The sequence below is a fragment of the Dipteris shenzhenensis genome, chromosome 5 (genome assembly GCF_047967505.1).
Source record: "Dipteris shenzhenensis isolate YYH24624 ecotype China chromosome 5, Dip_SZ_1.0, whole genome shotgun sequence".
NCBI classification, from domain to species: domain Eukaryota; kingdom Viridiplantae; phylum Streptophyta; class Polypodiopsida; order Gleicheniales; family Dipteridaceae; genus Dipteris; species Dipteris shenzhenensis.
The window spans coordinates 46,679,724-46,823,902 of NC_141600.1; the positions used below are offsets into that span (position 1 = coordinate 46,679,724).

The window sequence follows — 144,179 nt, forward strand, 5'->3', positions numbered from 1 at the left end:
TATGTATATATGTATGTATATACATACATATATATCTATATGTGTATGTGTGTGTGTGTGTGTGTGTGTGTGTGTGTGTGTGTGTGTGTGTGTGTGTGTGTTTGTGTGTATATACACACACATGTATGTATGTATGTATGAATGTATGTATGTATATATATATATATATATATATATATATATATACATACATACATATGTATATATTGATGCATATATTGATGCATATCTTGATGTATACATTTATGCATATAGTTTTGATTGATGGAGAAAATAGGCATGAAAACCATCTAAATTGGCTCTTGCCATTCGATTTGATATAGGACATGATCCCATTGGGATTTGTAAGTCCAAAGATACGGGGTCCTACTTTTAGGGCCTGAATTCCTAAAATAGGTAGCTTGTCAATGTGCTACCTATTTCATGCATTTAGGCCTCAAAAGTAGGACCTCATTTCATCCTACATGGGGTCCTACTTTTGAGGCCTAAATGTATGAAATAGGCAGCACATTGACGCGCTGCCTATTTCAGGCATTCAAGCCCTAAAAGTAAGACCCCGTATCTTTGGAATTACAAATCCAAATGGGATCATGTCATACATCAAATCAAATGGCAAGAGCCAATTTAGATGTTTTCATGCCTATTTTATCGATTTAATAAAGGTATATGCATCAAATAATGTTGTTTATCAATTTATACACCCCCAAAATCAAGACCCCCATTGGAAAGAAAGGTAAGGAACACAAGTGCTTGTTCTTATGTTCAGGAGACATTAAAAAAGAGGCCTGGTAGCCCAAAAATGGCAGCGCATCAATGCGCTATCATTTTTGGGTTGCCAGGTCTCTTTTTGTTGTCTCACGAGCATACATATGGAGGTTATTATACAATAGAACAAAGAAGTAGTATTGAAGTAGTTCTACAATTTGGATGCATTAAGAGCATTCATATAGCAAGGAAGAATATTATAATTGAATACATTTTTTTTTCAATACATATTGCTAGTGAGAATACCAAAAAGAGGCTCTACCCCTCATGATGTCTCTGGATACAGAATATGAGATTGCTTGATGCTTGGATTACAGCTGGAAACGTTGCGTGGGCAAAGCCACTATATGCCTCAAGTGTTGGAAATTGATGTATGGCTCAAGTGCTAGAATGTGCAAATCATGGCCAAAATCAAGACCCCTTAGAGATTCCATGAGGGCTATCCTTTTACTACTACACACATCACCTTTAGTCGAGGGCAGAACCATTCGTCATCATAGGTAGCAAGTTCATGGGACCCCATCCCATGATCCAAGGCATTATTCAAAGGCAAAGTATTTTTGACCATTCCCAAATTGAGTTTGCCAATTCCTAATCTGATTGATTTCATTTACTGGACTTGCAATGCTTGCAATGCCCTTGCTTAAGCTTGAATGAGCCTCTTGATTTTGGGGGTATGATGGTCAAAGATGGCTTAACACGCCCAAAATCAAGAGGCTCATTCAAGCTTAAGCAAGGGATTTGCAGGTCTTGTTTTTGGGTGGCAAAAGCACGAAAAATGACAGCGCATTAAGGTGTTGCCATTCTTATGCTTCCCCCCTCCAAAAACAAGACCCCCAAGCTATTCATTGGAGACACCAAAATGAGGAGAAGGATGACGTGAGGAGTAGAGGAGCTGGCGAATGAGGGGAGGGACAGCCTTGGAATTGCCAGCAACAAGCATGATGCAAGGAGGTGAGAAGGCAAAGAAGCAAGGAGGTGAGGAGGTGAGGAAGCAAGGAGGCGAGGAGGCAAGAGGCAGTCTTGAAGGGCAACAAGAGGGTGGAGGTGGCCAAAAGAGTAAGCAAGAAAGGGAGGGATGGAGATTGCTTGTAGGAAATGCTTGGATTAATGCTACAAATGCCTTTTTTTTTTGTGTGTTTTGCAGCATGAAATTTTTATGGCATTTTTCTTTTAAAAAATACAACATTGTTGTGATTAATTGCACTACAAACAACTCAAGTGGTAAAGCACCATGGATTAGTACAACAATATACATCACAAATGGATGCATACACTCATATACATCACTGATGGATGCATACACTTATACTCACATCAATTTCCAATATTGTATTAGATGGACCCTTAGCATATATGTGTGCATAGAAGACCATTTCCTACATTGATCCCTGATTTCATAGTTAAATTATTCCCTTTCTCACATTTTTGAGATTTAATGTACATGCATTATGGGCACATTATATTGCAGTTTATGACTAACTTTTTTTATGAATGCATGATACTTGTATATGGTCAAGGAAGGTATATTATCATTTTTGAATGACAAGATTACTCTATCCTCCATTTTATCCTATATTAGAAACTATGATCACTAGATATTACATAAATGTATTGCTCCATTATATCCTATACTAAAAACTATTTTGACCCAAATACATAATGCCAATTGAGGTTAGTACTCATGACAAGTGATGAAAACAATCTAATGGTATGAATGAGATCTTATAAATTTTGGATATATAATATGGGTACTATGTTGATTGAGCTATTTTTCTAAGGGAATATATTCAACTTAATTACTAAATACATACTTACAATGGTGACCTGATTCCCATCTATATGTATAATCAAGTTTTACTTTGTGTTTAAAAAAAAGCTTTTGCATAGGTTAAAATTCGAATAGTATTTATATTTGTTTAAGACTACCCATTGAGTTGGCTCCTATCCTTATATTGAACATGATAATGTTCATAAAGATTTTATGAATACAAATAGATAGCATTGGCTCTCTTTTTAGTGGTTGGGAATGAACCCTAAAAGTACCCTAAAATGACTATGTATTCCCTTATTTGTAGCATGGAAGTGATCATGGTAGAGTGGCATAATCCCTATTTTGCTTTTTTCATAGGTTTTTTTGCTACTCATGGTTGGCAGATACACCACGGCATAGATCCAAATAGATATTTGGTTTTTTGCTTCAACTTGCTTGACTAGACTTTCCTTGATGATTGTTCGATTGTGCATCATGAGTAGTCACTGGCTTAATTGATGCATTAAGTGCAATGTTTTCCTTAAAGTTTTTCATACTATATGATACGAGTTTGTTTATAGGGGTGGAAATAGAAGCTTGTTAATGCCTGGTGCATATTTTTCGTTAGATGCAGCAGGATACTAGTTACAGAGTGTCGGCCAATTATTTCACTTGAATCATGCTCCTCTTATGCTTGAGTTTATGGTCACATATTGAGTTTAACATAATAGTCTACAGAACATAGTGGTTAGATGCATTCATTTCTAGTTTCGATAGAACTATCATTCAGACATTGGTCATAATAGAAGTATGGAGGGCTAAAATCCTTTTTTGGCTCCCTAAGTTTTTTAAAGCATGGTATTGTCCAGATTACATAGGTATTTTCACTAAGCAAAATTAATCCTTATGATGAAAATGTGTTTTTTTTCTTTTGACATAGTTAGTTCTGTTTCCATGTTTTTGGATCAAATGTATGGATGATCTTTTGCAAGCATAAAAGACATGATATGTATATGTAGCACATGATCATGTTTACATATTTTCAGTCATATATTCTACCTTGTGATCTATCATGGATGTTCAATCTGAGTAGTGTTTGCTTTTTTTATCGCAAATTTTATGTATTTTTATGTCTCTACCTCTCCACAATGACTCAAATTGATAGTATGGGGATGAAAGACAAGTTAATTGTGAGTTTCAGGCATGCGTTCATTGTTGGAATATGTTTAATTTGCTTATGATCACATCAATTGTTCCAATGATATTGAGGGGAATAAGATGCTGGATGAGGTTCTCGCTCGCTTAAAACCTATTTAATCTTGCTCGCTTATTTGGGGCTGCTCGCTTTTCTCCGCTCACTTTTTGGTAATCCTCTATTGTCGAGACCAGTATACGTTAGAAATGCAAGGAAAGAAACAAATTCTGCTGTTCAAGATTTGTTGGGTGGATTTATACACCTCAGAAAGCATGTCGTTGGAAGGCACACACATGACAAATGTCCAACATAGCAAAAAGAAAGGAGGACCAACTACCAAAGGGGCAAAGCAAGGACCAAGAACCTTTGAGTACACAGAGCATAATAATGTTTTTTTGGATGTACGTAGGGTCCAAGCTACAATGGTGGAGTTTTACAACATGAAAGCATGGGGTATGTTAAAATTATATTGTTTAGAGAGCTTGAAATTTCATTGAAATCTTTTCTAATCATGTAAATCTTTTAATCTTTCAGATTGTGAAGGAAAGTTAGTATTCGTTATCAAATTGGATGAGTGTGAGGTTGTAAAAGGCCACAAGTTAGAGAGGTTTAGTATTACTTTGATGAATAAATCCCTCGGACATGCCAAAGATTAGGAAATTAGGGAAGATTTTAGTGTGCAATCGGAAAAGCACATTTGGTGGCTTGCCACGTTTGAACTTCCTAAAGAGACACACTCATTCTTGAAATGGGTATTTGATAGATCTCCAATTCCAAGTGTCATAGATGCACAAACGAAAGGAGATTTGCTTCAAGTTAAAGGGTTAGGATCATTTAAAGTTGAATGGCACATGGCAAGAGATCTTAAGACATTGAAGTGTATGTTTGGAACGGAATTGAGTGCAAATGCGACATATCCGTGTCTTTATTGTATGCACTCACACCAAACTCGAAGCAGTAACATAGGAATACATAGAGGGAAAGAGCAAGTAAAAAGAGGAAAAGACTTTGGGAATGCTAAAGATGTAATGAATGACATCACAGATGATGAGGCTAACAAACGGATGTATTGGAGCAATGGAGTAATGAGCTGCAATTAGGATGCTACACCCAACAGAGATCAAAGCGATAAAAATTGGGATCCAATTTTAAACATTCCATTACAAAGAGTGCATTTCTGTGTGTTACATGCGGAGATGCGACTCATTGATAAATTGCTTTACTTGCACATTGTATATGCATGGAACATGAAACCGGAGGAGAGAGTAGCATCATGTATAGCAAGGGTCAAAGTTTTACTCTTGAGCATGGGTCTACGTGGGGGGAATGTAAAGCTAACCAAAGATGCACAATTGTCAAGAAAATCAGGAAATCTTCCAAATAAAGTGTCCATGGGAGGCTCTAAGGCACGAAGGTTTTTGTCCAATCATGGAAAACATCGATTAAATATGCATTGGAATTATCAGAAAAAGTTATGTGATTGCACGACTAATTTGGAAGCCGATCCTCATGTCTGAACCTTGAGAATACGTGTTTGGAAAGAATTGGATACTCTGGTAAAGATCTTGAGGAAGCCTTCCATAGACGATGATGAGGTGCAACTATATAAAGTCATCATGAAAGAGTTCATTGAAGCCATGGTAGATGGATGGGGTGAATCACACATTACTCACTACATGGTGTGTTTGGTCTTTGCTATTTTTAATTGCAATCAATTTATTCTTGTTTACCTCGTGTTTTTTCTATGTATGCAGCACATTCTTTATGCTCATGGTCCATGGTTTCTTTGCCAATATGGTTCCTTGAATGCTTGGAGTGCCCAAGGGATGGAAAAGTCTCATTATAGAGCTCGAGGTGCTTATTTCAAGAGTATGCGACATGGAGGGGGGATTAATGGAAGTAATGCTCTTTATGAGATGTTCGAGTGGTTCTATCATGGTATAGTCGAGTCCTCCTATACAAGGAATAAAGCTTTGCAAACGGAGTTAGCCCAAGCAGTTCGTCGAACTCAAACAAGTAAAAGAAGGCATTCATGGATATCTTCGCAAGCTTCCCAAACACATAGAAGTTGGATAGCAACCAAAAGTTGTGTTGGAAAGCGTTGGATCGATAAACCAAATGTACTTTGATGTTAATTAAAATTGCACTTCAATATTTCTTGTGCACATTTGATTAATTGGCTCTTTTTTTTCAAAACAAGTGTTAAATTTTGTACTTGTGGACCCAACAAGGGCGGGCGATGAGAGAAGGTTGGGGGAGTGACCTCACGGGAGTTCAAGGGGAATTTCAAAAACCCCTTAAATATGTTTTTTTCCCCAAAACAAACACACCTCCTCTTTGCGTAATTTTTTCCTAAAGTTGAATGAAAAAACACAATGTTTTAATGAGCTAAGTAATTTTTTTGATAAATATCACTTCTTTACAATGCACATGGTACACTAAAATTTTGTGAGGTTAACCCCCGAGGGGGTGATGACAAATAGGGGGGGGGGAGGAGGGGTTGAGGAGGGGTAAAGGGGAAAGAGGGGGGGGGGGGACTAACTAATAATGATGCACAAAATAAATATACCCCTATATATATGCAAATACCTTCATTTTCTCAGTACCCCTAGTACTCTCTCATACTAGTACATTCCTTCCTACCATCACATTTTCCATAGCCCCACCATCACCGACATGGCAAGAACAAAGCAAACTAGAAGACCGGTTGATTCTTGAACAAAGCTCCCAATCCCTCCTGATGTATACAATGCAATGATCAAAGAGAGAAGAAAGAGGAGGCAGGAGGAGGAGGAGAGGATAGAGACCAGTGAGCAAACAGATGACGATGAAGAAGATCACGGGGAGCAATCCAATCTTCAGAGTCACAGCCCGAGGCACCTCAAGAGCACCTCAAGAGCCAGAAAGTAGACCAGAAGAACATGAGCACAAAAGACGTAGATTGGAAGAATGGGCCAGAGGACAAGAAGATGCTAGGCAAATGCAAATTCAATTAGCTCAACAACAAAGGGCACAAATGGAGAGCCAACAACGATGACCCACATGGCACAATACTACTTAGGACTTTCCACATTCTAGACAGGGTGGAAAATCTTTGCCAAAATTGCATCACACAACAAAAGGAAAAGACAAAGCTCGCAGTAGGCAAGGTGGAGGTGGAGTCCCTAGAAGACACCGCAGAAAGCCTGGAAGGAAGGCGCTTCAAGATATAAGAAAGTATCAAAGTAGCGTGAACCTTCTAATCCCAAGAGCTCCGTTCGCTCGATTGGTGAAAGAGATTATGCAGTCCTACAAGGACGACTATTGTATTCAATTAATCGCATTGGCTGCCATACAAGAAGCAATAGAAGTGGTGATCGTAACTCTTCTTGAGGACACAAACTTGTGTGCAATCCATGCCAAGAGGGTTACGATCATGACAAAAGACATGCAGCTGGCAAGGCAGATCAGAGAAGACCCACAACTTAGGCCATAGATCAAATGTTTTGTTGTATTCACTATGGACACAAATTTTGGTTGTCAAAAGCAATTTTGTGCAAAGATGGTTGTCAATATTTTTTGTGATAGAATCCTTTGGAAACTATTTTTCTTGTAGATTTTCAACTTTGAGCTTTCATTTTCAAGTGGAATCTTGTAGTGTATTATTTACTTCCATATCTGATGTATGTACATAATGTAATTGATTGTTGATGGCAAATAATCTTGGTAGAATGTAATTAGTCACGAGTATGTAATTAGTCAATAATCATGGTAGAATGTGATTAGACACTAGTATGTGATGGGGGATGCATCCCCCCAAAAAACAAAAACAAAAAAAAGCCCCCAAGGGTGTGATGGGTGTATTTGTTTCTTGTGTGTGTGATGGGTGTGTGTGTAAATGATGGGGGATGCATCCGCAAATTAAAAAAAACAAAACAAAGCCCTTGAGAGGCCCTGGTGCACATAGGCATGACTTTGGGCCAGACGAAGACCCTGTCTAGCCCAAAGTCACGCTTGTGCGCACCAAGGCCTCTTGGGGGCTTTTTTTTGTTTTTTTTTTTGTGTATTTCTTGGTATAGGCACTTTTTTTTTTGTTTTGTTTAATGTATTTCTTGTGTGTGTGATGGGTGTGTGTGTAAGTGATGGGGGATGCATCCCCCAATTTTAAAAAAACAAAAAAGAAGCCCCTGAGAGGCTTAGGTGCATGCAGGTGTGACTTTGGGCCAGACGGGATCCCCATCTGGCCCAAAGTTGCGCTACGTGCACCTGGGCCTCTTAGGGGCTTTTTTTTGTTTTTTTTTTTGGTATTTCTTGATATAGGCACTTTTTTTTTTTTAATGTATTTCTTGTTTGTGTGATGGGTGTGTGTGTAAGTGATGGGGGATGCATCCCCCAATAATAAAAAAACAAAAAATAGCCCCTGAGAGGCCCAGGTGCATGCAGGTGCGACTTTGGGCCAAACAGGGTCCAAAGTTGCGCCTGCGTGCACCTGGGCCTCTCAAGGGCTATTTTTTGTTTTTTTAAATGTATTTCTTGTGTGTGTGATGGGTGTGTGTGTAAGTGATGGGGGATGCATCCCTCAATTTAAAAAAGAAACAAAAAATAGCCCCTGAGAGGCCTAGGTGCGCGTAGGCATAACTTTGGGCCATACGAGGTCCCCGTCTAGCCCAAAGTCGCACCTACACGCACCTGGGCCTCTCAAAGGCTATTTTTTGTTTTTTTAATATTGGGGGATGCATCCCCCATCACTTACACACACACCCATCACACACATAAGAAATACATATAAAAAAACAAAAAAAAAGTGCCTATACCAAGGCTCTTCTAAATGGGAAATGGTATAAGATTACCTCCATTTGGTGATGAACTCGTTTGGATTGCCACTACTACTACATTTTATTGTTCAATCTTGAGAAGTGGGCCCCACACCTAGAAAGGTAGGGGCCCACTCCCTTATTTTCTCACGTTTGCGGACTCGGGTTAGGGTGGGTACACACACACCTATTCCCTTGTCAGATTCTCTCACGATGTTGCTATGGAAATGATTGTCTAAGATACCTCTTTCTCCTACTCCGTCATCATTAACCTTGGCTTTGTCTTCTTAAGTACAATAACATGCCTCTCCATAAGGTTGACTCTAAAGGTTGGTAATATTTCTATTTCCCCCATCCCCTTTGGCACCTCACGACTAATGTGATCTAGCTAGATAAGGCCATAAAATGCCCTTAAGATTGGATATCTCCTAACCTTGGATTTCCAGTTATCATTTGGCAAGCCTTGTCCTTTGGCACCAATTTACCATATGTCCTTATGTTATATTTCCCTTACACTATAGGGGGAATTCTCCATCCACTGTTAGCTACATCTAATAATAGATGTTAGCACCCTCCCCTAGGTGTTGACTTCATTTGTCAAGATGGTATTTAAGACGTCATTTTCATCGTTGGGGTCATTTTATCACTAGGTCCACTAAAGGGACTATGGTAAGATAATTGTTACTTCAAAATTAATACATTTCATGCTTACAAGGACCCTATGTTGAACAAAGGACCTCACATTTCTTTTGGACCACTCACTTAATTATACCCTTAAGAGTACATATCCTAGTTGTGGCACTCATGAGGATATCGGATGTAATAGCAAAGCCTGGATTCCATTACCTGTCGCACAAGGACACTGGCCTCCTTACATCTCTCACAAGCATGCAATGCCTATACCTCCTTGTCATGTGAGATTAGATCTTTGGGGCTTCTCTCTATCTTCTCCTCCCCCACATTTTTCCACTTTCCTCCACCTAGATCCTGTATTCTTACCTTTCCTCTCCCCATTTTCCTCTTGAGTCTCCACTATTGAGCTCGACCCTGTAAGCATTCTTGGGTTCCTCTCGTCTCATGCCTTAACTAAGGCTATGCTACCATCCACTCTTCTTCTCACAACCAGTAGTGATGCTTCCATCTGACGCTAACCTAGCTTGCATTAGCATTCACGCGGCTCATATGGTATCCTTTTCCTTCTCAAACAATTGGGCGGTGCCACTCATCAGGTTAAATCTTATGGCTTGCAAAATCCTTCCATTGCTTTGTGCCATCGATGGTCCTAACATGTGAAAAAAAAAAAAAAAGTGCCTATGTCATGGCCACCTTCCAATCAAAGATGCAAAATTTTTGCCCAAATCAATTTGCTTCTTCATGCTTGAAATGTGTCCCAATTTATAAACCCATATCTTGATCATTAGCATTCAAATTTGGGACCCACTTTGAATAATGGTTTCATATGTCATGTTATTCACATCATTTTAATCCATTGTTGCTCATAGCTATCAGTGCATTTGTCAACCTTACCATTTTGTATCAAACTTCATTGCAGTCATCAACAATGCCTTCAAAATATCAAGGCACGCTTCTAAAGCGATTTTGGCCATTCCTAGCATACTTTACAACATTTTACACCATAAGGACCTACATCTTCAATTGTGTGTAGCACCCCTTAGCCACAATTTCCATAAAAGTCAAAACCCAATCTCCTATGCTAGGATTGAGTCAGTTATATGCTTGTTCTCTATCCAAATTTGATAATACACAAACACCAAAGCATAAGTGGCAATAAAAATAACCAATAATCATCAAGCTCCAATATGTCCCATGACATGTAATCTGTCCACTGATATATGTAATCTGTCCAAGGGATATGGATGGATAGATTGGTAAGAGAGAGAGAGAAGAGGGGATTGGAGATATGGATACGTAGATCGAAGGGATGGATGAGATAGAGAAGGGGTTATGGGTGGATAGATGGATATGAGGATGTATGATAGATGGTATGGGAAAGGGGATATGCATAGATAAATATGGATGGATGGGATACCATTGAGGATTAGAGAGATGAAGAGGGGACATGGAATATAGGATAGGGTACAATATGGAAGAGATGAAAAGGGAATAGAGGACATGGATGGATAGATGGGAGAATGAATGGATAGAACATGGGATTGTAGAGGTGGATGGATAGATGGTATGGATGTATGTATGGATGGGATAGGGAAGGCAACATGGATAGATATGGGGATGCATGGATGGATGGGATCGGGAAGGGTTTAGGGTTGGGGATATGAGCTAGGATAGGGGATTGGAGAGATGAAGAGGGGATAGGTGATATGGATGGATGGATTAGAAGAAAGGATTAGAAATATGGATGAATAGATGGGATGGCAATTAGAGAGTTAAAGTGAAGGGCTAGTGTTTGTGGGGGGGTTTGTGTAGCCATTGAAAGTGCAACTAGATCAGAAGAGGCCATCATCAGAATATCAAGCTTATTCTCTAGTTCTAATCCAGGGTTATTTCTAATATAGGAACTTGGCAACTTTGCTCCACTTCTTTGCTTACCTAGCTACCTTCCCTTTGTGGTGGGTCTAGACATTATCTATCTTGGTACGTCTATCAAAAATCAACCTTAAAGGCTTCTATCACTCTATTCAAGGTCTCTTTCTAGTCTTTTGTAATTTTCTGATAGGTGTTGCTCCACTCACTTGTTTATTTCTTCCTCAAAGTCTTTCTTTTTTCTTTGACTTTTAAGTCTTTGGTCTCTAGTTGCATCTTTGCTTGTCCTCTGCTTTTTTAAGTTATTCCTTGTATTGCCTAGATCATTGTGCCTCTATTGTGCTTCCTATTGGGATACCTCTAATTATCATTCTAACCTTGGCTTTAGGATCTTTATTTTCTTACCTAACTTTGCCTACATGAGGCAACCAAATTCTTTCTTGAAGTGCTTTGCACGCCATGGTTTGCCCGAGCAGCATCCCTTAGGGCACGCCAAACATACATGTTTAGGGTTTAGTGCAATCAAATGGAGCCTACAATTATTGAGAACCTCTCAAAGCTCACCAATATGGTTTGATGCTTGTGTTACCAATGCTGAATCATCCATAATACCTTTAGATATTTTGGCAATAGGCTCCCAAAGGAGTCATTCCCGGGTCATTCCCAGAGCATTCCTAATCCCAAACATCATGACATGGCTAGCCAAAACTCCAAATATTGGCATTACTCTTGCCTTGAATATTTTGTTTACGAGCCACAATAATATGGTTTTAAAGAGCGAAATAGTCCATAAACTACATAGCCTTTAGTTGTGAGAAAGCTCAAATAATGCACTTTTAAGTGAGCACATGCTTGCATAATCTAGATGTTGGAATTTTTTCGACTCAAACTGGTTTTTGGATATCAATTGAACTACAAGAAGGGATGAAACTCCTTTCCTTAATGTAGGCCAAGGCCAATCAAGAATCATTGAGATCCATAATCACACATTGCCTAGCCTCGACACACTTCAACGTCAAGCAAATTGAATGAGTCAAGTCAAGTCATAAATAAAAAGAGATTCCTATTGACTATATCAACATTTATTGGCTTAACACACATAATATGTCTTCCAAACCAATGAATGAACCTTGCATGTTAGCATGAATCTTTCTTTCCTATGTCGCTTGTGTAATTGACACAGCCATATTCGAAGAATGAAAATAATAGAAAACATCTAAACACACAAGTTTATTTCACATTAATCAATCACACAAAGACACAAAAACCAAAAATGCTAAAATATTTAATAATTTGACAAGTCATTTGAAAAGTTCCATTCATATTCTTCAATAATATAGATATTTTTGTCACTGTGTACAAAGAGGAGGACAAGAGAATGTCTAGTCTCTCTCTTGTTTTGCTTCCTCCCCAACCCAGCTATAGACATGAGTGCCTCTGTGAAATAATTCACATACATTCACATATATATTTTTTATGTTTGATCCTACTTATAATCTATGTGCTCACTCTCACGCAGGCAGATTTTCCCCTATCACCACACTTGGTGACATTTTAAGTACATTGTCTGATATCCCATTCTCATGGAAATAGAGCCAAAAATAAATAACACATTTATATTTCACAAGAATATTTATATTTTTAGTTGTTTGATAATGGAAATAGGCCCAAAATAAATAAAACGTTTACACTTCAAAAGAATATATTGACATAAAGTCAATTTGAGCTCACTTGAGCAATTGCTTCAATGACGCTATTAGTTATACAGGAATTTTGGTAATTTTGCCACAACCAAGGAGATTACTTTTCGCTCTAAATGTACTCCAAGTATAGGGCCTTTTGGGAGGGATGGGTTATCATTAAAAAATCATAAAGGTTAATATAGCTCAAATTCCATCTCTCGCCCAATTGTTGAGAAGGTTGAGAAATTTGAGTGGAGTGAATTACAAGACAAAGCTTTCAAGGATTTGAAATTGATGCTAGAAAAGGCACTGCTTGCATCCTACCCAACTATGAAAAGGAGTCCTTTGTATTCTTGGAGTAGGAGCATAGACAATTGCTTGTTGCCAGGCCCAATGTTTAGATTCAAAGATGTATCACCCCATATGGTTCCACAATCGAAAGCTAATCCATGTCGAGGGAATATATTTTCAAGCATAGTGTTTATGCTTATCGATAAAATATGCAACTCAAAAATATAGGCACTATATTATAAAATCAAGAGTAATTTTCTTTGTTGAGTGGAGGCACATAGATTGATGATGAATAAGTTGTAGCCTTTCGGACCATTGATGAAGTGGATCATTGTCTTCAATCATGAATTAAGGACCAAGCCACCCCAGTTGTAGTCAGTACTTGATTGTTGGGTCACAAATCCACCCTTGGATGATTTTGAGGATCATGGCAGGTTCCTTGGTGGAGGAGGTCATAGTAGGTGAATAAAAGGCGAGTATCATGCAATGGAGGTGTTGGCATGAATTGTAGCATGCATGGACCAAATAGATCTTGAAAGGGCATTGACACAAATTATGATGTGTGGTATAGAAGATGGATTTTTGTGATGAGGCTCTAGGTCTGACACTCACTCACATGGGTTTTCAAAAACTTGGCAGATCAATTGGAGCTTTTGTGGTCAAAAGTAAAGGAGAACAGTACTGGGATGACAATGCTTGAGAGGACAAAACTAAAGCTGCATCAAGGTCCATGAAATCTTTGAAGACTTCATATCTCAAGGCACTATACTCAGAGTGCACAAGGGGATAATCCATATGAGGTCTCCTACAAATACTAGAAAAGGAACTCTCTCCTCATCTATTTAACCAAACAATCATACTAATGGAAATCTAGGAACACAAGAAGTTGAATGCTTTGAAACACTCTATCTTGAGCTAGGAATCTTAAATCAACATTCCTTTAATTAAAATACTATAACTCACTCTCTAGACTACAAGATGAGCACAAGAATTGCTAAAAAGGATGCAAGCATAAGAAACCATGGGAATTGATACCCTATTGAGGAAGTAGGGGAGAGAGGAGAGCACACGATATGTAGCTATACTCAAACTGGGCATGGGGATAATCCACATGAGGTCTCTAGAAAAATAACTCTCTCCTTATTTGCTCAACCAAACTATCATACTACTGGAAATATATGAACACAAGAAGCTAAATGCTTTGAAATATGATATCTTGAGCTAGGAAGCCTAGATTGAGATGCCATAAAAAGCAAAAAGTATAGCTCTCTACCTAGACTACAAGATGAGCATGAGAACTACAACAAACTACTACTACTACTACAAAGGATGCAAGGTACAAGAAAGCATGGGGCTACTATGCCATGTTTTGGAAGTAGGGGAGAGAGGAGTGCACATGATATGCACACTAAGTCTATTATGAACATGATGAAGGATCTATCTTAGGTTTTGGATTAGGAATTATCCCCATGCCATTATAGTCCTCTCGAGAATATGCAACTTAAATTATTGTTAACTGGCCTGTGGGACTTCTAGGAGTTACACAAAGCAATCATTCTAGATTCCTACCTATTACCCTTATCAATGAAATTTTTTGATTAGATGTCTGATAAAGAACTGTACAACTTATGGAGTATTTTTCCAAAAATAATCAAATTGTGATAGCCCATAAGATAAGTTGAACAATAATTCATATCAATGTTTGTAGTCTTTGGGAGTCATGTCATGACACTCGGTTGCAAAATGCCTTGGGCACGTATTTGTGCTTCATGAATGTCTCCTTGATAAATATACTCTCCGAAGACATCTTTGTTGACGACTTAATCCTAGGCACAGGGTCACTGCATGGCCATATCTTCCCACACAAAGATGCTACACACAAGGTCTCCGCTAATTGCATAGAGCGCTCCATAGCTCTAAATCCAAACACGTGCATCTTTGGAACATGAGAGTAAAGAAACTAGAATGTTTAAGGACTAAGAGTCCATCACAACAAAAAATGTTAGCAGTTAAGGACTGAGTGTCCATCCTAGTGGCTTAGTAGACTTATGTATTACACCAGTTATAGACTGAGTGTCTCCACATCTACGTTGGTGTCTTAGCCAATTTAAAATCTTTAATGAGAGTCTTTCCTTCACAATAACTTCCCACTACCATTTTTTTAAATCTTTTCATACTTTTTGAAGTTTGTTAGCCTTCATCTTGAGCTTTTGAGGGATAAATCTTCTATACTTCACACCTTAGTTCCTTTCAAGCTTTGGTTTCGTGAAGGATTGCCATTGCATCCTCTCATGTCTTGAATGTGAGGATGGCATGACTTTGTGGTGTGCATTGGAATGCTTCAACTATTGTAGTATCCCCCAAGTGAGAAATGGGCATGGTGTTTGCTATATTATCAAGGCATTGCTCAAGGCTAATGCTCCATCAAACCCCCAATCTGTATATTAAGTGCAAGTTTCTCCCTAGCTTTCTCCTCCTTAAATGCTAAAACCACATGTTCATTGAAATTGATTTGACATCATGCAAAATCAAATTATCAAGCTTGAAACTAACATGCAAGGGGGCAGGGGCGGGGGGGGGGGGGGAGGGGGGGCAAGGGGCACTCACACACTAGTTTACAGCTTCTTGAATGTGTTTTTGTCTAGATTGCTTCAATAGTTGGGTCTCCAATGTGGCCCATCCATCTACATTTTTATCTCGGGGTGCTCCTGTTGGAGGTTCTTGACTTGTTCTTGTAGACTTGAATGCTTGCCTTGTTAGGGATATGGCAAAAGAGGCCTCTAAAGAAGAGGTTGCTATATATTTTCGATGAAGACAAAGTGTTTGTTTCATTGGGTTGCACTTATGGAAAACAAAATTTTGTTGGGTTCCGTCAAGGGAACACAAAATTCTGTTGCTTGGGTTTTTTACTTTGCAATGCAAAGACTTGTGTATGCTAGAACACGTCCGAAAGGGCGGCTGTTTGGAGCGACAAATGGCTGTTTTTGGAGTATCTGTGAATGGAGCTGGGCCACATCTCATTGGAGCAATCGTTGGCGCCAAGTTGAGAAATGGTGGCCAAAACAAAGCTAGGGTGGCGACTGTTTGGAGAACTTTAAATAGAGCAAGATCAAAGAATGAGCAACGAATGTGTTGTGCATTCAAATTGGCAGCTAGGGTTTAGAGACTAGCTACTCCATTTATTTGACATATCTCTTACATTTTAGTTTACAACAATTGCTGGCATTTGAGCTTGAGTTCCTTGGTAAGTAATATAAAACTACTGCTATTTACAAGGGAGATTAGCTCTTTATGGACCCATTGTAATGATTTATCCTTCTCTTTTGTTTCCCTTTTCTTGTCACAGTATACCATTTATGTTAAATTCGACAATTATGCAAAAGAATACTATTATCATTTTTTTCCCATTTTAGCACAGGTCAAACTCTCCTCAACAGTTGGGTATGCATTACTAGTTTGTTGAGCCACGCTTGCACCCCAATTTCAAGCCTGTAGCCCCAATTAAAGAGTATTACTTACAATACCTGGCCTGCAATACTCTCTTGTCGATGCCTCAAAAATGCTATGATTACCTTGTAGGGTTTCGTAGAAGGGAGGAGAGAGGTTTCATTCGTGGGAGGGCAAGATTTACAAAAAGAGAGAAAGGAGAAAAGGTGGTAGAAACACTAGAAGAGGAATGACCACAAGTTGCAACACTACACATGACACACTTGTTCAAGAGAAATGTCATAGGCTCGGAACTTAGGAAATCAAGCTTGACCCACAGTGCATAACAGGGCTGAAAACTCTTCGGAGTCCATACGGTTTGTATAGGAGCTATCCGATATTTGCACATATCTACACTTTCTTTGGCAAAATTCAATTTGGCAGTTGCGCACATCAATGACAAGTTTGTTGCTTGCTTTGTGTGAGCATTCACCGAGCTCCCTGCGCATGCCAGTTGCGCTAGACCAGCTCTATTGGCACGGAGGTATCACAACCCCACGAGTGATTAATGCTGAGCTCCTCCCCTTTGGACTAGCATTTCCAAACTCGAGCCCAATAGTGGAATGCTGTACAGGAAGATGGAGCCTTTATTGCAGAACGTGTTGGTCAACACTCTCTTCGCAAAACTGGATGAGATGGTGCGAGACAGTGGAACATGTGTGTGAGAGAGCATCGAGTCGATGGCCTCCCTAGCAACGTGGGGAAGGCCACTCGGGCCACCAAGGCGTTTGATGGTTGGTGTGGTTGCTTGCGGTGGAAGAAAGGGAGAGGGTCGAAGGGGCTGCCAGGTATTGGCCACGTGGATTTTTGACCAACGGAAGAGAGTTTCTGCAATCGTGTACGTTTGCCATGACGCAATATATTCACACAAAACATCATTGTTATACACCCTCTCCCATTTCATCTTCTCACTTTGCAAATCGCCTTGCCTTAGCTCCACATTCTTCCGATTGCTTGATTTCCGTCCAAAGTCGCTCCTTTCTTTGCGTTCGCCAATTTTCTCCGAAATTGCCATCGACCCATTTCTCGACAGCGCACGGATTTGCTTACAATTGGCCACACACAGAGAAGAGAAGAGAGAGAGAGAGAGAGAGAGAGAGAGAGAGAGAGAGAGAGAGGTTCACCAATTTTCTCCCAAATTGCCATCGACCCATTTCTCGTCAGTGCACGGATTCGCTTTCAATTGGCCACAGAGAGAGACAGAGACAGGGAGAGGTGTTTTATGGTCGAATGCGTCCGCTGTCCTTGCTGAAACGCACGGAGGGGTCATCCAAGATTGCTCTCGGTGCCATGGCAACAGCTAATTCTTCTCCGGATGGCAAGTCCTGGCGGAGTTCCTGGTCGCAAGTCCTGCGATGGATCCCGACATCTAAACAAGCCATCATTGAATCGGAGCGCCGTTTACTCTCTTTGCTGAAGTAAGTTTTCAGTGGATACTGCATTTCTAGTTCCCGGCAAGGTTGCTTTGCACAAGTAATTGATTCCTTCTTGACATTCAGTGGATACTGCATTTCTAGTTCCCGGCAAGGTTGCTTTGCACAAGTAGTTGATTCCTTCTTGACATTCGAAGGTAATCTTTCGTTTTAAACTAAAAGGAGTTTTTTTATATAGATTGACTCGAAACAATTGTGTTTGGGTGCAGGACACCGTACATACAAGAACAAGTTAACATTGGCTCTGGCCCCCCTGGGTCAACTGTAAGATGGTTTAGATCTTCCAGTGCTGAATCCAGATATATAAATACAATTACCTTTGAAAATAATTCGAAAGATGCCCCCACACTTGTTATGGTACATGGTTATGGGGCCTCACAAGGTTTTTTCTTCCGCAACTTTGATGCACTTGCTCGTCATTTCCGAGTGATTGCCATAGATCAACTCGGGTGAGCAAGATTTCATACTCTTGCATTTTAAGAAATAAAGAGAGCATTAGGAAAAGGTCGAATTTGTGGTTCGTGGGGAGAGTTTCCAGCGTAATATTGAATTACTTTCACTCGAATTGAATTGCAGATGGGGTGCCTCAAGCCGTCCTGATTTTACCTGCAAGAGTACAGAAGGTAATTTCATTTATTTAAGAAAGTCGTAATTCGGATTGATAGATACCGTTGTTTTCAGACTTCAATAGTGCAGTTGCCAATATGAACGCTGTTTGGTTTCTCCAAACTTAATAGTCCCACATTTAGGTGAGCATGAAACTGCAGTTCATCCCATCCAAACGCATTCAGTGCCCAATGTTTCAGTCCAACGGACTTTCAAAAACCATCGTTGGAAATAGTTGTAGCGGTCCAGTCTTCATTTGAGTCCGATGACAAGCTTATATCTGGGTGGTTGAAGCTGGCTAACGCTCATTGCAGTAGCCTTGATGTAGAGTGAGATTTGAAGACCGTCAATGGACAGTATAGTTTTGGGAATGTCCACAGCACTCTATGTGATTACATATGTCTTCATGAGTGTCATTCACTACAAGAGAAGCAATGATGGAATTTCTAGAAGGGATGTGCTGGAGTGAGCATCATCAACTTTGATATTGCGTGTTATCAGACGTATAAAGTTCATGATGTGAAGTTTATGTTGAAATTGCGGCCTACCAAATACTTTTTCTAATCTGTTTTGCTTAGAACTTTTTAAGGAGAGATCTAATTGAAACTCTTTCGTCTTCATATGCAGTTGCAGCAGGGATGAAATGTGGAGTTTATTTTAATGGATCAATTGGGCTATTTTCTTAGCAAACTTCTACCTTTTTACTAATCAATTTGAGCTTATGCAGCGATTGATCTCTTGTGAGACTTGTCCAATTGTTCTTCATAAACTTAGTCAGGTCCTAGACGATTTATTTGCCCAAGGCATTCCAATCTTTAAAGATTTTATGCACCAAGATCCAGACTCTTTTGGTGGAGGAATTGATCCTTGATAGTTTTGTGAACTTAATTGTACAGCTAGTGGAAGCTATTGTAGTTTCTTGGATCTTAGCATTACACAATCATTAGGTTTAGAAGTTGATATCTACGAAAAATGACCCTAAGTATGCTATGTTGAATATCATATGAACGCCTCACATTGACTCAAAGATCTCTAGGATGGCTAAATATGGAGTGATTACTTCCCAATTCTATAGGTTCTCTCGTCTTTGCACAAGTAAGATCAGTTATCTCTCAATTGTGTAATTTAATCCTATTACTTCTCAGAGAGGTCTATAATACAAGAAAAATAATGAAGTAACTCTACTCTGTCTGTCACTGTAATTGTATCATTGGGATTTCAGCATTGGGTATGTTTAGGATCCTTGAACGTAGAATCAAAATCCAAAGTGGGGAGCTAGCCCATTATCTTTTAGGAGCCAACACTGTGTGACCAGTAACAAATTCCTGGGTGGCATTCTACGAAGGGAACGGAGGTTCTCAATTTGAAAAGTAGATAGCGGGGGTGGGGTTTATCATGGGCTGCAATATGATCAACATGATGATAGCTTCCAAACACCAAAAGCTTAAGTGTGATGGATGTCCTCCGGTCTACCCGATTTATGGAAATCTGTCTCACCAGGTCTAGGATTCGAACACGGTAATTAGTTCTTTCTAAAGTGTGGATTGTACTTCCAACATGAACGCACACACACGCACTTTTGGTGAAATCCATTTGTCACTATATTGACAGAGAACAGCCTCTCTCTCTCTCTCTCTCTCTCTCTCTCTCTCTCTCTCTCTCTCTCTCACACACACACACACACACACACTCACAACACATAGTCTATTAAGTCTATGAAGCTGAAAAAACCAGATACAGTACAAAAACCTGAAGACTTGAGCCACTAAGCAGGCATCCACTCCCCAAAAACCCCCTGCTTACATTAGTTGTAGACTGAGAGTCGTTAGGTTTTGATTTGAACTCCTTGATGAGAGCCTTTCCTTCGTGATAAACAGCCCGCTTAACCTGCTTTCTAGCTGCCTTCACCTGTGTTAATTCAGTGGCCTTTTGCCTATGTTGAGATCTAGTGAGTTCTTCTGCTATCCATACTTTTGTACCTTACAGTCTACTGGATTATCTGAATATTTCCTCTGCTAGTTCTTGTCGCAGTGTGAGTATTGCATGAGTACCATATCTAAATGAACTCTAAGAGAGATAGAGAAAGAAAGAAAGAAAGACATATTAATGTCCCTGAAAGACCTCCTGGGCCTATAGGAAAAATTTGGACCATTTCTCGATTTGTGTGTGCCATCCTTGTGCAGGCGCCATGCTAATCTGTAGACATCAAATTTGTTGTTGTGGTTGTGAAAGAATTTTCATTTTCCCTAATCAGAGCTGCATCAATCTGCCTCTGGTTTATGATACTTATGGTGCAGACATTACTCACATCTGTGTGTGTGTGTGTGTTTGTACTTATTGGTGGGTTTTTACCTCTTGGGGTTTCCCACACAGAAATATAAGATTTCACCAAAAAAAAAGTGAGTGTGTTTGAGATTGCTAGTGTCTGTGATCATGATGTATATTTGTCCTACAGTGAGATTTTCTCTTGATGTATTATAGCTCTCCCTTTCTGGGAAGCTTCTTTGTAATATAATGACTCGAAGATTCCACAAAAAAAAAAAAGTGTGTGTGAGTGTGTGTGTGTGTGTGAGAGAGAGAGAGAGGGAGTGGTCTTTCTGTATTTGGCTATGCAGAAAAGACCTGGCCTGACTGGCATATAGTTTATTAATGACTATGATTTCATTGGATGAAACAGAGACGGAGGCATGGTTTATTGACTCATTTGAAGAGTGGCGAAAGGCTAAAAGACTGGAGAATTTTATCCTTCTGGGTCATTCTTTTGGGGGTTATGTTGCAGCCAAGTATGCTCTAAAGGTGATTTTTAGATTAATCTGTGGGAAGGAAATGTATGTATGCATTGTAAGTGCCTTGGGATGGCTTACTAGTGCAATTTTGTGCTTGACAATGACGGTCATGCATTATGCTAGGTACTGTTCGTCGGTTGGTTTTACTCACTGCATGGGACTACATTCTGTTTTGTTTTCAAACTGACAGTGTCTTTTTTTTTAACAGCACCCAGAACATGTGCAGCAACTGATACTAGTGGGTCCTGCGGGGTTCTCAGTGTCATCTGATGACAGGTCACAGTGGTTAGTCAAATTTCGGTCTACATGGAGAGGAGTTATATTAAATCACATGTGGGAATCAAATTTCACCCCTCAGAAGGTTGTTAGGTATGGCATGCTTCACGTTTAATGTGAATACTTAATTCTAGTAAATGTGAAAGAGCAAGATCCAGCAAACTTTGAATGAGTGAGCTGCAAGAAAATAAGATCTTGCATTGATGACACAATTTCATCAAATAGAGGGTGTACTGATAGGGTCGAAAATTCAAAAGGTGTGTGCAGAAAGAGATGTACCTTGTTGGAATTCTTCCCATTTGAATGAGGAACACTCTCAGGGTAAATCAACCTATCAAAGGAGGGTTATATCACTCGTCACTGGTCTGAAAGTCCCTTCACTAGGGCTCTGTGCGGACCAGCCACTTGTGGGCTTGGCTTCAGAGGGATCTTGCCTCAATGCCTACAAGAAACACTGAGCAATTGCAAGGAGCCAAACCTGCACCTTTATCTGTGATACAATAGTAAATTCTTGGAGACCAGGCTCTCTTGAAAAAAAATTGCTAGGAGACCAGGTCTCACAAAAGCTTTCTTGATGTCACTTATCTGCATTGTTGATAGCTATATTATCTACTTATACCTGGTCCCTTTTACAGCATTCAGACTCTTTCCCATCTACCCTGAACTCTATTTTCTTCATTGCTGACTGAATTCAGGATGTCATTCATTGTTGTTTGCTATTCTTGACTTTCTTTCAGCATTTTTGCCTGTTGATTTTCTTCTTTCTGTAGTAGTGTAGTTGGTTTTCCATGTTTTTTGGTTTGTTAATATATAGATGTTTCTGAAGTCTAAACAAATAAGCTGTGATGATCTCATACTGTACATCTGTGCATCGAGCAAGTGTGCAGTTATTTTTATCATCTTTAGAGCTCCATCTTATGTTATCATTTCCACAGAACTATTGGCCGTTGGGGTCCTGACTTGGTAAGGAGATACACTAGTGCAAGGTTTGGCACCAGCTCTATTGGCAATGTCTTGAGTGACGAGGAATCCCAATTGCTTTCTGGTTAGTATTTTAACCTTCTTAAAATAGGGGCAAATGCACAAGAAAAAAGGCGGATTGTAGCTCGTATTTTTGAATTGATGAAGCCTAGGAAATTGCTGCAGACTATATGTACCATACATTAGCTGCTAAAGCCAGTGGAGAGCTCTGCCTCAAATACATCTTTGCTTTTGGAGCTTTTGCAAGAACCCCACTGTTGACAAGGTCAGGTTCTGTTTGTTTCGTGAGTGTGGATAATGTGGCTTTTATCAATAATTATTATGTTTGTGCACAATTTTCTGGGAAGTAATCTTTCTACGGTGTTTTATGGTCTGCCAGTGCTCCTGACTGGAAGGTGCCGACTTCATTCATCTATGGCACAGAGGATTGGATGGATTACAGAGGTGCTGAGGCGGCTTGTAATAGAACGAATGTCGCAACTGAAATTGTTAGGGTCCCCAAGGTAGGAAACATGATGATGCAGTGGTGGGTTTCTGTGCTTATTGTATCCTTCCTCCTTCCTGTTGTTCTTATATTTGTTGCTTACTGTTTCTACGCATACACAAGCTTGAGTGGAGCTTTGGCTAATTGGGGAGTGTTGTTTGTTTCATACATGCCAGCTATTAATGTTCTTGATGCAGTCCTAGCAATCTAGGACTGAATAGTTTTCTGTCTGTGTTGCTTTGATTTTGATTAATTTGTTTTTACTATTTCAGGCGGGACACTTTGTATTTCTAGACAATGCGAAGGATTTCCATGCTGCTGTCTTGTTCATGTGTAGAAAATTTCTAACCAGTGAATTTGTACAGCAACCTGATGACCTCATTAAGGTTCGTTAGCTGTCTATATGGCATTCATTCTGCATTATGAGGACAAAGTCTTATTTGGCTTTGTTTCATGCCAGCAATTAATGCTGGCAATGTCTAGATCCCAGTTTTTGAAATGCTCTGCTTGCTCCCTCTGGCCAGCATATTCATGGCATCATTCTGATAAGGAGTCATGCTGTTAGAATGCCACTGCATGTTTTATGCCAGGTTGTATAAACTGATCTATGTTTGAGGGGAAGGTTAGACGTAGTTTGTTTGTCTGGTTGAGCTACCATTAGTGAGTTTAACCAAACAATGAAATGCAGAAGATTGGATTCATCTGAAATTCGTAATTTAGTTGATCGCATTATATTATTTGTTCATGAAGTTGTGTATGTTTTCCTCAGACTCCTAAGTAATTCCAGGCTTGGAATGTTGAGATTTCTGTAGTGTTGCCTGAGATATTTTTACTTAATAGGTCAAAAAAGTTGACATGCAAATTTCATTGGCAAATTGGATCAGTTTTCCAACAATATATTGATATGATATAATGGCCACCTAATTGGTTCTTATAAGGTCTAAAGGAGGCTCCCCTAATGTTCGTAATCCTGGTTGTGTTGAAAACCAGAGGGCTGTTTATGCGTGGGTCCTGGATTGCTTTTCTTACTGAGTAGGTGTATAAAACATTTAGAGCTTTATTTAGATTCTGCTCTTCCTGTTTTCTTCTAGCTTGTGTGTTTGACGGAGAATTTTGAACAAGTTGGTGCCTTACAGAAAAATTCTGTGGTTTTGTCACCAAGAGAGCATGGAATCCCTTGTTGTAGCTCAGTCTAATCAAGTATGATGGGCGAGTTTGAGATGTGGATGTGGCTCGTATTGAAGGGTCAAGAAGTACCTTGTTTTGAAGAGGCCTGACTGTGACAAGTGTGCTTGCAATGTAGCCACTCTTTCATTCATCCTTACAGTGACTAATCACATGCTCTAAGTTTAGATGCACCATACTCTAGTGGGTATGTTTGAGCTATCATAAATGGGGGGTCTACGTATTATTGCAAACTCGTGTGATTAGAGAAAGCAGTTACACAAATTTGACCTCATCCCACAATTGCTTATAATAAAGTGCATGTTGCTATAAACATTTTTCTATTGTACTTAAGCAAATTTTATTGGCAAGATCATAACACACACTTAGGCAACGATACTTTGCATTTAGGACTATTTTACAATGCCCTTCATCTGCGGAGTGCCAACAAAATCTTAATACGAAGACCTTTGTAAAAATGGATGCTCAAGTACGTGTGGGTGTTTGGATTTGTATGTGTGAGCGCATATGTTTATACTATGTTCTACACCTACTGTTGAGTGCTGACGATGTCAGTGGGGATGTCATAGTAGCTAGTCCTTGCTTTACATGACGCAGTTTATGGTTTCGACATTATGAGTGCTATCATGAGATTGAGACTGCACACATTGTTTTGTCTTTACAGGATGTGTTTGGGCATGTTCTTGGATTCATTTAGATATATATTTACAATGTAAAAATTACAAGAGTTAGAAGATGCATTTTTAGATTGATATCCCAAGGACTATCGATGAAAGTGCTAGCACAATTGATTAATGCATATGTGGGAGCTTGCCAACATTTATTGCAGAGTGGTGTGTAGTTAATGAGTGACATTTTGCCAAACCCCTAGTATACATCATGTTATATGCATTTGGGGAGTAATCTCAAGTCCTTCCCATAGGCCTGAAGTCTCAAAATTAGTCATATATAAAGGCTTGCTCATCATCCAATATTATGCCACTCCATACATTAATCATGTCGATGAGTCAATGCATAGCCAGCACACAAACTTACAAGCCCAATCTTCAATCACACCTTTTTGGCAAAGCACTATGGTTGGAGCTGGGCAGATGCGTCAATGTTGTCAATTATAAGTTGGCCAACACACAAACTTACAAGCCCAATCTCCAATCACACCTTTTTGGCGAAGCACGATGTAGGAGTTAGGTAGATACATCAATGTTGTCAATTATAAGTTGTTATGTACACTACGTCAATTCCCAACAACTAAAAACAATCCCATGTAGGAATGAAACCTATATTGTAGGTCGTCGTTCAACTATCAACTCGCTAGTGTGTTAAAAAACATAAGCTACATTGTCATCCTATGTGTTTTATAAAAAAAATAGCTTTATGTTATATGTGAAAAAATTGGATTGGATACCGAGCGTACCTCTCTATAATGATCACAGCATGCCCAAGAAAGCATCAACAGCTCTAGTAAAAGGTTTTCAATAGACATAGTCAACACACCAACCACCAACGTTAGCTCCAACCTAGAAATGACACCCATAGTGGTATGTATACCCATGATGAAGTCATATTATTAGGTTACTATTGTATCATAGGTATGAAGATATAGGGATATTCTCAGCATGCAATCATGTATAACTCGACCACATATAAGATGAGTGGCATGATGCAAGAAATTGCATTTTCGAGCAAAGGTATAACATTATACCATCTAGTGGCAACATATAGGTGATACTAGCTTCATGAAACCACGTGTTGCCAACCTTCCATATCCTCTTATAACACCATTTCAAGATGCTATAATTCACACCATTAGTCACCATAGATTGTATGTGTGCATATTGACATTGCCATAGGAGATCAAGCTTTCCATAAAGGTGTGTCTCGGAAAAAATTGTCATACAAAACTAAGATTTTCCAAGGAATGGTTTTTCCCCACTAAAGTATATCGCATGTGTGTAGAGCACGGTATTGTGGCCATGACATGAGGTCTTCTCACAATAGTATTGATAGTCATCCGTCATTGTAGTCTATCAATATTATCCTTGCCGACTAAGAGTGTAAGTTACTATATTCAGGCTCTACAAATGGAAATGAAAATGTATACAAGTTGCCATCTTAGGACTTCATAAACGAAAGTATCTCCATGTACAAGTTGCATACAAACAGGGCCACTATAATGGTGCTTACACAAGGACATTTGTTAAGATATGTTCCAATTTTATTTGTTTTAATGTGGAACATATGTAAACACACGTCATTGTGTAAGTACCATATCAACATCACATCTCAATCACACACACACACACACACTTGTGTGTGTGTGTGCATGCGCGCACGTGTGTGTGTGTGTGGGGGGGGGGGGGGAGGGGCTTGACAATCACAACATACCCATACAAATGTTGGTCCTCAGAGAGACGTGCTATATCTTGGTGAGGCAAGGTTTGTAGCATGGGTAATGTTAGCTACTCATTCCTTGAGGCTACCGATGAGGTTTGAGGAAATTTTGACCATGAGAGGATGGAATAGGGAGAGGCTAAAAGGATTGTAGGGGCTGTTATTGAAGATGAATTGTTGCTTGTTGCTATAGGATGCTTGTACGACCAAGTGATGGCTTCTCCTATCAAGTGCATGGATGCACAAAATTAGATCAAATAGATTAAAATTTGATTTTTGCACAATGGATGATGCATTATTATTGAACAAGGATGCACTTCGCATGTTCTATATTTACATGATGGAAAAAGAGAATTGGTTGAGTCAACACAAGGGTACTAACGGGTTTTTTTCTTGTTATACCTCTTGTAACTAAGTTTCCCTAGGAACAAAGTCTTTGTTTGAGCTAGAACTATACAAGTGAGTTTTTCTAGTTTAGCCTAGAGTAAAACAAGGATCAATGCTTGATTTAGCATCTTAGGCCTTATAGTCTCACTTCTCTTTTGCTTGTTGAGTCTCCCAATCCCATTCTATAACTACATGGTCATGTTCTTCTTGGGCTTCTTTATCTACATGGTTTTGTTCTCTGGCTCCATATTCCCATTCATCGCTAGCTTCTCTATTTTGACACTCTTATGTGGCATGAGCTTCCTAGTCCTATTATAAGACCCTTGTAAGAAGAACCTCCATTTTCTGTGTCTACATATACATCATTGCCTAGACCATGGATAGCAAGCCAACTAGTGTATTAGGTGTGGTCGGGTTAGGTGGCCTATGGTGATCTTTGCTGTTTGGATGTGTGAGGATGTCTTTGCGATCGGGAGGATGGTCCTTTGCATGAGGAGGAAGTGGACCATTGTTATCATCCTCATCAATACACTCCTCCTCTTGGCTTGTTTAATCAGCCTTGGTGAATCCAAACATGTTGAGAGCTTAAAGGAAGTCCTCAATATTTACCCCCATTGGGTATCAAGCCAACTCAATGGTCATCACCATTTGGTTGTCACATCCTTTCACACTTTGGACTCTCTTCAAATGATCGTGAGTTGTCAAACACTTTGGACTCTCTTTAGATAATCATGAGTTGTCAAATCCTTTGACAACTCAGTGGTCATCACTATTTGAGTTGTCAAATCCTTTGTCACAGTTTGGACTCTCTTTAGATATTCATGAGTTTGAGTTGAGGGCATTGCTCTTATTAAGCCATGTGGAAAGTTTTGTGCTATAAATTCACATAGACAGTTGCAATATTTGTTCAAGGTATTGAATCCTATGTCAGCTATGATAGGTGCCCAATTAATGGGTATGGATGATAAGATCTCATCTTCTTCTTCATTGCTATCCTTTGACAAGGAGATGATTTGGGCCTAGGCTATCATAGTGTAGATTGTTAGATGTAGTCTTTGTTTAATTTTAAAAAGTGTTGTGGGATTTCTATCGAAAACTCCCCACACAGGATTGGAAAGTCAAAGAGATTGGATTGTGCTCTAGTCATCTAGTTTACTGTAGTAGAATGTTGTTGAACTATGAGGAACCAAATGTCTCAAAATGCTCTACATGGGAGACTGGGTCTCCTTCTTCTAAGAACTTGGTGATTAACTTGGAGATTATGACGAGTTTACTTTTGGAAGGGTTTTGGTCTCTTTCATAAATATTGGAGGTGTGGCCCCCTTCCTAGTGCTTGCACTAGGATCCTCATTGCCTCATCAATAAGTATTATTTATGGAGCAGGCGAAGCTTGAGGATATGACCCTGCTCTATACATTGGTGGTCTCGATGGAGGATTCCATATATTTGGTGGCTGTACAAATGTAGGATTTGAGGATCCTGACCCACTAGGCATTTGCATTATGACTTGGCATTGGTTGGGCCTAATAGGCTAGCTTGGAGGTCATCTGAGGAATGGCATGCTCACCCTAGGTGTAGGCCTATAAGGGCCAATCGTTGGGTATGGCATGCCTTCCATGTTCTATGACCAAGTAGGAAATGATGGAACTTTGGATGTAGGGGGTCTTGTTTGTGGACCTTCAAGATTACTTCTTTGTCCACTTTGTTCTGGAATTTGAAACTCTTGAGGGAGACTGTGGATAAACTCACCCCTATATGACTGGCTTTCATCAAAGGATGGATATGGTTGTAGCTGTTGCTAGTAATTATGATGGGATTGCTAGTAATTATGATGGGACTTAGTTCCCTAAATGTTGATTCCGACATCGATTGTTGGGCTGACACCTGAGGCTCTATTGGCACTTTATTCTACCTAGCAAATGGGTTTAGCATGAATGTTGGTCCAGTTAGTCCAAGTCTACACATGATGTTGGAAAAAGTTTCCCTTAATCTAGTTGCCATAGAGGGGGTAGGGGATTGGGGATCATTAAAGATGGTGCTTGGAGCCAGTAAGGATCTAACATTGGAGGGTTCTTCCATGTCTTTGTCTAGGATCATGGACTCTTCTAAGCTAGAAAGGTCACCTCAGTGGTTCGTGTAAGGCATAAGAACTAAATTTTGAGTTGTTGACCCTAAGGATGTAGAGCTAAGTGGTATTTGCGGCAATATCCTCAGGCTCAAGGTTATGTCCTAGGACTCTTCTTAATCTCAAGTGCACGTGTTGGCCAATACAGCTAAGGTCCCAATTCTAAGTTGATTCCACTTTGATGCAAGGTCAAGGGGTGAGTTGCTAATGCAACAAGTTGATAAAGCAATGACTTGATAAAGCAGTGACTTAATACCGCGATGACTTGATAATTTGGCAACTTGATAATGTGGCGACTTAAAGCAGTGACTTGATAACGCGGTGACTTGATAATCTAGCGACTTGATAACGCAGCGACTTGATAATGCAACGACTTGATAACACATAGAGTTGTTAACACAACGCGATAGTTAAAGCAGTGAGTCATGTAATGCAAAGGGTCAAATATAGCAACAACTTGGATATAGCAATGACTTGATTAATGCAACGAGCTGGAAGTCGTTGTGTTAGCGCTAACACTGTGAGGTGACTTTTGATATGACAACTATCAGTTCATTTATATAACACATGGCAGGTGGTTGGTGAACTATTAGTGGTAGGTGATATCAAAATTAATGCAGCGGGTCACTGCGTTATTAATGTAGTGACATCGATGCGTTATTACAGTGATGACTTGATGACTTGCTGCGTTAATCTTAATGTAGCGACACTTAGGCATGCAGTTTTGGCGACTAGTTTTGGGGATTTTCATGATTTTTATATTTTTGTTCAAGGGTTTTTTGTATGTGGGGCGTGCTAATCTACCTATTCTACCTACTCAATGCAAAAAACAACAAGACATATCAAATTTTGAGGGACAAATGAGGTGTCTTACAAAAAGTGAGAGTTTTTCCCTTCCGAGCACTTCAAAAATCATTCCTAGTATCATTTCTTAGTGCTTTTGTTAGGATTTGCTATCACACCCTTAACAATCATCTAAACTACCTTTCTACAAACTTTGAACACTAAAAACACCAAAACCACTTCAAAATCACTCCAAATGACTTTTCACACCTATCCTACACATACACCTTCCTATACACCAAAAGCCAATAGCTTTTGCTACAATACTTAAGGTTTGGGCAATGGGTAGATAATGAAGGAAGAAAATGAAATGCAAAAGTGCACCTAGAACTTCCTTATAGCGATGTAAAAAATGTGCTCTGGCAGTGACTCATGTGTCATGGGGATCTTGTAGGAAAACGCCGATGGAGTACTCCAAACTACTCTGGGTTAACAATGCAAAGCAAGCCAATGACTATTGTTGTGCCTAGATCAAAGAGCTTGTAATGCAGACATGCATGGTGTGGGAGTTCAGACGCTGGTAGATGGACCAACAAAGCCATAAAGTGGCATGCACAAGACCAAAGAGCTTGCAGTACAAATATGCATGGTGGAGAGTCAAGGTATTGATTGATCGAGCAGCAAAGCCACAAACTGTCATGCTCAGATGCACGAGTAGACAATCAACCAAATGCAAGATGCAAGGCATGACATAACATGTGGACTACAAAAGAATAGATTGATGTGGACAATAAGCTTGTAGATTGGACTAGCAAGTGTGACAACCTACAGAGAGACGCAGTAGAGTAGAGATTGTTAGACCAATGCGGTAGCTATCCCAAGAATAAAAAGTTAACACAAGCAAGCAATTAACAAAGATTATTTTATTAGTTAACATGGACACTACCAAGAGAACAGACACATATAGCTTAAGGAGGGTTGTTGAAGCATATGGTGTGGCAAGCCTATGTGAGACTCACAGACATAGTCCAAAGGAGATATCCCACATACAAAGTGGGTACTCAAGGACGAAGACATATAATGGCCATTACAAATTTAAGCCATACACATGCTCTGATATGTTGAAGTCATCATTACTATACTCCAAATCAGATTTTGTCTTGGAAACTCCCATCACTTGAATAAAGTAGCAAATATGACTTATGACATTGCAATGCCACACATTGCATTAGGGTTTTGACTCAATAACATGCCACATGCAATGTCACTCATATTTTTGCACAACAATCTAGAGACACACCATGAGACCAAACCATGGAGGATGATAAGGAGAGAGGAGCATACCACACGTTATAAATGTACACTACTTATGAACAAAAGTCGACATTTATATAAAACCCATTGTGTATTAAGGGTTATTCACACCCCTGTGTCCTAGGGAAACTTTTTCCTATTTTTCTCATATTACAAATGCATAGTGAATCTCAACACCATTCCTCAAGGTCAACATCATGATGATCATAAGAGATCTCTATAGAAATCATAGGCAAGTCTCCCCTTGATTGAATTTTATGTGATGAGGATGTCAAGATTTTCCTTTGAATTTAAAACTTGAATGAAAATTGGATGCTGAATCACATTGCATGTTGACATATTCCTACATCAAAAATTGTTTTTCAAAAGCATGGTTGACTTGTAGGTTATGGATGTTAATTACTAACTTGTTTACGACTTTGTTGCATTGAGTTGATTACATATGAGTGTATCACCCAAATAGTAGATGTTGCAATCTAGTGGATAGTCCATAAAAATTGATCTATAAGAAAATATGCTACCAAATTAAATGTTGAACTTTGATGTGTTTTTCATTGCATGGATCTTGTAGTGCGTGCATCTCTTTTTCTTGTGATGTTGTCTTCCTAAACCTTCCTGCATAAAACCTTATGTTTTTCTTTCTATATTGCATACTTCCATATGCCTTCATTAAGATAGAGTGTGTTAGTGTCTTCTAACTTTGTTTGCACACATACACTTGTGTGTTTGCATTTGGCCAAAAAACTCATTGTCTTTGTTGAACATTGATCTTTTGCATGGTTTCTCCATGGAATGTCAATATTTTTATTGAATCATAAGATATCTTTTTGAAAGATTTGATTGATTAGAAAGAATTACCTACTTCTGTATTGCTATTATATATTTTCTATCACATTTGCAAACTATTGAAGGCCTTTTATTTGTTCAAATTTTGTTTCTACATCTTCTTGTGCATATACCTATTGAAGTTGAATAATTTGACATATTGATTATGGAAACTTGTGTGTCTCCAAAACTGTAGCTAAAAGTGTATATTTTGATACCTTATGTCTATTTCTATTGATAGACTTGCTCTTGTGCACTTGTTGCATATTCTTCAAAGAGTTGATTGTCAAATTAAAACAGAAATCTGCCATTTTTGACAAATTCTTTGACTTTATTGGGACACTTCTTTCACCCATATCTATAACATTATGTTGATGTATACATCATTAGTAGATAGTCATCCTATGTATACAATGTCATCTTTAGCAAAGATCTCCTTGTAATCCTCAAGCATAGGAGTTCGGAACATGGGGTTTCCTACCTATCTAGAGATACAACAACTAGCCTTTCATGAGTCTCAATTCAAGCCTCTACTTGCATGGTTGGATTTTTGTATGTATTAGAATTTCAACACAAGGTTTAACAAGCATCCTTTCTGGCTATGGTTGCTCTATGCAAAGATGTAAGAATGCGAGGGGCACTCACATATATCACCTTATACTCTCACAAGTCCTAACAATGGGGAAGAGCATAGACGCGGTTGAAAATAGCTTGGATGCTAGATGTTATGGCAATAAACACAAGGATACTCTGTTATGATTGTTAGATGTTAGAAGTAGGCACACATAGGTAGATGTAAGCTTATTTCATTGAGAACAAAGCCCATGATTGGAGCACTAATAGATTATAAAACTTACACTCTACATGGCCATATAAGCATCATTAGCATGCTCTAGATATGACACAATTGTTCATATAAGAAATGTAATCAATTTGATAGTGTATGATCCAAAATGTAGCACTACAATGTGCTCCTCATCATGCTTCAAATGCCACTCGACATTGCTAGTGAACCTATGATATGGATATGTCATTAGGGCATAAAAGCTCTTTATGTATCATTTAGCAGTGAGAAGGAATGATAGAGTCAAAATTCTCAATCTCAAACCACAAAGTGATACACCACAATCAAAATAGTCACAATATGCATAGTCTATGGCTAGAGTATTAACAATGGTAAGGATCCAACCACAACATGGGACTCAAGTATCTTAGATCTCTGAATATGAGCTATCCATTCGTGTGTTGGCATGCAAAATGTGATGCAATATTTTTTTTAATAAAAATGTACCTTTCATGTTTTTTACAAGGAAAGTGTGTATTTTTTGTGCATGTCCTATATCATGATTACAAATGCATATAAAAACACACACACAATTGTGCTTTATTATTGTGTTGATATTATGCATCTTAATTCTATTTGAAATTTGTTACATGAAGGTTGAGGGCCTAGTCTAGGGAGTGGTGCTTGTTCCTACGCACACACGGTATGGTTCTAAGGAACACCATGACTTAGGAATCTAGTATCTTGGCTCTCTCTAATATGAGCTATGCATTTCCCTAGCAAAATGCACATGAAATCCAAACTATCTTATTGTACTCTCTTTGAGCCTAGATGCTCATGAGAAGCAAATCATCTAATTGTACTAAGTAATTCCACCCTTGGGGTACTTCAATTATTGGACATGGTCTGGCATAATTCTCATAAGAAGCAAATCATCCAATTTTACTCTCTTCATTTATTCTATCCTCAAGAGCACTCCAATTTTTTCACATGGTCTATGATTCCCTTGATAGAACATGCATGAGAACCAAGTTGTCTGGTTGTTCTCTCGTATGTCATTCTAGTATTTTAACATGGTCTACAGTTCTCTTGGCAAAACATACATGAGAATCAAATAGTCTTATCGTACTCTCTTAATCATTCTTGTCTTCAGAGCATCTAGTGTTTTAATATGGATTTGATTGGCTTCCAAACTATAGGGGGCACTGTTAGCATGGTCAACATTACAACTAGCATCAATTTTCGAATCGACCATGGACCCTTGAGCTTATTGCAAGAGATAGTTTTGTAGATCCTAGAGGCATTGGTTGGTCATTGAAATACCTCAAAGGCAAAAGAACAATGAAGCCTTCTAACTCTATATTCTAGTTATTGGTATTTTTTTGTTAGAAAGGTAGAGTTATGAGTAAACGTGAGAATATCTTATGTATAATTCTTTCTCAATAAGGAATATGACTAGGTTCATCTTTTCCCAAGCTAGTCCAAAGTTATACTTCCTCTCCCTTTCTCATATTTTTGCTTCAAACTATATTGTTCTCATGCTTGTTCTCTTGTGTGCTCTAATTCAACCTCACTTGCTATTGCATGTTTCTAGTTTCATATGTTGTGCTTGTGCTTATCTATTGCTTGGAAGTTCTTTTTGGTTGCACTTGTCTCTCAAACTTGCACATTTTCCTACTTGATCTTCCTTGGAAGAGTGTGAGGCATTGATGTCAGGAAGCTATAGTGTGAGGATTAGATGTGAGGAAGCTAGTGAGATTTATTTAGACCTTTAACTTTGTAGAAGATACATATTGGTGGCCATAGTTGTCATGTGGGGGAAAGTTAAGCTCTTGAATGGTTTGTTGAGAAACTGATGAATTTTATCAACCTTTGAGATGTGGGTGTCTTTAAAATTATTTGAGTAGAGTGAGGAATTGAGAACGCTAAGGGTTTGAACTAAGGAAAGAGTGTTAGATATAGAAAGAAAGTGTGTGTAGTGCTTGCTTAAGAGAACTGCACTTGGGAAGTGTCTCTTAAGGATGAGTAGCAAGATGAGTTGGCTAATTGAGTAGTAGTGGTGACATCCCAAGAAAGGGCCAACAGTAGTTTAGTTCAACTCTAATGGAGAGGGCTTCGGCATAGTCTTGTAGAACACCCACAAAGACATAGTTAGTTAGGCCCTAGGCTGGGTTAACACTTAGTGCTCACCTAGGTGTGGAAGTGGTTGCATCATTTTTTATAAGCCCACAAAGCCCTTCTCAAATGCTTGGTTTGATAAACCACCTTTTACCGCATAGGCTAGGTATCCCCATGGGCTCAATGGGGTTGTGGGTGTGGTAGGATTTTGGTCTAACTTTCCTCATGGTTTATGTTGATAGGTAGATTTTGAGTACCCCAATTTTGAACTGCTAGTGATAGGAACTAGGTAGAACTAATAATATTGTATATCTTAGGTCATCTTTTGCATGCTAGGACTAGCTAGTTATTTGCATGAAGATAGGAACTGATTGTTTATTGTGGAGTGGTAGATAGGCTAGTGGAGGCATGGAGAAAAGGCATACAGATAGAAAAAGAAGTGGCACCTCCTAAAAAAAGAAGCAACCACTATTTTTACCATAACTTTTGATCCATGAAATAGATAAAAAATACAGATTATAACAGGCAACCTAATTTGTGTTGAAAGGCTGCTCATATTTTGCAGCTAAGATTGGACCTGTGGGAGAAGAGCTTCTAAACATCAGTTAAGATTGGACATGTGGGAGAAGAGCTTCTAAACATCAGCGTTATCTTCTTGTCAGTCATTATGTATGATTGTCTTTGTGGAAAATCAGCTTGAAGGATTGCCCATATTGTGTTTGTAAATGTTGTGCTCTCAGCATAGTACAAACTAGAGAGAGTGGGATGTTGCAAGTGATTGAGATGACGATGAAAAATAGAGGTTATGAGTTCATTTGTGATGCGCTTATTGTGTTTGTGAGTTGAAGGGTTGATATAGCACTTACCCATAGCTCCTTGGTCTCTCTCATCAATGCTATTGGGATAGCTATTCATTGCTATGATGCTCAATGGATGGTGGCTATGGTAGGTTTGGACTAGGAAGGTTTTTACTCTTGGTCTTTTTGGGGCAGACTACACCTTGTGGGGTCCCCCACAATCATATGAATTTATGGTCTTTTAGTATGGAGTCCTTATAGAGAGAAAGGGATGCCATTAGGACCCTTTTTAACATGGAGTTGAGAGATTGGCACTAACCCTATCAAGGCCCTTGGAGGTGGAAGATGTTGTCATGAAGCACAAAGACGAGTGAAGGATAAATCTAGATGCCACTAAGAATGGTATCAATCCTTCGCTAAGTGATTGCACCTACATTGCCTAAGACTAAGTTGCATTAGGTTGAAATAAGGCAATTACCTCTAAGGTACAACCCTAGTTGCGCCAAGTTTGGAGAAAGTGACCACTTAAAATGCAATATTTTCTTAGTTAAAAAAATCTGAAGCCATGAGGTGGTTCATGGAAATAGTGGATTGCCATCATCTAAGGAGATTGCCATGCCATCTCGCTAGCTCAAAAGACCCTCTTGATCTTACTTTAGTTACCTTGACGAGCCAATTGAGTACATGAGGAGGTCCCGAGGTGCTTAGCAAGTGAGTAGTTGACAAGGTCTAGGGTGAGAGAAGAAGATATCACAGAAGGTATCCCCTGTGATGATGGGCCATTTTAAATGGAAGAATCTAATAACTAGTAAGTTAGGAAGTAGACGCAAAAGTAGGCTCATCTACTCCTATTGATAAGATATTACTCCTAATGTCTATAACTCTTCTCAATGTCAATGAACCTATTGACTCTTATAAGGTATCACTTTTAGAATTTAATATGAAAGACCCATAGTTAAAATCATCCATGTTTAAAGGACACAACTTCTTCCATTTGTAAAGGAAATTACTTATAGTCAAATCATCAATCCATCTTAAAAGATGGTCCAACTAGACTAAAGTGTCGTCAAATTAGTAGAGAAAAGTTCCTTCCAACTGTAAGCAGTTGGTATAAAGGATGCTAAGACTAGTGATAGCGCATCATCAAGATGTATAAGATGCTTCTCGCATTTGCCAGTTGTGCCCCACTAGGAGCTAGTTTGAAGTGGCCCATGATGGTTGCAATGCTATACCCTCTTTTTGCCTAGCTTTGCAGTGCCAGCCCAACATCTTCTTTTAAACACTTGCTAGCATGGCATTGCAACGCCCAAGCATTGTGATTGGCTGTGAGACTTTGATCTCTAACTGATTGGCTAAGGTGGGTTCCACACCCCATTTGAATGCACACAAAGATATTCGAATGGGTTTCACACCCATTCGAATGCCCGCAAAGATATTCAATCGAAAATGCCGTTGGAGTGGTTGAAACTTTCACATGTGGGTGGATGCCGTGTGGAGTTGGGTGGTGTCCGAGTCACGCCCAAGCAAAAATGAAATCTGGGGTGGCCTCATTGTGCCGCCCAAGATAGCGTGTGGAGAAAATCGACCAATCAGCAACACTTGGTGGCAATAGGTGAGATGTCAAGCCAAGCCCACTTGGTTGATGTATGAAGCATCTACCAATAGACCAGCTCACCTTGGTGAAAAAAATGACACTGCGGTGATGATATATTGCAATCTACAACAGACCAACTCTGCTTGGAGAAAAAAATGACGTTGGAGTTATAATACATGCATCTCATCCAACGGGCGACGAACGGACGAACGGAAGGATGCCTTCATCTTTGAAAACATCCCCCTGCCCAGGCATCAAGAGTGGGGGGGGGGAGTGTGAAAAACCCCCTAAAACCTGCAAAATCATAGGTGAGGTCTCATAAATCCTCTCAAATCTTCATTGGGAAGTGTTTGTGCAACATCTTTGGATGTGTTTACTTTTGTGGATTGAATGATTTTGTGGCTACTATTGAAGTCTAAGTTTGTAAGGCTGCCTGGCTTGCTGCCATGCATAAATTCTCACAATCTCTCCTTTCTCTATCCATCGATTTTGGGTCTCGATTCCTCCGATTCCGATCGGTTTTTACGTCCAACAATTCGTTTTTGCTTCGTTTCCTTTCTGGGTTCCGTCCAAAAATTCGTTTTCGCTGTCATCATCCTTTCGTTGTGGATTTCCTTCAGAGCTTGTGCGAGCTCTAGATTCTGGCTCGTAAAGTTCCACTTCTGATCAATTGTTCCCACTTCTGAAACAATTTTGAGCAATTAGCGTTTCTAGATTGCTCCCCCGCGATACGTATTTGCCGCTATAATGTGGGCTTCTGGACTATCCCATACATGCTGCTTCCGCATCCTTCCAAACAAAGCGAGCTTTTCTCCTTTTGCACCATCGCTCTCGGCCTTTCATTTGGCTATTTCAGACCCCGAATCGAGAATTCCAAGCTCGTTTCTTTACACCTTGTCTCCTGGAAACAAAACCGCGTCCATCAGGGAAAAAGAATACCCAAGATTGGTGGTGAAGGCCACAGCGAAAACTGAGAAGCTTAATGAGGAGAAAGAAGAAGTCAGCACTGGTTCCAACAATGTGGCCAAAGCAGCCACCATCGATCCCAAAGAAGCAGCGAAACTTGCTCGGGTACGTTACGATAGCTCTAATTCTTGTCGAGGGAGTACTTCATTCAATGAACGATTGTGAGAAGCACAAGGGGTCATCTGAGGTTGCTATTTGAAATATGAACCAAAGATCCTGGGTACCTTGTACGAGAGAATGTGGCAGGAGCGATACAAGAGCAGTCTGTTTCTTTGAAGTTCCTGCGAGCCCTCTTCCCCTTTTCCCTTTGCTTGTGAGTGCAAGGACTAGAGAGACACACCTTTCTACGCATGGGTTGGGCGAATGTCATTCACTGGAGGCAGTTCTTGATCCATATGTATGTCTTGTGAAGGATTAGAGAGCCCAGGACTGGGAAAGAGCGTTACAATTTAAAGAAACTGGTTCCTTGCAAGCAGTGAAAGTGGAAGCTTGCAACAGCGGAGGTTTAGTGGTGCGCCTCGGTTCACTTGCGGGTTTTTTGCCTTTCTCGCAAATGAGTGCTTCTCATACCCCAAAAGGTGATCCAGCCCTGGTGTTTAATTTCATGCGTCTCTCGTATGAATGGTTTTTGTGTGTTTCATTATGTTTATGTTTGGTATAAAAGAGACGCACTCGTTAAAAGAACAATTTGTTTTTTACAATCCCTCTAATAACTGCACTGATAACAAGGGAATAAAAGAAAGCGATAGCCAATCGCCTTACACTTGAAACTCTACTGTGCTAATTACTAGAAGCCCGCTAGAAAAAAGTTTCCTAGCTCTATGCTCCAGTATCCTCGTTCATGAATGCGGGGCCGCAAATGAGATTAGACGTTACTCTGAAGGTTATTGGCTTTTCGAAATCATACTGGGAAAATATTACTAAAATCTAGTATCTTTGATAAACTCCATTCAATCGAACGACGTGGAATTTGCAAATAGTAAAATTGCTAAATCGAGTCTCTTTGGTAAGGTCCATTCGATCAAAGGACGTCTGCACCAAAGGTCCATTCGATCAAAGGACGTCTGCGTGTCGTGCTTGTGTCATGCCCATATTGGCTCTCACATAATCCTCAAGTAGTTTGCTCATCTACACTTCCCATCTACCTATTCTTAACCTCAACAAATTATTCCATATATATATAACTTGACCTAAGGAGAAATGTTGAATCAAATTAATTCAAATAATCTCCATTCAATCAAACTGCGTGGGTGTGATTCGTTGTTTCAAGGTCCCACCTAATGTTTCCTTCCCATCTACCTATTCTGAGGACCTCAATCCCAACCAATTATTCCATGTAACTAGAACGTAATTGAAAATGCCTTCATTTTTCAATGGAGAAACGCAATTGATTTCTTAGGTGAAAAGGTGGCGATAGCCTAATTACGCTAAGGTCAAAGAGAGAGCTTCAAAATTTCATACAAAGGGGGGACTTGAACTGAAGGCATCGTCTACCCACTCATATGGTCTTTCCACTCCAGGCCGTTGAAGTTGCTTAGAAGAAGATGACTAGACATTTCCTACGAAAGGAGAAAAGTGCAATCTTTGCCATATAGCTAAGTCGTCATATAGCCATAGTTATCAGAGAACGGGAATGTTGGATGCTATGTTTTGGGAAGGTGGAATGTGGACGCAGAACAAGAATGCCATGTCATATGACAATCATACAATAGAAAATGTACCAGAATATGACTTTTTCCAGCACTGAACTTTCCATTTCAGCTTTAAACTTTGAAAAATGCCCCATAGAAAATTGAATTGCGTCATGCCATAGATGATGGATGAGATTCTATAGCTCATAGAGCATCTAAATCTGCAAGATAAGAAGAAAGGAGGCCATGTCCCAGAAGTAACAGCCCATGTAATACACGGTCTGCATCTTAGCCATATGTACTTGATGGGATTCAATTCTGCTCCGTGTTCAATCTCCCTGTCTACAAAGTTGTTGTGAACAGGGGCTCACACGAGGGAGGAGTGTATGATGGGCATAATGCTGTAACTTCCTTCACCATATCAATGGATTGTGGGCCTTTGCTGTCATATGCATCTACTTTTGGCCTCCTCCCAGCCTCCTCCCAGGATGTCATGACAGAAACTGAATAGAAAAGAGAGAGCAAACTACAACACACAAACTGAACTGAGAGACAGGGAAAAGCCCTCTGCAATGCTGGGCAAAACCTCCAACAAATGTGGTACAAGAGATGATGCAACAAGTGAGGGGCAGGAAGCGGAGGGGGGGTGTGGTGGGGCTATATATAGGCACTCCACTCCCCCCAGTCGGCTGGCTATACAGGCCAACCAGCTGCCCTATATGGGCCAACTGGCATGCTCTAGGTAGGCGGACTCCTGCCCTAGATGGGCCACCCAGGTCTGCCATATGAAGGGCTAGATACACAGCCATATAAGGGACTGACCCCCCCCTTCCTATAGGGCCGACTGAACAGCCAGTAGGGGGCCGACCAGCAGGTCGGTCCTCCCTGCATCTGGCCCTGGTGTGCTGTCCTAGGAACACGACCAAACAGGTCGGGTCCAGCCAAGGGGTGGCCACACAGGCCCCGTTAAGGCTCAGCAGAGGGGCTGGAATCCCGCCAAGTTTGATTTGAAATTGCTATTGTACTTTGGTTCATCTACCTCAACAAGATTTGCAGCCCTCTCAATGGTTTGGTCTTGTGAGCTCTCACATTGTATGTAGAATGAGGGTGCAATTCTTGAATACAATGCAGCAATTTTCCTCTATCAGGGAATTCGGAAGACGTATGTGCTTTTGAAAAACAATTCTTTTGGCTTGGAATAGATAAGAATGTTCAAGATTATGTATTGAAGTGCCAAAAATGCCAGGTCAATAAGGTTGAACGCCTTAAGGTAGGAGGTCAGAGGAGATATGACTTTGTGTGGGTAAATGTGGATCAGTGTTAAAGATGGCTCACTTTATTCCAACCGATGAAGAGGTTAAAACTCCAGAATTAGCAAGGCTATTTGTGGAGCATATTTACAGATTGTATGGGCTACTAGCCGCCGGTATTGATAGTGACCGAGATAGCAAATTTAGCAGCCATGTTTGGATGTGTTTATGAGGCTAGAAACTACATTGAATATGAGCACCATGGATCATCCATAGAGTGGTGGTCAAATTGAAAGGGTGGTAAGTAAAAGGCAAACTAATTGGGAACAGTAATTGCCCATATTAGAATTTGCATATAATAGTGCCAAGCATTTAGCTACAAGTTTTAGTCTATTCATGATGATGTATGGGTTTCAACCTAGAGTCCCAATTGCAATGGGAAGAGAAGATTCAAGCAACTAAAGACTTTCTTGAGGATATGAATCAGATGCGCTAAAGATAGCATTAGAAAGGCTTAAGATAGAGCAAGAAGCTATGCAAACCCACACTGTAGAAGGTTGGAGTTTGAAGTAAATGATAAAATCCGTTGTAGGGTGCCCAAATCTTCAGAATCCCTGAAGACATGTGAATATCTAAAGTTGTCTCCTAGGTATTGTGGACCATTCATAATACTTATGAGAATACTTACAAATTAGCCTTACCAGAGGGATGTAGAGTACATCCAGTTTTTCATGTAAGTAGGCTAAAAAAGAAGTTAGGAGATGATGACAATGTCATTGGAAATGAAGTTCTAGTTGAACTCATTGAGTCTGCTACTTTACCATATGAACCAAAAAGGGTTTTAGATAGATAAGAAAAAAAGAACAAGACAAACAATATATCAAGAATGTCTGGTTAAGTGGAAAGATAGACCAGAAGAGAGCTCAACATTGAAAAAGGTAAGCAAAAATCTAAAGGAGGTTCCCAATTTTGTTGCGAGGACATAAACCATTCTGAAGGAAATGTTATGTCAGCCGATTGTAGCCACTACCACAAAAATCCCACCTATACCCACCAAACCCCTTGGATTAGAGGAAGATGGGCTTATCAAACATGATTGGATCCAATGTTGTCAAACCTTTGAATTAGGGACCCAAATATGTCTGGTTAAAAAAAGCTTGACGAATTCTTTGAGGAACAATTTTTGATCTAGTGTGCAAAGCTCAAGATTATTTTGCATGGGTTTTTCTTGAAGCGGATTTTAGTTTCCTTATCTTCTTTGCGGTGGGGGCGATTTGATTGTGTAAAACTTGCTTGTCTGTTAGGAAACCATTCCTTGCTTTTGAATTCCTAGTCTTTTGAGTCTAACTAGGGAAAGAGTTACATTATGAGTACCTTGGTAAGTTATAGGCAAGGTGATATGACCTTCTATCTGCCAGCCAACTCGTTATTAGAAGGATTCTGCTCTACTGACTGGCTGCTCAAGAGAGCTCTTTTACTTTACTTGCTGTGGCTTTGGCCCTTGGGCTTTTGTGAGATGTCCCTGCTGGGATGGGACTAAGTTTCTGATGCGTGTTCATATGGTGTTCTCCTTCCGTGATTCACATGAGATGTTAACGAACATTTAGGTTATGATTTGGTGCTCGTGAGTATTGACATCCACCTACCGTGATTTGCCTGCTTAAAAGTATTCCATCCATTATCCTTCTCTTTTTGGCATTTTGAAAGCTTTATGAGGTTACTTGTATGATTTAATGCTGGCCTTTTGTTCCAACAATGGAGCACTGAAACTTGCTTTGACAATGTTAAAAGATTGCTACCTCTAACCTTTTGTGGTATTCAAACTAGCTCATTGAAAAGATTTTCATATGCTAATGAGATTTCTGCAAGTGATAATTAGCTAAACGTGTGTGTGGTTTGCAGATGGCAAAACAATGGTAGATGTAGGGAAGGACTTAATCGGGAAAAACTTATCAGTCAAGGTAATACTTCGAATCTTATTATTATTTTGTACTATTTTTTCCACCGCATAGGACTTGTACAAAGTTTGAATGATCTTATTCAAAGACTGAAGCATGCATTTATGATTAGCAAGACAAGCTTGTGCATCTGTTTGTAAACATCTGGAATTGTGATTCTAACGGCATTTATTCAGCTGATTTGATTCATCGATGAATGTTTGGATCTTATGCTTTGAGTTGCTGAAACTTTGTTGCTACGTGAGACTTTCAGTCTTCAAATGGGTACTTGTGTTCATGGTTGATACTGCTTCTGTTTTGGATATTTGACTTCTGTGATTAAAGATAGTGTGCTTCATAGTGAGTGAGTATTCGGAAATTGTGCAAAGAACTAATGGGAGCAGCTGTCACATGCCTCAGGTAAAAGAACTAATTAAGGAGCGTCCCTTTTTTAATGTATGTGAATTGGCTGCTTTAACATCAATGGATTGTGCAGGTTATTGATGTCAACAAAGATGAGAAAAGGCTAGTTTTTTCAGAAAAGCAGGCAGTGTGGTTACAAAGTGTTCAACAGATAAAAGAAGGAGACGTTTTTGAAGGGAGAGTCAACTACATTACAGACTTTGGTGCCTTTATAGACCTTCGCTTCCCAGATGGTTGGTGCACGCCATCTCTCACTCTCAATGCTTCTACGGTCCTCTAGTCTTGTTCCTCTTTTACCTCACCATAAACCTTGGTCAAACAATGAACTTGACTTCAATTGTCAGAATTGTGGAAAGAGAAATAGTGCTTTAAGGAGGTTGATTTTCAAAGAGAAAGCTATACTTTTTGAGAATACCACTAATTAGGAAAGGTTTGGCTTTTGTAATGACTGGTATACAACACTTCCTTGCATTAAAAATCTTGATTCTCCATGCAGTGCTTGCTTGTGGCTATATTTCTTAATACCAAAGGATCAGAGTTTCTATAAACCCTGGTCAAATAGTGAACTCGGGTTATACTTCCAGAGATGTGAAACAGAAATAGAACTTTTGAAAGCAAGCTGATTTTCAAGGAGGAAAGTTATACGCTCTCCTTATTTCCTTGTTTGTTTTTCTCTTTCTTATAAAACTCTACATCATGCACACTTAATACCCTTCACACATTAATTATCTCAGATTGGGATCTGTCAAGCCCCATGTGCCACCATGCCGAAACCCCTGACCCGTCTTTGTCCTTTGTTCTCAAAAGAAATCCAAAATGTCGTAGAAATTTAACTTCTTTTTCTGTTGAACTCATGACTCTTGATGGATTTCTCTTAACACTTAAGAAGATCTAAGGATATCTGATATTTGCTAGTCTTAATTCAGGTCCAACATTCCAGCAGCATATAGACATGTATATAGCAGAAAATTTTGGATTTTGATTGGGTTTCCAATACGCTTCCTGAATGCTTTTTCCAGGTACATATCCTGTGACAGGTCTCGTTCATGTCTCAGAACTTTCATGGGATCCTGTCTCTGACCCACGAGATGTTGTTCAGGAGGGCCAAGATGTGCAGGTCAAACTGACTAACATGGATATGTAAGTATAATCATCTTATTTTCTTGCAATATTGTAGTGGACATTTGTTAAAGTCAAGGAGGCAGAAAGCCCAAATGACTTGCCAATGTAAAACAACAAATTTCTGAAATAAGTTGCAGCTGTCAGAAACAGTATTCTGTGTTCCCAAGCATATCTTTTTATATAGAAAAAGCCTTGAACAATAGAGGCGGCAGCACACTAAAATGAGCATTGCTGAAAGCTACACTGAAAAACAAAGGAAAATACATACAAGATGTGTCGGGAGAACAAAGGCTTCACAGAAATGAATATCATGGGCCCTCACCCAAAATTCTGATATCAAGTAAAAAAGTAGAGAAGAAGGATAAGGTAACACTATAGGAGTCCACATTAGACTCCACGCACAAAGACCTACAAATGCACATCTAACTTTATCTCAAAACCCTATATACAATGTGGATTAATGTTGGTCCCTTATCCCACATATACTACTGTACCCACACACTGACTATTGTAGTATATTACATGGATTAGGGTTGGTCCCTCATCCCCCATATACTACTCTACGCACACACTGAAAAATATACTATTTTGAATTGGTGTTTTGTCAATCTCAAATACTCTTGCAAGGTTGGTCAACCATTGAGTTGATAAATGCCAAACCCAAGATCATATCAAAACTTCAATCAATCAGTCAGGTTACTTGCAGCCAAGGATCCAAATAAGTTGAGGTCAAGTTAACCCAACAAAACTAAACCAAATCCGCCTACCATAGTTAAGTCAGCCCAGGCTAGATCAACTTAAGCTAATTTATCAATTTGAAGCTTTGACCGGCCTAACCTAACCCAAGTAGGTCATTACCACATGTCAAGTTATACGATTTCTTTTTTCATTTTGGAGGCAAAAGTGAACTTCTTTTAAGTATGACTAAAATGCATGGAAACAGGGAAGAAAACAAGGAAGAATCGTGTGAAGACCTCATATAAATCAAGTAGACAAAAGTGAGGCTGTTGTAGTTACGAACATTGAGATTGGAATGGACCAATGCATGTATCTTGACTAGCCTAGTGAATGTCTTTACTCATCAAGGAAAATCTTCTTCCACATGACAAAATGTGCGTCCCTTTCACGTTGAGTGCAAGGAGGAACTTGTATGAGGGCTGCTCTGATCTACCGCTAGGCTTTGATATTTGTTGCCAAGAGGGGGGATGGTGGCAATCTAATGTCGGAATCTTCGAATATCAAATCGTGATTAGCATCCAATCGTTGCCTTTGTAGGGATGCCTTGTAGGGAGTGCACCTTTGAATCTGTTGTGAACAAATCCTTCCTTGGTGAGGAGCCCGCTAAACGACGAGCTTTCGTGACAAGGGTTTGCGTTGGATGTCAGGACCAATATTATTGAGGCCACCCTCATGCAAGGGCAAGATGATATTTCTGTAGTCCACTCTAGCTCTTGTGTTGTTTGTGCCAGTTCTGCACCAATCTTCTAAGCTGGTCAATAGAAAGTGAAAAACACGAGTAGGAATTGATGTACCAAGTAGAGACTAAGAATACTCGATCCACCACAAGGGCTGTGGAAGCTAGGTCCCAGGGGGCTAGAGCCAACTGTTGGGTGAGGGTAATATCTGAAGAGACATGGAATCTAGCTAGGAATGGAATGGAAATATGGAAAGCATAATGAAAGGCAAAATTGAAAGGAAAGAAAGTATAAGTGCAAGGCAATAACCAAAATACTCACAATGTATTGATAGCTTGATGTTGACTGTTGTAATAGACAATAGACAAGTATAACACTATATAGTGTGACACTAGACTCTAGAAAGTCACAATGTCTATGGGATATCTCCCAATATGACACGTGGCACGTCTAGGACTCACTAGACTATAAAACACCACCTAGACCACCTAGAACACACATTCTTTCAATAACTCTTCCTAGTACCTGCAACAATTAATTAAAGCACACCACCATGGCACCCATTAATTGTTAGCGCTTTGCATGCAAATAACACTGTGGACTAATTCTAGTCACGGTGGGCGTCCCCACTGAACACATGTGCACACCTAACAAATATAAAAATATATATTTATTCTCTGGTTGACCGGAGTCAACACTCTTGATTATAATTAAGGAGCTTTGACCAAGGGTCGAGGCGCCTTAATTATAGCCAAGTCTCTCCAACCGAAGTTGGCACATCTTATCTTGGTTAACCGGGGTTAACCCTCTTGGCGCATGCCAAGTCTTGTTGACCGAAGTCAACACTCTCTGACCGTAGTCACAGCTCTGTAGTTCTCTGGTTAACCGCAGTTAACCCTCTTGGTAATAAACCAAGTCTCCTTGACTGAAGTCAGGTTTACTTGACTAGAGTCAAGTATCTTTGACCATAGTCAATCCCTTGACCATTAAAAGAACTCTTTGACCATAATTAACACATATAAAACACTTTAATTATGATCAAATAAATGGTCAACTGTACTTTGACTTAGGATATTTACATTGTGGTGACATCCCCTCGGCTTCTATTCAGTTGACCTCAACTGAAAAGCTTCCTTATAAACATCCAAAAGCTGTGGATGGTCGGATAACATGTCTTCGTCCATCTAATGCCGTATAATTTTTGAATTTTACAAGATACTTGTAAAACTCCTTACCCTGAGGGCCTTTGCGCACAGTATGGTACACAATCTGCTCTGGTTGAAGGACCTCCTCCAACTCATCCACTTTTGGTGGATCCTCTGATACTGGTTCTGTAGGCTCTGGTCCCTGGATTTAGAAGACTCACATGGAATGCATTGTGAATCCTCCAATGCTCTGGCAATGCTAATCTGTATGCAACCTCATTTATTCTTTCTGTAACCCTGAAAGGGCCATAGTATCTGGGAGATAACTTTGCATACACTTTCTGTTTGCCTTTAAACTTGCGGAGCCTAGCTTTTTCAAACTTAAAAAGTACCCAATCCCCTTCCTTGAGATCTAACTGTCTTCTATGCTTATCTGCAGCTCTTTTATGTTTCTCTCGAGACCTTTCAATTGCTGTGTGAACTTGGCTGTAAGCTGTCTGGAGATCTCTCACTCAATATAGGTGGCAAAATCACTTTCCCATATATGACCTCAAAAGGGGCTTTCCCTGTAGAGTTATGTACTGTATTATTGTAAGCAAACTCTACCAATGGTAGGTACTTTTCCCAGTCTGAACTTTGGTCACCCACGTAGCATTTCAGCATATCCAAAACTGTAGAATTTGCTACTTCACTTTGACCATCTGTCTGGGGATGGTTGGAAAGAAGAAGAAAAATTCAAATTCGTCCCCATGTTATCAAATAAAGTTCTCCAGAATAGGTCATTCTGGGATCTCAATCACTAACAATGGACTTATTCTGGGATCTCAATCACTAACAATGGACTTAGGCATACCATGATGTTTAAAAATCTGTACCATGAAAAGCTTAGCCATATGATCTGCCTTTATGGTTTTGCGAACCGGAATGAAATGAGCTTGCTTGCTGAATCTATCAATGATAGTCCAAATCCCATCATTTCTTGACTTTGATCTTGGCAAATCAAAAATAAAGTCCATTGTAATACTTTCCCATGGTGCCTGAGGCACGGGAAGAGGCATAAGTAGGCCAGGTGCCTTCCGTCTATCATACTTCACTTTCTGACACGTAAGGCATTCAGTAACAAACTGATGTATATCTTTCCGCATCCCTGGCCAAAAGAAATACCTCTCTAGTGCTAGAGTTGTTGCTGTAATTCCTCTATGTCCAGCATAGGGAGGTGCATGGCATTCCTTCAAAATCTTTTTCCTCATCTCCTGGGTGATGCATAGGCAATCATCTTTCATTAGATACCCATCTTTGAGGGAATAGTGACCGGTGGATTGCCCCTCTTGCATTTGCTGTAAAATTTCACCAAAATCTGCATCACGAGCATATTGCCCCCTCATGTCTTCCAGGTCGTGATGATAAGCAATAGTCACATTATTGACTTGGGGTCTTCGGGACAAGGCATCTGCCACTCTGAAAATGATACATTGATAGCATGTTTGCCCATTTCATATGCTTCTCGGAAAGCTTGGTCTGAGTCAAAAAGTACCTCAGACTTTGGTGATCTGTCTTAACAGTAAAATCTGCACCCAAAAGATAGTGCTTCCATGTATGGATGGCATGAATTACAGCCAATAACTCTTTCTCATAGATTCCTAGATATCTCTCTGCATCCCGAAGTCTCCTGCTTTCATAGGCTACTACATGACCATTCTGATGCAATGCAGCCCCAACACATTCTCCACAAGCATCGCAATCAACATCAAAAGATTGACAAAGATCCGGGACTACAAGAATAGGCTCTGTAGTCAACTTCTCCTTGAGTGTATTGAATGCTTTCTTCTGTGATATTCCCCATGTGAAGGCTGCATTTTTCTTAGTAAGGTCATGTAATGGAGCTGCGATATCAGCAAAATGTCTGATAAACCTTCTGTAGTAAGAACACAAGCCTAGGAAACTTCGAACTTCATGCATAGTTTTCAGCTCTGGCCATTCCTGAATGGCACGGATCTTCGCTGGATCCATTTGTATCCCATTCTTGGATATTATATGCCCCAGATAGTGGATTTCTTCCAAGAAGAATTCACTTTTCTTGCTGTTTGCGTAGAGCTGATGATTTCTCAGCTCTTGAAACACTATAGCAAGATGTTCCCTATGCTCTTCTTCTGTCTTAGAAAAGACTAAGATATCATCAAAGAAAGTACCCGTGAAATGTGCCTGTACTTTCGGAAGATGCGATCCATCATTCTATTGAATGTGGCTGGAGCATTTGTCAACCCAAAAGGCATCACTAAGTATTCATACAACCCGAATGTAGTGCGGAATGCTGTCTTGTGCACATCCTGAGGCTGTATCCTCACTTGGTGATAGCCACTCTTTAAGTATATCCTGCTGAAAGCTGAAGCTCCATTTAACTGATCCAGCACATCATCAATGCGCGGAATAGGGAATCTGTTCTTGATGGTCATTTTGTTCAGTGCGCGATAATCGACGCACATACGGAATGAACCATCTTTCTTTTGTACTAGCAGTACAGGGGAGCAAAAAGGAGACGAGCTGGGCTGAATCAACCCTTTGGACAGCAAGTCCTGTACCTGAGCCATAATCTCCTCTCTCTGAGTCGCACTGACTCTGTAAGGTGGTCTGTTTGGTGGCTCACTACCAGGCATTAACTCTATCTGATGATCTTCTGGTCTCTCTGGGGGTAACTCCCCTGGCAAAGCATCGGAAAAGCAATTTTTAAAGTTTACAAGAAACTGAAACTTATCTTTGTCTGCATCATTCATTTCAGCATGCATATCATTCTCTTTTTCTTTTACAAAAACCATGTACGCAGAAATTGCAGACTTTATTGCTTTACCACATGTAACATCAGATACAATGGGATAGTCTCCCCTTTATTTCTGGCAATTAAACGCTGATTTTTCCCCCTATGCACAAACTCCAGCACTCTTTCAGGAAGAGTCAACTTCACTGCCTTGCGATGAAACCAAGGCATTCCCAAGACTACATCATGATGTTTCAGTGGAGAAATGAGGAAGTCTTCCTGATCCACATAACTCTGAACATGAAGACGGAGCTTCCCTATCAAGGGAGTGACTGGCACAGGATTCCCACAGAACATCTGATCGGCATCCAAAGCCCTGCCCAACTCCTCCGTCTTTATTCCCAGCCTCAGGGCTAGATCCTCTGATATGAAATTATCAGTAGCCCCTGGATCAAATAAAATTAGCGCTTGCTGGTCTCTGACTTTGCCCCATGATAGCAGCAATTCTCGTTCTTCTGGGTTTGAAGCATGACCCAATATGTCAGGAATCCCCCCCGCCATTAGCTTTTGCGGTCCTCGTGGCTTCTCTGCCTCTTTTCCCTTCGAAGTTGAAGGCTTTTCTGGGCACTGGGCAGCCACATGCCCCTCTTTGCCGCACCTGAAGCATTTCCCATCTCTACGGAATTCAGCTATCTGTTCAGGGGTGAATGGAGATTTGCCTTTATAAGCCTTTGAAAACTGAGTACCCCTTGGCTTCTGAGGTTGAAATCTTTCTTTTCAGCCTTGGGGTACTCTTTCTTTTCTGATTTTGAAAAATCAATTTTCTTTCTATCAGTACGTCCTGCATGCAAGGATAGCACTGTAGATGGATCTTGTAACGGTACAAGACTAGCTACTGAAGCTGAATGCATAAGGTCTTGAATGTTCTTTGCCCCCAAAGCATTCACTACTGCCTGAATTCTTGGAGTGAGACCTGCTCTGTATTTTCTCATTTGGGTTCCTTTGGAGATCTTTTTGAAACGTGCAACCTGCAAATAAGCATCCCAAAACTTTTGGTTGTACACATCCACTGTATCTCCTGCATCCATATGCAAACTGTCCCAATCTTGAAGAACATGGTCTCTAAACTGTTTAGGCATAAACTGCTGGTAGAAGGCTTTCTTGAAGTCCTTCCACTTCCTTGGGGCTGACCCATCTGTGGTCTGTGCACTCCACCATGCACTAGCTGTCGCTGTCAAGTGCAAACTGACCATTCTTAACTTGGAGGATTTTGAAAACTTTTCTGTGCCGAATGCAGCATCAAACTGCCTGATGAACTACAATGCTTTGTCTGTATGACCATACTGTCCATTGTAGGTCATAAACTTGACAGATTTACCTCCCTCTTTAAATTCCTTGGTCTCTCTGGAAGACTTTCTCTTCCTAGACTTCTTATGTTTCCTTCTTTTTTTGGATGGTTTATCTGATAAAGAAGAAGAAGATACAGAAGTCGAACTTGAGGTAGACGGTGATGGACTAGGAGATCGGTGATGATGCCTCGATCTCTTCCTGCTATGAGACCGCCCCCTATGAGATCTCTCTTTCTCTGGCTGTACACGGGAGTGTGCCTCTGGCATTGGCACGTCATATACTGCATTAGGCATAGCTTCTGCTTGAAACAAATGCTGAGCCCTTGGATCCTTTTTGAGATTTTCCATCTCTTGTATACGAGTGCGTACCATCTGTTCAAATTCTTGTTGAGTTTGCGGCACACTTCTGTCTTGGATGTACATCCCTATCTTGTGAATCCCACTGGTTGATCCATATTCTGAGATCTGCAAATTTCACACACACTGTGTAGGTAACTGATGCACAACTACCTTTGCTTTTCGAACAGAAAAATACCTCAACAAGAGGTGTCTTGCATTCACAACTTGTGCCAGTAATTGGGCTATCAGTTCAAAGCATAAACCCACAAAATTGCTAAAGCATCAACAATTGTATTGCCCTTTTTCTGGCTACTACAAAAAGCACTCAGAAGCATCTGATTCATCTTCCCAATGCACAAAGGCATGCATTTTCTTTTTCTGCAAATCTCTGATTTCTCTGCTTTTCTCTGTTTTCTCTGTTTTCTCTGCTTTTCTGCTGCTTTTCTGACAGTAAAAGTCTGACAGGCAGGTGAAATCTGCTAGTAGAAACAGTCTCTGCAACTGTCCTTTTTTGTTTTGAAAGAACAGTAACCAGATGGAGTAACTGGTTAGTTACTCTAACCAGACTGACTAGTTTTGGTCTGGTTAGTCTTCAACTAGACTAACTGGACTAGTCACAGTCTGGTTACAGTGACCAAACTAGTCTGGTTGGGTCAAGTTAGCTAGACCTATGACCAGGGTTAACTAACCAGAGTTAAACTTAACCACTGGTTAGCCACATCAGCCTGCGTGTCTTGCCACGTCATCTGCTGAGCTGTCTGCCACGTGTCAGTGCCACGTTATCATATGCACATGCATGCCACCTGGCTGCCACGTCAGCTCGCACGTGTGGACGCCACGTCACCTATGTGTCATGTGTCTGTTGATTGCCTCTGCCACGTGTGCGCCACGTCAGCTGGTGCCTTGCTTGCCACGCCACACTGGCTGCCACGTCAGCCTAAGGTTCAAACCTTGGCTGACTCACTGACGTCGCACGTCGCGTCTTCTGGAGAATCCGTCGCATAACCTTCTGATAGCGCTCCACATCGCTAGCTCCGTTAACCAAAGAGTCATCTTCCGCTGAGCGTCTCCGTTAGTATCTCCGTCCATTCACTGTGGGCGTTGCAAGTCACGTGAAGGTATTTCTTCAGCCGTCCTTCAAACTCCTTAAGCCCCCACGCAGCGGTTCCTACCTCCCACGCCTCTATTTCAAGACCTGAGAACTTAGAAGCATAGCCATAAGCCACTTCTTGTAACGTGCGATCAGGGGACCTCTGCTTGGTGCTTTGTGAGATCTCAAATATACGCCACAATTTGCAACTGTCTGAAAAGGCCGTATGACACAGAAACACTAGGCTCCAATCTACTGTCCAGCCTGCCTTTGGAATAAGTGTTCCTCGGTTATCACCCGACCAATCGTGCGTTCACAAACTTCAAAATTGCGCCCCCAAAATAAACGCTTGCTACACAATTTCCTGTGAAGCTTCTTTTTGCACGGAGCCCGAACTTGATCGTCACAGCTACAAAGAGCTGTCAAGCCATGCTTTGGTACCAATGAAATCATATGAAATCCCACACGCTCTTTGACAGACAACAATTTCTCTTTGATTCACTACGAACCTCCTTCGTAAAAGACAGCAAGCACACTTCCCCTTTTGCTCTCCCTCTCTCTCTCTCTCAATAGAGACAATAGGGCCCAGGACAACATGTCGGGCTGGACCCCCCCGAAGGTATTTTATTACTTGAAGAGAATCTGTTACAAAAGTTCAGCGTAGAGCTGTCTGGTACCCTCTTTCAAAACGTGAAAAATCCCCTTTATTACAAGAGCTTCAAGCTCATTTCAAATTGGCAACATGCCACTTGTCTAAAATCTAGACTAAGTCCTATTACATGCCACTAAGGGCCACTCTGGAGTCTTCAAAGCACTTGATCACACGAACCGCCTCCTAGATGCTTGTCAGGCTCCCGTAGCGCTTAGGAAAAATAACTATTCCTAGTACCTGCAACAATTAATTAAAGCGCACCACCATGGCACCCATTAATTGTTAGCGCTTTGCATGTTAATAACACACTGTGGACTAATTCTAGTCACGGTGGGCGTCCCCACTGAACACATGTTCACACCTAACAAATATAAAAATATATATTTATTCTTTGGTTGACCGGAGTCAACACTCTTGATTATAATTAAGGAGCTTTGACCAAGGGTCGAGGCGCCTTAATTATAGCCAAGTCTCTCCAACCGAAGTTGGCACATCTTGGTTAACCGGGGTTAACCCTCTTGGCGCATGCCAAGTCTTGTTGACCGAAGTCAACACTCTCTAACCGTAGTCAGCTCTGTAGTTCTCTGGTTAACCGCAGTTAACCCTCTTGGTAATAAACCAAGTCTCCTTGACCGAAGTCAGGTTAACTTGACTAGAGTCAAGTATCTTTGACCATAGTCAATCCCTTGACCATTAAAAGAACTCTTTGACCATAATTAACACATATAAAACACTTTAATTATGATCAAATAAATGGTCAACTGTACTTTGACTTAGGATATTTACATTGTGGTGACAGTTACAAAGTGTTTGAAATGCATAAACACTTCTGATTTTGCCTTGAGACCATAGACCCAAGTGTAGTTGGTAAAGTCATCTATGAATGTAACAAAATAGAGATAACCCTAAAAAGTAGGTGTCCTCATGGGACCGCAGACATCACTCTGAATAAGCTGTAATTTCCGTGTAGCTTTCGCTGCACCATCCTTTTTGAATGGAAGTCTATGCATTTTGCCAAGAATGCAGCCTTCACATGCATGAGGAGGAGGCGACTCCAAGGGAGGCAATGCATCAACCATATCATGCCTCTGAAGTGTCATTAAGTTGCCATAGTTTATGTGCCCATACCTGGCATGCCATAACTCCGCATTCTGCATTGCAGCAGTGGGAGTGCTAACTGATAATGCAAGATAGATAGGATCTTTTTTCATATAGATCAAGCTAAAAAAGACCCCGATATAAAGTGCCAGACAACATCAAAGCATAGTCATTTTCTTTGTCTCTGACTGCACAGTTGTCATCATAAAAAACAACCTGAAATCCTCCTCTATTGAGTGAGGACATTGAAAGCAAATTCTTCTTTATCCCTGGCACATAGAGCACATAGAGAATAATGTCTCCCATTCCACACGCTGAATAAGAAGAATTATTCGCACAAGTTACCTTCTTCTTGGTGAGTGAAGAATGCGGAGTTACAAACAGACTCTTCTTGGAATGATGTGCTTTGAAGCACCACTGTCAAAATACCAAGTATGAAGTGTCTCATCAACACTAAAGGAGCATTCATCCTTTGAAGGATCGTAACTGCAAGTCAAGAAAGCATATGGGTCATCATCATGAGTGGTTGTAATATGAGAACTACCCATTGAAAAATCTGAAGTGCAAGACAGAAAGGCATAGTTCTCTTCAACCAAGTTGGCTGCAACATCTCCTCCATCGTGAGAATGTGGAACTGATGCATCTGACACAGCCATACCGGAATCCCTTTTCTTCTATTTGGTTATGCGCTTCTTGCACTCTCCAATATAATGACCTGGCTTTTTGCAATAATGACAGATGCCCTTCTTTTTCTGCTTATTTGTATCACCCTTTGCCTTATAAGAAGGCTGTCCAGCTGATGTGTGGGCTGATTGGCATGTGGCTTTTGCTGCCCTTTACCCTTGGGCTTGAACTTGGAGAGCATAGCATGCCTGCCAGCCCAGGTTGCCATATTTCTGCGAGTTTGTTTCTCCTGCATTAGAAGTCCTACCAACTCGTGAAAGGAGAGAGGATTGCTGCCCCCCCTCAATGACAAATTCAGCAAGGTGTGGAAACCGAGATAGGACTCGGGAAGAGAGTTCAGAGTGGTGGTGATCATCTCTGAATCCGGAATGACTTCATCAATATTGAGCAATTGTTCCCTGAGGTCTTGAAGCTTTGTAAGGTGAGAATTCATGGAATCTCCCTCCTCCATATGTGTATGGGAAAGTTCTCGCTTCAGAAAGGAAACCTTGGCTTCATTTCTTGCTGCAAACATACTCTCTAGTATCTCCCAAGCTGCCATAGATGTCTTGCATGACCGAATATGAGGTATAATGAACCTCTTGACAGAACTGAAAGAGCTTGTGCATCTCTAGAGTCCCATCTTTTCTGCTCTGTTGTGGGAGCTCCTGGAGCGGCTGCTTCAACCACCTGTGCTGCATTTGTACCTCTATCCCTGTCTCCAGTTGTAGGAGTGAAAGGTGTAGTCGTTGTATCTGGTCTTGCTTCATCTCCATTGACATAATCCCAAAGATGTCTGCCAACCAAGATGTTGCGAACTATGAAACTCCACAAGGAGTTGTTGGTGCCATCCAACTTATCCTCCTGTGTGAGAACCCTGAACACCTCATTGGAGTTGTTTTGAGCCATTTATACCAGAAAATATCAAACCACAGTGACAAATACTGTCACAGCCTGTCAAAGGCTCAGAATGCACTTCAATTATCTTGCAAATGCTCTCAAAAACTTCCAAAAAACACTGCAGAATTTGCCAATGTCTGCAATGTCACTCAAAATGAGTCCAAAATTGCTTGCAACAGTCCCAAAATGCTTTTACACTGCCAAATTGCATCCGAATGCCAAAAGCCCCAATTGCATCCAAAAGAGGGCAAATTGCCTGAAAGCCCCACAAATGCAAGAAATTACTGTGTAAAGCAAAAAGCCCCAAATTTTTGCAAGAAATTGCAACTCAAAAGGGGCAAATTGACTGAAAGCCCCAATTTGCAATCTATCTGTAAAAGGAGTAAATTCTACTGCCAATGTGCTCAAATGTGACTCAAACTGAGTCCAAAAAGCCTGCAAAGCTCCCAAATGGCTTTTCTTCTGCAAAATTGCAATCCAATTACAAAAGCCCCAATTTCTTGCCAAAAATTGCAACCAGAAGAGAGCAGATTGACTAAAAGTCCCAGTTGTTGCAAAAATTGCAATGCAAGTCCAAAATCCTCAGACTCTTGACAAATCTGCAATCTGCCTGCAATACTTGTCCAAGAATGTACAGAAGCCCCAGATTTTTGTCCCAAAGATTGCAATGTGCCTGCTAAATATTACTTGCTGCAAAAATAGAAGTACCTACACCTTGTGTCTGCTGGTGGTTGTACGGACAGCAGCGCAGTATGGATGTATGGACTAACTGCCTGCAGTTGGAACCGGAGTGGCCCTGCGCAACTTTGTACGGATATACGGTCATCCTTCCTGCGTAGTACGAGCACATGCGGACGGATGTCCGGAGCCTGTGCATTTCTTTTGCAAGCAGCAAAGTGTGCCATTTTGGACAATCGATCAACAATTACCATAATCTGAGTGTTACCTCTGGAGGATCGTGGTAGTGTTGTAATGAAATCCATGGAAATACTTTCCCACCTTTCAGTTGGAACTGGAAGAGGCTGAAGAAGTCCTGCTGGAAGTCGTCGGCTTGCTTTCATTTGTTGACAAGATAAGCAAGATGTAACCATTTTGATGACGTCGCTTTTCATAGTACGTTGAACAGCTTTGAAGCTGTGTACTACCAAGCAGCCAACATGCTGTGCGTACGGCCAAATGGCTCACAGCACGGACGAGTAGTAGGTACGGACAATCGGCGCAGATCTGTACGGAGATACCTGTACAGAACATGTGGTACGGTGAGTGTACGACGAATGTACGGCCAGCAAACTCCAAATCTGTACAGCGTACGGACGTTGTACGGTTGTTCACGGACGTTGTACTATCTAGTCTGCACATGACTGTATGGACAGTCAGCACAAGTACGGATGGCAGGTACAGACTGGCGCATGAGTACCGTACAGATTATACGGACAATCAACGCAAGTACGGATTGCTGCTGTACGGAGGTACGGATGGCAGATTGGCGTTGGGTGTAACGGGATGGGAGCTGGGAGCCGGGGGCTAGGCCGGAAGCTAGGAGCAGGGTTTTGCTGCTCTAATACCAAATGTGAGAAAGAGAGAGTGAGAGAGCAAGAGAGCTGAACGTCAGATTGCAATAGATGAAGTGACTGAATACAACAAGAGGGAAAGGTTTTGTCACTTAAAGGTTTTGTCTAAGTGACAAAACCTTATCCTTCACTAACCGTAGTTAGTGAACTAACTGTGGTTAGGGGGAAAAACCTCTAAAGAGGGAAAAGTGCCCCTAACCTACTTATTACATTACATTGGTCACTGCTAGAATATAATAATAATTCTAACAATTACATGTTCTGGTGACCATTAAAACATCTCTTTGATGCTCCCACCCTGCTGCAAAATACCTCCTCTAGTACGCCAACCGGAAGATGTGTGCGAGGGAGTTTCGCAACCAGGCATGGTTGATTCAAAACTAATGCTTCACTATTCTAAGGTGTTCCATGCCTTATTGCACCCTAAAAAAGAGCCCTAAAAACTTACCTGACGCTGCCGGTAACTTCTGCTGCGTCCCTTTCAGTGTCTCCTTCGCACCTCGAATTTCTCAGCACTCAGATTTAGTAGGATTGACCAGACAATTGTGGCCTGAGTGGTCTACATCAAAGATGTTGTGACAAGGGCCTTATAGAGGGGACACAATAAAGCTGCACGAAAAAGGATTCCAGATACTAGATAAACCAATTGAGCAAACTACAGTAACACAATTTTATTTAAAGAGAGATACTTATATCAATTGCAATATATTTTGTGCTTTGTCATTGTGGCCAAAACTGGTTGATATGTATGCACGAGCAAGAGGGAATCATCCTCGATTTCATCACGCTGTATGCCGTGCTGCTTCTCCACTGATGCAGAGTTCATGAAAAACCTGGATCTATTGCAGCGTGAACTGCTAAAATTTGATTAACTTTTGATAGAAACCTCCAGATTTTGTGCCATCCTAGCTATACTTTGACCAAAAAGCCTCCAAATTTATGACAAAAGCCTCCAAGAATATGAACTCAAAAGTTCTTGAATTTTTTTTTGGGTGAATGTTGGTATGATGTACTTACACATAACAATTTATTTAGGCAGGCAATTCTTCAATGTGCCTTCCTCTATCTATTTAAAAAGGGTTTTTCTTCTCATCGTGGCCAAAGTGGTGGATATGTATGTGCGAGTGACACATACATAATGCTATATTCTATCACCTAGATTCTTACCACTTACACCTATATGATGTATTCACAACTTTTATCTGGGGAAGAAGAGAAGATCTTTGTATAATGTGCAGTTTTGGAGATGCTTTGCAGGAACACATGTACTTTTCGATCACAACTGATTAGACATGCTTATTCGTCCCATATGCTCATATTACCTCCATATCTTTTCATCTGGTGGTTCTTATTCAGATCTTTTCAACCTTCCATTTACCATGGGCCTTCATCACTTATTTCAATAACAATGTTTCCTTCGAAGTTTCTCAGCCATTTCCCTGTTACTTATGGATTGTATTTTGTGAAAAGTTAGTGGTCTCTTATGATGGTGATCTGTATATCTAATTCATTAGCTGCTTTTGGCCTTATTGTGACCTTCCTCTGTGGTACCTTCTCGAACCCTTACGAGTGTAAGTTTGAGGTGACCTCCTCAATGATCTTGGGAGAAACAAGGCATGCACAGCTGACCTCAGATGTCCACCAAGATCAGAGGGTGAAACGAGGGTGCATTTGGAAGAGAATAAGACTATTGTTGTATATACAATTGTAATGCTTGAAAGACACGCATCCTAATGAATGCTCAGGCTCGAATCAGCGTGAAATGAAAGAGCAGTGATTTCCAAACTCAAGTGCTCTACACCAAGTAATATTTAGTTCACCTGTGCATGCATACTGCATTTCAAAGAACCCAATTATCAAGTATATGGTTAAGAAGTACTGTATAATCCGAAACAAAGTACTATGCAATGAATGGGAACATTGGTCTTTCACATGTATCCTGACCAAAGCTCAGGCTAGAATCAGCATGAAATGAAAGAGCACTGTGTGCAGTTCACCCATACAAGCATAATGGATTTTCAAGAATCCAATTATCTAGTATATGGTTAAGAAATATTGTATAATCCATTATTCTCATTCATTGCATAGTACTTTGTTTTGGTTTGCACAAAGGCAAGCTAAATGGGAAGGGTAACTTTCAAAGCTCTGCTTGACTATGTTTTAGCCCTAGGACAGAATGGTGTCAGCCTTCAGGTATTTGAATCTCCTCATGGATTCACAAACAGGCACATCGTCAGGGTCATATATGTGTTTATTGGTTTTTATGACCATTTTTTACAGGGAAAGAATGAGATTAGCGCTTTCCATGAGACAGCTTCAGGGGGATCCATTATTAGAAACTCTGGACACTCTCATGCCACAAGTAATTGATTTATTCGTTGCATCTCCTTCCCTTTCTTAGCCAACTTTTCCAATATATCAGCTGTGTTGATTCACTTGTTGGTGCTATCAGGAAGATTCTGCTGAAAATGAAGATGAAAGCTCAACTGAAGCCCTCTCAGGGTTGGCAGATATTTGTCAGGAACTGCTGCAAGAGGACGGGTAAGCACTGTAACATACAAAAGTGCAGTTGGGTACATTGGATATACAATTGGCACATTAAGAGATACAATACAAGATTCCGAAGTGTGTCATCGTGGGTAAAATATATGCAACTTTAAACAACAATGTTCTCTTTCATTGCAGTAGACAGTGCAATGCAGCAAGATCGCTGCAATGCGTGTTTCTCTCATGGGTAGAATATATAAGTTAAAAAACCATGAAATGGATTCGTAATAAAGACTGCACTGCTTCAAGTTAATGGCAACGTGTTGTCAAGTATCTTTCTCAAAGAAGTTTGTTCCACTTCTCCCCTATTAGTTTTAGTTGTATTCTGCATCTTCCAAGAAAGTCTTCGAGCTCCTGTAGTTCTGCATGCTAAGGGCACACCCACTAGCTTGCTTTTAATACTTAAAAGACCTTCGAAGCTTGTGTAGTTCTGCTGTGCAACGAGCACATACACTAGCTTGCTTTTCTTTCATGTTGACTACATTTATTATAACAGTGAATATTGCCAGAATGTGTCGATCTGTAATATCTGATTTCATTATCACTCAAGCTTCTTATTGCTCCAAGGAGAGCCTTAATGATCTTGTTTTAGAGAAACCAAGCTGTACATGTTCAATATTATTTGCAAAACAGTGTGTGAACTTTTGCTCTTACAGATACTCAGGGACACTTATGGCATTTGTTGAGTTAAGAGCCTTGAAGCCACAGGATTTTTAGGTCAACTTTACAAAATCTAATTTGTGACTTCCAGGAATAAATAGAGGCTAACCAAAAATTTTCAGCCATTCCTCATGGTATACCTATGATGTATTTACAAAGAAGGATGAACAATGTCATGGTTATTAAGGCATTAAATTGAGGCAATATACATGTATTTGGCCATGTGTCAGCTTTTCAAATTGGTTAATCTTCACGATTGTGCATCTCAAGTTGAATTGAACTCATACTTATGTAATAAGATTTTCCTGGTTTGCATATAGAATCAACGAAGTCACACCTGGAAGGTTGGTTCTTGAAAAGCGTGTAGTTTCCCAAGATCTGGAATTATGGCTTTCTAGTGTAAGTAATTTTGTTAAGACTTCGAACTACAACTTTTATTTTTGTATGAGCATTCTATGGTATGCCAGGTTCAACACGTTTGGGAATGTTATTATTAAAGCACTCTTGTGATGATCAGGCCTCTGTGGAAGATGGAAATTTCACCCTCCTAGCTCGTGCTGGACGACAGGTTTTGCTCATATTAAACTCTTTTAGTTTGAGCTGATGGTTACAGATTCACCAAGTGGCAGTCAATCTCTTTTTCTTTTCCTCCTTTGTTCCAACAACTTGTCCTAACTTTTTCCCTTCTATGGTAAAGCTAAAAGTTGAAATTAATTGTCTCAAAGAGTCCTATTGATGAGAGAGTGGGGATTCTTTCCAACAGTAAAAGTCAGAAGCCATGTGGAATAGTGTGGGTTTGATAGGTCTTATGCAATTAAAGTTTCCTCTTGAACTTGATATTATTCCATGGTGCTTTTTTACTTGTCTTTAATGAGCTTGGATGGTGTTCACTCTTATGCATTTGAAGTGCCCTTGCATTAGTCTTATTAAATTGCTCTTTCAGCCTTTTGCTGGTTTTTTCCCATACTCAGCACGTTCGGGGCTGCTGTTTTGTATGAAGTCTTTCAAGCATTAATAGAAGGTTCCTTTATTTGCAAAAAGAAAAAAAGAAAAAAAAAGTCTTATCACATTGCTGTTAGAGGATCAATGCCCCAACTGTGAGCCCCCAAATAAGGAGAGGTCAAGGCATTGACACCTCAGCATATTTAAGAGTAGAAGGACCTATAGGGGGAAAGAGTGAGGCTTGCCTTGGAGCAGCAACATAGCTGCCACATGGGCAGCACCTAGATCCAATGCTAGAAACAGCAGCAGGTATTGGTGGTCATGTACAGCAGGTATGGAAGGAGGCGTGAAGGTTGCATCAGGAAGCAGCAGGCTGCACAGGTACAGCTCAGAGCTCGAGCAGACTGATGCTGAGCTGGTCGGCAGTGCTGCAGCGCTGGACTGGTGTTGCAGTAGGTACAATGCAGGATCTGGGGCTGAGGCAGAGTCCAGGAGAAGAGCCTGCAGACAAGGCCTCTTTATAGGCAAAAGTGTTTTGCAGACTGATAGACTGCAGTCTGTAGTCTGTTGGGTCGGGGCACCATACTCAGTCTGTGAAAGCAGACTAGCAAAACAATCGGCTGGTTTCAGGGGCAAACAGCCCTTTGAAAGGGTCCCCTTGTGGGGCATCCTTTAGTTCAGTCTCTCTTCCTGTGCACCACGATCCGGCTCTTCTACAATGGGTGGATCTGCGCTTGGTGTGCTCTTGACCGTCCAAAGAATCCTGAATTGTGAGAGCTTTGTCTTCAGCACACAAGCACTCTCCTATGCTCTCGAACAGTCTGCTGGTCTGCACCAAGGAGTGAGTTGTGTTCCACATTAAGTGTTTTGAGACCTCGGGGTTCATCTTCGGTTGTTGGGGTGTAGTGTTGGCCCTAAGCAAGCAACCATTTTCTAACAATAGCTACCCTCTTCCTGTTTTTTACATGTCTCGGTCTCTTCCGGAGGTATTACTGGAGGCCAAAGGCCACCGGTGGGAGGTTCAAGAAGTCTGGTGGAAGTTGTGGGACTATGGGTGTTGCGACAGTACTTATGGCCTCATATGGTACGGTGCAATCCGTAGAACGAAACAAACTATGTTGCAGGTTATGGCGCAATCGCACAATGGAACAGAAATAAGAGATGGATGGAAACACAAGAAGAGATCTATGCGAATGCTTGCAAGAACCAAAACAAGGATGCACATGCGGGAGCTAGATAGAAGACTCGCGACAGTGTTACCAAGCTGCCCAAAGTACATAGGAATACCTCTTGAGACTTGGATGGTACATAGATGACTCACCAAGAATCCCAAATACAACGGGCTAGCTTGTATCTCAAGCCTCTCCTCTCACTCTCATCTATCTTTCATACGAATGATTGTTTCTCCCCTATCTTCACCTATTCCTCCTTACCTTCATCAACTAGCGGCCTTTCCATTCGAAGCCATGATTCTCCTCTTCCTGCATTGGTAGCTTTAGGCCTCTCCTCTCACAATCTGGTCTCTCTTTTGTACAAAGGATTGTTTCTCCCCTATCTTCACATATTCTTCCTTACCTTCTCTAGATCAACAAGTGGCCTTTCCATTTGAAGCCATTGTTCTCCTCTTCCTCCATTGGTAGATGTTCCTATGCTTTGAAGACTCATCTTCTTCTTCAAGCCAATATCATCTTCTTCTTCAAGCCAATATCATCTTCTTCTTCAAGCCAATATTGCCCCTTGATGCCTCCTAACTATGCTGTTTCTCTTTAGATCATGCTTTGGTTTTTGCACTTGCTTCGACTCCTTGACAGTGGTATAACTCCTCCATGTGGATGATTAGATCCCATGTGCAGACTTATTTGAAAATCCAAGGTAACTCGGTCTTGGTTCTCTTTGCGTTGATTAGCTTGGGTCCAATTGGATCCTTTGTCAACTCTTGCATCATGGTGGGCCTTGGGACCACGTATCCCCTGCGTTGCTCATGTTTGGCTTCACCAAGTTCTGTTACTAAAGTCTTGGGACTGACACTCTGCTGGTCATTGGCGTGGACCTACGAAGTCCGGTCAACTGCATGGACCAAGTTTGGTCACCATCTTGGACCAAGTCTTGTCAACAGGTCCCCTGTTGCTGTCAATTCGTTGTCTGCATGAATAGGGTGCAAGTATTGCAATGAAACTTATTGTGCTGTGTGCTCTTTTGTATTTTTGTTTAATATTCTAATCATTAGAAACAAGAAAAAGAAAATAACATGGCAACAATGGCTTATGGCCTTACAAAACTGAAATGTAAATATATACATTTGCCCAACAGGGTCTAAATAAAGAAGTAAATCTGGAAGCAGGAGAAAAAGGAGCGTGCTTCTTGTATGTAATGACAGAAAATCTGTAGAGCAAAATGCTTTCTAGATGTAATGACAGGGAAAGTTTGAAAATCAGCCTACAAGAGGAATAGGTGGAGCATATCTTTTTTTTTTTGGCCATGAAAAGAACTTCTATTAAGTATGAGAGACCCTCCCTGAGAATACTCAAGGGAGAAAAAACATCATGCCATACATGAAATATACCCTAGATGTGCCAAAAGTGAAATCCTAAACGGAGCAATGAAATAACCACGGTTGAGGATGAAAATGCCATCTCAACCCAATAGGTGACTTGGAGAAAAAAGGGGAGCCACTCCCATTCCCTAAGAAATACTGCCCCTCTGGAGGAGGCTGCCTACGAAGACCCCTTCATCCTCACCCATATGGCCATCAAAGTATGCACTGTGTCTTTCCAGATAGTCTTTCCAGATACTAGCCAAGGTGTGAGCAGGATGAACCTGGAAGCCGTCCAAGGTCTCTGTACATCTAGACCTCCAAATATGCCATGCTGATATGCTCACTAGAATCTCCCAAGATGTATCAATTGATGCATGTGCATGCCTGTGTGGAAGTATCGGAACATCATCCAAGCCTCAAGGAACATGACTCAACTACATGTACTCGAATCAATAATGACCAAGAGAAGTCATGTCTCTTGTATTGAACCCGAGGCCCGGAAAGGGAAAGCCAAGCTACTGATCCCCAAGTCCTATAGAAAGTGGAGTGTGTAAAGGTTCTCAATAGTCTAGCAATCCCTTTCCAAATAATCCATGCCTGTTTGGAGTCCCAAAGACAATGCTGGATTGAATTCTTAGGAGAAAGGCAACGAGCACAAGTGGAATTTGTGCCGAACCTCGACCTCCGCTGGTTCACTGCAATCCCTCCATGTATAGACAGCGAAAAGAAAAGAGTGATCTTTCTGTTCTTGAAGGATTTCCAAAGTCGGTTTCAAACATTATCTTGCAATTCTGCAAAAATTTAAAAATTCTCCCAACGAGGTGCTCTGGTAAGCCTCTAGCCTCTCAAGCTGAGCTGATATTTCCTGGCATTACTCATTGTGTATCGAAAGAAGCAGAGGCTCTTTTCTCGATGTCCTGCATCAATCCATTCTCATTCTCTACTATCCCACTGCAAATACTTGATTGGGACCCACTCCATCAATCCAAAGGCTCTAAGAGCCCAAGGGAATGTAATTTGGGTTAGGGAGGCCCCTAGATAGAAAAACTTGGGTCAAGCGAGTGGGCATAGGACTGGGTGGCTGGATCTCTTTATCTGTCTTCTCTTCACTCTCTAGGGTCTCAACAACACGCTGAAGCTTCTTGTATTTTTCTTTTTACTCCATGCATCCTTATCTATAGATCGTAACGTTCTCTTTGTCTCTCCGAGTGGGTCCTTCTGTGGCAGTCATGGGACTTTTTGTGTGGTCGTAGTGGCTACCGGTGCAGTACATTTAGTGCGGGGATCCGTCATCTCATGCAAGTAGCGCTTATGTTGGAAGATAGGACGAGGAACAACAAAGCTTTGAATTTATGTGTCAAAGGGCTGGCAATAGGCTGTCCTAATGGGGGATGTTGAAGATTGTAGGACCGAGAGGGGGAAGAAGAGAGCAAGAGAGAGTGAGTGAGAGAGACACACTAGTGCGGGTGTGAAGTGATGAGTGAGCCACACCACAAACTCACTTAAGTTTTATTAGGATTAGGTTTACCCTATGACTGTCTTAAGACAGTCATAGGTGTCCTAACTTTAATTCTTTAATATAAGGGTAGGCAATGTGCCTTTAACCCCAACAACCTCCCACCTAAAGGCCAATGTGCCTAAAGGGGAGAAAAGAATAAAAATACAGCAATATACAGTTACTGTATACAAGACCATAAAGTAAGAATGGTCTCATCCTAATCCCATGATGTGGCGGCAATGTGCAAACCGCTCTGTAGGCAAGCTCTTAGTGAGCAAATCTGCAGGATTATCATCAGTATGTACTTTCACAAGCTCAAGACGCTTGTCTTCCAGTACCTCCCTGATGAAATGATATTTCACTTCTATGTGCTTGGTCTTCTGATGAAAGACCGGATTCTTTGCCAACATGATAGCACTCTGACTATCACAATGCAGAACTGGCATATCTCCTGTAATGCCCAAATCTTCCACCAGCCGAGTAAGCCATATTGCTTCCTTGCAAGCCTCAGTGGCTGCAACATATTCAGCTTCGGTGGTTGATAGTGCAACGCATTTCTGCAACCGAGACACCCATGATATAGCACCTCCTGCAAATGTAAAAATATAACCGGTAGTAGACTTCCGGTTATCTGCATTCCCTGCATAGTCTGAATCTGTAAAACCATGCACCAATGCATCCTGCCTACCATAGCATATGCACAAGTCTTTGGTACCTTTGAGATACCTCAGGACACCTTTCACTGCTTCCCAATGCTGCTTGCCTGGATTTGCCATATACCTGCTGATGACTCCCACTGCAAAAGCAATATCCGGACGAGTGGCAACCATGGCATACATCAAAGATCCAACTGCAGATGCATACGGAACCTTGGCCATTTCAGCCTTATCATCATCTGATCTGGGGCTGTCCTTACTGCTGAGTTTTAAATGTGGAGGCAACGGGGTACTAATGGACTTCCCCCCCTCCATTTTAAACCTCTGCAGTACTTTGTCAATGTACTCTTTCTGTGACAGAAACAAAAGTCCCTTGGACCTGTCACGAGTAATACGCATGCCAAGAATATGATTTGCATCACCCAAGTCTTTCATGTCAAAAGACTTATGCAGTTGTTTCTTCAAAGCACTAATCTCATGCTGAGATTTACTGGCAATAAGCATGTCATCCACATATAGAATGAGTAGCATCAAACTGCCATCCTTTGCCCGTTTGGTGTACAAGCAATGATCGGTCTCACACCTATGATACCCTTGGGACTGCATGAATGCATCAAACTTCTTGTACCATTCTCTTGGCGCCTGCTTGAGTCCATACAAGCTCCTTTTGAGCTTACACACAAGCTGCTCTTTCCCTTTAACAGCATATCCATCTGGCTGACTCATATAGATCTCATCATGAAGATCTCCGTGAAGAAAAGCTGTCTTCACATCCATCTGACATAAATCCATGTCAGCATGAGCAACAAGAGCCAACACTGCTCTCAAAGTAGTCATCTTAACTACAGGGGAAAAGATCTCATCAAAGTCAATGCCCTTCTCCTGCTTAAATCCCTTGGCAACCAATCTGGCCTTATACCTCGGTAAAGCATTTGAATCCACTTTGACTTTGTAAACCCACTTACATGGCAAAACTTTTCTGCCTGCAGGTAACTGCACCAAGTCCCATGTATCATTCTGAAGTAGAGAGTCCATTTCTGACTGCATGGCTTTCTCCCACTTCTTTTTCTCTGTTCTTCCCATAGCTTCCTTGAAGCTAGAAGGCTCACCACAATCTGTCAGCATGATAAAATCAGCCACATTATTGGCTCCTGGAACAAACCTGGCAGGAGGCCGTTGTGCACGGGTGCTCCTCCTAACAAACTGTTCCGGATTAGGCTGCTGTCCAGCCTGTTCTTCATGCATAACAGGTGGCTGTACCACCGTATCTGGCTGTTCTACAGCCCCATTTGTTGGCACATCCAGTGGTGCATTATTGGCAAAATTTTCTGGCTGATTTTCAGCCTGTATACCCTCTTGAACAGGGTGATCTGCAGCAGGCTGCTGCTGCATATAAATAGGCATTCTTTGCTGTCCAACATCATCATAAATAACCCGCCTGTATTCCACAGGTTGCACGGGTTCCTTGTGTACACTATCTTCTTTAAAGATGACATCATTGCTGCGTATAATCTTCCGTTTAACGGGATCCCATAACCTGTACCCCATTTCACCTTCATCACCATATCCCATAAAGATGCATCTGATAGACTTTGGATCCAGCTTGGTGCGTAGATCTTTGCGTACATGAGCAAAGCACTCGCAGCCAAATACCCGTAAGTGCTTATATGAGGGTGGCTTGCCAGACCACACCTCCTCTGGCACTTTCAACTCCAAAGCCTTATTTGGTGACCTGTTAATAATGTGAACTGCTGTTTGCACGGCTTCTGCCCAAAAGCCATGGGGTAATGCAGCATAAGACAACATACATCGAACCTTCTCCTGAACAGTTCGATTCATCCGCTCACTTGCACCATTTTGAGATGCATTATGAGGAGCTGTGAGTTCCTGTTTGATGCCCTTAGCTTGGCAAAACTGCACAAAAGCATGTGACACATACTCACCCCCATTATCGGATCTGAGGCATTTCAGCCTACGACCTGTTCGATTCTCAACCTGAGCGACAAACCTCTTGAAAGCATCTAGGGCATCTCCCTTATGCTTCAAGAAATAGACCCACACCTTACGTGTGGCATCATCAATGAAAGTAATAAAATATTTGGCACCCCCTAGTGATAACTGTGGCATCTCACACAAATCAGTGTGCACTAGATCAAGTGGTGCTCTATTCTGGGGAGTTCTCCTCTTATGAGGAGTCACAGAATGCTTGCCAAAGATACAATGATCACAAGTAGGCAAATCTGAAAAAAAGAGAGGCGGCAGATAACCCAAATGTGACAGTTCTTTCATTCCTTTAACAGACATGTGTCCCAACCGGCTATGCCACAATGAAACCTTTGGCAGCTCGGTTATGGCAACAACATGATTACCCACACTGGAAACATAAAGAGGGTACAAGGTATCACTCTTGAAACCCTCAGCCAACACAGTCTGGCCATCAGTAATCACCCATTTGGAATCCCCAAATGTGGTGTGGTAACCACTGTCATCCAATAAGCCAGTGCTAATCAGATTTTTCTTGATTTGCGGCACATGGCGAACACCATCAAGCATAAATTTCCGTCCATCAGGAAATACTATCTGAATACTGCCAATCCCTGCAATCTGACATGCATAGTTGTTCCCAAGATGAACAACTCCATGAGTACCTGTATAGGAAGTAAACCACTCCCTATGAGGAGTAACATGAAAAGATGCACCTGAATCTAAGAGCCAGGTGTGCATGTCGTGACCATCAATAACCAAGGCATGTGCTATTACAGCAGAAGAGCATAAAACATCATGTATGTCACTGTCACTGTCCTCTGCTGCAACATTCACTGCATCCAAGTCATCTGTCTTGGCCTTGCCTTTGCCTTTGCTTGAATTTCCTGCATCCTTTGTTTCAGCCTTCTTGGCTTTCTGATCCCGTATGAACTTGAAGCACTTCGACTTCACATGTCCCTTCTTGCCACAATAAAAACATTCAATGTCCTTTTTGCCACGGGACTGACTGCGGGATTTGGACTTACTAGCAGATCTCCCCTTCTGCTGAGTCCTGCCTCTATCCTGTACCTGCAAAGCACTTGAAGACTTGCTGCCCGCATTATTCTTCCTGCTCATCTCCTCCATAAGAAGAGAGCTCTCTACATCAGCATAAATAAGAGTGGCATTTGAGTTTGACAGGGTGGTCTTGAAAGTGTCCCAACTCTCAGGAAGAGTACACAACAAGAAAGTAGCCTTGAACTCCTCATCAAGGTTCAACCCCTGTGCAATCAGCTGTGTAAAGATAGCATTGAACTCACTCAAGTGTGAGGTCATAGCTGTACCTTCCTTCATGCGAAGATCAACCAGCTTCTTCAGCCAATAAACCTTACTGGCTGAGCTCTTTTGGGCATATAATTCCTCTAGTCTTTGCCATAGACCATAAGAGGTCTTTTCAGCCTGTACATTGAACACAAGAGTGTCTGATATAGTAAGCATGATAGCTGCCCTCGCGGACAAATCAAGGTCTTCCCAGTCATCAGCTGCCATATCAGATGGCTTGACACCCTTTACCCTTATGGGCTTAGCAATCTTCTTTAACAGAAGAACATTCAAGCACTGTTCTGCCCATAATGCATAGTTATGTGCTCCTTCCAGTTTCTTTATGTTCAGAATTGAAGAATCCCCTCCTCCTGATGCCATATCAGATGAGGAAAATACCTGACTCCCTGGAAGTAAAAAGGACTGAATAAAAGTTCTGATTTCTCAGAAAAGCCTGCTCTATTCAAGAGCCAGAAGCACTCTCAAAGGTGCTGTTTTTACTGTCAGTAAAATCTGCAGCAAAACAGTAAATGTCCCTGCAAATACTGTACCTTCTGACAAACTGTTCTGAGCTCAAAGAGGCATAAAAAACAGTAATTTCAGACTGCTGCTGCTCAACAAGTGTTTAACAGTGCATAATCATCTGACAAAATCACCAACACTGCTGTACTGACTGTACTGATCACTTCTCCCACCTCAGATGAGGTCTTGCACTGAGTTAAATTGCAGAAACCACTTGACAAACACCCAAAAAACAGTAAATGATCCTTCAGCCTGTCACAAAACCTGCAACAGTAAATGGGATAAATCCCAAGCAATCACCCTTAGACCAAGGGGAGAAAATGCATCTAAAGATCTCTGTAGGTAACTAAAGTGCTGTCAAACAAAGTCTGGGCAAAAGCCCCTTGATCTGACACCTGAATCAAGTGGAGAAAACCTCAAAACTGAGGTAGCATGCAATATGAAAATCTCTCTGACAAAGTCAACCAACAGTGTAATGCATATACTGCTCTGTGTAGAAATGACATACACAGATCCCAACGTACAAACACTCAATGAGGAACCTTTTGAGCACTGTCAACGATGGACAGTTAGGGACCGAGTAAACTCGATGCGCCCTGGCCAAGCGTGGCTCAACTGAAGTTCTCTGAGTGTTGCACAAAAAAAATGTGATCTGCAAGAAAATGTCACCTCGACACTGCGGAAATCAAGACAAAAGTGTGCCCACTGGCACCACACTGCCTCAAGGCATACAATGCACCAACTGCCAGGCAAAAGCCCTATGATCTGCTCACCTGTAAACTGAGATTCAAACCCAGTAGAAGCATATATCCTCTTGCAAAATCAAGGCATTACCTTCCCAGAACAGAATAACTGTCAATCAACCACACACTGTGGTTCTGTTCACCTCAAGCACGAGATGAATGAAAGTACTTGCTGTGCTTTCAAGTTGAGACAGTTTTGTGAACTGAAAATGACCTTCAATCAAAAGGAATGAAGAGCAGAATGCTTTCACCTCTTTTTTTTTTTTTTTCTTCCCCCAAAAGAAAAAAAATCTGCTGCTGTACTGCCTGTACCTGCGCAGTGTACGGACTCCTGGAGAGAGGGAGAACAAAAATTTCGAAAAAATTTGCCCTGGTGTAGCTTCCTGCAGGTACAATCGGCGTCCGTACGACTGTACGGCAGTCCGTACGGCGCCCAAAAGCTGCTATGCAGCTGTAGCAGCTGCTGTGCAGCAGCTGGTGGGACGCGGCGTCGCCCTGCTGCTATTCGCAGCTGCTGTATAGCCCGCGCCCGCGCCACAGCCCGCGCTCGATGCCCGTGCCTGCACCCACGTCACCGCCCTGCTCTCCGCTTGCGCCTGCACCTGCGTCGCCGCCCTGATCTGCTGCCTGCGCGCCTGCACCGCCAATGCGCCGCCGTACGGCACTGCGCCCAGGTCCGTACGGTCGTACGTACGTCCGTACGGATCTGTCCGTACGTCCGTACGGAACAAGGAGGATAAAGCAGAAAGGGGGTTGGGTCGGGAGAGGAAGATAGGCTCTGATACCAGTTGTAGGACCGAGAGGGGGAAGAAGAGAGCAAGAGAGAGTGAGTGAGAGAGACACACTAGTGCGGGTGTGAAGTGATGAGTGAGCCACACCACAAACTCACTTAAGTTTTATTAGGATTAGGTTTACCCTATGACTGTCTTAAGACAGTCATAGGTGTCCTAACTTTAATTCTTTAATATAAGGGTAGGCAATGTGCCTTTAACCCCAACAAAGATTTGGTTAACAAAATTGGAAATAGGTTTGACCTATGAGGAAAGCTGAAGCAGATGCACCAGCAAGGCCAATGCGAACAAATTCATATCTACAGCGGACAAATCAACTTTCATTGGAATGAGGGCAGCATTGAAGGGGACTAGGACATACCTAGATGATGACTTCACACTCTTGCAGGAAGAATATAGAAGGAATGGTATGATCTGAGTAATAGCAACAAGTTAGGAAGGGGGATGGGCTGTGCATATAGAGATATTAAGGTGATCATCCGAGAAAAAGGAGAAAGAGGAGAAAGGGATAAAAACAATACATGACATTGTCAAGCATATGAGAGAAGGGTACTAGTCATATTGCGAATAGCTGTGTGGAATTGCAACGGTAACTCTATGGTTTGATCCGGGGGGTCCAGAGACCACCAAGTGTACGAGACATATTGCGTAGTGACCGGATACACTTAGGCGCGTCGAACGACAGGAAGGAGATGAGGAGAGAGCGGGGTGGGAGGTTTTGGGTGTCTAGCAATTCTTTTCAGATCACACCTAAGACCACTCATATCTGTGATGCGGAAGGAGGAGTATGCTTGACATGTGGGGATACAAGTTTAGACATCTAATGTGATCGCACACTTGGATCTTCACTACAATGTCTTCCCTGGATACATCATCCAATGTGCATGAGGTCATCATGGAGGGCCACAGCCTATGTGAGACAATACATAATGACATCTTGGAGCTCTCTAGGTAGGGAGAGACCCTCCTTCAAGGGGACTTGAATGCATGGTACTAGATTTTTCGTGTGACCCAGAGGTGGACACAGTAGAGCTTGGGATACTGAGGGACTTGGATGACGCACCCTAGGTGACGGGTATGGGCATTACCTACTAGAGATGGGATAAATATAACACTTAATCATTTATAGCAATTATAGTAATGTCCGATATCTAGAGGACTCACTTTTTGTCCACATGGTGAGGGGTCAAGCACAGTGGACTACTTGATGAGATCCCAAGTCTTTGTATTATGTGTACTTGACTTTACGGTCCCCTCCGTTCAACGACGACTCTTTTTTGGTATTCACCATCTTAGCTACTACATATGCCACAGGCTGTTGAGATATCGAGCTCCACTGGTGATATGCCAGGGTGACCGTTGTGCATTTATGTCACTGACTTGTTAGCTGCAGATGCGGTTGGTATACCGCCCATGAATAATAGCTGGATGACAGCTATCTTTATGTACTCTAGTTAGTGGCTCAGTTAGTATGCCACCGTAGTTAGCTGAGTTTGGTTTGAGACCCATATATAGGGTTCATCTATTCCTTTGTGTACTTAGAGTTCTTTTGGCTTTCACAACTAAGAAGAGAAAAACTGTTTTCAGCCTCCACCTTTGTGTGTATTTCCCCATTGTGTATGTAAGAAAGCCGCAAGTGACACTCCTTCCTTCTCTCCCAGTCTCTTCACATGGTATCAGAGCCCGATTCGTGGTAAGGAGCGCAAGAAAGCAAACCAAGTTCGTGGTGTCTTGGTAAGAGGATCAGTGTTGCTTTCCTTTTTCGAGTTTGAGAGCAAATCTCTGCAGTAGCACAGCCGAAAAGTGCAAAGGTACACTGTCTCAGATTGGGACGTCCTTTGCGGTGTGGCGAGAGGACAATATATGCTGCGGGAGAGGGCGAAGCCTGCAGTGACATTATTTTTTTGATTCGAGGCCATTTCGGGGCCCGTTTTGATGGTGGAAGTTTTTTGCAGGCTCTCAAAAAAGTGCCTTGTTTTTGCTGTGCGACCACTGTTCTGCAGGTCGGTGACAAGTTATCGCCGAAATTGCATCGTATGCCTGTGCGCAGAGATATTGGGGGTGACAGAATTATTCGTATTGCCTGTTGATGCATAATCGTCACTAGGAAGTGACTATGTGGTCAAATACCACTTTCGTCAGTTTTGCAGACTTGCCCTTGTGAGGCAGAAGCTGTGTTTTTAATAGTGACAGAATATTTTGCAGTGTTCTGTAATGGCGTCTGATTCTCTTTCACAGATTGTCACTGAAAAGCTTGACAAGAACGGAAGTTTAGAATGACGAATTTCCTTATGGAAAAAGGCTATTGGGAGTTCATTACTGGAGCTGAAGAAGAACCTGTTCTACCTAATGTTCCCAACCAACAGGAAATGCAGGCATTTAAAGGCTGGCATGAGAGAGCCAGAAAAGTTATGTACTGGCTGTCTATCAGTATTTCAGATTCTATGGTTGTGCATATTCAGGATGCAAGCACGCCGAAGGAGGCGTGGGATACTTTGACAAAAATGTATAGCACAAATACACAAGCCAGGAAAATGCAGCTCAAGCAGGAGTTGCATAATGTTGTGCAGAGAGAAAATATGAGCATCAATGACTATCACATGAAGGTGAAGAAGATTGCAGATGCACTTGCTTCCATTGGGTCGCTAGTGGAAGATGATGATTTAGTTTCTGTTACCTTGCATGGTCTAGGGAAGGATTATGCACAGTTCCGGATATCCATTGCTGTCCGTGAGAATTTTTCTGATTTTGAGGAGTTGATTGCTCTTCTAATTTTTGAAGAGCAGAGAAATGGTGGTGCATCTTCTTCAGGAGGAACTTCAAAAGAAATTGTCTTCTACTCGTAAGTTTACAGTGAGCAGAGATGTTTTTGATGAGATGAGCAGCTGGTATAAACCAGTAAATGTGATTGATGATGTAGATGCACAAAATGGTAATGCTGCACAGAATTCAGAGCAGCAATCACAAAATATTAGTGGACTAGTAGTATCCTCTAGCAGTGGTTCACATTCTTCGCCATGGAGATGAGCAGCTAGTATAAACCAGTAAATGTGATTGATGATGTAGATGCATAAAATGGTAATGCTGCACAGAATTCAGAGCAGCAATCACAAAATATTAGTGGACTAGTAGTATCCTCTAGCAGTGGTTCACATACTTCGCCATGGACAGGCAGATTGAGATCAGGAGAATCTCCTCAAAGCAATGCAGATAGTGGTATGCAAGTATCATGAAAAGGAAAAGAGAAAATAGATTAGCCTATGGTTGATGTGAATGCAGGTCACTCTTATGTGGATGGTGAATCCAGTGGCTTAGAACAGAGCATTGATGATGAGTTGGGTATTTCTTCTGTTGTTACACCTGGAGTAAGGAAGACAAGGGATGTTTTGAGAGCACCTAATAGTGAGCCTATTTGGCGCAGGTCTACCCGAGCTAGGTATCCTGTGGATAGGTTGAAATATGATTGATGTGAATGCAGGTCACTCTTATGTGGAAGGTGAATCCAGTGGCTCAGAACAGAGCATTGATGATGAGTTGGGTATTCCTTCTGTTGTTACACCTGGAGTAAGGAAGACAAGGGATGTTTTGAGAGCACCTGGTAGTGAGCCTATTTTGCACAGGTCTATCTGAGCTAGGTATCGTGTGGATAGGTTGAAATATGATGGATTTACAGCCATTCACTATGCCTATATGGTCAAAGTGATACAGGAACCAGAACCCACTTCTTTTGAGCAAGCCATGGGAAATGAAAAATGGGAGAAAGCCATGGATGAAGAAATGGATGCCTTGGAAGCAAATGCTACATGAGAATTGGTGCCTTTGCCTAAGGACAAGAATGCAATTGGTTGCAAGTGGGTTTATAAGGTGAAGCACAATGCAGATGGTTCTGTGAATAGATACAAGGCAAGATTAGTTGTCAAGGGGTATGCACAGACTTATGGCATTGATTATGAAGAAACATTCAGTCCGGTTGCAAGGATGGCAACCGTAAGAGCAGTTATTTCTATGGCTGCATCAAAGGGATGGTCTTTACATCAAATGGATGTAAAGAATGCCTTCTTGCATGGTGATTTGCAAGAAGAGGTCTATATGGAGCAGCCACCAGGTTATGTTCATGCTGTTCATCTTGAGTTTATTTGGAGGTTGAAGAAAGTCTTGTATGGCTTGAAGCAAGCACCCAGAGCATGGATAGGACAGTATCTTGTCACTATTGGCTTTTAGATTTCCAAGGCAAATTTCTCACTTTATGTGAGAAAAACAGAGAATGGTATTATGGTACTTGTCATTTATGTTGATGATTTGATCATCGCAGGTAATAGTGATGAAGATATCCTTCATGTGAAAATGCTATTGAAGCAGAAATTTGAGATGAAGGATTTGGGAGAGCTGCGTTACTTCTTGGGCATTGAGGTGATTAGACTACAAAGTGGGATATGGCTCTTGCAGAGGCAGTATGGATTGGACATGCTGTCCAAATATGGGATGACAGGTTGTGAGCCTATTTCAGTTCCTTTGGAGCAGAATGTGAAGTTGAGCGCAGATGCAGATGAGCTTCTGGAAGACCCTACTATGTACAGATGCATGGTAGAAAGTTTGATTTATATGACTATTACCAGGCCAGATTTGAGCTATGCTGTTGGATTGGTAAGTCAGTTTATGCACGCTCCAAGGAAACCACATTTGGATGCAGCTAGACGCATACTGAGGTACGTGAAGTCCACATTGCAGTATGGACTATTTTATGAGAGTGGGGTTCAGATACAGTTGCATGGATACACTGATGCTGATTAGACTAGTAGTATTTCTGATAGACGATCTACTAGTGGATATGTGTTCTCTTTTGGGAGTGTTCAGTCACTTGGAGCAACAAGAAACAGCCTACAGTTGCCTTGTCAAGCACAGAGGCTGAGTACAGGGGTGCAGCAATGGCTGCATGTGAGGTAGCTTGGTTGGATAAGCTACTTTATGATATGCATCAGTCTACAGATGGGTCAATTATCATTTATTGTGACAACATGAGCAGTATACACTTGGCAAATAACCTACTCTATCATGCTAGAACAAAGCACATTGAGGTGCATTATCACTATGTGTAGGAGACGGTTCTACTGGATTTTATTGATCTAGTTTATGTCAGCACAGAGCATCAGGTAGCTAATATATACACGAAGGCATTGGACGCAGAGCAGCTGCACAAGCTCAGAGATCTGCTTGGTGTGCAGGAATTGGGATTGAGCTCGAGGGGGAGTGTTGAGATTGTTGGGGTAAAGGCACATTGCCAACCCTTCATTAAAGATAGGACACCTATGACTGTCTTAAGACAGTCATAGGGTAAACCTAATCCTAATAAAAACAAATGAGTTTGTGGTGTGGCTCATCACTTCACACCCACACACCTTGAGTCTTCTCTCTCTCTCACTCTCTCCCTCTTGCTCTTCTTCCCCCTTCAGTCCCTTTCAACTGGTATCAGAGCAAGGTTTCCCTTCTACCCTTGACCTCTCCCCTTCGACCTCTACATAGCCAGCGCCGTACGGACGTACGGCGTCCGTACAACCGTACGGACGGACGGACTTCGAGCGGCTGATCAGGGCGCAAACGCGGGCATCGAGCGTGGGCACGGGAGCAGCGCGGGCGCGGGCGCGGGCTGTGGCGTGGGCACGGGAGCAGCTCGAGAGCGAGCACGGGCTGTGGCGCGGGTCGCGGGCTGTACAGCAGCTGCTGACAGCAGCAGGGCGGCGCTGCATCAAGCCAGCAGCCAGCAGCTGCATAGCAGCTGCTACTAGCTGCTAAGCCCTTCGGGCGTCGCGCAGTCCACACAAGGGAGACCGTACGCAGTCGTACGGACGACGCCGCCGTACCTGCAGGGAACTTCAACAGGGCAAAATTTTTGAAATTTTTTTTTTCTTTCCCTTTTCTGGGATTCCGTACACTGCGCAGGTACAGGAAGTAGAGCAGGCGCAGATTTTTTTGCTTGGGGAAGAAAGAGAGGTGAAAGCGCATTCTGCTCTTCATTCCTCTTGATTCAGGGTCTTTTTTCAGTTCACAAAACTGTGTTATCTTGACAGTACAGCAAGTACTTTCATTCATCTCGTGCTTGAGGTGAAGAGAACCACAGTGTGTGGTTGATTGCACAGCTATTTTGTTCTGGGAAGGTAATGCCTTGATTTTGCAAGAGGACATATGCTTTTATTGGGTTTGAATCTCAGTTTACAGGTGAGCAGATCATAGGGCTTTTGCCCGGAAGGTGATGCATTGTATGCCTTGAGGCAGTGTGGTGCCAGAGTGCACACATTTGTCTTGATTTCCGCAGTGTCGAGGTGACATTTTCTTGCAGGTCACATTTCTTGTGCAACACTCAGAGAACCTCAGTTGAGCCACGCTTGGCCAGGGCGCATCGAGTTTACTCGGTCCCTAACTGTCCATCGTTGACAGTGCTCAAAAGGTTCCTCATTGAGTGTTTGTACGTTGGGATCTGTGTATGTCATTTCTACACAGGGCAGTATATGCATTACATTGGTGGATGATTTTGTCAGAGAGATTTTCATATTGCATGCTACCTCAGTGTTGAGGTGTTCTCCACTTGATTCAGGTGTCAGATCAAGGGGCTTTTGCCCAGACTTTGTTTGATAGCACTTGGGTTACCGACAGAGATCTTCAGATGCATTTTCTCCCCTTGGTATAAGGGTGATTGCTTGGGATTTATCCCATTTTCTGTTGCAGGCTGTGTGACAGGCTGTAGTGTCATTTTTTTTTGGGGGGGAGTTTACCAAGTGGTTTATGCATATTAACTCAGTGCAATACCTCATCTGAGGTGGGAGAAGTGATCAGTACAGTCAGTACATCAGGGTTTACAGCAGTGTTTGTGCTTTGTCAGATGATTATGCACTGTTAAGCACTTGTTGAGCAACTGCAGCAGTCTGAAATTACTGTTTTTATGCCTCTTTGAGCACGGTACAGTGTGTCAGAAGGTACAGTATTTGCAGGGTCATTTACTGTTTTGCTGCAGATTTTCCTGACAGTAAAAACAGCACCATTGAGAGTGCTTCTGGCTCTTGAATAGAGCAGGTTTTTTCTGAGAAATCAGAATTTTTATTCAGTCCTTTTTACTTCCAGGGAGTCAGGTACTTTCCTTATTTGATATGGCATCAGGGGGAAGTGATTCTTCAATTCTGAACATAAAGAAACTGGAAGGAGCACACAACTATGCATTATGGGCAGAACAGTGCTTGAATGTACTTCTGTTAAAGAAGATTGCTAAGCCCATAAGGGTGAAGGGTGTCAAGCCATCTGACATGGCAGCTGATGACTGGGAAGAGCTTGATTTGTCTGCAAGGGCAGCTATCATGCTCACTATTTCAGACACTCTTGTGTTCAATGTTCAGGCTGAAAAGACCTCCTATGGTCTATGGCAAAGACTAGAAGAATTGTATGCCCAAAAGAGCTCAGCCAGTAAGGTTTATTGGCTGAAGAAGCTGGTTGATCTTCGCATGAAGGAAGGTACAGCTATGACCTCACACTTGAGTGAGTTCAATGCCATCTTTACACAGCTGATTGCACAGGGGTTGAATCTTGATGAGGAGTTCAAGGCTACTTTCTTGTTATGTACCCTCCCTGAGAGTTGGGACACTTTCAAGACCACCCTGTCTAATTCAAATGTCACTCTTATATATGCTGATGTAGAGAGCTCTCTCCTTATGGAGGAGATGAGCAGGAAGAATAATGCGGGCAGCAAATCTTCAAATGCTTTGCAGGTACAGGATAGAAGCAGAACTCAGCAGAAGGGGAGATCTGCTAGTAAGTCCAAATCCCGAAGTCAGTCCCGTGGTAAAAAGGATATTGAATGCTTTTATTGTGGCAAGAAGGGACATGTGAAGTCTAAGTGCTTCAAGTTCATACGGGATCAGAAAGCCAAGAAGGCTGAAACAAAGGATGCAGGAAATGCAAGCAAAGGCAAAGGCAAGGCCAAGGCAGATGACTTGGATGCAGTGAATGTTGCAGCAGAGGACAGTGACAGTGACATACATGATGTTTTATGCTCTTCTGCTGTAATAGCACATGCCTTGGTTATTGATGGTCACGACATGCACACCTGGCTCTTGGATTCAGGTGCCTCTTTTCATGTTACTCCTCATAGGGAGTGGTTTACTTCCTACACAGGTACTCATGGAGTTGTTCATCTTGGAAACAACTATGCATGTCAGATTGCAGGGATTGGCAGTATACAGATAGTATTTCCTGATGGACGCATATTCATGCTTGATGGTGTCCGCCATGTGCCGCAAATCAAGAAAAATCTGATTAGCACTGGCTTATTGGATGACAGTGGTTACCACACCACATTTGGGGATTCCAAATGGGTGATTACTGATGGCCAGACTGTAGTGGCTGAGGGTTTTAAGAGTGATGCCTTGTACCCTCTTTATGTTTCCAGTGTGGGTAATCATGTTGTTGCCATAACCGAGCTGCCAAAGGTTTCATTGTGGCATAGCCGGTTGGGACACATGTCTGTTAAAGGAATGCAAGAACTGTCACGTTTGGGTTATCTGCTGCCTCTTTCTTTTTCAGATTTGCCTACTTGTGATCATTGTATATTTGGCAAGCATTCTGTGACTCCTCATAAGAGGAGAACTCCCCAGAATAGAGCACCACTTGATCTAGTGCACACTGATTTGTGTGAGATGCCACAGTTATCACTAGGGGGTGCAAAATATTTTATTACTTTCATTGATGATGCCACACGCAAAGTGTGGGTTTATTTCTTGAAGCATAAGGGAGATGCCTTAGATGCTTTCAAGAAGTTTGTTGCTCACGTTGAGAATCGGACAGGTCGCAGGCTGAAATGCCTCAGGTCCGATAATGGGGGTGAGTATGTGTCACATGCTTTTGTGCAGTTTTGCGAAGCTAAGGGCATCAAACAGGAACTCACAGCCCCTCATAATGCATCTCAAAATGGTGCAAGTGAGCGGATGAATCGAACTATTCAGGAGAAGGTTCGATGTATGTTGTCTTATGCTGCATTACCCCATGGCTTTTGGGCAGAAGCCGTGCAAACAGTAGTTCACATTATTAACAGGTCGCCAAACAAGGCTTTGGAGTTGAAAGTGCCAGAAGAGGTGTGGTCTGGCAAGCCACCTTCATATAAGCACTTACGTGTATTTGGCTGCGAGTGCTTTGCTCATGTACGCAAAGAACTACGCACCAAACTGGATCCAAAGTCTATCAGATGCATCTTTATGGGTTATGGTGACGAAGGTGAAACGGGGTACAGGTTATGGGATCCCGTTAAACGGAAGATTATACGCAGCAATGATGTCATCTTTAAAGAGGATAGTGTACACAAGGAACTCGTGCAACCTGTGGAATACAGGAGGGTTATTTATGATGATGTTGGACAGCAAAGAATGCCCATTTATATGCAGCAGCAGGCTGCTGCAGATCACCCTGTTCAAGAGGGTATACAGGCTGAAAATCAGCCAGATAATTTTGCCAATGATGCACCACTGGATGTGCCAGCAGATGGGGCTGTAGAACAGCCAGATATGGTGGTACAGCCACCCGTCATGCATGAAGAACAGGCTGGACAGCAGCCTAATCCGGAACATTTTGTTAGAAGGAGCACCCGTGTACAACGGCCTCCTGCCAGGTTTGTTCCAGGAGCCAATAATGTGGCTGATTTTATCATGCTGACAGATTGTGGTGAGCCTTCCAGCTTCAAGGAAGCTATGGGAAGAACGGAGAAAAAGAAGTGGGAGAAAGCCATGCAGTCAGAAATGGACTCCCTACTTCAGAATGATACATGGGACTTGGTGCAGTTACCTGCAGGCAGAAAGGTTTTGCCATGCAAGTGGGTTTACAAAGTCAAAGTGGATTCAAATGCTTTACCTAGGTATAAGGCCAAATTGGTTGCCAAGGGATTTAAGCAGGAGAAGGGCATTGACTTTGATGAGATCTTTTCCCCTATAGTCAAGATGACTACTTTGAGAGCAGTGTTAGCTCTTGTTGCTCATGACGACATGGATTTATGTCAGATGGATGTGAAGACAGCCTTTCTTCACGGAGATCTCCATGATGAGATCTATATGAGTTAGCCAGAGGGATATGCTGTTAAAGGGAAAGAGCAGCTTGTGTGTAAGCTCAAGAGGAGCTTGTATGGACTCAAGCAGGCGCCAAGAGAATGGTACAAGAAGTTTGATGCCTTCATGCAGTCCCAAGGGTATCATAGGTGTGAGACCGATCATTGCTTGTACACCAAACAGGCAAAGGATGGCAGTTTGATGCTACTCATTCTATATGTGGATGACATGCTTATTGCCAGTAAATCTCAGCATGAGATTAGTGCTTTGAAGAAACAACTGCATAAGTCTTTTGACATGAAAGACTTGGGTGATGCAAATCATATTCTTGGCATGCGGATTACTCGTGACAGGTCCAAGGGACTTTTGTTTCTGTCACAGAAAGAGTACATTGACAAAGTACTGCAGCGCTTTAAAATGGAGGGGGGGAAGTCTATTAGTACCCCGTTGCCTCCACATTTAAAACTCAGCAGTAAGGACAGCCCCAGATCAGATGATGATAAGGCTGAAATGGCCAAGGTTCCGTATGCATCTGCAGTTGGTTCTTTGATGTATGCCATGGTTGCCACTCGTCCGGATATTGCTTTTGCGGTGGGAGTCATCAGCAGGTATATGGCAAATCTAGGCAAGCGGCACTGGGAAGCAGTGAAAGGTGTCTTGAGGTATCTCAAGGGTACCAAAGACTTGTGCATATGCTATGGTAGGCAGGATGCATTGGTGCATGGTTTTACAGATTCAGACTATGCAGGGAATGCAGATAACCGGAAGTCTACTACCGGTTATATTTTCACATTTGCAGGAGGTGCTATATCATGGGTGTCTCGGTTGCAGAAATGTGTTGCACTGTCAACCACTGAAGCTGAATATGTTGCAGCCACTGAGGCCTGCAAGGAAGCAATATGGCTTACTCGGCTGGTGGGAGATTTGGGCATTACAGGAGATATGCCAGTTTTGCATTGTGATAGTCAGAGTGCTATCATGTTGGCAAAGAATCCGGTCTTTCATCAGAAGACCAAGCACATAGAAGTGAAATATCATTTCATCAGGGAGGTACTGGAAGACAAGCGACTTGAGCTTGTAAAAGTGCATACAGATGATAATCCTGCAGATTTGCTCACTAAGAGCTTGCCTACAGAGCGGTTTGCACATTGCCGCCACATCATGGGATTAGGATGAGACCATTCTTATTTTATGGTCTTGTATACAGTAACTGTATATTGCTGTAATTTTTTATTCTTTTCTCCCCTTTAGGCACATTGGCCTTTAGGTGGGAGGTTGTTGGGGTAAAGGCACATTGCCAACCCTTCATTAAAGATAGGACACCTATGACTGTCTTAAGACAGTCATAGGGGTAAACCTAATCCTAATAAAAACAAATGAGTTTGTGGTGTGGCTCATCACTTCACACCCACACACCTTGAGTCTTCTCTCTCTCTCACTCTCTCCCTCTTGCTCTTCTTCCCCCTTCAGTCCCTTTCAGAGATATCGAGCTCTATTCGTGATATGCCAGGGTGACCGTTGTGCATTTATGTCACCGACTTGTTAGCTACAAATGCGGTTGGTATACCGCCTATGAATAATAGCTGGATGACAGCTATCTTTATGTACTCTAGTTTGTGGCTCAGTTAGTATGCCACCGTAGTTAGCTGAGTTTGGTTTGGACCCACATATAGGGTTCATCTATTCCTTTGTACTTATAGTTCTTTTGGCTTTCATAACTAAGAGGAGAAAAACTGTTCAGCCTCCACCTTTGTGTGTATTTCCCCATTGTGTATGTGAGAAAGCTGCAAGTGAGACTCCTTCCTTCTCTCCCACTCTCTTCACACAGGCCCCAACCCCCCTTCTACCATTCATGTCCAAATATACTTTGATCATGCCCTCAATGTGGTCTATGAGAGCCACTTGTCTCTTGAGCTATCGACCTTATTTGGAGATGATACAGACCTTTTCCATGCCTCAACGGCCATGTATGCAACACCTTTTTGGGAGAGTGATCTCTTGATGATTGAGTGGAGGAGATTTGAGAGGCTACAAGAAATTTTAGAGTCCGAGATGATTTGGAGCAAGCCCTCAGTCCCTCATCAGATAGTATTGGTAGAGTTTGCCAAGATGCCACTTGAGATCGATCCCATTTTTTAGACAATGACATATCACGGAGTTGGGGCTTTGCCATGTTGGAGATTACCCATGTTGGCTCTAATGTCATCTAGACACCTGGTGGAGGTTAGCAAGGCTTGGCATTCACGTATATCCAAATGTTTTGCCAGTTTCGGTACTCAAATGGATTGATTCCCGCCCTTTCAGTATAGTTAAGATAACCCGTCTTCTCGGATTCTAAGTGATGAGATCAACCGCATCATATGGTTGGATCTACTCCATCTCTATACATCATAGACTTGGGACGAAAGTTGGAACATGAGTTTCCCACAAAGCTCTAGTTTTGACACGATCACTTCGTGAGAATATCCAAATTTGATAGTAAGAGGAGACAGTGACACGGGAGACAGAGATAGACCAAACACACCAGCTTGTCAGACACTTCTACACGTCTAAGTTGGCTCCCGCTCATTATGGAGAGGAGTTGCAAGAGCTAGCCGAGAAGAGGAGACGAGGAACAATGAAGCAAGAGCCACAAGACCACACACAGTGCAAAGAGTCGAGACACACCAAAGCACACACGATGGAGGTCGAGTCTATTCTGTCCTTACTTAGAGGGGATCGTCAGAGGTGAGTATCACTCTTGATATGGTCCACTGCATATAGAGATCATGGAGGCCATGCCCTCCACCACATCGCGAGACGACCTGACAAAGGCATATACGAGATATCCTTATATCTTACCAGAGGACCCCCCATGATAGGCACTCTTGCATTGTTGAGGCCCTAGGATCCTAGTTGATACTTCTAGATTGTAGATCTTTTGGTTCTCTTAGGATTTTGGGTTTTGGGTTTTTGGTTTTAGTGCAGTACTCAGCAAGGCCCTAGTGAGCGCTTGCATCAGCCCGATAGGCACTCTTGGACTATTGAGGCGCTAGGATCCTAGTTGATACTTCTAGATTCTAGATCTTTTGGTTTCTCAAGATTTTGGATTTTAGTACAGCACTCAGCAAGGGCCCTAATGAGCCCTTGCATGTGTATGAGGAACTATTTCTTGGTTGTACTTTGTCTCATAGGGCCTTGAGGCCTCCAGAAGTCGTTAATATATCTTCCTTTCTTTCATCTTCCTCGATCTTGTTGCACAACTCCTTGTTGAGGGAGCCTCTTTACGAGGACTTTTGGAGAGTTGGGCCTTGGAACTACATGGATGTTCCGCCGAGCTGTCCCCATAGGCTAGAGATTACAATGATCTGCTTTAGCCCTGGGAAGGGTGGCTTGCTGGGTGTCTAGGCAGGAAGTCCAACCTGGCCTAGGGCATCCTTTTCGCAACAGCTGGGGATGAGGTGTGTTCCTTGCAATTTTTGGATTGGATCTTCACGGAGAAAATGTTGTCTTTCATGGAATGCTGGATGGGACCCACGGAGCATTGGATGATGTATGGAAGTCAGGTGAAGTATGAACTGACCTTCTCCCCTGACATGCCTGGCATTGGCAGATTGCTGATGGCCTTGGAGGGTGAGTTATCCCAATCATCTAGCACCTCGAGAGTGACATCACAGATGCTACTCCCAATCTGTGAGCTTAAGTTAACGTATGAGACACCCAGTCAGGTAGCCACAGCCAGTAGGGGCTAATAGCTACACAAGGCCTATTGAAGAAAACCGTTTATTTCCACCTCAGGAAGGGGTTGTTCTTCACCTCTACATGACCCCATGACGGTAGTAACTTGGAACGTGCATAGCTTCCACAATTGTGCGAATCAGCAACTGTAGAGATTGGTCCTGAGGATCCTCTCCCTCTCTTGAAAGGCCTGTCTGTGCCTCAGGGCCATGGATGCAATCCTGCATTGCTGAGTTTCTACAGCCATGAGCTATGAATTCTTGAGATGTGTTTTGCCTTAGAGCCACCCTTTTGAATGTTTGGCCCATTTAATCATCCTCTTAAATAGATTTTTGCTTGCTCCTTTGCCAGGGATTGTAAGCTTACTGAAGCAGACACTCTGTTTGCCACATTTGCTCTTATAAATGATCCAACCATGTTTATCAAACACAGTCCCCCAAGATCTTACCAACTAGGATGCTCCGAATGCTGCTCAGATACAGGTGACCTTCCGGCAGTAAAATCTGCAAAACCTGCAGCAATTCACAGGATCTTCCTGTTTCAACGTATGTGCATGCTCTCAATTAGTAGTTATGACTCTATGAAACTGTTATACAGTCTATACTGCTGTTCGAATCAGCATCACCTGTGGCACCTGTAATAATTGGACTGTTCAAGTGTACAGTAAAAAGGTGGCTGCTCCAGTACTTGTATCCTCCTTTCTTAACATATTTGTCATTGTAATTCTTCCTCCACAAACTGAAATTGGGTTTGCACATATTTGAAGAAGGGAGTGACATGTTTAGATACAAGGTGAGACGAGGCTCAAATATCAGCTGCGTGTATGGATACTTTATCACCTAGCCCTTATTTGGAATTGGCATAATAGACATAACGTTGAAGTTTATATCATTTCTGTGATTGGCTTGCCTGCATCGTGTGCTCTAGTCATATCCCTTGCCGATGATCTCTCTCTCTCTCTCTCTCTCTCTCTCTCTCGTCCAATGGAGTTATGTCTAGAACTCCCTCGACCTTGTATTTTGTACTTTTCTTTTTGTCCCATAGATCCTTGCGAAATGCAAGCATTTCATTTCATTGCATCCTCTCTCTCTCTCTCTCTCACACACACACACACACACACACACACACACACACACACACACACCCTTTTTTTTGGGGGGGGAGGGTGGAAACTTTGAATACTTTATATTACAATATAGCTATCCCAAAACTGGGAAGCCGAAAAAGTATCCCAAAAAGCTAGAAAAGCTGGTCAGATGGAAATACCCCCAACAGAACATACCATAAAAAGACCTATTGTCGAAGAGGGATCTTGGAGTGCCAAACCTTTATGTGTGTGTGTGTGTGTGTGTGAATCTGATTGAAACAGACACACACACACACACACACACACACACATGAATAAAGAATGTTGATGAGCAAAGTCCTTGCGCAGTCCCCACTGCTTCCCGTATTGAAAATTAGAGAGAACCTTTTTTGCCATGGAGTCCAATCTTGTTTGGGTAATGCTGCATTGGAAGCCCTCATTGGGCTTTGGGCTGGACAAATGCTATGGGCACCTACATGGGGAGAGAGAAGTGGTGAGCAAGGGTAAACAAATGAGAGTGCAAAGAGAAAAAGTAAGGGATTTTGTATTTTTCGATCCATTTCTCCATTTCCTCATAATTATAGGGACAAATGCGTTTACTTATAACTTCAATGCAACACGCATCACTTATGCCACATTCCCTCATCCATATCATACATTCCAAAGTCGAGGGACGGCTGGATGCAATCGCATGAGAATCTCCATGAGACAAACGTTCATTTTACTACCAACCAACTTTCTGCCATTCTACATTCTAGGTGTGCCTTTTTTTCATGAACTTTAACGCTTTCATGAAATGCCCCAAGGTTAAAAAATGCAAAATGAGAAGAATTGTTGCAAGAGGAGATGTTTTGGATCTCGTTTATGATCCAAGGACCGAGTCTCTCCTCTTTGACTCTCTTGTTTGTCCGATTGGGATATATGGCCGGCCCTTTTGGGGCCCAGCTCTATCAGAGGCAGATTGGTCCCGAGTGGAGAGACTATAGGTTTTACTTCTTTGTCTTCAATTCCACACCATATTCTGCTAGCAGAGTTTGGAGCTACGTGCTTACATCTTGATGCAACCTTTTAGATGGTCACGTATCTCCATAGAGTCAACGACTTTGGCACCACAACATTAGGATTGAGTAGGACATAGTAGGCTCATCTATGGCACTAGCGGTGGAGGGAGACAGGATAAGTTGGTATGCTCTGACATGTAGATGGTTTGCAACTTGTCTATGGCACTAGCATTGGAGGGAGATAGGAGGAGCGGGTACGCTTGGACATGTAGATGGTTTGCAGGCCTAGGACTCCAAATGGATAGATTTCCACAATTTCAGTTTAGCCTGGGGGTCCTGTCCATCCCGCTGACCTATCATGAGGTGAACTAGGTCACTAGAGAGGATCTCTTACAACTCCACATGTACAAAGACCTAGCTAGAGCCTAGCATCCCACGAGCTTCCGGAAAAACTTAGCTTCTATGGAGATCATTACCTCTAGATCTTGGAGGAGGGTTTTCTCAATTCCCTCGACTATATTTACATCTATCTCTCACATGCCTTCAGGATCTTAATTGGGTGGTTCCGAATTTCCTCTCATCAACTACGTAATGAGATAGGACGACCGGAGGGAATCCCGCATGAGGGAGGGATGTGCGTCTATGTGACATGTAGAAGGTTGAATTAGAGAAGCAATTTGCATTCAGATCCCCCGTGCACTATGAGACACGAGAACACCACATTTACCTCTTCACGAGTAGATTTAGACCATTCAGTCTTGTTGGCCCATCTCGATCAGCAACGTATGACAACGTGCCTAGTGACATAGATGCTGAGTACAGAGGCAAGACCAAAGGGGCCCACTGGAGTCCAATCTGATGAAGATCACATATTTCTTCCATTGAGGAGACCCTGACCAGAGGCTAGAGGGGATGTGATGCACTCAAAATCTGGAGAGCAAGACACGATAGGCTCCTCGTGGTGTTGATCCACATATGGGGACTGTAGATATCTCCTTACTTGTTGATTGGGATGGACAAATGATGGGAGTGATGGTGGCACTCACCAGATAGCAAGTGAACTCTCAGAGACCACAAGGGAGGAGAGGGGTCCAAGCAGGCTGCCGAGCTTGAGCAATCAACAACGTCCTATCCAAAGTCCTCTCTTGACGATGCCAGCCTTCACCGGAGCTACTGTTGGCTGAGAGGTCACCTAGACAGCCTACAGATGCTCTTCTCTTCTTAGACATCAGCCTCGGGAGTGGATGCCCACTTTATTGGCTCCACCTATTAACTTTTATTGTATTTGGTTTTCTTCAGTCTCATAGACCCTTTGGTCTTTGGAAGACTTTGATAAACTCTCTCTCTCTCTCTTTCCCCAGTGGAGCAAAGTTTAATGAAAATGACTTTTACTCACACAAAATCTTATGCAAAAATGGTAATCTCTCTATGATAAGTAACCCTTTGCGGTGTCAAACATATATAGGAAAAGAAAAAGTGTGCAAAGAATAAGATGGACCAAACAAATAACCTAGCAGGGACAGGAAAGTGTCTTTGGCCATCTTTTGTTACTGTTGTACATAGTGGTATGGTTGCATGTGTAGATTAGGATACAGCTTTTGATTATTTTTGTATTAAGGGCATGCTCATTTTCTCTGCAGGTTCAAGAGGTGCATTTGAAGACATCTCTTGACAGGGAAGGTATCAAAGCTGCTGTGCAGAGAGTAACTGGAAGGGTGCCATAAGATATGTAGCTGAAGTCTCTGTAAGGGTGATTCATAGTCATATGTAGGGTCCCAACTTCGAAGGTGTCCTCACATCTACATTGTTTGAGAAGGGAAACGTGTGGATTAAATTGCATAGGAACCTTAATACTGTGGATCCATAAGTTTCAAATTTGCTAATTTAGTTAATATTGCTAGAGGCCATCTGTAGAGCATATCAATGTTGGATGAGGTTTCTGAAGATGTGCAAAAATTTGGAAAGCATCAGCAAGAGCTGTGGTTGCAATCCCTGTTTCCAGTTATGTTGCAGATGAAAACTCATGTTTTTAACTGTTGGTTACACTGCTGTGTCTAGTATAACCTTGTCCATGGGATTAAATTATTTTCCACTTGTTTTCTGCTAACAACAGTCAATGTGAGTGATTCAGCTATCTATACATGCTGAAGTATTCTGACTAAGCAGCACAGACACAACGCTTTTGCAGTGTAGTTTACAGAATGTTAGTCGTGTTCATTCATGCTATGAGATTGTTGAAAACAGCTGCTCCAGTTTCAAGTGTGTGCATAACCATAAATTATGTGTTATGCCAAACATAATCTAGAATTCAAAATCATAACATTGAATTTTGCATGAACATGGAGGATTGGATTTTGCATGAACATTGAGGAATCATGGCCCTACCCAATGGCATGTACCTGTGCCATGTACCTGCTCACATGTTTCGATGAATGATTAGAAGTGGCATAACCAGTTTTTGTGCTAAGCACTATCACGTGCCTGTGTGTGCATGTGCACATGGATGCAGGTATGTATGTATGTACATACTTCTTTTTTTGTAAAAGAGCATGTGCACACTGACACACTAATGTGTGTCTGCACGTGCGCAAGTACACACACACGCACGCACGCGTGCGGGGAGAGAGAGAGAGAGAGAGAGAGAGAGAGAGAGAGAGAGAGAGCTGCGCACAGATAGATAATAGATGGATGGATGGATAAATAGGTATAGATTGATCAATAGATACTTGATCGATAGATAGATGGATAGATAGATAGATAGACAGACAGACATATAGATTTGTTGATCAATTGATAGATAAACAAATAGATATATGAATGTATGCAAGTAGATGTATGTGTGTAAGTTGGACCAAAAAACTATTACCATTCCATAGACCGTTACCACGGATGAAAATATCCAATGGAATCTCAAGATTCTTTTCTAGAAACAATATTGGACATTTGTTAAAATTCTCAACATCATTACTTGTGACAATCGATAGATTAAGCATTATAAACGAACTCTAGCAATTTGAAGACGTTACTTGCCCAAACACAATAGCTTTTGGAGCATGTTTTGAAGGAAATTTTATTTATGCTCTTTAGATGACAACATCTGAAGACATTGGTAATCAAGATTTAGAGGTATTGACTGAATAAATTTTTTATTGACATGAATCTATGGATGTTTGGCTTTAACACCATGCGACATGAAAATAAAAGAAAATAGATTAAGAAACAGAGAGAGGAAGAGAATCCCAAGGCACATCATTGTGTGTGCACATGCTATGAGCTTGTGACTTGTGATAGATATTTATGCAAATCTTGCTTCAATCTATGAAGGAAAGAGGTTGGTCACTAGACCCAACATAAAGAACAATTGTCATCTCTCTCTCTCTCTCTCTCTCTCTCTCTCATGATGTTAGCCCAAGATCCATTTGAGAACAAGCCACACGCTCACTTGTATTGTTCACCCCATTTAGTCCCTACCATCTATCCTTCTTTATGCGAAGCTATTGTTGTCATTTGCAAAAGATAGCTATGCAAAGCTTGCTTCAATTATGAAGGTAAGAAATCGGTCACAAGATACTACATAAAGAACAATTGCAATGTGTGTGTGTGTGTGTGTGTGTGTGAGAGAGAGAGAGAGACGTTAGCCCAAGATCAGCTAAAAAACAAGGCATGCTCTCACTTCTATTTCTCATCCAATACAATCCCTACCACAGTCTTTCTTTACTCATGATCCATGCATAACACGTTTGAATTCTCAAATTTTCTCCTCGTCACACTACCAGTTATTTGTTATATGTGTGGATAACATTAGCCCAGTATTGATTTGAAAACAAGGCATACCCTCATCACTTCTATTTCCCATCCCATTCAATCCTTACAAACCCTCTTTCATTACTTATGATTCATGGATGCCAATTTTAAATTCCCAACATTCCTCCCCTTCATAGACTTGTAGTGGTCGGATGAAATCGCTCCCATTTCAATTTGGGACCTTTAATGACCCCTCCCTCCAAGCTCCTTCCTCAAATCCTCAAATCCTATTCTCATAGCTTGAAAGTTTATAAGATTTCATTACTTCCAGGAAATAACTAATGACATAAAATTTTACTTTCATCCCTCAAAAAGGCATAAGATTGCATTACTTTCTAGGAAATAACTAATGATGTCACACTAGATTACAACATTTCTACTTTAGGATGATGGTTGAAGGGATGGAGAGGATGGATCTGATGTTAGTGAAGCATGGTTATCTAACATGAGGTCCAAGAACATATTCTAAAGCCATCATTTTGTAATATACAAGGGACAAGGTAGGGAAATAATAATCAATAGTGCAACAAGAATCATTTAGTGGATTTTTAGTCTTATTGGCTAGCAAAATGTATATCAAAGGCAATAGGCAAATGATATTAGTGGTATATTGGGTCACATCGCTGGTGAATGTAGAGTAGGAAAAAGAAACAACAAGCAGGAACACCAAGCAAAAGAGAAATATGGAAATGTAAAAGAAATAGGGGCAATAATCAATCTCAAATCCATATGGTCAAAATCAATGCAACAATTAAGTTTGAGCAACCTAGAAAGACATTACCACATAAACTTGGCAACTATTCCTACTTACATAAATGTTATATTGAAAATGTAAGATGAGTTTTTGCAAAATTCTCACAAATTGATTGTAACTTTATTGTCATAGATGTCTAGATGCACATGCGTAACAAAATATTTTCAATGCAATTTTTTGAAAGGAAAATGGTCATAAAGCATTAAAGCACTAGACAATCCATCAGGGTGTTTCATAGAGAGAAAAATTTATGACAAGTTTGGCCCCCAACAAGGGTTGCCATACATCCCTGCTGGGCGGACCAAGGAGTCAAAAACCAGCCCCTTGGTCCGTGGATCTTCAAAGTGCGAGCGAAAGCACTGCCTCTCTAGTCTGGCCAATGAAGCGTATACCCTACCCAAGCGAGCCTGCATCGCGGGTCTCATAGTTATTTATGCCCAAGTAGTTGATGGAACTCAAAGAGACATCGTGACATGCTCTAGGTTCTAGGGCTCACAACGGAACTCGCTATCTATTACTAAAGTTTGTGATAAAATGATTAAAGTATTACTTGCAGATGGAGTTACATAGAATACCTTTTTAAAGATAGTTATCAAACCATTTGATAAATAAATATGCATTGTATCTCATAGTGAAGCTAACCTATGGCATTAATGGCTCAGTCACTTCAACATCCAATCCATGCACTTCATGGAAAGACTAAGCAGGCTCTTGGGATACCAAGTTCAATGATTGAGATTTGCAAAGCTTGTATTTCCAGTCTATTCAACTCATGGGAAGACATAGAAGCTCATAGTCAAGCTTAGTAATTTGTTGTTTTGAAGGTTATGTCATGAGTAATGTCAATGGAAAGCAACCATTGTGACTAGTTTCAACACATCATGGCACAATAGCATGTGGACCATTCTACAAGAATTTCAAGAAGATGAAGGGGATGCTCAAGCAATACACATAGTGATAATGATTAAATCTTGGATTTTTCATTATTGAGCATACTGATGAAATGAGAAATATTTTACTTCACAAATACTTTCCATCAACGAGATTTAGTGTAGTAACTCCATTGCATTTGATTGGTAACTCTTTGAAGCCATAAGATGAATGATTTGTGGTTTATCTATGGCTTCATTGAATTTTTACAATCTTCTTTTAAGGTCATATGAACACATGCTACATATCTATATACTGAATATCCACATTAGATTGTTTGATAGCTAATCATACTAGGTATAATGTTTCAAATTTGCATCACTTTCTCGTTCTAGGATGAGCATTTCATATGCAATAATTTCATATTATATTTATGGGAATAATCCTTGTGCTTAAGTTACCTTGTCCATCAACTTTAGTATGATGCATACACATGCAACACATTGCTTTTGTTAAACTTAGAACAATACCCTCTATACTCTATTGGCTTGATTTCATCATAATTACTCTTTATCTTTGAGAGTCTTTGACCTACTATCTCTTGTCATAAGCCCTTCGTTTCCACGATTGTTGCATATCACCATTGCCTTTAGTTAATTGTTCTATTAGGACCATTGATTGATGTAACTTTGTTGAATTGGTTTTCCTTACTCTAATTACAATAACATGAGGATTTAACCCATGATTGTGTATACTATGGCATTTTTTTCCCTTTGGACTTGAAATTGATCTTTGATGTTACTTGTACATTTCTTTCATTAGATTCACTACTTGTAACTTGTTTTTGGACTAAAAGTGCCAAAGAGCTTCAAATTTGCTCTAATTGTCGGCATGACTATTTTCAACCTTTATATTTTCATATAGTCGGGATAATCTCCTCAAAATTTTTTCCACAAATTTGGGATCTTCAATGTTGAACCAATTTCAATGATGTTTTATTGAGAATACAAATCCTTGTGTTTCACCACCACTTGTGATCAAGATGTCAATCCTTAACATGAGGATATTGTAGCGTCTATTCAATTTTTCCACAAGGAAGATTATATTATCAGTTTCCACCATAGAGAAAATTGGGAATGACAGTGTTAGAACATCCATTGATGCTTATTTTGCATAGTCCTTACTTGATGCAATTTTGTGGTGCCATCCAATACTACTAGTTTGTCGAGATAGCATTTGTTTAAGTCATTTGTGCACTCTATAGCTCACATATTTATAGGACATGTGATACAAATCTCTTTTGCAACAATCAAGGCTATTGATCCTTTGTATAATCAGCTCCTTGATGAGTGCATGATAGAGTTAGTTGCATCTAACATTGATAGAGCACTCCCAATGCAAATTACCTATAGCTGAGGTTACTTGAGCATTCATGATGTTTTGGTCATTTAGTTTAGGCTATCAACCTATCCCCATCGAACATGCCATTCTACTATGACGCCTTATTAGGTTCACATAACAAGGTCGCTTAATTTCAAGTAGCATAGTTGCTCCTCTAGCCCTTGATATGACATACTCTTTTTGTGTGGAGCAATTTGATACTTTAGTAAGTTCTAGTACTCCCATCTTGTTCTTGGGGATTTCTTGATAATTCATCAGGATGGTTTGATGTTGCAACTCCTGAAGCATGCATACAAATGTGCTTTCTTATATAAGCCATGGCCATAGAGTTGGAATTAATTTTTTACCTGTCATTGCTCAAATAGCCCGAGTGAAATCTCACATCTTCAACTATAATTCCAATATCATTTTCACTTACTCTTCAAATATTGAAACCTCACAAGGTTGTACCCCCATTGTACCAAAAACCATTTCAAGAGTTTTGGGCTCAAAATGGGTCTCATAAGGGAAACCATTGAAGCGAATTATGTTTCTTAACTTTGAATTAGAAGTTCATGGCACTTTGATATTTTGGTAAATCATAAACAAGGGGCAGGGCGCATTAATCTTTTTTGGCCAAATGTTGTATTTTCTAAGCCATTTTATTTTACAATTCAATGGCTTATATGAAAGCTCAATTTATTTAATGATGAAATTCTAGACCATCCAATCTAGTTTCCCATCCTTAGACAATGCACAGCTCACACCCCTTTTTTAGTCAATCTAGACCATCCAATCTAGTTTCCTAAGATGGCATTCACCATTCAAGCATGTGTAAAGGCCTTTTATGAACCTTTAGATGAGACATTGATCCAATGGCTACCGCCAAGGCTTGGAGGTGCCTTTGTAGACACCCTGGGGATGGGTGTGTGCAGCTCAACATTCACATACCATGTGTTAATTTGCCCAATTGCAATGGATAAAGTCCATTAGAACTATACTACATCTAATTGCTCAACAAAAAGGAAATGCAAGTGGAGGCATCTGCCATCAACCATTGATCTAGGTAGTCTAGCATACACAAAAGCCTCATTCTATCTTTATAGAAGCCATTGCATCATGTGTAGATCCACGACCTCAATCACGACCTCTTCGTGATCAAGCTATAGAATGCCACATACAGCCCTATCAACGATTGTGGTGGTTCTTAATTCTTTAGGATCATCTAATGGTTGTGATTTTTTGGTGAGGGTTGTTTTCCCATTTACTTTGGTGAACTCATCAAAAGATGGAAAAAATGCAAAGGGGGACCTCTTTTCCACCAATGAGGAGAATGATGGATTCCTCAAGATTTTAAATGATTGAGCATCCTCATTGGTCTTGACCCTAAACAAAGGAATAGACGCATGCTTGCATTCCTAATACAAGAGGGCCCTTTGCATCCAAATCTCCCTAATGACTACCCCTATTTAGGTATTTGTGGTTTATCCTTGTCCCTAATGGAGTTGTGTGTGTGTGTGCACGTGTGCGCACAAGAAGACTCATTGGTTTGTGTTGTGATCTTTTATTGTGTGTGTGTGGTGTGTTTGATCCTCAAATCGACTTCGAATGAGTCATAATTGGATTCTTGGGATCATTTCCATGAAGTAAGAAACCCTCCTCTCCCACTGTGTATAATCACATGATGACCAACATTTCTACCGCTCATTGCGAGTAGACTTGTTGGTTTGAGTTGTGACCTTGTCGTCGTGTATTCGATCCTACGATCATGAGTCATTATTCAATCCTTTGAATTATTTCCATGAAGTAAGAAAACCCTCCTCTCTCTCTCTCTCTCTCTCTCTCTCTCTCTCAACATATGGACATTTGGAAAGTGTCCAAAGGATTGGTGTCAAGTTTGTACCTAGTGCTTTCCAAAAATACTTAAGATTGGTTCTAAAATAAATATTGAGAATCCTCCTAACTAAGAAGAATTGGTGGAGGTCTATCTTTGGGAAAAATTATTCTTGCATAAAATCACTTGAATAAATTAGGTTGTGGTAGGCAACCTTTCTATCATCATTGAATCCTAGCAATTTTATCAAAATTTTAAAGGAAAAAAGCAAAGGAGTAAAAATTTCGACATGAGACACGACACAGGGTCAGTTAGGGGTGGTGATATATTATTAACTTAGCCATATTGTTTGTGTGTGATGGGAGTTGAGGCCCAACAAATACATGAATAAGGTGATGCTCACAAGACATCATAACTGATCCTCATTGCAGTGTATAAAATTTTGTCACATGGACTACAATCATATGAATAAAGGTGTTGATATCTTTCGATCTTGCATTGAGCTTGGCTTTCATTGCTCCCTCGCATTAAGAACATGCATCAAAAGAGAGGAATGTTTTAAGAGCTTTGATTAAAAACAAGAAATTTTTAATTGACAAGCAATTGAAAATATTTGTATTATCAATTATTATAACCACACAGTGTGTGGGTGGGGAGGCGGCGCACTTCCTTCCCCAAAGAGTTATAATCCAGGGGAATGGGCCCTTCCCCATGCACTGAGAATATAAACGTCAAGAATATTACGAGGATGTGTCTCACAAATGGATAAGATATTGGCATATTACCTGAATGTCAAGTCGTAATTGTAGTCGAATGCTGGTAAAATCACCATGACTCTTTTGTTGATGACAGTAGATGGTGATTGCTAGCTGCATTTAGCTCGTTATCCAAGTATCGATTCTCGACTTCTCTATATTGGCTGTAAATCCCACATCTCCCTGATGAATCCGATCTTAACCTGCACTCACAAATAGTAGATTCTAAATGAACAAAGCACATGAGGGTCCTAAAATTCAAATTTGGCAGAGGGCTTGCAAAACCTAGCTTTTATTAATACTTTAGACATAAATTAGTAGGTAGATCATTTGATTTGAAACAAAAACTTGGAGGATACATTTGCCATGAAACACCTTGCTAGAAGGAACCCTTTTTGGGGCCACATATTTAGATGAATTCAATGACTAGTCATCCGTAAGAACAAAAACTAGTATCATGAAAAAGCTAACAAGACCTCATTATTGTCCTCTCCATCCATCTCCATGCTACCATCTCCGACCATCTCCATGCTGCCAGCTAGCCAACAAGTATATATATATCCTAGTTCAATGTAGCTCTACGAAGGTCTATACTCCATCACTTTAGATGGGATAGTACCCAATATAATTTTAAAACCAAACATGCTAGCCTTGATCATTCATGCATATGCTAAAAATAACAGGTTGCATGGATCCTATCCCTCTCTCTTCCTCTCCCTTTCTCTCTTCCTCCTTTCCTTCCCTTGTATCTTCCTCCTTGTGCTCCCCTATCTATACTTGCGCTCTCTCCTACTCTCCCTCCTTTTGCTCCCCCACCTTTAGTTGCTCTCTCTCTCTCTCTCTCTCTCTCTCTCTCTCTCTCTCTCTCTCTCTCTCTCTCTCTCTCCCTTGCTTCTTGTGTCTCCTTTCATCTCTCTTTCCTTTCCGTGCATGCTCCCCCCCCCCCTTGCTCCCTTCATCAACCTTCTAGGCTTGTGCAATTTCTCCATTCCTTCGCCTTGCTTTCCCTCTCCTCTCTTGTGCTATCCCTTTGATTCAATCATAGTACCTCTCCACTAATCGTGCACTATCTCCCTTTGCCCCCTTGAATGCACTTCTATGTCTTCCTCTCCCTTGCACGTCACTTGTCACCTTCACATGTGCTATTGCTTAATCCTCTTACACTTCTCTCCCTCCCCTTGACCTATGCCATTGACCCCCTCCTCTTATGCTATCTTCCCTTGTGCTTCCTTCCATTACCTTCTCCCTTATCTCCCTCCCCTTTCAAAATGGAAGAGCCATGAAGATCAATTTAAAACCAATATAAGGTAGATTAGTTTTTAAATTATCTTGGTTACTCTCCACCTTGCTTGAGGGCCTCACCTTTCAAAAAAGAAAGAATCCACCAAGGTTAATTTTAAAGTTGACCTTGTGACTTAAGTAACCTCCTCCATAATAGGAGAGGTGTTACAATATCAGTTTTAAAGATAATCTTTTGTATCCTCCACCTTGCATGAGGATATATGCACACTAGAGAGAGGAGGCAATAAGATCGATTTTAAAACCAATCTTAAGTATCCATGTCCATTATCACAGCTCTCCCTCACAAGGAGAGGTGATTCCAATAAGATATTTAAAACTAGTGGGAAAGCACCATTTTATGATTAAAAAAAGATGGACAAATTGGTTGAATAGTTTAATGGGGGATAAAAAATGGGTAAAAATAATTGCCATGTCACATTTTTTATATATTTTGCCACATCATTACTCAATGTCTGTCCAAATAGTCTTATCCATATGAATAATTCTTATTAGTACAACTAAGTTTTATTAATATGGACAGGTTTCATTTGTATGAATACATTCTATTACTACGAAAAGTTTTAATAGTAAGAATTACCTTTTCTATATACGCTCGTGCAGGCCACAATAGTTTGGTTGTCTCGTGCTTAGCTCTCTAAAAATGTCAAAGAAGGAAGACTTTTACATTGCTTGAGAAAACATACAAGTATAAAATAATATTGAATTTTGTGTGTTTGTTTGTTTGAGTTTTAAATCTAGGTGTATGTGTTCTATTCTTTTACAATTGAAAGAAACTTTATTTTGTTAATGAATTCTATGTGAAATAGTGTTTAATATTTTTTAAAAGAATTATTTATTCTTAAACTTGTACATGTGAATAGATGAAACTTATAATATTCACATGTGCATGAATTTTTTTAATAAAAAATTCTTAAACTTCTGCTTGTACATGTGAATAGATGGATAACTATAGAGATAATCATTCTTACACTAATGCTTAGACTGCGGCATGAATGTAAATTCGCTATCACTTTCTTTTATGATGATGCAAGGCATGAAAAAGAAAAAAATTACTCTATGGACAAGATGGGGTGGAACATCATGTTTAGTGGTGATAAGACCAACCCTGAGATGTTTGTCAAGGCATATAGAATACTAAAGAGGCCAAGGAAAATGGTAGCAAGTGATGATTCTATAGCAATTGCAGCAATACAAGTCTCTGGAGCCCTAGTGATAGTGAATGATCTTGTTGTACCATTGAGAGGAGTCCCATCAGAGGAAGATGTGCTTGTTTGGAACAATAAGCGGTGAGGGGGAGAAAGGCTCCATCACAATACTATTGTTTTGGGATGGAAGTTTTCTGAAAACCTGTCAATAGATGCTTCCAAGCGGTAAATGTTTGATATTTTGTTTTCCAGGCACTACAATGAATGGTTGAAAACATGTTTGAATCTTATCAAGTCAATCACACAGATGTTACCTCAAGCTACATTGGCCTCCATTAGTTGGATACATGACAAGATGATGGGCGCTTCTAGTCATGAGCGAAAAGAAATGACTTGGAAGACAATAAATGCTAGAGCCAACTTTGAGGGGTTTGGAATCTCGAATAGATATATGGAGCAATGAAGGATAGTATAACTATTCTTGAGATGAATTCATGTGAAAGATTCTTTTAAGTTGCTCAATGAAATAACCCTTGAAGTAGCAAGTTATGGTTGACTGCATGTCCATGGGAGATGAATTAATTTGAAAGATTCTTTAAGGTGTTCAATGAAATAATCCTTGCACTACCAAGTTGTGTATCATCAATAATGCTTTCTTAATTCAATGCAATCAAAGGGCTAGGATTTGAATTATGTATGATGTGGGTGCATATGGACAGAAGAATTCGAGAAGATGCTATGTTTGTGGATGTCCATGGTGATTTGGATAATGCTACTTTTGTTTACACTCATCAAGTATCATAGGCTCAAGATAACAATTTATGCACTCATTTATGTTGTACTTGTGTTTCTTAGACGTTGCTAGCATTTAGCATTTGGCATACATTTCCTCACAAGTTACATGAGTAAAGTGACAAGTCTTGGTGGACCTTGTGTCGTGCTTATAATGATGACTATAAGTCCTCGTTCTTGTTGTTTCTCACAAGAACCTTAAAGTTCCAAGTTTGAATTCCTTTACTCTTGTGGAAGTAATTTCTTTGTGGAACCAATTCATAAAGTTTCAAAAATTTTCTTAGGATGAAGAATCAATACGTATTTATTCTAAGTTTGAATTCTCTTGCTCTTCTAAAAGCCCATCTTCAGATATATTAAACTAACCATCCTAAGGAGTAGAGTGTGATGCAACTTGTATTGAGCTCGTATTGAGTAGGTGTGGGGGCCGTATGCGCATCCCTTTTTCAAAAGTATTAAAAGATTGAGGTGTGAGTTTTCAAACACATGACGCTTGGATTGAAAGGTAAGCCTACGGCTATTGGACAAAAATGCAATTATAAAATAGGCTATTGGACAAATGACTTAACAAAATGGGATGTGTGGAATGGGAAGCATGATCCTTTGAAATGGTCAAGGGGAGGGGTCAATGGCCTAGGGAGTGTCCCCAAGACCCAAAATGAACAACCTAGGACTCTCCCTTCGAACATTCAAAGAAGAAATTATCAAAGTTGAAATCATCCCACCAAGCAAAAATAGAAAGCCTTCCAAATCATTCCACCCTACATCTTGATTCTTTCAAAGCAAAAAATGATCAAAGTAAAATGTTGATTCTTCCAAAGCAAGAAGTGATCAAAGTTCAAAGCCTTTCAAAATATTCAACCGGGATGAGTTTTTCAACTCTGTTGGAAATCCAATCGAGCGCCGGATGATCATGTTGGTTTCGTTCGAAGCTATAAAATCTGTTGGAATCAAATAGTCCGATCAGTACGTTGGCTGTAAGTTGCATGGTGAAGTTGTTGGCTGGTTGCACTGTTTCACGACCGTCATCTTTGAAGAAATAGTGTATGATTTTGTTCCGTTGCACCTTATCGTCTTTCTGTTGAATGTATAGCCAACGTGCAACCTCGTATTCCTGCCGGCCCTCGTTCTGCTCTAAGCTCCTACACTCGATCCACCCTCCCATGAACGAAGCGCAAGCTCTAGTCTGCCTTCTCAGATCTACTTTGTGGTCATCATACGCTTTCATCAAGCTCTAGCTAGCTGCCTGCGGACTTCGATAGATCAATCTTTGCGTTGTTGACACGCCCACGCTTCGATTCTATGGCCGTTGCTTCCTCAACCCTCTCCCAGCCCCCCTCGCCCTCCGCCTCCCTTCCCGGCCCTTGCTCTCTCTCCCCTCGCTCATCTTCCTACCCCCTCTCCCGTAGCTTCAAAGCACTCGATGACCCTTTTCGTGGATCCTTGGAAATGGCCGCCTCACCTCGCCCATCTCTCCAACGCCGCTCCCCTAGCTTTAAAGGATTGGAAGACCCTTTTCTCGGGTCCTGTGACAGGTTTGACATGGCTGCCTTTCGAGCGTCTTTCAAGAACGTCAAGGCTAGGCAGGGTAACCCATCGGTAGCTGCGTATGCGAGCTGTGCCACCGAGCAGAAAGGATTCTTTGATGTTTCAACTGAAGCCGGTAAGGTTAGGAAGACATGCTACAGCATATTGAATGTTCCTCCCACGGCCTCTCCGAAGGAAATCCGTTTGGCGTACCGGAAATTGGCCCTCCAGTGTCACCCAGACGTGGCCCCGTTGCACCAGCTCGACTCGGCCACCAAATTGTTCTCCCAGATCAACGAGGCTTATTCTATCCTCTCTGATCCTCAGAAGAGGGACTGCTACGATCTCCAGCTTGCTATCAAGGTCCCAACCAGCGTACAGGCTGGATACGGCACAACCCGCAAGTTCACAAACATGGCTAATGGGCGTGTGTATCCATCTATGAATTCGTTCTATAGAGAGTGGAAGGGGGTTCGGTGCTGATGCTGAGATGCGAGGCCGCCTCATCAGCAGGCTCGATGGCGACACAGCAGAAGAGGAAACTTTGCAAATGCTGGGTTTTTACGATTTCAAAATGCTGTACTCAGATTGATTCTGATTTGTGTAGTACTTATGTTGAGCACCTGAATTTCCTAGGATTTGCATATGATATTGTATATGTAAAAAAGCAAGGTTAGCCAGATAGGTAGGAGCTTGAACTAGAGGTGTTTGCCTCTCTTTCTGAGGCTGCCTTCTCCTTTTTTTTGTACAGTTCACTTTACCTTTAATACAGACTTTCGTTACCGCAAAAAAACTCCCTTTCTTCTAGACTAGCTGTATTCACTCGAGAATTTTTTTGATTTCAATTTCGTAATTTTAGCATATAACTACACGTTTTGATTTTAGAATACTAAATTTTGTACATCTTATCTTACTATCATTTAAGGAGAGGGTCCATGTGGCATTAAAAGGTTGCACCACGTGGTGGGCAAGGTAAGCTTTGGAGGAGGGTTGGGTAGGAGAGCTCTGATATGATGCCACATGCAAGAGAGGCAGACTGACGAAGAGGTGGCAACTGTTGGAAGGGAGAAGAGACTATATGTCATCCCACAGTGTTGTCGCGTTCTTGCACCACGTGTCCCCGTCGCGTCGCCCAGCACCATCTTGCGCCACATGTCCACGTACCAACTGCACTGCCAGTCGTGCAGTCGCAGATGCCAGAGAGTAGAGAGTAGAGCAGTCATGCAGACTGCAAAGAGCAGAGCAGTCATGCAGAGGATCTAACGTAAATTCACTAATTCATTCCCATAAGAGAGCATAACTGTACTATGTAGACAACACATTATTGAATTCACGCAGTCACGGAGGTTGCGGAGTGGATAGCGAGGCTGTGGATTTCACAGAGCCAATGTTGAGCTGGTGGGTCGAATAGACTGCACACAGATTGTGCCAATGAGGTGACGTGGCGCACGTTACAAGGGAGATCACATGATCGATGATGTGGTAGGGAGGTAGACTCGCAATGGTGGCAGATTAACAAGAGAGAGAATATTATATATATATATATATTATAGATATAATATAGTATATAAATATCTCTAGATATAATATATAATTATATCTATTATAAATAATTATTTATATTTACATATGATTATATAAAAATATAAACAAATATATAAAATAAATAAAGCATTTACTTAGCTCTGTTGGCAGCTCCCTCTTTCACATCACCACGTGTCTTTTCTTCTCACCTAGTTCATTTAACTTGTCCTCTCCTTGCCAGTTTGCCCATAGTCCATGCCACGTGTGGACCTCTTATGTCGCATTTACTATGCCCTAGTCTGCACTTTTGGCCAGTGGCTGCCATCATCTCTACCCCCATGATCACAACATGTCTTCTGTGTCGACAATGGGTGCAAAAAGAACAAGCTCAATTTGAGATTGAGAAGCAAGCACAAGATCCAATCCTTGACTTTGCTCCACCAAGTATTGACACTGTACTTGAGCCTCTGTTCTAGCAGCAACAAGATCCACAACATAATGTACCACCATGCCAACTTGAAGGTGCTGCACTCTCTAGCATTCTAAGTTGCCCTGTGTCCATTCCCATTGGAATCCTCTTAAAAAATTGTCCCAATCTCTAAGATCATTTCAAAGGATGGATTGAATTAGCGAATCCCCCTCCACCTATGGAAGACATAGAAGATATCCTTGTGTAGATGGGTGAGAGAAATGACACATGCAACATCACTGTGCCTTTGATCCATAAAGCATATGATGAAGCCCAAGCCATTGTGGATGGTGGAGCAGGTGTGAATATACTATCCAAGGATCTCTATGATGAATGGGGTCTCCCACCATTGCAAAAGTCTAATTTCAACATACACCTTGCAGATGATTCACGTGCAAAGACCTTGGGTATAGTGAATGGAGTGTCCACAAAAGTAGCAGAAGTCCACTTTACTCTATAGTTCACAATCTTGGATATCCCAAGAAATCTTATCAAATATTGCTTGGAAGTCCTTGGTTGCATGAAGCATCAATCCTCCATGATTGGGGAACTGATAGATTGACAATACAAAATTGTGACATTGCAGTCAGAGTCAATGTGGGGACAGGGGCAATAAAGCCCCTTGTGCCTAGACCATTAGATGAAACCTCTTCAATGATGAGTCAAGCAAATCAGCCCTCCCACAAGAACATGCCTTAACGGGATATACACAAAGCAATGTCAACAACTGGATTCAAGCATTGGCGACCATTGAAAACTGTCATTCACTAGATCTAATCTTCTTACAAATTGATGCTAAGGTCATGCAGGTTAAACCTCCACTCACACATGAAGAACCAATCGATCCAAAAGTGTCATTCTTTATAGTTAACATTGAATGGAATAATGAACCTGAAGAAGCTATCCATTCCAATAAGGACTCAAATTTTCCTTGGGCCTTCAAACAACGACTGAAAATGTTAAATTTGAAGACCTTGTCTTTGACAATGATTTATCCATTCTCCATTCCCTAATAGCGATTGAACTTCCCAAAGTTGAAACTCCAAATTTGAATAATAGCAGAAGATCCCACAAGAAAGCTGAAGGAGGACATTGCTACAAAGCCAAGGCTGACCACTTCAACGAGTTTGAACGAGTCCACAACTAGGATCGTCAAGTTATATCTTACCAAGTGAGCTCCCCCAAAATTTGAGACACCTCCTTTTGAATGATCCCCTGATGGACTTGAAGGAGTATGCATAGCAAATGAACCATTACTTGGGAATAAGCCTTTGTTAACCTTGTGGCAATAAGGGCCAGAAGTCCAATCTAACAACGATGAGAGCATTGTGTGTGTAGAGTAGCGGCAAAGCTCCGCTTGTAATATCTTCAACCAGCAAGATGGTATGATGAATCTTAAAGGATGAGGATAGCCAAAATCCTCTCTAGAAAAGGTCCAATCATACTTGAAAAATCAAGATATAGAGAGAGATATACTAAATCTAGAGAGAGAAAGATTAAAAGCATACACTTTTTGAGGTCCCCCCACTTTGTGTAGAGACCCAAAAGATCCCCCCACTTTGTGTACAGACTCAAAGGTCCCTCACTTTGTGGAGAGACTCAAAGTTTCCCCCACTTTGTGTAGATATCCAAAAGTTCTCCCCAAAAGTGGAGGGACTCAAAGTTTCCCCCACTTTGTGTAGAGATCCAAAAGTTCCCACCAAAAGTGGAGGGACTCTTGTCCAAAAGGTCTCCTACAAAAGAGGTCCCACCATGGAGGTACCTATGGAAAGAACGCTAAAAAATTTTTATGCTATAGCAAGATAAGTGGCATTGACAAACAAAGTGACAATAGTAGACATCATCATCGATAGTGCATTCATCACTGTCGAAGATGACTCTGTAGTTGTGTTCCGTCATTTGACCTACTAAAAAAAGGTTATTGTTGAGATTCGGAACATAGAGCACATCTTTCACCAATCCTTTCATACTAGTGAAATTGTTCATAGGGATAGCACCTGTCTCTTGAACTAGATTCGGTGTATTGTCTGCTATGTAGATGGCATTTTTCTGACCTTCTAATGGTTCATCTCTATGAACCATTCCTAATGATTTGTCATGTGAGATGATGCACCGCTGTTGATGTACCAAGGATCCTATTCCGCTTGGTCGACTTGATAGTTGTACTCCTCTTTGGGATTGAAATCAGAGTCTAGGTACACAGTCTAGGTACACTGTATCAGTCTATTGCATTTCCTCGCTTGCAAGAAACATATTCCCATGCTCATTTGCAAAATGACTATGACTAGGATGTCCACCACGATGATTTCCTCTGCCTTGAAAATTCCCTCGGATTGACCACCTTGGTCATATTGCTTCTTGCGGCAATCTCTTTCATAGTGTCCAAACTTGTGACAGTAGTTGCACTGAATGTTTGACACATTAGTGGATGCATTCCCTCATCCTTGGAATCTTCCTCGATTGGAATGATTCCCTCTTTGCTGATTCTGATGCTGCTGAGGATGATGCTGATGCTGACTTTTATTTTGTGGCTGATGATGACCACTTCTCTAGTATGATCTACCTCTGCCTCTGCTTTTGTTTGAAGCTATGAATGCCTGATCATTAGAATGATCTTTCTGTGCTTGAATAGCTTGAGTCCTGAGTTCTTCACCAAGTAGGACTGACAGAAGTTCTTCTGGTGTCAGAATTTACCGTTAGATGGCAATACTCTAGACTAGATTCTCCTATCCCTCTCCTAGTCCATTCAGGATTACTTGAACCATTTCTACGGGGTCCATAGTCTCTCCTGCTACTGCAAGTTGATTGTTGTAGTCTCTTATCCTGAGTAAATATGTTGAGATATCGAGCTCCACTTTCACAACTAAGAAGAGGAAAAGTGTTTTCAGCCTCTACTTTTGTGTGTATTCCCCCATTGTGTATGTGAGAAAGCCACAAGTCAGACTCCTTCCTTCTCTTCCACTATCTTCACATGGTATCAGAGCCTGGTTCATGGTAAGGAGCTCAAGAAAGCAAACCAAGTTTACGGTGTCCTGGTAAGAGGACCAGTGTTGCTTTCCTTTTTCGAGTTTGGGAGCAAATCTCTGTAGATAGCACAGCCAAAAAGTGCAAGAGTGCATTGTCTCAGATTGAGACGCCCTTCACGGTGTGGGGAGAGGGTAGTATATGCTATGGGAGGGAGCAAAGCCCTCAGTGACTTTATTTTTCTGATTCCAGAACCTGGTTTCTCCTCAAAGCAATGCATATAGTGGTATGCAGGTATCACGAAAAGGAAAAGAGAAGGTAGATCAGCCCATGTTTGATGTGAATGCAGGTCACCCTTATGTCGATGGTGAATCTAGTGGCTCAGAAAAGAGCATTGATGATGAGTTGGGTATTCCTTCTGTTGTTACACCTAGAGTAAGGAAGACCAGGGATGTTTTGAGAGCATCTGGAAGTGAGCCTATTTTGTGCAGGTCTACCAGAGCTAGGTATCCTATGGATAGGCTGAAATATCATGGATTTATAGCCATTCACTATGCCTATATGGTCAAAGTGATACAAGAACTAGAACCCACTTCTTTTGAGCAAGCCATGGGAAAAGAAAAATGGGAGAAAGCCATGGATGAAGAAATGGATGCCTTTGAAGCAAATGCTACATGGGAATTGATGCCTTTGCCTAAAGACAAGAATGCAATTGGCTGTAAGTGGGTTTATAAGGTGAAGCACAATGCAGATGGTTTTGTGAACATATACAAGGCAAGATTAGTTGTCAAGGGGTATGCACAGACTTATGGCATTGATTATGAAGAAACATTCAGTTGCAAGGATGGCAACCATAAGAGCAGTCATTGCTATGGCTGCATCAAAGGGATGGTCTTTACATCAGATGGATGTAAAGAATGCCTTCTTGCATGGTGATTTGCAAGAGGAGGTCTTTATGGAGCAGCCACCAGGTTATGTTCATGCTATTCATTCTGAGTTTGTTTGCAGGTTGAAGAAAGCCTTGTATGGCTTGAAGCAAGCACCTAGAGCATGGTTTGATAAGATAGGACAGTATCTTGTCACTATTGGCTTTCAGATTTCCAAGGCAGATTTCTCACTTCATGTGAGAAAAACAGAGAAAGGTATTATGCTACTTGTCATTTATGTTGATGATTTGATCATCACAGGTGATAGTGATAAAGATATCCTTCATGTGAAAATGCTATTGAAGCAGAAATTTGAGACGAAGGATTTGGGAGAGCTGCGTTATTTCTTGGGCATTGAGGTGATTAGATTACCAAGTGGGATACAGCTCTTGCAAAGGCACTATGGATTGGACATGCTGTGAAAATATGGGATAATAGGCTGTAAGCCTATTTCAGTTCCTTTGGAGCAAAATGTGAAGTTGAGCGCAGATGCAGGTGAGCTTCTGGACGACCCTACTATGTACAAACGCATAGTAGGAAGTCTGATTTATATGACTAATGTGCTTTGTTCTAGCATGATAGAGTTGGTTATTTGCCAAGTGTATACTGCTCATGTTGTCACAATAAATGACAACTAGCCCATCTGTAGAGTGATGCATATCATAAAGTAGCTGATGGAACCAAGCTACCTCACATGCAGCCATTGCTGCACCCCTGTACTCAGCCTCTGTGCTCGACAAGGCAACTGTAGGCTGTTTCTTCCTTCTCTTCCACTATCTTCACAACATAAGCATGACTGGTTTTACTACTGTTGTGGAAGCTCTGGTTGATTTGGTTTCTTAGTGTGAGAATCTTGGATGTGTTCACTCGTAGAGAGCTGCGAGCATATCCCATGCTTGTTTCGATGTCTTGATTGTGTTGAGTTGTCCTAGCATAACATCTTGCACATTCTGCTTGATTAGATGATAGGCATACTTGTCTTTCTTATCCCATTTTGCCTGAGCTTGGGAAATGGCAGGATCTGCTACAGGTGTGAAAACTGTTTGTGTAGCGATAGATGCCATTGTAGATCCCACTATTGGTGCTATGACAATAGGTGGAGTAGAGCTACTAGTGGCTGGATCGTCCAATGGTCTAGGTGTAGACCCATTGACATACTCCCATTTGTTCTGAAGTACAAGAATGGTCTCCATTCGGTATTTCCATGTTCCATAATTGGAGTTCTCTAACTTAGCAGATGCCTCTAGATTGAGGTTGCTAGTCATAGACATGGTGCAAGAAATGTACTCAAAGTGTCATGAAGATCTCTATGTGAATCAACTGCAAAATACACTGACTGTGCTAAGTGAAATATCTGAATAGTTGGTGAAGATATATTACAAGGCTTATGGCAATGATGTCAGGAATAGCCAAGAGGCTTTACAAGGCTGAAACGATGTGCACAATGTCGTGAAATAGCCGTATAGGCTTTACAATGGTGGCATGTGTGTGTGAAATCAAATTTGGTGCTATCTGGCCACTGAAACAATCTGCAATGCCTTTGAACTCTCTGAAGTCTGCTCATTGAACTGATGAACGTAAGGTTTCAAGTAAGGTAATGATGTGAAACCGTATGTGAGCGTATGGACTGACTCCGAGTAGGTACTAGTCGAGAAGTTCGGGCATGGCTTAGATTGACAACTTGGGAAAATTCAAAGCATCCCCTCTATGGCTATCTACTCTACTCTGATCTAGATCTATACCAACCATCGATCGATGAAAGAATAGCAAATAATTCCTTTTCTTTTGTTCTTTTTAAGTGCTGGGTCAGATGCATCAATGTAGAGGCGAATGTGCATGAAGGAAGTGGTTTTGCCGACGAGGCTCAAATGTGAGTGTAACTTGCACTGAAATGTGCATGTGATGTGATAAGCGCATAGAGCATGAAAAATCGAGCGACTTTCCTTTTTGGAGCACCCTCAAATTCTTCCTGGATGAAGAGATTGATCTAGGTGGAGGGGCAAAAGGAGTGCAAATGGTGCTCAATGATGATGTGTCACTGTGGGTCACATGCAATGATGATGTGGCACTATGCCTAGCAAGAGGTGTTCCTATAAAGCCTTGTGTTGAGGTGGCACGAGTGGTCACATGCAGTGACTGTGGAGCACTATGTCTGCCTGCAAAGGTCCAGTGTGCCACGTGGCACATATGATGTGGCAATTGATGATGTCAGCAAAGGTGATGTGGTAGATGATGTGTCATTGATGATGTGGCACTAGTGACATGGTAGATGGTGTGGCAGCTGAGCTGGTAGGGGTGATGTGGCAACTGACATGGCTTGAGTGACATGTCAGATAAGGCTGACATGGCAATCGATTGCCATGTGTCAGATAAGGATGACCTGGCAAGCAAGGTGATGTGGCAGATTGGTCTGCCACATGTCACTATGGTGTGGTGACCCTAGAGATAGGGTGGGTGCCATGTGGTACCTTGAGGACCAAAGGGCTTGGAGGGATGGAATCTACTGGATTATGTCAGAATCTAGTGAGATTCCGTTGATGAAATCTCATGGGAACCAAGATGCAGTCAGAGAGGTCGCCTCGTAGGATGGGTGCCGAAGGAGCTACTGGGCGCTAGCACTATGAGAAACTATGAGAAGACTCGACTATTTGTAGTGAGAGGAGTTGGCATAGGAGCTTGGAGTTGAGGCACGTGCTCTAGACATCGTTGTATAGGGACGCCATCCCCCCTTTCACGCTCTAGACGTTGTTTTACAGAAGCAAAGAGGTCGATGTGGTTGGTGCCCATCTGGTGGTGACTGTTTGGTGCTGGGATGAGCAGTTGGGGCTGTTGGCATGTTGGCGAGGCTACTTGCTGGAGGCCATTCGAGCAAGGTTGCTGACGGAGCTGTTGGAGGTGTGAGGCTAGCTACGGAGCCCGTGAAGGCATCTCCAAGTGGGATTCCTATAACGGCTATCCAAGAAGGCGCATGCAAAGCTCTAAGATGACTCCCGGTCGACTGGACTACAATAGCCGCACATGCATAGAGGGCTTTGACAACCATCGAAGCACCATCTCCTAGAATGATGCATTGCCAAGCTTCCACTCCAGCAAAAGCCTCTTGCATCTTGGCCAAAACGTGGCTCCTATGACCCTATACCCCTTACATGTTTCAGGGGTGTCTGATCATGTTGTTGCACTAACCAAGCAGCCAACTACTTCTTTGTGGCATTGATGATTGGGGTATATGAGCCAGAATGGAATGAAACTCATATGCTGTTTGGGTTATGTACCGCATTTGAGTTTTTATGACTTTGAATTTTGTGATCATTGTCTCTATGGGAAGCAGACTAAATCAGCCCATAAAAGAAGGGGAAAGAAGGAGCTTGAAAGGCTTGATTTGGTGCATTCATATGTATGTGGTCCCAAGCCTACACGATCAGGGCATCATGCATTTACCATGCTAGCATTGAGCCATGTGGCACAAGCCATGTGATTGCTCGCGCCTCATCTGTCAATGGTCTTCATGCTTCTGCCACGTGTTGCACCAGACCCTTGAGAGATCTCAACAACAAAAGCAGAACAGAAGAGGGTGTGAGAGAGGGACAGCCAAAAGAGAGAGCAACACAAGTTTTGGTGGGTGCAGAACACACTAATCTTCTATGTAATCCATATATATATGTGTGTTTGAGTATTGTACATAACTTGGGTTAAGGCACATTGGTCTTTAACCCCCACAACTCCCACTTAAAGTCCAGTATGCCTCTAAGGACGAACAACCAATGGACATACTATCCAATGCCCATCAATGCATGACAATACTCAAACCACTGACTAGGTAGACTCTTCATCAGCATATCTATAGAGTTATCATCTGTATGAACCTTGACAAGCTCTATGCTCTTGTACTCAAGTACCTCCTTGATGAAATGGTATCTGACCTCAATATATTTTGTCTTTGCATGAAAAACTAGATTCCATGCTAGCTGAATAGCACTCATGGAATCACTATGCAATGTCGGTACACATGTATGAATCCCCAAGTCTCCCACTAGCTGCTCAAGACATATAGCATCCTTGCAACCCTTTGTGGCTACAACATACTTGGCCTCTATGGTAGACAAAGCAATGCAATTCTATGCACAAGATATCCACGACACTGCATGCAAAGGTGAACACATAACCAAAGTGCTTCTCCTACTATCCACATGCCCTGCATAGTCTAAATCTGTGTACCCAAGTACATGCATCTCTCCTCTACCAAAGAAGATGCACATCTCCTTGGTACCCTTCATGTACCTCATGATGCATTTAACTTCCTCCCAATGCCTTTTTCCTAGATTGGCCATATACCGGCTAACAATTCCCACTGCAAATGCAATGTCCATTCTAGTAGCTATCATAGCATACATAAGACTCCCAACCACTGATGCATAAGGAATTTTGGCCATCATGGCCCTCTCCTCATTTGATTTGGGACTATATTCATGACTCAATTTCACATATGGAGGCAATGGAGTACTTAATGCCTTCCCTTCCTCCATATTGAAATGCTCTAATACTTTTGTAACCAGGGATGTTTTTATCGAAGCTATGCTTATATATTCATATAAAATCTTAGTGAAAGTTTTCAAGCTCATTTTTTAAAGTTTCACAATATTGGTAGAATGTAGTACTTTTTTATATTTTTTCTTTTGAATTTTGAAGGAAAGAATGTAAATCTTGGAAAACTTTAAATTTTTTTGCATAAAAGTTTCAAATCATGGTGAATGTTTCAAACATTTATTTTTATTGAAGCATACAAACTTTCACACCAACATAAAAGTTTAGCTTCTTAACGAAACTAACTTGAAAAAATCATCCATGTTTGTAACATACTTCTTTTGTGAAAGCCAAAGGAGTTTCCTACTCCGGTCATGTGTAATGCACATACCAAGAATATGACCTACAAGTCCCAAATCCTTCATGTCAAAGGCTTCATACAACTTGGCCTTCAATGCATCCAGCTCATAAGTGTCAAAGAAAAGATCTCATCAAAGTCCACCCCCTTCTCTTGCTTGAACCCTTTAGCAAACAAACGGGCCTTGTACTTAGGCACATCATCACTTGTGACCTTCATCTTGTAGACCCATTTACATGGCAATGCTTTCTTTCCATGTGGCAAAGAAACCAAGTCCCAAGTCTTATTCTTCATGAGTGAACTCATCTTTGATTCCATAGCATATCCCACTTGCAATGATCCTAGCGCATCATAGCCTCCTTGTAGCAAGAAGGCTCCCCATAATCAGTAAGCATCACCTAGTCTGCTACCCCTGGAACAAATCTCTCATGCAGGCATTTCAACTTGCTGTCCCACCTGCATATCAACCACATTTGGCTCATCATTTCCACTGATAAATGATTCATCATCTGCCCTTGATTGTGTACCTGGTGACACCATTTCTTGCACATTCGGTGCATGGACAGCTTGGTATCTATCAACATATGCAGTGGATTCACATTCTGAAAAGTGATTCTCCTCATTTCCACATCCCTCATGGGTGTCTTATGCACCTTCTTCTCATTCAAGACCACATCATGGCTTTGTATGATCTTCTTTGCTTATGGATCCCAGAGACAATAGCCCATCTCTTCACTTTCACCATAACCCAAAAAGATGCATTTCCTAGACCTAGGATCTAGCTTCTTTCAAAGCTCTTTTGGCACATGTGCATATGCCTCACACCTAAATATATGCAAATGAGAGTAAGAGGGCTTCTTTCCACTCATGCCTCATCATAAATACTACCATCCAAACTCTTACTAGGTGATTTATTGATCACATGCATTGTAGTCTTCTTTGCCTCAGCCCAAAAACCACCATAAAGACTTGCATTGGAAAGCATACATTGCAACATTTCGTGAATGGTGCGGTTCATCTTTTCTGCAACTAGATTTTGCTATGTGTATCACAGAGATGTTGAAATTCATGATAGAGATACTCTCCACCATTGTCATAGTCCATAGGCATTTAAGCATTCTACCTGAGTAATTTTCAACCAAAGTCATCCATTCCGAAATACCTAGAACACATCGCTCTTCTGAGCTATAGCGTAAGCCCACACTCTCCTAGTTGCATCATCAATGAATGTCACATAGTATTGAGCCCCGCCTAATATGCTAGCCCATGACACGGTGCCATTCACAAGGAGGCACACAAATTTCAGAGCCCCCGCTGCCACCCTAGAGGAAGACACATCAAATGCAGTGCACGAGAGAGAGAAGAGAGAGAGCATAGAAGTGCACGTAGGCTATTGCCATGTGGCAGAATGTGGTGCATCCAAAAGGGTTTATAGTAGACTAGAAGGTGGCGGGTTGATAGCATGGAGTTATGGCAGGTGAGACGTAAGCCACCTATCGATGGAGTTATGGACAACAAGACACATGGTGACCATGGGGGCAGGATCTAAGCATGGATAGAGGATATGGAACTTCTTTTATCTTAGGATCTAGAGCTGATGTTGAGGTGCTTGGTTTCTCATGGCTTCATGGAGGCATAGGTACTTGCGGTTTCTTTTGAAGAGGTCTTCTTGATTGAATTCCAATATTAGGGCCCTTGGTGGCCTCTTTTTTCTGGCATGTAATTACATTCATAGGTTGTGACAATATGTTTGATGGTCCACCCCAATAATGACGGCTGGGGCATCAAGCTTAGCCTCATTTTATTATGGGACCTCATTTTTCATGAGATAATTCATACAAACATGGCCAATGCCACAATCTCTACAGAGTGGCTAGAAAGTAGCGGTGCTAGCGCAATGAGGGCACTCTATGATCCGATGATTCTCTCCACAACCATAGCACTTGATTGGCGCTCAATATGCATTAGGAAGAACTTGATTTGCAGAGACAATGATTAAACCTTCTTCTCATTCTACATAGTACATTACGTACTTAGCTTTATACTCGAATTGTGAATCCGCTTCCTCAGCTTGAAGTTGTTTTGGAAATGCCAAAGGAGCTGGATTTGGTGCTCTTGGATATGGTCATGGATTTGGATTCTTGAGTAATTGCAGGACTTGGGTCCGGATGGGAACATGATTCAGCCTTGGAGATGGGGGTGCTTGTGCAAGGGTTGGTTGCCTATATACTGGGATGTGTGCCGGTTGGTATTGTTGAGGTTGGGGTGAGTTATTGTGCATGTTGAAGTTACAACTAATTTTGTCATGCCCACTAACTACACAAATGTGGCACCACAACCTTGGCAGTGGATTAGCTTTTGCATTGATCTTGGCTCTTAGGATGGGGCATTCATTTGCTGTATGATTGGCCATATAGTGTAGACACCATATATTTTCATGCAATGGATAACTCTGAGATGGTGGTTGAGACATGTGAAGCTTTTGTTCCATGGACTGCATCATTTCTTCTCTTAGGTTCATGGTCATGGCCTCTAGGTGATCTTCATTATATGTTTTTGTAGTGGACTTGGATTTTTTCTTTTTAGAGGACTTATCTCATGCACTGGCTCTTCCATCATCACTGTTGGGTGCTAGAGTCTATCATGCCATCCTATATAGCAATGGCTTCCACATGAGCAACATTGAATGTTTCATAACTGCTAATTTTTTTCATGTCTTTGCTGATTTTCTTTCTTAGGCCTGTAATGAACTAGGCTGAGAGGTACTTATCATTGGGGCGTGGGTCACATTTGGCAATTAAGTGTTTCATCTTTTGTGTTTTCTCCTTTGTTTGTTCACCAAATGTGCTCAAAATTGAATAGTAGCTAGCTCATAAACCTCATCCCTTAGCAGTAGTACACGGGATGCTCCATGGCTTGCCCACTATCATGTGGCAACACTCATGGCCCCAACCTGTGACTCACTCATAGGATTCTTGGTTTACAACTGGGAGATGGACATAGACTATGTATGTAAAGCCCAATGAGTCCAACAAGGAAAAATCTCAAAAGACTAACAATCATTTAAGGATGGACTATCCATGGCAGAGAACCATTATTTACTCAAAACACATACTTCTTAGAAAACATATGGATCCTTACCATTGTCAGAATTGACTTGGGTGCTGTAAGTAGTGTTGTAAGCAGTGAGAGCTTGAGCCTTGACATTCTCTAGTTCTTCTTCTTCTTCATTTTCTACTTCCTCAACATCTCTTTTTGGCATAACATTCCTTTTCAAAGTGTCCAAGTTTGCCACAAAAGTTATATTTCATTTTGCTCTTTCCCTTGAAGTTGCTTAAGCTTCTCCTTCTCTAGTTGTAGGTTTAGTTTCTTTGCCATTTGCTACCTTCCATATTCCCTTTTTCATGAGAATAAAGTCTTACCAAATGAATGGTAGTGTCTAATCCCTTTACAAAAGATCAATTTTTTTGAACAAAAAAATCACCTTCACGATATAGATGCATTGGCATAATCATAACCAGTTGGTTTCTCCCACAACCTCTTAATTGGGGTCTTCTTGACCTTATACTTTGACTTGGTAGTCTTCTTGGTAGGTGGAGATGAAGATTGAGAGTTTGGCATGTTGTCAAGAATTCAACATCAACTGGACTTAAAAGAACATTCTCTGATCTGAAAAAGAAATCTCTGAATCTCTAATTTGAATGCTAACTCCTCAAAGCATCAACCTAGCATTTAGTGTAGCATCTATTTCAAAAAGTAGTCAAGAAATGCTTGCAGAAATAGAGTAACCTTGGAGGATTGCTACCTCACTCAAGGCATCACCAAGATGGGGGATTTTACTATGCGATCATAGATCCATATGTAAGGAAGGTTCAAAACAAATCATAGCCAAAATGGTGCAGTATAACTCCAGGGGCAACAGATCTCCTTTGCTTGAGAAAATTATCTTCACAGAACAAGTCGACTAGTTTTCTCTCTAGTTCTCCTTCATTGCTAGACCAAGTCACCTCAAAATTCAGGAGATGGTAGCTCTAGGTGTAGAGAAGGCTTGGCTGAAAGGAATTATCAGCTAAGAGACTATAGTGGATAGCATTGCAAAAATGGCACAACATAGACAGAGAGGCGATGTGACTGAAAGACAACATATTTTGGAGATCCCACCGGTCAGAAGGGTTGCCCAAAAGTGTGGAAGATTTGGCTAGAAGGGCTCCTCAAGATACTATGTGGATGGAGAGATCAGAACTTTCAAAGCTCAAGGTAGAAGAAGGAGGGATTTTACAAAAGAAGGGGCATATCTGATACCATGGAGGCATTTTGAGAAGAAGGAGGAATCTTGAGAAGAAGGAGGAATCTTGATAGGAATCTAATTTTAAGGTGCTCTAATCTTCATCAAGCTCTGATACCAAATGTAAACTTATAGAGAAGAAATGAGACTCAAATTGTAGAACTTTATTCCAAGAGTGGTTACATATATAGGCAACTGCCTCCATGTAGGTAGATCCCAGATCCACAATCATCTCCCTGATTATCTCAATCAATCACCTCCTATGATCACTCACACATCATACCTAACTAGAACCTTCTAGCACACCTACACTCACACACTTCTTGCATAGGACTCCAAGCCCATAGGTGCGCGCGCACACACACACACACACACACACATCAATTTGCCCCTTCAGTAGTTTTATGCAAAGTTGTCGAGAGGTGGAGCAGGTGGCTCTTCCATAAGTGCGGAGTGTTGATGTAGGTGTGCTAGGGGAGTTAGATATGTGTTAGTGTAGTGGGGACCATCGTGTTAATAATGTGCCTAGGATTGCCCCATGTGAGTGTGGAAATGTGCTGGCATAGAGAGACCGTCAATCGAAGGTTACAATGGAAATTTATGAGCGAATTAGTGCAAAAAGGGGCCCACATGGGGGCACAAATTAACAAGTTCTAGGGATGTCTAAATGGTGTAGATTGAGCAGACAAAACTCCGACGGGGTCAATATTTGCTTGGGTGCAACCAATCGCAGAACTATTTTTGGGGCCATTTTGGGGCTATGATGATGCGACGTGTTGGTGGGTGAGATTTTGAATTTTACGTGGACCCGTGCTCTCACCAAAAGTTTTTTTGGCATCATGATTGCTGCACTGGCATAATAATGGGACACAATCTTATCATTTTCAACATTATAGAGCTTGACGCATGGCACTATATGCATTTACTCATGAGCACAAAGATTGTTGCTCTGCTTTTGGCCTGACAACATCACACTACTTTTGCCTTATGCCTGTCATTGTGTAGCTTCACCATCTGTCATTGTGCAACATAATCTTTTGTTGTGATGACCATTGTGCTGGTTTGAGCAATGATGTTGGCATGGAGTGAACACCTCACTGGCTTGACTATAGCACAAAACTTTTGCCTTACCACTTGTCATTGTGTGCAGTTTTGCCATCTATCATTGCACAACACAATCTTTTGTTGCACTAAACACCGTGCTGGTTTGAGCAATGATGTTGCCATAGAGAGACCACCATGTTTCCATGAAAATCACCGTGGCTAAAGGGTGTTGAGATATCAAGCTACACTCGTGATATGCCAGGGTGACCGTTGTGCATTTATGTCACCGACTTGTTAGCTATAGATGCGGTTGGTACACCGCCCATGAATAATAGCTAGATGACAGCTATCCTTATGTACTCTAGTTCATGGCTTAGTTAGTATGCCACCTTAGTTAGTTGAGTTTGGTTTGAGACCCACATATAGGGTTCTTCTATTTCTTTGTACCAGAGTTCTTTTGGCTTTCACAACTAAGGAAAACTGTTTTTAGCCTCTACCTTTGTGTGTATTCCCCCATTGTGTATGTGAGAAAGCTGCAAGTGAGACTCCTTCCTTCTCTCCCACTATCTTCACATGGTATCAGGAGCCTAGTTCATGGTAAGGAGCTCAAGAAAGCAAACCAAGTTCACGGTGTCCTAGTAAGAGGACCGATGTTGCTTTCCTTTTTCGAGTTTTGGAGCAAATCTCTGCAGGTAGCATAGTCAGAAAGTGCAAGAGTGCATTGTCTCAGATTGAGATGCCCCTTCGCGGTGTGGCAAGAGGGTAGTATATGCTACGGGAGAGGGCAAAGCCTGTAGTGACTTTATTTTTCTGATTCGAGGCCATTTCGAGGCTCGTTTTGGAGGCGGAAGTTCTTCACAAGCACTGAGAAAAAGGCCCTATTTTTGTTATGCGACCACTGATCTGCAGGTCAGCGAAAAGTTGCCATAGAATTTGCATCGTATGCCTATGCGTAGAGATAATGGGAGTTACAGAATCATCCTTATTGCCTGTTGATGCAAAATCATCACTAGGAAGTGACTGTGTGGTCAAATACCACTTTCATCAATTTTGCAGATTTGCCCTTGTGAGGGAGAAGCTGTGTTTTTTGCAGTGATAAAATATTTTGCAATGTTCTATAATGGCGTTCGATTCTCTTTCACAGATTGTCACTGAAAAGCTTGACAAGAACAACTTCCAAGCATGGAAATTTAGAATGATGAATTTCCTTATGGGAAAAGGCTATTGGGAGTTCATTACAGGAAATGAAGAAGAACCAATTCTTCCTAATGTTCCCAATCAACAGGAAATGCAGGCATTTAAAGGATGGCATGAGAGAGCCAAAAAAGTTATGTATTGGCTGTCTATCAGTATTTCAGATTCTATGATTGTGCATATTCAAGATGCAAGTACGCCAAAGGAGGCATGGGATACTTTGGCAAAAATGTACAGCACAAATAAACAAGCCAGGAAAATGCAGCTCAAGCAGGAGTTGCACAATATTCAGAGAGAAAATATGAGCATCAATGACTACCACATGAAGGTGAAGAAGATTGCAGATGCACTTGCTTCCATTGGGTCACCAGTGGAAGATGATGATTTAGTTTTTGTGACCTTGAATGGTCTAGGAAAAGATTATACATAGTTTCGGACATCCATTGCCCTCCATGAAAAATTTCCTGATTTTGAGGTGCTCTTCTAATTTTTGAAGAGCAGAGAAATGGTGGTGCATCTTCTTCAGGAGGAACTTCAAAAGAAACTATCTTCTACTCAAATGCTGGAAGAGGTAGAGGTAGAGGTTGAGCAAGCCAAGCTAGAGGCTATGGTAGAAATCAGAATATGTAGCAAACTCAAGAAAACCAGTCCTATGGAGGAGGACGTGGTAACTCTAGAGGCAGGGAAAGCCAAAGAGGTCGTGGTGGATGGCAGAGATGCCAAAATGCAAACAGCAATGTTGAATGCTACTACTGTGGCAAAATGGATCATATGGCTAAAGACTGCTATAAAAAGTAGAACGACATCATGAATGGAAAATTACAGCAAGGGAATTATGCATCTTCTAGTAGACAGGGTGATGACAGAAATGAGCATCTATTTATGGTGTAGCACATGACCAATTCTGTGACAAGTACAAAAGAAAGCAATGATGTGTGGTATGTTGACTCAGGTGTGTCAAATCACATGCAAAATGGATGCAGGATGCAAGGAAAATGGAAAGACCAGGATTTGTGGAGACTGGTGATGATACTGCACATCCTATTGTGCAGATTGGTAAAATTCATTTGTCTGTGGAGGATGGGAAAAAGAAATACCTATTTGATGTATTTCATGTCCCGAATATCACAAGAACCTGGTTTCTATTGGTCAAATGGTTGAGCAGGGCTTGCAGGTCAGATTTAATCCTCATGGTTGCTTTGTTGAGGATATGAAAAACAACGGTCGCTTGATAGCAAAAGGAAAGAAGAAGGGCAGGATGTTTAGGTTGGATGTGGACATGCGTGAATTGAGTGCAGCAATGTTTGCACATGGGATCGGTGTAGTTGCAAATATTGATATCTGGCATAAACGTATTGGTCATGTTAATGTACAGCGACTTAAATCAATGTAGGCCCAAAATATTGTTGTAGGATTGCCTAAATTTAAGGTTGCAGAAAAGCATAAGGTATGTGAAGCTTGTTAATTTGGAAAACAGGCAAGAAAACCATTTCCTAGACATGTTCAAGAGAGTAAGAAGCCATTGGAATTAATCCACTCTGATGTGTGGACTACAAAAGCTGCATCTATTGGAGGCTGTCATTATTTTGTCACTTTTATTGATGACGACAACAGAAAGGGCTGGATGTATTTTATGAAAAAGAAAAGTGAAGTGTTTGGGCATTTCAAAGCTTTTAATGCTATGATTGAAAAAGCCTGCAAATAAAATGCCTAAGGTCAGATGGAGGGGGAGAGTACCTCTCAAATGAGTTTGCAAGGTCAGATGGAGGGGGAGAGTACCTCTCAAATGGGGAGAGTACCTCTCAAATGAGTACCTCTCAGATGGAGGGGGAGAGTACCTCTCAAATGAGTTCATGAAGGAGCATGGCATAAAGCAGCAATATTCATGCAGTCATACCCCACAGTAAAATGGACTTGCAGAAAGGAAAAAAAAGCATATTGGAGAGGTATCTCGGGCCATGCTAAATGAAAAAAACATACTAGATTATTATTAGGCTAAAGCAGTTGCTACATAATGAAGAGGACTTTCACTGTAGCAATACATGGCATGACGCCAGAGGAGATGTATACTGGTAGGAAACCAGATATTTCTCATTTGAAAATTTTTGGTTGCATTGCCTATGTTCATGTGCCAGATGAGTTGAGGTCCAAGTTGGATCCAAAAGCTAAGAAGTGCATCTTTATTGGTTATTCTCTGCAGCAAAAAGGGTATAGATGCTATAACCCTTCTACTCGGAAGTTTACAATGAGCAAAGATGTTGTTTTTTATGAGATGAGCTGCTAGTATAAACCAATAAATGTGATTGATGATGTAGATGCACAAAATAATAATGCTGCATAGAATTCACAGCAACAATCATGAAATATTAGTGGACCTGCAGTGTCCTCTAGCAGTGGTTCACATACTTTGCCATGGACAGGCAGATTAAGATCAGGAGAATCTCCTCAAAGCAATGCAGATAGTGGTATGCAGGTATCACAAAAAGAAAAAGAGAAGGTAGATCAGCCCATGTTTGATGTGAATGTAAGTCACTCTTATGTGGATGGTGAATCCAGTGGCTCAAAACAGAAGGAAGACTAGGGATGTTTTGAGAGCACCTAGAAGAGATCTCCATATCGAGCATTGAGAAGGCTAGGGTGGAATCCATCGCAGCCATATGCTTGCTTGAGAAGCACTTTCCTAGGTATCCTATGGATAGGCTGAAATATGATGGATTTAGAGCCATTCACTATGCCTATATGGTCAAAGTGATACAAGAACCAAAACCCACTTCTTTTGAGCAAGCCATGGGAAAAGAAAAATTGGAGAAAGCCATGGATGAAGAAATCGATTCCTTGGAAGCAAATGCTACATGGGAATTGGTGCCTTTGCCTAAAGACAAGAATGCAATTGGCTGTAAGTGGGTTTATAAGGTGAAGCACAATGCAGATGGTTCTATGAACAGATATAAGGCAAGATTAGTTGTGAAGGGGTATGCACAGACATATGAATGCCTTCTTGCATGGTGATTTGCAAGAAGAGGTCTTTATGGAGCAACCACCAGGTTATGTTTATGCTGTTCATCCTGAGTTTGTTTGCAAGTTGAAGAAAGCCTTGTATGGCTTCAAGCAACAAGCACCTAGAGCATGGTCTGACAAGATAGGATAGTATCTGGTCACTATTGGCTTTCAGATTTCCAAGGCAGATTTCTCACTTTATGTGAGAGAAATAGAGAAAGGTATTATGCTACTTGTCATTTATGTTGATGATTTGATCATCACAGGTGATAGTGATGAAGATATCCTTCATGTGGAAATGCTATTGAAGCAAAAGTTTGAGATGAAGGATTTGGGAGAGCTGCGTTAATTCTTGGGCATTGAGGTGATTAGATCACCAAGTGGGATACGGCTCTTGTAGAAGTAGTATGGATTGGACATGCTGTCCAAATATGGGATGACAGTCTGTAAGCCTATTTCAGTTCCTTTGGAGCAGAATGTGAAGCTGAGCGCAGATGTAGGTGAGCTTGTGGAAGACCCTACTATGCATAGATGCATAGTAGGAAGTTTGATTTATATGACTATTACCAGGCCAGATTTGAGCTATGCTGTTGGATTGGTAAGTCAGTTTATGTAGGCTCTAAGGAAACCGCATTTGGATGTGGCTAGATGCATACTCAGGTATGTGAAGTCCACATTGTAGTATGGACTATGTTATGAGACTGGGGTTTAGATACAGTTGCATGGATACATTGATGCTGATTGGGCTGGTAGTATTTACAGTGGATATGTGTTCTCTTTTGGGAGTGCTGCAGTCACTTGGAGCAGCAAGAAATAGCCTAGAGTTGCCTTGTCAAGCACAGAGGCTGAGTACAGGGGTGCAACAATGGCTGCATGTGAGGTAGCTTGGTTGCATAAGCTACTTTATGATATGCATTAGGCCAGTTGTCATTTATTGTGATAGCATGAGCAGTAAACACTTGGCAAATAACCCAGTTTATCATGCTAGAACAAAGCACATTGAGGTGCATTATCACTCTGTGCGGGAGAAGGTTTTACTAGGTCTTATTGATCTAGTTTATGTTAGCACAAAGGATCAGGTAGCTGACATATTCACAAAGGGATTGGGTGTAGAGAAGCTGCGCAAGTTCAGAGACTTGCTTGAGCTCGAGGGGGAGTGTTGAGATATCGAGCTCCACTCATGATATGCCAAGGTGACCATTGTGCATTTTTGTCACCGACTTGTTAGCTGTAGATGCGGTTGGTACACCACCCATGAATAATAGCTTGATGATAGCTATCCTTATGTACTCTAGTTTGTGGCTCAGTTAGTATGCCACCTTAGTTAGCTGAGTTTGGTTTGAGACCCACATATAGGGTTCTTCTATTTCTTTGTACCAGAGTTCTTTCAGGTTTCACAACTAAGAAGAGGAAAACTATTTTCAGCCTTCACCTTTGTGTGTATTCCCCCATTGTGTATGTGAGAAAGCTGCAAGTGAGACTCCTTCCTTCTCTCCCACTATCTTCACAAAGGGGACCCCTTAACATCCATATCTACAACCACTGTGCTAGTTGTTGGAGCTATTTTAGCTCTAAACAAAGAAAAATAGTCTTATTTTGGATCTATTTTAGTCCTATTACTCCTTGGGCAACAATTTTTCAACCACCGCACTGGTTCTTGGAGCTATTTTAGTTCTAAGCAAAGGAAAATGTAGAAATTTGCAAATTTTGATAGTTTCCTTGCAACCACCATGATGGTTATTGGAGTTAGTATAGTTATAAACCACTGTGCTAGTTATTGGAGTTATTATAGTTCTAAACCAAGGAAAATATGCTCCTATTTTGAAGCTATTTTAGTCCTACTAGTCCTTGTGCAATAGTTTTTGCTAGTTCTTGGAGCTATTTTAGTGCTATTTTAGTTCCAACCTAAGGAAAATGTAGTCCCATTTCAGAGCTATTTTAATCCATCTGCAACAATTGCTTGTGCAACAATCACACTGGTGCATTGGTTGTAGTAAATCCTAATAGAGGGCATTTGTAAACCGTTTTCACTATAATAACAACAAAAATTTCAACATCTTCTTGTGCAATGATCCCTATGGTTGGAGTAAAATGTAAACGAGGGCAAAAATATGAGCAAGAGGATGGAGACTCATTTGGGTTGGACAGCACTGTGGCTTAGAGTCTGGTCTGCTTCATTTCTAGTTGCAGGAGTCGACAGTTGGAAGGGAGGCCATTTAAGTTGGTTGCTAGAGCGAGTTGGGCTGCATTGCAGTGGGCTACCTTGCTGAGACTTCGGCTCGTTGAAGAGGCTGTGGGCAGTCAGCGGTGAAGCTGTGCATTGGAACACCAGGCTGAGAAGCTACAAAGGCTTGGAGATGAGGAGCCTGTCAGTGGCTCCATCGCTGTAGATGGCAATACTGGAGTCTCTGGCTACTACTGCAGGTCACCCTCTCTGCATGTAGGTCTTGAAGGAGCCTTTGAAGAAGCCCAAGAGCTGCTGGTCGCCTTTGGAAGGCTTTGAAGCTCACTGGTTGTGAGAGATCTCTGCTGCCCTCTACTGGTTGTAGCTAAAACACAGGACTAGAGAACCTTGAACCAAAGCCTTTCTCTCTCACAAACCTTACAAGATCTCTCAAAGAAATCTACAAAGTTTCAGAACAACATAACTTGACCTCCATAAAGTGGAATGGAGAGATTTTATATTCAAAACAGAAAGGAGAAGGGGCTCTACGATGAGAGCTAGCCGAGAGATGAAGATGCCTCATGAAAGAGGGCTTGTTGCATTGACAGAACAAGGGATTGTGCCTTGACGGAGCAAGGGCTTGACTCTCTCTCAATGGAAATCTCTTTCAATGGAAGATGCCTCATGCAAGGAGGGCTTGACAATCATGAAGGGAGTGGAGCACCATTGGCTCTGATACCATGATAGCAGAAGTGAGAGAGGGAGAGAGAGAGGAGTACACATGATATAGCTACATGTACACTAAGTGTATTAACAATGAACATGAAGATATACATGTGAACCCCTTAGGGTTAGGGCTAGGGTTTGCCCCTATGCCCTATGTGGATAGTGCAATTTACACTACTTTAAAACATAGGTTGTGACCAAAAATTGAACCTGGTAGAAGACATTGGAGATACACCCGCAGAGTCTTAGATCACCATTAGAACTTATGTCACCAACACCCTCGCCGCATCAAAGACCGCCACTGATGTTGTAGTAGTCACCATAGTCATTGCTGCTGTACTCTGCTGAAGTTGTTCCATCCACTGCTGCATAAGGGAGCCTCCCACCACTGGAGTACCACCTAGGATCACCACTATAGTAGACACTGGAATCACCATCACCCATTCCACCATGACTGGTAATGCCATCGATGTAGACACATCAATTTGCATCATCGCCACCCCACTAGTGGAAAGGCCTCCCACACCACCAGTATGTAAAGGAGTTGAAGGTGCAAGGGGAGATACCACCCCCTGGCTAAGGCAAGGCTTCTTCCATCATTGTTTCATAGCCACTCCCCTAGAAGATCCCTCAGCTTCATCCTGTGCAAGCCCCTCAGGTGCAAGAGTGAGCACTAAGGCAATCGATCGTCGAGGCATTGTAGACTCTAGATGAATGGGAAACAAAATCTCTAGGACTTGCCCAATCTTGGAATTCACTGCCTACTTCTTATCCACATGAGTTGCCACCCGTAAAGCCTTTGCTTCTTCAAGTTTCGAGCCCATGGCACCACCCTCTTTTTAGCAACATCTATCATCGCTCGAGTCTGAGGAGTGATGGTTCATGTTTTGGCCTGCAAGAACAGTGACTCGAGTATCCATCAATATAGGTCCCTCATCTAAGCATCCAAACACCCACTCAGCTTGTATTCATGAAGGAGAATGCACTCAAGAGAACTGCAAGTGTGATGAAGAGCAAGTAGCAAGAAACTGGTACATGCAAACGATGGCTCAAGAGTTGTAATTCAAATTGCCAATATCCCTCCCTTACGACAGTGAGTTGCATGGCGGCTAGGCTAGGACCTCACAGAGGACTGCTGTCATCATGCCGTGAACCCTTCTACCACATGTCCTCATGCGATAGCTCGACCGCCTCCACCTCAACCTAGGAAATTTGTGCCTCATTAGAGATGGGGAATGGGCATTGCAAACGGCTATCATGATGGTATGGACGAAGCCAAAACCCATTAACTAGATGTGGAAGGACGTGCCCTTGCAAATTCGCAAGATAAAACGATGTCGATCCACAATCATGAAAGACCCGAAATGAACCCAACCATCGCACTTTCAAATTCCCTGGCATTTTTCCAAGGTGAGTGTTGAATAGAAGAACCAATTGCTTGTGCTCAAAAGATTTCTTCTTGGATGCCAAATCCACCCTCCGCTTACACCTGGCTTGAACCTCCAAGGTGAGATAATAGCTCTCCAGCCACAAATCATCCAATTGGTCTAGAACATCCAACTGGAATACCATAGAGTCCTGCAAAAGAAGCCTCTGTCCTCCACCGCAATCCTCAGACTCGGAACAATATGCTCGATTGGCATGATTGCTTCTAGCACAAATGCCAATTTAAAAGGAGTCAACCCTGTGGCCACCTTGAATGATGTGCGGTATGCCCATAGTGCTACCAACAACTTCTCATCCCAATCCATGCGGTGCTCATTCACCAGTAGCGACATGATCCTCTTGAAAGTACGATTGGTAGACTTGGCTAGTCCATTCGCTTGCGGATAATAGGGGAAAGACTTCTTGTGAATCACCATATAAACATCCGCTTGATGACTTTGTTGAGAAAATGAGTCCCCTTGTCACGGACAATCTCAATTGGACACCCAAATTGAGTGAACACATCACGATATAGACACCTTGTGATCAATTTTGCAGTGTTGTCCCGCAAGGCCCAAGCTTCCACCCATTTGGTGCAATAATCAGTGGCTACCAGAGTGTAGCAATTCTTTGTGCAGGTAGCTGTAGGCTTGAATGGACCCATGAAATCTAGGCTCCATTTTTGAAATGGTTCCAGAGGCAAGATGGGATGAAGTGGCATGTGGTCTCGATCAGTGGGCTGTCCCAACCATTGGCAAAGGTCACAAGTTTTTGCAAGCCATCGAGCATCCTTTTGTATGGTCGGCCACCATAACCCTGCCTATAGAACTTTCTTTGCAGTGACTTCGCCCGTAAAATGGCCACCCAAAGCCCCACAATGGGCTTCCATTAACACTGCTTCCTACGCATGAGGTGGAACACACCACAATAGTGCCTCAGTCAGATGTTGTCGGTACAGCTGTCCCAGGACTACTTCAAAGGATTGGCTCTAATCTTGATTCATGTACTTGGGCATGATGCCAGTAGATAAGAATGAGAGCATATCATCATACCATGACCATGGTCCTTCTAGGATGACTTCGGCCTCTACTGTGATTGGGTCCCTAAAAAAATCGCTACTAGCCCCGCATCAGGGAATTCGTCCTCCACTCCCATTGGCAACTCCCTAAACTCCAGTTGAGAAAGATAATCTGCAATTGCATGCTGTGAGCACGGGCGATGAATAACATCAAAGTCGTATTCCTACAAGAGCAACACCCATCATGCCAATCAGCACGTAAGACTTTGCTACTTCACCAAATATAATAATGTGGAATGATCAACATGGAAGACAAAGGGTCGGCCCAACAAATAATGCCGGAATTTCTTGACAGAATAGAACATGCCCAGTCCTTTCTGCATCGTGATGGAATAATTCCTTTCAGCCATTGAGAGCCATCAGATCGCATAGTAGATTGGGTGATACCACTTATTGGCATCTTCCTCCATCAAGATGCTTCCAATAGCTCTATCTGAGGCATCCATGAACACATGAAAATTCTTCTCCCAATCCGGAGATAGCAGCATCGGTGCTCTAGAAAGTTAAATATTTAGTTGCCAGTATGCTTGGTCACACTTTGCGGTCCACACTAATGCCTTCCATTCCACATGTGCCAATGCATTTAAGGGAATCTCCATGTGAGCCAAGAACCACCGATGTCTGCCATACCATCGAATTCGGCCTAAAAACTGCAAGCATTTCTTAGGCGTTGTTGGTGCTAGGGCTTGCATGATTACTGCCACTTTATCCAGATCCATCGCAATTCCTTTTGCTGAGATCACATGCCCTAGGAGTCGGCCGCTATTGACTGAATGTGCATTTCATCGGATTTAGACTGAAGGAGACTTCCCTACATCATTGGAAACATTGTGAAGATAGTGGGAGAGAAGGAAGGAGTCTCACCTATGGCTTTCTCACATACACAATGGGGGAATACACACAAAAGTGGAGGCTGAAAATAGTTTTCCTCTTCTTAGTTGTGAAAGCCAAAATAACTCTAGTACAAAGAAATAGAAGAACCCTATATGTGGGTCTCAAACCAAACTCAGCTAACTAAGGTGGCATACTAAATAAGCCACGAACTAGAGTACATAAGGATAGCTGTCATCTAGCTATTATTCATGGGCGGTGTACCAACCGCATTTGCAGCTAACAAGTTGGTGACATAAATGCACAATGGTCACCCTGGCATATCACGAGTGGAGCTCGATATCTCAACACTCCCCTCGAGCTCAATCCCAATTCCTGCACACCAAGCAGGTCTTTGAACTTGCATAGCTTCTCTGTGCCCAATGCCTTCGTGAATATGTCAGCTACCTGATCCTCTGTACTGACATAAACTAGATCAATAAGACCTAGTAAAACCTTCTCCCACACAGTGGTAATGCACCTCAATGTGCTTTGTTCTAGCACGATAGACTGGGTTATCTGCCAAGTGTATACTGCTCATGATGTCACAATAAATGACAACTGGCCTGATGCATATCATAAAGTAGCTTATGTAACCAAGCTACCTCACATGTAGCCATTGCTGCACCCTTGTACTTAGCCTCTATGCTCGACAAGGCAACTGTAGGCTGTTTCTTGCTGCTCCAAGTGACTGCAGCACTCCCAAAAGAGAACACATATCCACTGGTAGATTGTCTATCAGAAATACTACCAGCCCAATCAGCATCAGTGTATCCATGCAACTGTATCTGAACCCCAATCTCATAAAATAGTCCATACTGCAATGTAGACTTCACATACCTGAGTATGCATCTAGCCACATCCAAATGTAGTTTCCTTGGAGCCTGCATAAACTAACTTACCAATCCAATAGCATAGCTCAAATCTGGCTTAATAATAGTCATATAAATCAAACTTCCTACTATGCGTCTGTACATAGTAGGGTCTTCTAGAAGCTCACCTGCATCTGCGCTCAGCTTCACATTCTACTCCAAAGGAACTGAAATAGGGTTACAGCCTGTCATCCCATATTTGGATAGCATGTCCAATCCATACTGCATCTGCAAGAGCCGTATCCCACTTGGTGATCTACTCGGGGAGGTCACTCATCATATGTAACCCTATCACGTGAGTTTAACAGAAGGATATTTTTTATTCCTAAAATTTACAGAAATAAATATACATAAGGGACTATTCAAAATAGTTTTGAAAAAATTTACAGATTTGTATAGAAAAGGGGTACATTTTATTAATGAGAATTTTTACAGATAAGGGATTTTAAATATAGGCCTTGAACGCACGTGATATAGAGGGTTTATACATAGTGACTCCCCTGAGGTGATCTAATCACCTCAATGCCCAAGAAATAATGTAGCTCTCCCAAATCCTTCATCTCAAACTTCTGCTTCAATAGCATTTTCACATGAAGGATATCTTCATCACTATCACTTGTGATGATCAAATCGTCAACATAAATGACAAGCAGCATAGTACCTTTCTCTATTTTTCTCACATAAAGTGAGAAATCTGCCTTGAAAATCTGAAAGCCAATAGTTACAAGATATTGTCCTATCTTGTCAGACCATGCTCTAGGTGCTTGTTGCTTCAAGCCTTACAAGGCTTTCTTCAACCTGCAAATAGACTCAGGATGAATAGCATGAACATAACCTAGTGGCTGCTCCATAAAGACCTCTTCTTGCAAATCACCATGCAAGAAGGCATTCTTTACATCCATCTGATGTAAAGACCATCCCTTTGATGCAGCCATAGCAATGACTGCTCTTACGGTTGCCATCCTTGCAACCGGACTGAATGTTTCTTTATAATCAATGCCATATGTCTGTGCGTACCCCTTGACAACTAATGTTGCCTTGTATCTGTTCATAGAACCATCGGCATTGTGCTTCACCTTATAAACACACTTATAGCCAATTGCATTCTTGTCTTTAGGCGAAGGCACCAATTCCCATGTAGCATTTGCTTCCAAGGCATCCATTTCTTCATCCATGGCTTTCTCCCATTTTTCTTTTCCCATGGCTTGCTCAAAAGAAGTGGGTTCTGGTTCCTGTATCACTTTGACCATATAGGCATAGTGAATGGCTCAGCCTATCCACAGGATACCTAGCTCTGGTAGACCTGCACAAAATAGGCTCACTTCCAGGTGCTCTCAAAACATCCCTAGTCTTCCTTACTCTAGGTGTAACAATAGAAGGAATACCCAACTCATCATCAATGCTCTGTTTTGAGCCAGTAGATTCACCATCCACATAAGAGTGACCTGCATTCACATCAAACATGGGCTGATCTACCTTCTCTTTCCCTTTTTGTGATACCTGCATACCATTATGTGCATTGCTTTAAGGAGATTCTCTTGATCTCAATCTGCCTATGTCCATGGCGAAGTATGTGAACCACTGCTAGAGGACACTATAGGTCCACTAATATTTTGTGATTGCTGCTGTGAATTCTATGCAGCATTACCATTCTGTGCATCTACATCATCAATCACATTTACTGGTTTATACCAATAACCAATAAAGATGCACTTCTTAGCTTTTGGATCCAACTTGGACCTCAACTCATCTGGCACATGAACATAGGCAATGCAACCAAAAATTTTCAAATGAGAAATATCTAGTTTCCTACCAGTATACATCTCCTCTGGCGTCATGCCATGTATTGCTGCAGTGGGAGTCCTGTTCATTATGTAAACTACTGTAGCAACTGCTTTAGCCCAATAATAATCTGGTATATTTTTTTCATTTAGCATGGCTCGAGATACCTCTCCAATATGCTTGTTTTTCCTTTCTGCAAGTCCATTTTGCTGTGGGGTATGACTGCATGAATATTGTTGCTTTATGCCATGCTCCTGCAAGAACCTTGCAAACTAATTTGAGAGGTACTCTCCCCCTCCATGTGACCTTAGGCATTTTATTTGCAGGCCTGTTTCTTTTTCAACCATAGCTTTAAAAGCTTTGAAATGCCCAAACACTTCACTTTTCTTTTTCATAAAATACACCCAAACTTTTCTACTGTAGTCATCAATAAAAGTAACAAAATAATGACAACCTCCAATAGATGCAGCTTTAGTAGTCCACACATCAGAGTGGATTAAATCCAATGGGTTCTTACTCTCTTGAACATGTCTGGGAAAGGGTTTCCTTGCCTGTTTTCCAAATTGACAGGCTTCACATACCTTATGCATTTCTGCAACCTTGAATTTAGGCAATCCTACAACAATGTTTTGGGCTTGCATTGATTTAAGTCATTGTACATTAACATGACCAATGCATTTATGCTAGATATCAATAGTTGCAGCTACACCGGTCCCATGTGCAAACATTGTTGCACTCAATTCAGGCATGTCTGCATCCAATGTAAACATCCTGCCCTTCTTCTTTCCTTTTCCTACCAAGCGACCGTTATTTTTCATATCCTCAACAAAGCATCCATGAGGATTAAATCTGACCTGCAAGCCCTGCTCAACCATTTGACCAACAGAAACTAGGTTCTTGGTGATATTCGGGACATGAGATACATCAGATAGGTATTTCTTTTTCCCATCCTGCATAGACAAAGGAATTTTACCAATCTGCACAATAGGATATGCAGTATCATCACCAATCTCCACAAATCCTGGTTTTTCCATTTTCCTTGCATACTACATCCATTCTGCATGACCTGTCATGTGGTTTGATGCACCTGAGTCAACATACCACACATCATTGCTTTCTTCTGCACTTGTCACAGAATTGGTCATGTGCTGCACCATAAACAGATGCTCATTTCTGTCATCACCTCTCGCATCACCTTGTCTAATAGAAGATGCATAATTCCCTTGCTGCAATTTTCCATTCATGATGTCGTTCTGCTTTTTATAGCAGTCTTTAGCCATATGACCCATTTTACCATAGTAGTAGCATTCAACATTGCTGTTTGCATTTTGGCCTCTCTACTATCCACCACGACCTCTTTGGCTCCCCTTGCCTCTAGAGTTACCATGTCCTCCTCCATTGGATTGGTTTTCTTGAGTTTGCTACATATTCTGATTTCTACCATAGCCTCCAGATCGGCCTGCTCTACCTCTGCCTCTACCTCTTCCAACATTTGAGTAGAAGACAGTTTCTTTTGAAGTTCCTCCTGAAGAAGATGCACCACCATTTCTTTGCTCTTTAGAAATTAGAAGAGCAAACAACTCCTCAAAATCAAGAAATTTTTCACGGACGGCAATGGATGTCCGAAACTATGCATAATCCTTTCCTAGACCATTCAAGGTCACAGAAACTAAATCATCATCTTCCACTGGCAACCCAATGGAAGCAAGTGCATCTGTAATTTTCTTCACCTTCATGTGGTAGTCATTGATACTCATATTTTCTCTCTGCATATTGTGCAACTCCTGCTTGAGCTACATTTTCATGGCTTGCATATTTGTGCTATACATTTTTGTTAAAGTATCCCATGCCTCCTTTGGCATACTTGCATCCTTAATATGCATAATCATAGAATCTGAAATACTGATAGATAGCTAGTACATAACTTTTTTGGCTCTCTCATGCCATCCTTTAAATGCCTGCATTTCATGTTGATTGGGAGCATTAGGAAGAACTGGTTCTTCTTCATTTCCTATAATGAACTCCTAATAGCCTTTTCCCATAAGGAAATTCATCATTCTAAACTTCCATGCTTGGAAGTTGTTCTTGTCAAGCTTTTCAGTGACAATCTATGAAAGAGAATCAGACGCCATTGTAGAACACTGCAAAATATTCTGTCACTGCAAAAAACACAGCTTCTACCTCACAAGGGAAAATCTGCAAAAGTGACGAAAGTGGTATTTGACCACATAGTCATTTCCTAGTGACGATTTTGCATGAACAGGCAATAAGGATGATTCTATAACTTCCAATATCTCTGTGCATAGGAATATGATGCAATTTCTACGGCAATTTTTCATCGACCTGCAGAGTAGTGGTCACACAGCAAAAATAGGGCCTTTTTCTCAGTGCTTGCAGAGAACTTCCACCTCCAAAACGGGCCCTGAAATGGCCTCGAATCAAAAAAATGCTGTGCTACTTTCAGAGATTTGCTCCCAAACTCGAAAAAGGAAAGCAACATTGATCCTCTTACCAGGACACCGTGAACTTGGTTTAATTTCTTGAGCTCCTTACCATGAACCAGGCTTTGATACCATGTGAAGATAGTGGGAGAGAAGGAAGGAGTCTCACTTGCAGCTTTCTCACATACACAATGGGGGAATACACACAAAAGTGGAGGTTGAAAATACTTTTCCTCTTCTTAGTTGTGAAAGCCAAAAGAACTCTAGTACAAAGAAATAGAAGAACCCTATATGTGGGTCTCAAACCAAACTCAGCTAACTAAGGTGGCATACTAACTAAGCCACGAACTAGAGTACATAAGGATAGCTATCATCCAGCTATTATTCATGGGCGGTGTACCAACCGCATCTGCAGCTAACAAGTTGGTGACATAAATGCACAATGGTCACCCTAGCATATCACGAGTGGAGCTCAATATCTCAACAAACATTTCTACAAGTGATCTAGGTGCTCATCGAATGTGCAAAACACACTAAGGTCATCCAGGAAAATCCTCATAAAATCTATCAAATAGGACACAAAGATCTCTTGCATTGCCCACTGAAAGGTCGAGAGAGCATTTCACAATCCGAACCACATAACTATGCAGATATAGACCCCCTAGGATGTGATAAATGCTATTTTGGGATGGTCTTCTGAAGCCATTCGGCTTTCAAAGTTGTACCCGCTATATCCATCCAAGGAGTACACCTCATGCCCTGCCACTTCTTCGAGCATAGAATTTATATAGGGTAAGGGAAATGGATCAGGAACTGTGGCTGCATTTAGCTTGCGGTAGTCAACACAAATTGGCAATTTCTTGTTTTTCTTTGGCACAATGACAATCGGGGAAATTCACTCTAGATTTTCAATCGGTGTGATGAATCCCACCCGCAACAAGCCCTCCAGTTCTTCATGCACTTGCTTGGCCACGTGCGGATTCATATGATACCTCTGTACCTTCATCGAAGAGACATCTGGTTTGAGGTTGACCCAGTGTTGGTAAAACTTTGGATCCAAAATCTTCATATCCGCATAGTCCCAGGTGAACACATTGAAAAATTCCTACAACAGGGCAATCAATTCATTGTGGAATTTAGTTGTCAACAAAGTGATGACTTTGACTAGTTTAGATGCACCATTCGCTCCGAGATAAACCGTATCCAGAGCATCCTTCTGAACATGTGTGACTCTGCTCATTCGCTCTTCAAATTCCCTCTCTTGCCATAGGAGATCCCATGTATCCAAATCTATTGCTACTTGTTGGGGCTCAGACTCCTCCTCCGAGGGCTTACCATGTCTGCCAGGCAACTTTGATGCATGTAATTGTTTGTAATTCTTTCCACATCGATGGTAAAGATAGGAACCAACTTTGGATTAGCCTTGAGAAAGGCTTCCTCCTCATCATCCTCCAATCTGTCCACCATGTTCACCATCTCGGCCAACACAGGTTGGACTGCTCTACCAATGGTGCCACCACTCCCATTGTGACCCACACTTTCTTCTTTCCTCTCCGCACTGAAATGACATTTTGCTCCCAATTTTGCTTGACTTTTGCTTGCCGCAACCAAGGCCTACCCAAAAGGATGCTATACTTTGGTCTTGTAGCTTCCACATTGAGCACCACAAAGGACACCATGAATGATATGCCTACCACCTCTAGAACAATGGCCCACAAGATTCCAAGTCATTGAACCTGACGATGATTTGCCATGCAGACCAAGAATGGCACCGACTCCCAAGACATCCAGCCCATTTCTTGGCAAGTCTTCAAAGTGACAATATTGACCTTCAAACTGCCATTTACTAGCACCTAAGCAAAAGTTTGACCTTGTGCCTTTGTGGAAATCATTGGAGTTCTCATGTCAGTCAAAGGAACTGCTAGAACTGGGCATGAATTAGCTTGACATAGCTCCACATCTTTTGGTTCAGACTCCGTGTGTAGGGAATGCAACAATTGCCGGTGGAATCCCAAAACCAGATTAAGTAATTGGCCCAATGAAATTTGGATAGGAGCCTCCAAAAACAAAATGCACTCCAACCCTGGCTCCCTTTACGGAGAATTTGCCTGCCTCTTGGCTTGGTTAGCAAACAACGGAGTTGCTTCGACCGTCGTCAGACCATTTCCTAGTAAGTGTAATTTTAACTTGGCTTGAGTCTCCACCTCTAATTGAACAACTGGTTCTACAAACTGCACCTTTCGTACCTCACTGGGTGTTGGTACGGAGTCTAACAGAGACATCAATGGTGGCTCCTTCGTCATCAACTTGCAGACTTCACGTCACACGTGTTCTTGAGTTACCCAATCCAACATTTTATCACCGTTCTTGGGAGTTGGTCCTCGCAACTTGGTACTAGCACGGGTGATTATGCTAATCTCTGGGCATACTAGTGGATCATCATCAACAATGTGTACCATCGAAGTGCTAGGCATTTTCCCAGACATTTTTTGCCACTCCATGCATTGCCTGAGCCTCCAGGCATTCGTTCTGCCAATGGCCTTTGCCCAAGCAAAACAGATAGGTTTTTGGGCGATTCTGACCATGACCCATGTGGCCGCCACCTCCACCTCATTGGAATGTCTGTTGCTAGGACTCGAATGCTTGCTAATGTGGCTCTTCTTGTACAAAAGATGTAGCCGCATCTTGTTGCTGACCAACCGCTCTCTAGTCATGCCCATTGTAATGGCATCCCACCATGTTGTGTGTATTAGTCAAGCAAATCGTGCACCAATTCATGTTAAGAGCACACTCGACTGCGGAGTGACCAGGATTGCGGCAGTGAGTACACCATATCCCCTTCAAGCCTTTAGGTATGGATCCTTCTGTGGAAGCCACTGGTGTGCCCTTACCTCCTTTAGAGGCTCTCTACATCTTCTTCTCTACTTTCGAGTCAGAATCCTCTGAACTGGTACCTTCAGTCCTTCCGTCTGAACTGGTTGCATCTGAATCTTCCTCATTGTCATCTGACTTCTTCGATTTTGACATTTTCTTCTTGGATTGGCTCTTCCCGGATTTGCAGTTTTTGGTTGTCCTCTCATGCAGCGATTCACCCGCTTGCACTGCTTGCGCCCTGACTGCCACAAGTGTTGTCTATGTCCGATCCATTTTGGCCAATGCCATCCGTAGATCTCGTGATAGCCCCAAAATGAAGTAGTCATTGAGTACCTCTTGAGTAGGGCTTTGAGCTGTAGGCATACGTTGCAAGAGTAAATTGAATTCGGATGCATAACCTTCCACATCATGATCTCCTTGCTTTAAGATACGCAATCTCTCCAGAGTTTGCGAAATCGGTTTTTCTTAATGAAACCACCTCAAGAATGCATTGTGGGCCACATCATATGTGGCAAAATGGTTCATTGCATACTCTGCCAACTAGCATCCTGCCTTAACCAATAAGGTTGACTCAAAAACTGCCTCTTGTTGGAGTGGTACCACAACTCCTGAATTGTTGATCCCATACACCTTTTCAAACATCCGAACATGCGCATCAGGGTCGTCTAAAATTTTTCTTGAAAACTTGCATACTTGACGTTACCTGCCGCAACCACAGGAGTTGCCACAACCATCACAGTGCTCCTCTAGATGGCCTTCCTTTCTTGAAGAGATTGCGAGAAGCTACCAAAATTGCAATTGGAGATGAAGATGCACTCATCACCCCAATCGAGACCCATACCCATAGCTTTGGCACTGAAACTGACTTGTGCAGGTGGACTCTGATGCTGATTGACCCCTCCCGGAGCTTCTTGCAGACTTTCGTCTCCATGCTTAGGATCACTGTTGTGTTGCCGTAGCCGCATTATCGGTGTCAAGGGATTAGGAGGTCCTTTCGACTGTGTGCACATGCATGCCTACTATGAAGCTAACAATCGCAAAATGCATTGCCATGACCACCGGATGAGGTTCTCCACTAGAATTTCCACACTCGCTCAACCGTAAGTAGGATGCTGGGGGTCAAATCGCATCCAATGGAGGTCATCTTGAAATCTACGGATGTGCCTTCTCACCACAGCAATCTCCTCTCAAACCTCCTCTGGAGTGAGTGGAACTACATGCAAACCTCCATGTGAAGTGCCTCCACAAAGATGGCAAGAAGTGGATGACATGAGCGCTCAATGTCCTGATAGAAAATTCCTTGTGTGATGGTAAGAATGCACATTGTGATTGCTAATGTGTAGCATCAAAAATATGCACAGAGACTATGGGGAACAATGGACAAATGATACGCATAACATCCAAGAGAAGGGAATACAGATATGCAAGAGAATGATAGAACACTAAAGAACACTATATTCTGGAGAAATAGCTCGCACATCTGTGTACACAATGACCTCAAAATGCTAGTAATAACATGCGTACAGTACCGTCTAACGGTTAGAGAAGCAGCCATTGAAGACTACAACCACTTGGAGATCTGAACCATCAACCCTTGCAGCTAACCTACCCTCGCACACCCCTTTAGGTCACTGCTACTAACCTGCATGGTTATGCAATAACATCTACATCATACCCCATGTGCTTCTTTGTTTTCTTCGTCCTTCATTTCCAAGATACAATGATTGTCTCTGTGGAAAGCTTTAAAATTGCATCGTGGTTTGGGACGCCTTCCTTTTTCAAACAACTACTATACAATGTATTGTTATCCTTGTTCTCCTTCCTATTCCTTGGCTCATACCATACCGCAGTAAATGTTGTAGCTCTCCCCTGGTCATCCATGCTCATGTCCACTACTTTTGCAACCTCATGTTCTCATGTTCATCATCCGATGGTCGAACTGTAACAAAAAAATGGACATCTATGTCTATTTGTGGCATAAACTCTCTCTTCTTGGGTCGACAATCTGGACATGGGAGCAGCAATTCAAACTCATTTTCAAAGAGACCACATATTGGGTGTAAGTCGTTACTAACATTTGGCCAAAATAAAGGCCCTTCTACCTTAATATCATCTTCTTGCATTTTTGCAAGGTCCTTTATCAATTGGTAGCTCTTGCTAATTACAATAGTAGTGTGTTCCTTCCAAAAGGGCTTCCAATTAGGAAATCTCTGTAGAACTTCCTCTTTGTATATAATAAAAGCTTTTAAGCCTTTTATTTCACCTTTGCCATTTCTCATTGAATTCTTTTATAGGAGCCCATGTTGGATGCATTTCTTTGCTCATAATTGAAGTTAAGAGAGAGTAAGGTTCTTCAGATTCCCATTTTGTATCAAGAGAATAGTGTTGCCACTACATCACTGGTTTTTCATGCTTTAAGAAGAAGCAAAAATAGTGTGGAGTGCCATGACCTATCAGAGCATCACCACCTTTTTGTATGAAAGGTAGAATAAAGCTCTTCTAATCATACATCCTTTCAACCATTGAGCATTCTGTTCCTTCCTTGTAGCCACCAACTTGCCCCCCACATTTTCTTATCAAGTCATCCATTATCTCCATGTCCTTGTGTTTTGTTTCTCTTGAGACCATGCTAAATACCTGATCGATATCCTCATGTGTGTGTCCAACCAACAAAAACCCAACTTCAATTTCATTGAAGATTCTATGAGCAATTAGCATTGAGAAAAATGCAAAGAAGAGTACATTCTTATTCTCTCATTTGCAATTGTCTACATGTACTCTCAAAGTTGCTGGTAGGCAATCTTTTTCTGCATGTACATTGTGAATTGCTTTCATAACAGATGTTACAACTTGATTGCTATCATGTAGATGCAAGGAATCAATCCATATGTCTACAAAAAACTTAAATCCATGCACTATCACTCCACATAGATGTGTCCTTAAAACGTATTTTCCTTGTAGCTTAGGTGGAGTGTTAACGGATCAAGGTAATGTTGTTGTATTTTGATCCATACCATCTACAATAATGCACATGTACTCATTTGGATGAGAAATAGCTTGCTCCTTCCAAAATGCATATATTATTCTAGAATGTCGAACAAGTCCATGATGAAATTCTCTCTTTTTGTATGCTTCTTTTTCTTCTAGAGATGTTGACTCTCAAGTGCTCACTTTAGATCATCACAATCATTGCACTTTGACATTTTTTGCCTCTCGGATTTTAACATGTCCAAAGCTTTTTTTCCAAACATTATACAAAGCATGAAAAGATGCAGACACATGCCCTCTTTGCCTCTGTGTTTCTCTAATAGAGTTAAACACTTCTTTTTTTGTCAAACGTATCGGAAGATGCACTTCTGATAGATGGGGTGCAGTAAAGCATTTTCATGAATGTAGCCTTTCAAAATTGCTATTGCTGCAACCGTTGAGGCTCTTGTTTTGGGCCTTCTTGTGTTTCCATGAATGTAAAATTTTACTCCATACTTTGCTTTATTAGCCAAATTCCAATATGTGCCATGTGATAATCCTATAATAATGCGATATGCATTATTGCAAATACTTTTTCCATTTATAAGTGGCCTTATCTATTGTCTTGAGCTTCACCTTCTCTTATCATTTACAAGAAAGCAAGATAATCTCATGAGTAGGTATTCATTTCTTCTGCTCCCTTTTCTTTTCCAGACACATTCTCTACATCCCTTGATGGCATGTAAGTTAATGGATCACATACATCTACGCTTACAGCATGTAGATCGCATTACTTTTAGCATAACATCTTCATTCATTACTCTTATTCTCTTTGGTTGCTTTTCTAGATCTGCCTAGACTCACTTTCATTTCATGCATCTGTATGTCCATTTTGGGGCCTTCTGTACATCCTTATTTAGATTTGTGTAGTTCTCCTTGTAAGATTTATTTGTCACTTTGTTTTCATGAGATGTTGCATCCTTGATCTTATCACTATGATAGTCAAATACTGAATAGTCCTTTGTTGATCTCATCCCTGCTTTTGATACATTCATAGAACCATTTGTAACATTAACTGTTTCACAGTCAAAGTCAAATACCGAATAGTCCTTTGTTGATCTCATCCCTACTTTTGATACACTCGTAGAACTACTTGTCACATTGGTGATAGAGTGTCCCAAGTGATCTTCAAACTCATCTAATCCTGAGTGAACATCACTCATTGATGCACTTTCTATGGATTTCATTACTCCATAGTCTTGAAACTCCTCGCCGCCTGAGCGAACATCACTTATTATATCATCGTGCATGATTTCCATAATTCCATAGTTACTTGGTTTGACTCGAATAACTTTATCAATATCCATGAAGCCATCCATGCTTGATAAGATATCACTTTTGACATCTTTCCCAAGTTCTCAATGTGCATGAACTCATCCACTTCGGATAAGGAATCACTTCTGAAATCTTTTTATTTCTCGGTACCAATGAGCTCATCGACTCCTAATAAGATGCCAATGCTATATTTGAGTGCATTGGAATGATCCATCTCTGAAGGAATAGAGATTGGTACATTGGCATATTCTTTCAATTCTTTGATGTTGTAGTATACATTATGTTTATAATTAAAAACCACATGCCGAGTCTTTCGAATCTTTAAAAATTGCATGCTCCATCTCAAATCCTTACTACCTCATAGTAGGGACCATACAATGAGATTGAGTTATCATCCATACCATCATCAATAACTTTTTGAATTCTCATCTGCACAAATGTCCAGTGTCCACTTGTTCAAATACCAAAACTTGACCTTCTACTACGTTCTTATTTGCAAATGATAACATTTGTAAAATATCTCCCCCTCTAAAATCCAAAGATATGCACTTTGTATTCCTGATGACATGTGTTGGATAAGTTTCATCTCTGTCCCATGCAATAAATGCATTGTTGGAAGTATTATGCAACATAACATTTCCAATGATTTCTATATCCCCACACTTATGCTTTATCTTAACATGTGCACTAAGAATCTTTGATATCATAACCGCCACCTTATCTTCACCAAGTCTTCTAAAGTGACAAATAGAATTTTTATCACTTTCATGGATTGTAGCAAATGCAACTACTTTTCTTTTGCAACATAGAATCACCTCCATCCTCGGAATAAAATTTATAGCCATCTCCTTTGTGAGTTTCCTTTTGCAAACAAGCTATAACAAACATTATAAAGAACATTAGTCTCTTCTCAATAATCTAATTTATTAATTATTTAGAAATCAAAATCTTGTTTAGAAAATATGGGAGGTCTTATTTAGTTAACCCAAACACTCTAAGCCCTAATCATTGCTCTTTAAATTCTAATCTTTGCTTCCTAAACCCTAAAACCTAACCCCTAGTCTGTAAATCCTAAAACCCTAATTCTGCCCCTCAAAATCCTAAATCCTAAATCCTAAACCCTTAACCCTTAACCCCGAATTCCTAAACCCTAAACCCTAAACCATAAATACCCTAAACCCTAAATCCTAACCCCTAAATCTTAAACCCTAACCCCTAACCCCTAATCCCTAAAGCCTAATTCTGGCCCTCGAAACCATAAACCCTAAACCCTAAATACTAATCCTAGACCTATTAACCCTAAATCCTAAACCCTAAATCCTAAACCCTAAATCTTAAACCCTAAACCCTAAACCCAAATCCTAGCCCTCAAAACCCTAAATTCTATACCCTAACCCTTAATCCCTAAACCCTAACCCTTAAACCCTAAACTCATGAGTCTACTACCGATCCAACTGGAGTGAAAGCAAGGTCGGGAGCATGAAAACCATGTAGTATCCCATTGTCTACTACCAGGGTAGAAGGTCATCAATTTAAGAGGGGGTATGTTGGATAAATTGATGTTTAGGGGACACACTTATGGACATGGTCACGTGGTGTGTGTGTGCCAGTGTGCTAGTGCTTGTGTAGGACATGGTGTGAGTGCTAGTGAGCACCATGGTAGGTGTGTCAGGTGACTCATCAATTAGGTGTCACCTATGTTGGTGTGATTGAGATAAGTTAAGGACTTGGTGGTTAGTTTGATGGAGGACTTGGGGGTGTTACTGATGGAGACAATCACGGAGATAATCATGGATCTAGAGCTACCTACTCAAGGGAATTCCACTATATGTAACTCTACTCATGAATGAAATCAAACTTGCTATTGCTCTCAATTGCTCACTTGCTCACTTGCTCTTGCCTTCTTGATTCCTCAATGTATTCACAAGTAGGACCTTAGATATAAACTATGCTAAAAAGATTTTTTAGGCTTTGCTTAATGGGAAAAAACCAGTTGTTTCTAATTTGGTAATCCGTCCGAGGGGATATTGGCATGTCAAAAGAGATTCTAGTCAATCCATCTCTTTCTTTCAACCTTGAGATTTGGAGATGGAATTCACTAAGTTCCTTGGAAAACAAGTTCCCTCACTTCAGGAAGGACAAAGTTCAATGAATGATCCACAATGAGATATAAAGGATTCCAAGAGAAATTTCTTAGCTAAATGCACATTTGAGGCAATAGATGTTCAGCACTATGCCTATGCTTGTAATGAGCATTCTAGAGAGGCATACAATAAAGGAGAAATTACTTATGACACCTTCGTGAATGTGCCTCAATTCCACTACTATTCTGCATGCATTTGTACCTTCAAGAATGAGAAAAAATATTTGATTGAGTTGGAAATACTTAATCATGACATTCATGCACTACAAAAGATCATCTCCATTTTAGAGATGTTGCTCAAAGCTAGGACCATATGGAGAACTTTTAATTCTCCAATGACCACTCTCCAAAGAACTGCTACTAAAGTGGAAGCTAAAAATATTGTTGACTTCTACACATGCTTGAGTGTGATTGTACCAAGGAGAAAGCAAGAAAGAATGGAGGTGATGACAAGCTTTAAGATGGTAAAAGATAGGTATCAAGACTACACAAGCATACTTTTCCGCAGTGATGAAGTTTTTAATCAGATACAAGATGTATGTCTTGCATGTGAGAAGGGACATGTCACATATGAGGCTCCATCATTGATTAAAGACAAGGCAAAGAAGAATGAGAAAAAAGAGATGACGGCTTGAATGTGGAGGCCTATAAGAAACTTGCCAAACAAATACGCAAGTCTTGCTGCAAAGAAATTAATGTCCAAAGAATGGTTTTTTGGCAAAAGGGATAAAGATCATTGCATGGAAGATTGCATCATCCAGTAGGTCAAGCATGAAGAGCCCTTACAAGGATCACTCCTTACAGAACAACATAAGAGGAAATGCAAAGAGATTGCAACTAATACTAGAAGAGCATGAAGCTCCAAGTCCCCTCCATCATAACACCAATCATTATGAAAGGCTAGCAAAAAGTGCTGATCTTTTAATTAGTATGATGGAATTTTTACTGCCACCCGGATGGGAACTGACATTGTGTTGAATGGGACATTTGTTTGAAGCTCTTATAAAAAAAGGACACCCTATAAATATTATTGAGAGCCCTTCTTGCTTGGAATACCTTGATACTGTGGCTGAGCTCACAATGAAGTATGCTCACAATGAAGTATGCTAAGAAAGGTCCGATCTCACATGAAGAGGATGCTAACATAGAGATGGCCATGTATGATGAGAGCAAGAAAGAGGATGAAAATGTTGAAGGCTCTAGATATGATAGTGAGGACACCAACGATAGTGAGGAAGCTGAAGGAGATGGATATGACATTGACCTTACCTTAGAAGGTTACATAAAAAGACCATGAAGATATCTAGAGGTATGAAAACTTATCCTTAATTTTCTTCATTTATTTAAAAGCTTTTTCTCA

The 144,179-nt window shown here is 41.4% G+C and overlaps 3 protein-coding genes and 1 non-coding gene across 4 annotated transcripts; 3 read left to right on the forward strand and 1 right to left on the reverse strand.

Moving 5' to 3' along the window:
- The first annotated feature begins 17,370 nt into the window (after window positions 1–17,370).
- On the forward strand, window positions 17,371–23,793 carry LOC147902096 (alpha/beta-Hydrolases superfamily protein). The gene is made up of 9 exons (XM_087375170.1): window positions 17,371–17,885; window positions 18,110–18,349; window positions 18,477–18,523; window positions 21,184–21,302; window positions 21,501–21,661; window positions 22,504–22,613; window positions 22,715–22,814; window positions 22,929–23,052; window positions 23,306–23,793. Exons 1-9 carry the CDS (start codon window positions 17,698–17,700, stop codon window positions 23,426–23,428), a joined length of 1,212 nt encoding a protein of 403 aa, XP_087231296.1. The 5' UTR covers window positions 17,371–17,697; the 3' UTR covers window positions 23,429–23,793.
- Window positions 20,644–20,743, reverse strand: LOC147902097 (U6 spliceosomal RNA). The gene has a single exon (XR_015541064.1). It is a non-coding gene; the product is annotated as a U6 spliceosomal RNA (small nuclear RNA).
- Window positions 23,794–37,742: 13,949 nt separating the features above from the next.
- On the forward strand, window positions 37,743–89,694 carry LOC147902098 (Nucleic acid-binding proteins superfamily). The gene is made up of 10 exons (XM_087375273.1): window positions 37,743–38,407; window positions 38,721–38,880; window positions 43,086–43,144; window positions 43,617–43,776; window positions 44,563–44,683; window positions 59,920–60,001; window positions 60,092–60,180; window positions 61,167–61,245; window positions 61,364–61,414; window positions 89,338–89,694. Exons 1-10 carry the CDS (start codon window positions 38,084–38,086, stop codon window positions 89,419–89,421), a joined length of 1,209 nt encoding a protein of 402 aa, XP_087231399.1. The 5' UTR covers window positions 37,743–38,083; the 3' UTR covers window positions 89,422–89,694.
- Window positions 89,695–101,238: 11,544 nt separating this feature from the next.
- LOC147902099 (uncharacterized) lies at window positions 101,239–102,533 on the forward strand. The gene has a single exon (XM_087375075.1). The coding sequence runs from the start codon at window positions 101,636–101,638 to the stop codon at window positions 102,341–102,343; it is 708 nt and encodes a 235-aa protein (XP_087231201.1). The 5' UTR covers window positions 101,239–101,635; the 3' UTR covers window positions 102,344–102,533.
- Window positions 102,534–144,179: the final 41,646 nt, after the last annotated feature.

Bases quoted from the DNA above. Each gene is read 5' to 3' on its own strand.
- LOC147902098 (XM_087375273.1), top strand. From the start codon at position 38,084: ATGTGGGCTTCTGGACTATCCCATACATGCTGCTTCCGCATCCTTCCA. The intron at 38,408-38,720 runs GTACGTTACGAT...GTGAAGGATTAG, and splicing joins AAGCAGCGAAACTTGCTCGG to AGAGCCCAGGACTGGGAAAG. The intron at 38,881-43,085 runs GTGATCCAGCCC...TGTGGTTTGCAG, and splicing joins TGCTTCTCATACCCCAAAAG to ATGGCAAAACAATGGTAGAT.
- LOC147902099 (XM_087375075.1), top strand. From the start codon at position 101,636: ATGGCCGTTGCTTCCTCAACCCTCTCCCAGCCCCCCTCGCCCTCCGCC.
- LOC147902096 (XM_087375170.1), top strand. From the start codon at position 17,698: ATGCGTCCGCTGTCCTTGCTGAAACGCACGGAGGGGTCATCCAAGATT. The intron at 18,350-18,476 runs GTGAGCAAGATT...ATTGAATTGCAG, and splicing joins ATTGCCATAGATCAACTCGG to ATGGGGTGCCTCAAGCCGTC. The intron at 23,053-23,305 runs GTAGGAAACATG...TTACTATTTCAG, and splicing joins AAATTGTTAGGGTCCCCAAG to GCGGGACACTTTGTATTTCT.